We start from the raw sequence: 144,179 nt of genomic DNA, 5'->3' as shown, positions 1-144,179 counted from the left end.
AGTGCACTTAACCGTAGAGGAGGCTATGACTTAATACACCTACACTGCTAAGAACGGACTTGAACGCTTTTCAGCACTCGCATCGACACACACGTGCTTGCGCTTCTCGCTTTGCTGTTTTTTCTTCGTTTGCTCTTCATGGCAATTACACACTTCGTTCTAGCGTCTTGCGGTTCGTCGCTCATGATTACGGCAGCACGCTAACCGGGCACACTCTAATTTCTTTGAAATGCGCACAAGGACATAAGCAACAAAGCACGCTTCTCACACACAACGAGGAGCCGAACGGAAAAGTGCACCTACCCTGGTCGGACCGGGAACGATGAAAAAAAAGAAGAAACTTTTGTTTCAAAATATCCGTTTTTCACCGTCAGAATGCTCTTTTATTATCGAGATAGCTACTTTTTCAAACATACACGAAAGCATTCTTATCCTCCTAGGTGAAGTGCTACCGTCTGCTTTAATTTCATAATGTTACTAGCGCCGCTTCACACACAGCGGTGACTTTTGGCATTCATGGAGGCCGCGTTCTAGCTCCTTGGGATTTTCCGTGTAACAGCGCCGCTGCTCCTTTTCGGTTTTCCTCCTTTAGTGCATTATGACAACTTTACGGCAAAGGCCGTGAAGAAGTCCCGTGTGACAGGGGTATCAGGCTATGAGGGACGCCGTGGTGAAGGGCTTCAGAAATTTCCACCACCTGGGGTTCTTTAACGGGCACTGACATCGCACAGTACAGGCGCCCAAATCTTTAACTGGCGTGCGCGAGCGGCGACTTTTCCCTGCGTCAGCGCCGTATGACGGGCGAGGCTGGAAACAGTTTGAGGCTAAACGCATGCGGTCAAAGTGCGTTCAGCTGGGCCCATCGTCTGCTAGGCTATTCCTTCTTAAGAACGTCATCCCCTATTATCGCACTTGAGACGAATAGGCAGCGTGGGTAGGCGAATCGTTTTGTTCGCATTTTATGTTTCGAAGATCAGCGTCGTAGTAACCACGCAAGGAAATAAAATATAAATATAGGCCGGACACGATCAATCACGCCAAAAACCAAAGAACATGGATCGTTCGTTTGTTACTTCCTGACGTAAACGCTTTTTTCATGTCTAAAAGAAAAAAGGGCAGTTATCAACACACTGCGTTATTTATGCTTCCGAGCGGAGGTGAAGCCATAGAGAAATAAAATTGTGAAGCTATAAACCGCTGTGAAACTTCAGTGATGCTGCTCTGCACGACGTGTTCAGGGCAGTTTGCGACAATACTCAAAATCCTCCCCCTGTACCTCAAGGCGAAAGACAAACAAAATGGGATGTGACCGCAAAGGAGGCTGCTAAAAACACGGCCTGTCTCGCGCATTATTTGTGAGGATCGTTAGAAATATTCTGCGCTAATCTGAAAAAAAAATATTGCAGCGCTTTGCTTGCATCACAGTGAAACAACGGAAATTGAGGTCGTAAATCATTTTAATATGCACTTCATTCTTGCTGAAATGCTAGGAAACAAAAACAAAATGGTGTGACCAATAATGGGCGCACAGAAGCCGTTCAGTAGCGGGTGAAGTTACCGTCACTCCCGATCACGGCAGACATGCGTCGTGGCGGGGAGTCGTAGAGCGCCCGCGCAAGGTCGCTGTCGGCCTTCAGCTCTTCCCACTGTCTGCTGGTTGCCTCCCACAACTCATCAGGAGTAGCAGTATGGGGGCCCATTTTTGAAATGTTGGTTTTTAAAACGCCTTAAACATTTTGTATGATGTTTGGGGCAGCCAATCTAGCGTTTGGGGCAGCACTTGGGCGGCCAGTCTAGCGTCATCACTCCAAGGTTTTCGAGGTGTGCGGTGACTGCGTGCGCCGTGTGGATCGGTGAAAGATCATGCTGTAGCAGGAACTCTTCATCTCTGTTGGGTCCATCCAGCACGTGCGGAAGGAGCTGCTGGTCACTGATGGCAATATATATTGTGGAGCAGAGCCGACCATCAATGCGGTGAAGAGGCCCGAGGCCATCCTTCCTGATGACCCGCCGCACGTTCACAGATGTTCGGCCACTTGCCTTGACGTCGTGGACGTAACGGAGACCATACCTTAAAAAAGCAATATTTAATGCGAATTAATGACAGTGGGTGGCAAAATAATATCGTGTTTAATACAACAAGCCACGATACAAAAGACAAAAGTTATTGATTTACCTTTTCGCGACCGGCCGGTATACCTTTAGTATCTGGTCCCACTGAGCGCAGAAGGTGCTCTCATTTGTAAACGCAACGTTTCGCCAATCATTGACGGTCAATTGGAGACGCTCTTCAGCAAAGGTTTGCCTTTTTGGTCTGGCACTGTCAGAAAGTAGGGGCTTCTGCACAACTTTCCTGTTTCTGTTCCCTGCTTCCCTTAGCCGTTGCCTAATTAATTCATCTGACACATTAAGGCCGAGGACAACCCTTTTTTCACCAACTGTCATCAACGGGTTGTCACTAGCGCAGGCAACAATCTTCAAGTCTTCTTCGCTTGTTTTTCTGGTGAGACAGAGAGGAGAATCTCCAGCCCGCTCTTCGTACCGGTAAGCACGCATTATTCTGCCTCTGCAGCCACTCCAGTTGCTTTAGCAATTTCCTTCTGCGATTAGCCGCCTATTGAAATTCCTATAATTCGAACTCTCTTCGTTTCAGGTATACGAGGTTGCATTTCGGTAGCAGTTAGAAGCTCCGGTGAGCACGGCCTGAAGAGGCGCTTCACTGAAGTTTCACAGCTGTCTTACAGCTTCGCCGCAGAACTGAAGCATAAAGAACGCAGTGTGCTGATAACTGCCCCCCCCCCCCACCCCCATTTTTTTCATTTCTAGAGATGAAAAAAGCATTTACGTCAGGAAGTAACAAACGAACGATCCATTTTCTTTGGTTTTTCGCGTGATTGATCGCGTTCGGTCTACCTTTATATTTTATTTCCCTGCGTGGTTGCTACGTTGCTGATCTTCGAAACATAAAATGCGAGCAAAACCATTCGCCTACTCACGCTGCCTATTCGCCTCAAGTGCGATATTGGGGGATGACGTCCTTAAGAAGGAACAGCCTAGCAGACGATGGGCCCAGCTGAGTGCGCTTTGTCCGCATGCGTTTAGCCTCAACCTGTTTTCAGCCTCGCCCGTCATACGGCACTGACGCAGGGAAAAGTCGCCGCTCGCGCGCGCCAGTTAAAGATTTGGGCGCCTGTACATTACCTCTAGAATTTCGGCGCCACCGAAATTCGACCGCCGCGGCCGGGATCGAACCCGCGTCTTTCAGGTCAGCAGCCGAGCGCCATAACCACTCAGCCACCGCGGCGGCACTTGTGGAGAAGACGCCAGACGAAGAATGACTAAGAAAAAAAAGGACTACAGCATGCCTACATGTAGCCTTCCCAAGAATTATGTGGGCAAAAATTAAACTTGCGGGAGAAGCTTTTCTTTCTATAACTGCTCGGGAGGAGCAACTTGAGTCTCACAATCACCATGCATGCAGTGGCTGTATTTGAAGCTGCCACCTGCCAATGCTGTGATGCATCGCTTAACCACTTGGCCGGTGATGGTATGAGGGCTGGCCGCTATCTACAATGGGCCTCTTCGACTATCCGCCTCTGGCAGCCCGTAGGCTGTCCGCGGGCTGCCAGAGCGCGCAGCCAGGCGCTCGATTTTCTCAGGCTGCTCCGCGCACTTCCGGTGGCTGCCCAGAACCCGTTCGTTTTTCTCTGGCTGAGCGGGGCGTTTTTAAGCAGTCGTTTAATGCTATTTCTTTCGCCGTCCTCGTGTTCGGCATTATTGCTGGTTATTTTTCTAGTTCGTTTCCGTCACTGTGAGTCAACGGCCTTTCTGCACAGGTATTTAAAGACCTTAGCTGCCCGCTAGCTGTTATCGCCGAATTTCCTCAGGCGTTTTTCGTATAGTATTTTACTCTGACCTTCCCGTGCTTCGAACGATGCCTAGCCCATATTCCCCTGTACTGCCTCGTTTGTGGTTTTCCCGTGGGCACCTAGTGCCAATCTTCCAACAGCTCTCTGATTTACTTTTTAACTCGACTGAACTTCTGCCCTTAAGCACAGAACCGCATTCCCGAAAGTAAGCTACGGCATTATTATTCCTTTACAGATACCTTTCATCACTTCATATTTGTTGTACCCCCACAATGCCCTATGTTTCATTATCCCGGCATCTCTACGCCCTTTTGCTATGAGAGACTGTTCTTGCTTTTCCTTCTATATCTGCCCTTCGTTTACCCATACCCCGAGATATTTGTAGTCGGCCACTAGGGGTATATCATGGCCTTGTATTTTAAGCACGTGATCAGCTGTGTGGTTGAAAATCATCGCATCTGATTTAGTTCCGCTAAAACTGAAACCTAGACTGTCTCCGTCTACACAGCGATTAACCAGAGTGCGCGAATATTCCTGGCTATCTGCTAACACTACAATATCGTCCCCAGTTATTAAACCCGGTAGTCGTTGCTCAATGACCTTTCCGCTTAGTCTGTAGGACAGATTATAACCTAAATTATAAATTGATTCCTTGTAGCCTTAATTCCGCATTTATATAAAACATGAACAGCAGTGTGGTAGAGGACAACCTTGCCTTAACCCTTTGTGTGGCTCGACAGTTGTACTTTTAATCCCTCCCCATGTAACTTCAACTTTATTTTCTTGGTATATTTCCTGTACTTTACAATAGCGAGTTGCCAGGCTAGTTGGCACTTTTGCATGGTGGTGGAACAGACCAAGGGACGAAACACAGGAAGAAACAAAGAAAGACACACACGGGCACTTCCTGTAATTCCTGTAGGAAATCAATTTCCTCGTGACCGACACCTTCTTTGTTTAATATGTTCCGCAGAATATCTCTATTCACGTTGTCGTACGCACCGCTTATGCCCAGGAAGGCTAAATACAGAGGTCTGTTTTCCGCCTTAGCTGTTTCCATGCACCGGGTAAGCACGAACAGGCTATCATCTAAGCGCCTACCCTTTCTGAACACGCTCAGAAGTTCTCCGTGCATGCTATTTATTTTTACCCATGATTCCAATTTTTAATTTCAGCGCCTGGATCGCCAGCCTGTATATAACTCATGTTATCGTATTCGGTCGGAAGGATTTTACGTTCATCTCATTGCCTTTCCCTTTATAAATCAAATTCATTTTACTCTGTCTCCAGCTGTGCGGAATTTGCTTATTTGTTATGACTGCCTCCAATGCTTTTGTCTGCATTTCCGTGCCTCTTGGGCCAAGTTCACTGATCAGCTTTTTTGGAATTTCGTCTATCCCTGCGGGTGTGCATTCAGGAATATTTTCTTCCATCTTTTTCCAGTTAAGATTGGTCAGTTTTAGATGGAGGGACTGACCCCAGCGCCGCGAAGCGTCGGCCGCTGTTGCGGGTGTAATCTCGGTATGTTTGCGGCGGTTGATGGTAGCTGGAGCTGTGGGGATACATGCGAATCCCCTGTCCCATAGTAACGGCCACGCGTAATTATCACGCGATGTTAAAGGGACACTGAGGAGAACCCTATCAAAATTTTTTTGTTAGCAATATCTGATAGTTCGGCATTTCATGGCTTTGTTGACGGTTGTCCGGGAGCGAAAGATGCATTTATTTCAAAAAAATTTGGATTCGAAGTTGAAAAATTTTTTCCCGCCGCTCCGATTCAAACTCGAGAACTCTTATGACGACACGGAGAACTATTATGACGACACAGAACGGAGCGACGTGAACGTGACGTAAACGGAGACTCCGTGATTTCTGGCGGCTAGCGGTGCGATGTAGCAGCTGCTTAAATGAAAGCTACCGCCGCCTCACGTTGAAGGCATCTATCGGGGATCACCACCGCCGCTTCGTTTACGTTTGCACCGTCTTGCCAGCGTTACGATGGATCCCGTTCCCGAACCCGACGACGTAGTTCTCGCAAAATCTCCGGCCTGCATTTCAGCGACCTCAGCCCCACAGAGCGTTCGATGCTTTTGAGTGAGCACGGTTAGGTTAGGCGCCGACGGGTGGTTTCCCCCTTCCTCAGAGAGCAGCCGTTGCAAACTAAATATCATAACCCCAGTGCGGGGAGTCGCGAGGGGTGCGTTGCGCCCATCGGAGGCTGGCCGGGGCTTTGAGGCCAACGGATTGTGATTCCTTGAACGGAGCGGTTGCACGGCGCAGCAGGCAGCGTCGAGGTCTCCCACGGTTGCAAGGGCCAAGTTATTTATTTATTTATTGGCACAAAAAACAAATGGGTGCTCGACGGCGGTCGCGTTTACAGTCGGCGGCTTGAAACCAAAGCCGGCGCACGACGCTTCAACGGCTTCCGCTAGATCCAACGGGTCCACCGGATCTGGCTCTCTCGCCAACTTGCATGTACATACCTTCAGATATGTACTGTGAATGGATTAAAATAGCCGAGCTCGAAAAGAACAGCTCCGCCGAACTGCCGCATCTATTGAATATAACGCGCACCTCGCCGCGGAGCCAAATCAGTCTGGCCGGGCCGGCGGCGGCTGGCGCACTCGGCGCGAAATAGATACATGCTCCAATCTCCCCGCCAGTGCGGTCAGAGTGCGCCGAAGCCGCCGAACGCGTCGGCGGTCAAGCGCAGTTGGAGTAATAGAGGGTTTCGCTTTGACCGACGTGACTTCGCCGTGCAGGGCGCGCGCCTCGCCGCAGCATAAACGCGCCTTAACAGAGCCTGCGCTTAACCGCTAACCAACGTATCCAGCGGCGGTATCCATGGGAGCCACTGAAACCCCCCGCCCACTCACTAAATAAATGAAAAGAAGTCCGGTGCCGAGGTTCGGAATCGAACCAGGGCCTTCGGCGTTTGAGGCGGAAACGCTGCCGCTCCGCCACGACGGCTCGAGCTACAGCCGTCAATAAAGGCGCATTTAGTGAATGCACTCTTCTGATGCAGAAATCTTTGTGCTTTCGCTAGGTATATCCTGGCCTAACAGAGCTAGGTCATCAGAAATTTTTCTGAACTGCCTTGTACCTTGTCTTCCGTCCCTAATAAACGATTTCCGTTAAGTAGTTTGAAGTTGACTGGCACAGCCGGGAATGTTTCGCCGGGCAAGCGTGCGAATACACAAGTGCTGCCTTGTACGATCACCGACAATCGTGCCATCATAGCTTTTCATCGACCGTGGCGATCATCTGACAAGCCTTAACAGGCTCCTTCAAAGGTTAACTAGCACTTGAAGCGGCACTTGGAGTTCCTCTGCTGTTCGGCGCTTGTAAATCGAAGCGCGTCAAAAACAAAACCACGGGGCACGCAAAGCTCATAGACGCGAAGCGCCATAACAAATCGAAACTCTCGTGGCCGCCTGTGGCGCCGCCAAGCATCTGTTTTCTTTGCTTCCAACATTCAGGTTGTCTTTTGCCTGCCTTCCTTGTGTGATAAAAGTGCACTGTTGGTTTTAAAACAAAACTTACTTCAATATTGATCTGCGCAACCTACCTTTGTCAGCCTCAGAGATTCGCGACACCATGTAGGATGGAAAATTCCTCCAAGGTGGCGTCTCTTGTCCTATGGCGTCACCACGCTTGTACTTGCGAGATTGGCCTGTGGTGGCGATACCTGTGTTTTGGTTCTTGCTATTTTCTACCTTACAAGAGCTTTGTTTTCAGTAAGAGCGGCGTTTTTGTGATCAGGAGCTGGTATTCTATCGATACAAGCCAACTTCAATTTCTCCTCAGTGTCCCTTTAAGAGCGCGCCGTTCGGGAGGTTTGCGAGGGAGGGCACTCACGCTGCCCCCGTCCTTTCGCGCCCCGCGGTGGCTTTCCCTCTCTCCCCAACGGAGAGAACTCTCCACAGCCCGGGAGAAGGCGCGTTCCTTCCGAGGTTCGCTCGTCTGCTGGCGGGAGCTGTGCACACGCACCGACGCGGACACATCTGCCACGGAGACCGTTGCCGTTATCGCCCGGCCACCGTGTGTGAACTGACCGCCGCGGGCCGCGAGCGAGAAGCCACGCGAGGTGAGCGGAACCTTTCTCTCCCACCGCTTTTTGTGCGCTCCACCCTTTTCGTGCATTTCACCCCTGTACGCGAGCGAACACTCCCTCGTTGCGGCGGTTGCTTTGTTGCTTGCTGCTGCTTGTATTGCTCGGGAGCAATAAACGCTCATCCGAGTAGCATACTCGTGTTTGTCCCCTCTGGCCCGAACCCGCCGTGGTTGCGACTTACCGCACCGCGGTTTGGGGGTCACAGCTCTGACTGCTAGAGCTGGCACGCTGGTGCTAGAGAGCGACCACACACTCACACATACACTCAGACAAAAATGAGTAATGAGTAGTTTTTGTCTGAGTGTGAGTGTGTTTTTTGTTGTTGTTTTTTCTCCTTTTTTTCTTTTTACCATGTAAGAAATGCGCGTGCGTTCACCTTCTTCGGGCTATATATATGCAACATGTGGCTTTCGATAAACATAGTTGGAGTCAGCGCCCGTCCTGTCTGGTTTTTCTGTGTGGCTTGCTTAAAAATTAGCGCTGTTTTTACTTTTGCTACGTAAAGTTCTTTGATATGCATTGGCAGCGCACAATATACTACCATATATCAGCAGCCGAACGCCACAGCCACCACGGCGGGTGACAGTTCTTTAGCCATAACGTCCAGGCGACTGTAGCTGAGCGGAAGGCTTACGTGCAAACAACTTAGAATGCCTGCTACGCTGGCCCTTATGCCGAATGGGCGTCGAATGTCAGCAGGCAGCCGTAACGAGATACTCCCTCTTCGGTTAGCTGCGTCGCTCCAATGCGGGGGGGGGGGGGGGGGGGGGGAGGCTACACCGAAGCGTATTATCTCTGCACAAGTTTGCTGAGGATGTGCAAGCTGAAACGAGCACCCGTTAATTTTGCTGCACGTTTGTGAAGTTCTGATGGACCCCTTGTAATATGTGGCGCCGATTAGTCGGCAACTCCAGTGTCAGCGCAACGTCATCGAGGGTGCCGTTTTATGACCGGATAATGATGCAGCATTTAAGCCGATCTAAACCACCGCTTGCTAGGATCGAACAGGCACTTGCGATGACGAGTGGAACTTTAGGGCCGTGAACGCTGTCCCTACGTGCATGCGTGCAGCGCACTGAGCGTCAGTCGTTAAACTAATCACGGTGTTGTCACTGTTGGCACTATATAGGCGCCCGCTTGGCCCTGCAACTATCGCCTTTTTCGTGCTATCAGTGGTGGGGTGAAACTGTTGATGAGGCCGGCCTATTCGCACAAACCAGATGGCAGTCTGGGACGTAGCCCTTCTCAAGGAAATTATGAAAAGCATCCAGTGTCCATATATGTCCTCGCGTTTCATCTGAGAATTAATCAGTAATCCCCGCCCCAATTTTCTGCGCATTACAGCCGCGTTTCGGACAATGAGTGATGCCATAAATCTAGCAGCATACTGTTTTCGCCTCGAAAGAGAAGGAAATTCTAGCGCACTAAAGTTAGGCTATGCGCAAAGCGGGAGGTTCCAAATTCACTTCGATCGCCTAGGGTTCCGTACCCTACACTGGCGTTTGGGTTCAGCATTTTTGCAACCCCACAATGCTGTGCTCGACAGCAGCAACAGAATGACAAAGCCATCGCCGCGCGTGCCGAGAACTGCTTTCGCTCGAGCTATACGCCTTGGCTGGATGACCTGCACACGTTGTTCCTTGCTTTCTGCGTTGCGCTATTTTATTTGCGAAGCCCGGCCGTTTTGCAGGCATTCAAACATGCGCTTGTCTGTCGCGGTCGTGCATAAATAGACTCGCCCGCCGCCTTTGCTTTGTATTTGTTTTGGGTGCTCTCCTGCACGAAACAGCGCTCGTCTCTCCGGGACCGCAGAAGAGGGCACGAGTGATCAAGCGACATGGCCTCCTGCTACTTGCAGTGGAAGAAATCGTGACGCACGCGTCTTCTGGGTTACGCGACGAGCGTGACACGCCTGCTCCTTTCCGAACGTTCCTTCAGGACGAAGGCTGCCTTTCCTCGTTCCAACGTCCGATGTGTTCGCTAGCAGGACGGCATAGCCACGCTTGTTCCAAGAGGGAAACGAAGAAGCAGTCACTGGCCACATAGTTCAAACGGAAGGAAAGGGCGCTTCAAAACCGCTGCGATTTTGGAACAGGACCCACTGCAGCATGAGACATGAAACGACGAAGCGGGCAGTGGCGATAGATCCGGAGCCATTGGATCACATTTCATCATGTCGTCCTGCGTTCTTCGGCTTGCCACCGTGTTGCATCTTGGTGTGGTCGTTCTGCTCATTACGGGCCTAAAGCGTCGACGCCATCTTCGTATGCCAAGAGTTCCTGGATCGCGCCGGCCGGCTCTGCCCCAGTCCGACCTGGCCCGACTAGACACAGCCGCTCTCTCCCAACCCGTCCCCAGCACCGACCACTCGACACGAAGCGAAGACCCGACCCTGATGGCAAGGCCACAAGACCTCACGCCGAAGCACTGCCGCCTCGACGCAGCCGGCCCTACTGAAAACGTCTCTGCGAAATGCACTCGACCTGCCCTAGATGAGATATCTACGAGCTGCGCAATTTGTAGAAAATGACTACGAGATGTCGTAGTGCTTCCATGGCGCTCATTTTTGATGGATAGCACAGCACAAAAAAGATGAGACACTTGAGGAAGGCACACAGGACCAGAGGGGGGCAACCTCATGAGGTTTCGACCTCATGAGGTCGACCTCAACCTCACGTCGTGAGGTGAGGTTGAGGTGAGCTCGGCGACGGCTCGAAATTTTGTTAGGTGAACAAATCAGACCTCAACCTCACGCGTGAGTTTGAGGTTGAGTGAGGTCGAAATTTTGAGGTCGAAACTTTTCGCAGTGGTCACGTCTTACTCCGACGAGTGCCGCCTCCGAAGCGGAGTTGCAGCGCATCACCGCAGTGTTCATGCAATGGCGCTTGGGGTTCGGTTTCCCCTGTCTAGACAACCGGATGCCGCAGTCCGCTCTTATCTTTCGGTGCTGCGCCGTAATGTCCGTTCAGCCCGAGCCGACAGGAGGATGCACCCTTCTGGCTTCCTGGAAGGAGTGCTGCTGTCAAAGCACGCCACTCTCCCTCCCCCTTGCCCCGCTGGCGTAGCACCCGTAGCTGACTGCCGGTCGGCTAAAACTCCCGGGAGCGCACAAAGCACGTAACTCACGTTGATCTGCGGTAGCTTTGTTTGACGCCGCAAACAAATAAGTTCAGTCTAACAAGCACGCAATAAATTCGTCGCAGCGCGGATGGCCCCAAGCAAGACTGCTTCGTGTTCATGCTCGTTGCCGGCGCTGACGTCATGGCTCTTGCCTTGTAGTCGAATAAAGGGGATCCTGCTGTACACATAGCGAAATTCAGTATTCCATGTGTGTACACTAGTTAGGAAAACAGAACCCGCGCATTTTATGTACCTTCATGTTTCAACAAATTTGAAAGCGACATCTTCACCTCTGTTCGAAAATTAAGGCGTAACCGTGAAGAGTGAAGCCGCCATGGCTCCAATCGTTGTCTTACCTCATCATCGACAAGGAACGCGTCGCCATCGTCCCCGTGAGCCCGCAGGTGACCCAGGTGACTGTTTTTTCTCCCGCCCGAGTACCAAGTGATGCCCTTGTCAAGGCTCTTTCCCCTTATGGCAAGGTTCTGCACATAAGTCGCGGCACCATTGGGTCGCGTCCGAATGTCGCCACCCGGGACGCGGTACGTCCGAATTGAAATGAAGCCCGAGTCGCCCGTGCCTAACTACATCAAGGTCACTGGCCACCGCGTGACAATGCGATTACAAAGGCTTGCAGCATGTTTGTCGGCGTTGTGGGTCGACTGCACAATTCAGAGCACAGGGCACGGCTCCGTTCTGCGCCCGCTGCGGGGTCTTTGGGCACCAAGGCCAAGGTTGTGTGCTTGCGTGTTGACGTTGTAATGATCCACACGCTACCGTGGCATGCGCGATCAAGCCCTCGTACTCTGAGGCTGCGGCCCGACCTGCACCTCCGCTGGCCGCATAGGCAGCCGATGAAGCCACCAAGGAGCCCGGCGTTTCCGATACTGACGCTGTTACGGGTGGTTCCTCTTGTGTCTCAGAGTGTCTGTTTGGAAGAACCGGTACTGCGGCTGAGGCGTCCAGTGATGCACCTAGCAAGCCGACAGTAAATGTGCGCGCTCTGTCAGCCTCAGTTTCTCCAAGTGTACCTGCCGCTACGGAGCCCATTGCGCCCCTGCAAGTGTCTGATGCTGGGGCGCCAAGCCGCTCTCGGAGCCCGCGCGCTAGCCCGCAGCCAGCGTTGCGGCTTTGAGCGACAACGCCAAAATATCTGCGGCCGATGGTGACGAGAGCAGCTTGCCGTCCTCGTCTCCTTCAATCAACCTCGTCATTGACGAGACTGTCACCGTGCCTGGGCAGGAGCCGTGGCCGCCGTCGGCATCTCCTTCGTCATCGAGGGTTTAGTGTCGGCACAAATATTTCGCCTGGACAGAGCCAAGGCCATCTCCTGCCGCGGAACCTGTGCAGTCGCCGTCCTCTTCTACATCCGAGGATTAGCGCCAGCACTTCTAGTACCCTGTCTTCGGATGCTGAGATGGTCGCTTTGAGTTCGAGCTTAAAGCGTCTGCATGCGTCGACTACGGACTCCGACATTTCTGCTGGTCGGGCCATGGAGGCCTCCTGCCTCCTCTGGTCCGACCCTACTGAGAAAGTGAGGTGGTTTGGCGGCCGTTCACGGTGCGCATTGTATTGGCTAGACATAACAGCTCCTAGTCTTATTTTCATTTCTAAAATGACTACTTTTAACATCATTACTCTTAACGTGCAGGGGTTCCGCAATGTTATGAAGCAGGCCGAGGTGGTCGCTTTCGCTCGTTCATTGGCCTGCGATATCCTCTGCCTGCAAGAAACTATTTTTTTCGTCTCAGTGACGTATTGGAATTTAGGCGTAGGTTTGACATCGATGCTTTCTTTTTGTACGCCAGCACGCGTTCTAGCGGCATTGGCGTTCTTGTTTTCAACCGCATCCTCCTGCGAGACCATCATGTTACCTACGATGCGCTTGGGCGCGTGCTGGCGTTCGACTGCACGTTTAACGCACTTCGCCTCCTCTATGGCGGTGCCCTTTGTGTGGACTTGGCGACGTGGATTATTATCGAGCAGGTTAGACAGAGCATATGTACCGACGGGCCTTTCGAGGACAGTGTGTGCTGCTAACGTAATGACGCTGCCATCCTCGCCGGTATACGTATCAGACCATCGCCCCTTGAAGTCTTCTGTCACTCGGGGTTCCGGCGGCTGTACTGTCTCCTCACAGACCATGGCGTTTGGATGTGCGCATCCTTCACTACGCCAGCACGAGAGAAGGAGTAACGCGGGCATTGCGTTTTTCGGTTGTTGGGGCCGTGCCTGCTGACTGGGACCGTCTGAAGCAGCAGTAGCGTCAACATTGTGCCGCTTCTGGTCTAGCCCTTAGGGTTCGCGTCTCAGCTGAGGTGGGTGTAGTGAAGGCGAAGCTGCGTACAGCTCAGCGCACCCCGTCCCTATCGTCGCTTATGTGCGCATGGAAAGAGGAGCTTTCGGAGCGGTCCAGTGTCTTTTACGATCATGCTCTTTGACAGCGGCGGCATGGGCGTCGTCAACGCAGTCCAACTGCTGATCCTGAAGTACTTCGCTTTGCACGCCAAGACACTGTTGTGCCCTCCAAGGCGCCCCTGCTTTTACATCTTCCGCCAGCGCGGTGGCTCAGCCAGTTGGCAGGAATTCAGTGCATTTTTCGTCCATTTCCGGGATATTGCTCTGTCACTCCTTCTGGTTGACCGCGATGACGTTTACGCACACCCCATTTTTTGCAGGCTTGCCCGCAGGTTGCCGCTGAACATCATGATGGCCTTATGGCTCCGCCAACACCAGGTGAAATCAAGGAGGCGTTAGATTCCATGAAACGAGGCTCAGCGCCTGAGCGAGATGGGCTTCCTGTGGAGTTCCATTTACAATTCTGGCATACTGTAGGCCCCATTTTATCGCAAGTGTTAAAACTCTGTTTCACTCGATATGTCTTTCCCGATTCATTTAAAAGAGGCCGCATTGTCCTTATTCCTAAAAAGTCTCCTTTCTCGACGTGTCCGGCAGATTGGCGCCCTATCTCTTTACTGAATTCAGATTATAAAGTATTAGCAAAATATCTTGTTCGCCGTCTACTGTCTCTTCTCCCGTCCCTCATTTCCTGCCTCCAGGTTTGCTCCATCCCGGGACGTGAAATACAGTTTACCTTCCGTAACGCGAGATATCCCAGAGTATACTACACGGCGGCGCGCACAGGGTCTTCTTGTTTCCCTCGATCAAGAGAAGGCGTTCGACTTTTAGAGCGTGAGTATATTTACGGTACACTGGATGCTTTCGGTTTACAATATTCTTTCGTGCTTCTCATTAAAGAGATGTACAGAGACATTTCAAGCACTCTGTTCCTCGATGGCTGGGAAAGTACCGCATTTGATGTTGGCCGCGGCGTCCGTCAAGGTTGTCTGCTCTCCCCCTTTTGTTTGTCTTAGCATTAGAGCCTTTTCTTTTGGCAGCCAATCACCACTCTCTTATTAGCGGTCGTGCCTTGCCAGGCAATGAGGCAGTACGCGTCACTGCTTATGCAGATGACATCACGCTCTACTTAGCTGATGAACGCAGCCTGTTCGAAGTTTTAAGCGTTTTTCGTGAGTTCGCCTCGTTGTCGGGGGCTGCTCTTAATTATTCGAAGAGTCACTACTTTTTTGTGGGGTCTCCTCAGAGACGTATTAAATGTGCGATACCTTTGCAGTGATGTGCACAGATGCGCATTTTAGGCGCGACCTACGACAGTGCTGGAATATGGGATGGTATGTGGTCTTCGGTCGTAGAGGGGATTACAGCTCGTGTGCGGAGGGCCCAGAGATTTGACCTGCCTCTGCTTGAGAGGCGCTACCTGGTTCAGTCGGTCATGCTGGGTGCCTTATGGTACCTTTGCCAGATTGTTCAACAAACCCTGAGCGTAATAGGCGGGTGCAGACTACAGTTTTTTCTTTTTTTTGGTGGGGCGGAACCGAGCTTGTGGCTCGTGCTGTTCTTGGACAACCACGGGAGAGAGGCGGTTTTGCCTTTCCAACTTTGTCCATCACGTCCTCGTGGTTACCTTTGACGTGCATTTTGCGCATCCTGCTGGGAGACGCGTCTCCGGCGCGAACCCTAGTGCGGTACTTTTTGGGCCCTTCCATGTGCTTTTTAAATCCTTCGGCCCCTGTTAATCATGGACCTCAATAAGAGTCATAGGTGGGAAACCTCATGAGGTTCCGCCCTCGTGAGGCCGCCCTCAACCTCAAAATGAGCTCAACCTTCTTTTGTGAGGTGAGGTTGAGGTGAGAACGGCGACGGCTCGAAATTTTGTGAGTGAGGTCAGCAAATCAGACTTCAACCTCACGCGTGAGCTTGATGTTGAGTGAGGTCGTCATTCAGTGAGGTCGAAATTTTGAGGTCGAGACTTTTTGCAGTTGCCATATCTTACTCCGACGAGTGCCGCTTCCGAAGCGGAGTTGCAGCGCATCACCAGAGTTCATGCAATGAGGCCTGTTCAGTTTCCCCTGTTTGGGCAACCGGATGCCACAGTTCCCTCTTAGCTTCCGGTGCTGCTCCATAATATCGGTTCAGCCCGAGCCTACAGGAAGACTCACTCCTCTGGTCTTCCCGGAAGGAGTGTTACTGTCACAGCACGCCGCTCTCCCTCCCCCATTCCCCGTTGGCGTAGCACCCGGCTGCATGCCGGTCGGCTCAAACTCCCGGGAGAGCGCAAAGCACGTAACTCACGTTGACCCGCGGTATCTTTTCTTCATGCCGCAAAGAAATAAGTTCAGTCCAACAAGCGCTCAAAACTCGTCGCAGCGCGGATGGCCACAAGCAAGACTGCTTCGTGTTCATGCTCACTGCCGGCGCTGACTTAATGGCTCTTGCCTTGCATTCAAATAAATGGGATTCATGCGTTACATTACACGGTGACTTAACAGAAATTGAAGTAGTCGGCACAGGCGAGAGAATGCGATTCAGCTGGTTCCTAACAAGGACACCTGCTGATTTGATTAAAAAGCACGAAGCCAAAAAACCTGTATAACACCGTCGAAACTTTTGATCGGTGACTTCCCTTCTCGAATCTCACACTAATTCTGTGTATTCACGTTCCGTAATGCAAGCAGAAGCAAATATATTTTCACTTTTTTATCCTTCCGAATAACCTCTCTTTTGGTCTCCGGTTCCTTGTTCATTCTCCGAAATTCACATAGTATGCCGAAGCACCGCATAACGAGGCGAACGCACCAGCATAGCATTGTTAGAGCGGAAAAACATACAAAACTATTGTCGCGTAGCGAGCTTCGCCGGTTTCGTGCGCCAGTTTTTCCAACAAGCTGAATGTGTTCTTCTCCCCGCGGTGCGACTGTTGCTGTCTTTGTGCTCGCTGCTGTGCGGGGAGCCATTAGAGGGGCTCACACCCCGACATTTGCCTGAACCGTTTTCTCTCTGGCTCTTTGTAAGCAGGCGTTGTGCGGCCCACTCCCCGGCCTTGTTCGGATGCTTAGTTAGAGTAAAACGCACTGAGACGCACGGTTAGCTGCCTGCAGGGGGACAATGTCTTCCAAGGCCGCGTCCGAGCCACCAGAGCGGGCGCGCGGACCCCCCGTGGTTTCCAGGAAAGCCGCGCTAAGTGTGCTTCGGGCAGCACACTGCTCGGTGGACCAGATGCGCCGGAGACGAGCCGCGAGGGCTGAGAGCGCGGACGGCGGGTCGCGTGGTGCACCAATGGGGAGGTTTGCGTTCCCTGTGTTTCGGATGTCGTTTTGTGTGTTTGTATCTGTGTGCCAAGCGGAAATGCGTGCGTCTTCGTGGAATTTACGCGGCGCTCTCGAGTAAACAACATCGTGGGCACCGGCGTGCTGTTGGCTGCTTTCGTTGTAAAGAAATCGTTCTCATTGGCTTCGACAACAGCATTTCCGATTGGTTACTAAAAGTGTCCCCAGGATCCTGGGCAAACGTATTTAAGAGGGGGTTTTGGCGCGAAGAAGGGAGAGGAACGGCTGGGGTCCTGCTGCTCGGGACCTCTCCTCGGAAGATTTTGCGCACTCCTTGGTATGACTGACTGCGTTATTATTTACTCCGAGACCTTTTGTGTCAGTGTTTTTAGTTTAAATGATGTTTTGGACCCATTTTAAATAAATCAAGTTAATTCATGCTACCCATCGACACCTGCTGGTCAACTTCTTCGAGGCGGCGGAGCCACCGTTCCGTCCCGACGTATACACTGCGTTAGACTATAATGAATGTATGGTGAAGCGGTAGCTCATTCCTTTTCCCTTTTTTTAATGAAGATATGTGAATGAAACTTATTACATGCTCGCGCTGTGCTGCTGAGTTGCTCTTTCAAACCTTCTAATATGACGTTTAATGGGGCACACTGTTGTTCACTTCTGTTGAAAATTAGAATGAAATTGGTTTTTGGGGAAAGGAAATGGCGCAATATCTGTCTCACATATCGGCGGGCACCTGAACCGCGCCGTAAGGGAAGGGATAAAGGAGGGAGTGAAAGAAGAAAGGAATAAAAAGGTGCCGTGGTGGAGGGCTCCGTAATAATTTCGACCACCTGGGGATCTTTAACGTGCTCTGATATCGCACAGCACACGGGCGCCTTAGCGTTTCGCCTCCATCGAAACGCAGCCGCCGCGATCTGGTTGGAACCCGGGAACTCCGGGTCAGTAGTAAGTGTGCGATTTTTGTTTGAAAGTTTGTATTCTCTTTTTTTCTTTTCTCGTATGGGATCAGTTAGGTTGGCGGCCTGCCTTGCAGACGACCAGGCAGTACACGTTATCTTTCCTTCAACTATTTTGCAGAGACACATCGTTCACCTTAAACGAATTCGCAGAATGCTCGCTTTGGGCTCGTGGGTAAAAACGTCGAGGATGCTGGCGTACCATTTATTTGTTCAGTTTTGAAGGAAAACAAGCGATTGACTTAAAGCAGCTTGTCTCATACTGGTTGACGAAATGGTAACCCAGAATTCTGTTGAGGTGTATGAGTACTTAGGCAGTTTTTTCTTCCCCTGGGGAGGGGGGGCTTGGAAAAAGATTTCGCAGCGGAGAGCCATGGTGCTCTTGACAGAGAGAGAGAGAGCGGTTCACGCTGTCCACTCTAGCCCAGTTGTTTTGACCAGTGTGATGGTAATAGTTGACACAGTATTCGAAGACATAATCTAGCCCTTACTTTCAAATGCCGCGGGATCATCGAGTCATCGGAGAATTCCCAGGATTTTGAAACCATTACCATCGCCACCTGGAGGAAGTGGAGGAAACGGGGGAGGGTCTTGACTTCCCAGGAACATCAACATCATCATCCTTATTTATTAGCTGCAGGTATTCCTATTTTCGCGCACAATAATTGTCTTCGGTTGATGAATAATATACAATATTTTATCAATATTCTGGCAACTTTTAATTTGGTAGCGGTATATCAGACTTACCCGGGCTCATAGGGGTACACTGCTAGCATCGTCATCATCTCCATCATTTCGAGAGTCGCAGGCATGTGTCGTTGCATGATCTTTGCAGTATGGCATACATGAGAACTGGCGTGTTTACCTGCTGGACAATCCGAATGTCATTAATTCGGACCGGGTTGTGGGCACTCTTTGTAATGCGTCATGCACGCATGTGTAGTAATGTGGGATCCATATGGATCTTGAAATGGGGGTGGAAAGGGAGTTTATGGGGGCCTGGTATGACGAGAAATTACGTCTTTGTCACGTGAGTAGGTGTGATGTCATATTACAGCGAAGTCACGTGACTAGGTTTGATGGTACATTACATCGCTGTCATGTGACCTGGTATGACGTCACACTCACATGACGCCATCACTAATTAAACTAATATCTTAGCGTTGCCTAATTACGTGACGTCATCACGCAATTTGTTACGTGACGTCATCACCTTCGTCGCGTGACTCGTCGGCTCGTGGCGTCGCATGGCGCCGTTTATTGCGGGCACTTCTATGAGGATATGACCTTGAAAGTGGACCATCTAATGCTTTCGCATTTATAAAAGAAGCCGCTCGCTTCTACACAGACATAAATACAACGTGCCTCTGCTGGTGTACTACAATCGCAGCTTGTTAAGTGCTTTCGTAGGCAACATACAGAGGACTGAAAAGAGCATTCTCGCTATGCCGGTTAGAGCTAGAAAAGCGAAATGTGAAGATATGCGTCTGCATAACCGTCGCATTGGGAAGTACATCTGCGACCAGTTTGCTTATATTCGGTAACTGTTTTCAAACCTGAAATGAGTATCGTGAATACCTCCCGCCTCCTCCCAATTTCTGGTAGACGGTGTAGAAGGGCTGCGTTTGTCAATTGCCGGTTCGTACGTGAATGAGCGATAGTCTTTCAATACGAGCAAGTATACACGAAGCAGGTTGCCAAATATTGACCTATATAAAGTACTCACCGACGTACTGGTGGTAACAGCGTATGGGACACCCCTGCCCGCAGGCCATATACTCTCTGAGGGTTCATCCCAGATTATAAGCTTTTCCTATTGCGTACACATCGATACTGTTTGTACACACCTTATTAAATAATACGATCATCATTTTGGCTTTCCTGTCTCACAATATTCTCAGAATTGTTTTTAACTGAAAAACTTCTTAATCGCTTTCTCTTTTGTTTTTCGTTTGTTTTCTGAGGTCGAGTAGCCGACCTCAACCTCACAATTTGAGGTTGAGGTGAAGTTGAGTGAGGTCAGCAGTGGCCTCAGGAAAAGTGAGGTGAGGGCGTCTACGGAGACCTCAACCTCAACTGACGAGTTTGAAGTTGAGTGAGGTCGGCAAATTCTTTTTGACGTTGAGGTGAGGTCCAGACTTTTGAGGTCAAATGCCCACCTCTGATCAGGACTCGGGAGATGGCAGAAGCCTACCATGTTACCAAGAATTTGTCAGCGAGCCATCCCTTGCACTGACGGGGAAAGAGATTTTCTCTTTAGACTATGACAGCTAATCTTTTGTTTTTGCTCCTTAGTTTCGTTGTCTTATTTTCCTTGCCCCGTATTTATATACCGAGTGTACGAATAAACGCCTTTGATGATAGTGAGAGCTCGTCGTGTGTGCCTTCCTCAAGTCTATCGTCTTTTCTGCGCAGCGCTATTCATCAAAAATTAACCAATAACAACATGTCCAACTTTTCGCTCTGCTTTCGTGATGCCTCATAGGGATATATAAAGGCTCTATGATACCTCGCAGAGATGTACGAGGGCTAAAACAGCTTGAAAGAGATGTCATACAGCCCACCCAAAGCATTTAGACATGATACGCAGCCTTTTACAGAAAACGCAGCCTCGTAGGGCTTATACACAGAGTCCGTACGAGATCCCATTTAGCTCACGTAAGGTTTTGTACTGAAGGCGCATAATTGGGAAAACGGTTAATTATAGCACTGATGTAGCTGACGTGAATTATGTGGTTGTATAAAAAGCTGCCATCATGATCATCAACCTGACAAGCCCACTGGAAGGCGAAGGCCTCTCCCATGTCTCCCTATTCCCTCAACCTTCTTTATCTCACCCGCCCACATAACTTTCTGCCACCCTCTGCTACGCTTGCCTTCTCTTGGAATCCACTTCGTTACCCTTAAGGACCAGCGGTTATCTTGCCGTCGCATTACATGCCATGCCCATGTCCATTTCCTCCTCTTGATTTTGACTAGGATGTCAGTCAGTCAGTCAGTCAGTCAGTCAGTCAGTCAGTCAGTCAGTCAGTCAGTCAGTCAGTCAGTCAGTCAGTCAGTCAGTCAGTCAGTCAGTCAGTCAGTCAGTCAGTCAGTCAGTCAGTCAGTCAGTCAGTCAGTCAGTCAGTCAGTCAGTCAGTCAGTCAGTCAGTCAGTCAGTCAGTCAGTCAGTCAGTCAGTCAGTCAGTCAGTCAGTCAGTCAGTCAGTCAGTCAGTTTTTATTTGCAGGAAAATCACATCATCCTGCGGGTGGCAGAGACTAAAGGCATGGTTGCCTGACGAGGTCTCTGCCCCACACGCGCTTGTTCCCTCACCCACTCTGCCCGCTTCCGGTCTCTTAAGAGAAACGGCCAGCGCGTTGTGTTTGTATGTGTGTGCTCGCCGCTCAGGAAAGACCCCCCCCCCCCCCGAACAGCAGTTACGGGGGCATCATGGGTGTGTGTGTGCGTGCGGGCCGGTCCTACGTGCCACGGAACCAGCCGCGTGCACTGACCGACGTGGCGGCAGTGGGCGCCGGGTGGACGGCTGACGGCGGGGGCGAGATTCTGGCCCCTGCGAAATACTCCGGAGAATGGCGTCGCCCGATAGGACCAAGGTCTGCGCGCCGCCTCCGTAACGAACGTCGGATTCCGGGAACCAGTCGAGATGCCTTCACAACGAGCCGACCGAAGGGAACGACGGGGAAGCAAGGACGAGAGAGAGCAAGCTGGAAAGGAGGACCGGGAAGAGAGGAACGAGAAGAACGGGACAGACGGGTGGTGGATGCCGAGGCGAGAGGCCGCATCCCGACGGCAGAGTTGTGTCACCGCAGTTGTGAATAGATGGAAATAAATTAGTCACCGCGTAATCGGAATGTTTCGTGTGGTCTGGCTGAATCGGGAGGAGAGGAAATCAAAAAAGAGGAGGGAAGAAAGGAACCTGCCTGACTAAGGGACTATGCAATGCATTAATTGAGGTTATGTAAAGCAGACGAGAGATAGGCATTCCATGACTTCTCACCAAAGCGCAAGAATTTTTTAGCTAGCATCGATAACAACGAATATATAGCTCGAGAATGTTTGCATTTCCGAGAGATCCGAAAAGAAGGCTCCTGTGGATTGTAAAGGCGAAAAGTGACAAGTGGCAGCCGGCCAGCACCTCCCGCCTATGCAGTGTTTTGTTTCCTTGTTACGTGTACTAGTTACGTGTACTGCTTTAAATTGACACCCAACATGTGTGTTACAAACGGCGTTAGAATTTTTGCAGGCATTCATTTCTATTTCGCGCATGATACTGGGTACGATGGTTTATGCCACCATATACCGCGGAATCGTGTATTGTGCTTAAAATGCTTAGCCAACGTACACTTCAGGGCGCGCAGTTGCCGTCATGAATCACATTTTTGTGTAAAGAGGCCAAGTGGCAAGGAATAAGGGACCTTGATCTGAACAAAACACATGAAATGCATTCGTGCGTTGCAGTGGCGCCCGTACCTTTATGCTCTGGCGCTCTCTGCTCGTAATCTGTTTGCCTAAAGCTACAAATGCCTCCTTACTGATTAAAATGGATGTGAAACTGAACCCATCAGGGATTGCTACGCTGTAGCTTTTACGCGAGCTTCTGGAGAAAATAGCTAAAGGCACGAAGACTGAGTGACAAATTATTAAAGTGTAAGATTGCATTGGTGGGGTACCGGCACTCACCTACAGGACAGGAACGTGGAGACTAACGAAAAGGGTTCAGCTTAAAGTAAGGACAACGCAGCGAGAAATTGAAAGAAATATGACAGGTGTAACGTTAAGAGACCGGAAGCGAGCAGAGTGGGTGAGGGAACAAACGCGGGTTAGTGACATCCTAGTCGAATCAAGACGAATATATTGGCTTGTAATAATAATAATAATAATAATAATAATAATAATAATAATAATAATAATAATAATAATAATAATAATAATTGTTTTCTGGGGAAGGAAACGGCGCAGTATGTCTCATATATCGCTGGACACCTGAACCGTGCCGCAAGGGAAGAGATAAAAGAGGGAGTGAAAAAAGCTAGGAAGAAAGAGGTGCCGTAGGGGAGGGCTCCGGAATAATTTCGACCACCTGGGGATCTTTAACGTGCACTGAAATCGCACAGCACACGGGCGCCTTAGCGTTTTTCCTCCATAATAACGCAACCGCCGCGGTCGGGATCGAACCCGGGAAATTGGCTTGTGCAGGGTATGTACTGCGAACGCAAGATAACCGCTGGTCCTTAAGGGCAACGGAGTGGATTACAAGAGAAGGCAAGGATAGCAGGGGGCGGCAGAAGGTTAGGTGGGTGGATGAGATTAAGCAGTTTGCAGGCAGAGTGTGGGAGCAGCTGGCAAAGGACAGGATTAATAGCAGAGACATGGGAGAGGATTTTGCCCTGCATTGGGTGTAGTCAGGCTGATGATAATGATGAGTACCAATATAATGGCATCGAAATAATTCGAGATGCTGATTTTTTCTGCCTGTGTGGTGATTAGTAGTTCTAATACTGGACTAGTAAATGTTTTATACGCCATTTGCAAAATTCCGAAAGCCAACCTTACTGTACAGCAAATGTCCTTTCACTATGGCGCCCGGCCTAGAAGTTGGGTGCAGCTCTGTATTCTAATATTTCTACCATCATCCACTATGCTCATAAAATTAGAATAGGTACATGTTGTCCAAGAGTTCGACAAAGAAAGGGAGCTAAAGGTAGCGCCGAAGGTTTCTGAAGCACATGTTTACTGAAGACATTTCACATAGATGAAGTTGGGACTTGCAGTGCAGTTCCTCAGAGACCCTCCTACAATCCGGTACTTGGTGAAAGAAAAAATACTGGAACAAGAAACCGAAACCATGGCATGGTGTTCTTTTATTTGCTATTTTTCCTTTAGAACTTGTATTGAAGTGGTATACTTTGATGTCACCGAGTCACTCTTCCGATTCTCTTAACTTAAGGACATGGAGAAACATTATTAAGCTATCTGTACTCTCCAAATGGCCATCAATACTTTTCAAGGCATGAATATGGGCAGCAGCTCGCAGTGAACGCCATCACAGGCAGGCCTTTTAATCACCGCTATTGCTCTACTTCAACTGCAGGAGATTAATTTTTTTCAGCTCTGAAGGTTACACTTTCTCAGTGGCAGAATACTACACGATTGCATGGAAAACATTTGCTCTGTTGTTCACCTGAAGAAACCAGTTCCAGATGCTTTGGACATGGAATGTACTCTCAAACTTGTGTACGTTAGAAATTTTTGCACACACCGAAGACAGCCAGCTATGCTGTCGATGATTCGGAGTACCTAGTAGATCTTGTCATGGCAAGCGCGAGCTAGCTGAGCCAGACCCATACGAAATCGAAGGCTCCGAGATACTCTTCACTGAAGAGTTGACATCTACAGAATGTAGCATCCTGAATTTACATTGCCGGAGTCCCCGTGAAAGGCATTATCAAAGAGATAAACAGTTTCGAGCAGTGCAAAGCTGCTCTGCTAGGTTCGACATACAGTCAGCATTCGTACCTTAAAGTGCTAAATGAATAACTGCCTGCGGTAACGCGACATCCTACATTACTGCAGTTCTCAATTAATGAGTATGCTAAATTCATGCGAAGAACTTTTCAAGGGGATCACAGTACAATCTCCTTTGAAGGCTGTTGTAATGCGCTTGAGTAAAATCGTAAAGTTCAACGTGAGGGCTTGCAAAGTACTCAATGAAACCGTTCAGAAGTTTCTCATCTCCACCTGTGCCCGAATGAGGTTGCGCATTCACCTGCGCCAGCTTGAAAAACAAAACAAAAAAGTCAACTTTCGCGGAAGCAATACGTGTGCTGGGGTCAACTTACAGTTACACCACAATTTTCATCGTGTGCATAAAGCTTGTGTGCACTTTATATAACTTTTCCTGGAGCATTTGCACAGATTTCGCATATTGTTGCAATAAATTGATGCAGTGGTGTCACAATACTTTATCCCTACAGTATACAGTTTGTGCATTCTTTCAGTGATTCCACATAAGCGGTTTGCTGTAATGGAAAAAATAAATATTCAGTTAACGCGACGCGGGCTTATTTGCCAAACTAAGCTCAATAGGCTGGAATTGTTCGTTTGATTAGGAGTGTTAGCGGCTGCGGTTTCCAGCCGACTTTCTTTGGCAGGTTAAGGAAATGCTGTTCAACGCTGTCCAGCTGTAGTGGCTCTGTGGTTTAAGTGCTCGACTACTACGCCGGAGAACCCGGGTTCGAACCCGATTGGGCCGGCAACGTTTCAGTGAAGGCAAAGCGCAAAATGCGCCTGTGTGCTGTGCGATGTCAAATTACGTTAAATATCCCCGCGTGGTCGAAATTATTCTCAAGACCTTCACTATGGCACTTCTCTCTCTCTCCCTACTCTTCTGCTTCGTCCACGGTACTGTTGAGGTGTCCTCTTAAAAGAGAGCCACAGTTACCGCGCCTTTCGTTTCCTGTAACTGAAATTATTATTTTTAAGGCTGGATAAAATACCGACATTACGTGAACATGTTTCCTAAAACATGGTATAATTCAACACAATAGCTAGGCGGGTGAGTTGGTGATACATTTTTAAAATAACAGCGCAAAAAATGGGGACACAGCGCTTGTCCTGTGTTTTCTTCCCTGTGTCCCCGTTTTCCATGCTGTTATTTTAAAAATGTATCACCAAGTCGCCCGCCTGGCTATCGTGTTGAATTTCATTTCTAGTACTACGGGCTCTGTTAAGTTTCCTTACCTTCACCTTGATGACCCGGCTTTCTTGGCTTCGTTGGTTGCTGTGTGTGTGCGCAAAGCTCGTGTGTCTTCATGGTATGCAAGGAAAGGATTGTGTCCGCCAGAACTTCAAGCGATTTGCGGGTTCCTGCAACCGCCCAAAGGACACGCACGCCGCATGTGTAAAATCCTGTCTTCGGAATGGTGGCACCAAGGCCGGTTTTTCAAGGACCGCCTGAGGGTTGCCTGTGAGCACAGCGGAAGTCTATCTCGCCATCTCCATGTGTACCGTGAATGGTGTACAACCACTGACATGTGCACGGAGTTCTTATGGAGCATGGTACGACCGCATCTCCCGTCAAAGAAGGGGACCTCACCGCAACCAGAAAAAGTGATTATACTTGGTGATACGCCTTTACCAAAACCGCATGAGAACCTTCTTCGGATGGGCCCGAAGTTCTGTGTTGAGCCGCACCTGCGTAAGGAAGAAAAGGTGACCCTGGCGCGATCGATCTCTCACCTGGTACCGGATGAGTATCGACCCAGGTGCGTTGAGGAGTGCACAGCGGTTTTAGCCAGGACTTCTACGGCGGGCAAACATGGGAAGGGATTTCGGGCACTGGTCCACTTCCTTGTCTCGAATAATTGGCGATAGGTAACTGCTGATAAAGAAGGTTGTTTTGTCGTATTACTAGAACATTCAGAAGAACTTTCGGCCGGTCTCGGCAAATACACAGAAGGTAAAAGCCATGGCTATGCAATTGCTTGAAAATTTGAATCTCGAACGTCTTAAAGGCAGTGTGGCTAAGACAAAAAGCAACTGTTTGAAGATTTTCTTCTCTGCTAAGACACATGATACGGGAATACCGTTCCGGACCATTGTGACGGAGAAGAGCACCTGGCAACATGAAGTTTCCGGCTATTTACAGAAGCATTTGGCAGCATTATCTGTTTATGATCCTTTTCAGATTCGTAACTCTAAGTGTGTCGTTGAATTTTTACAGCAGCAAAACCCAGGTTTGTGTACAGCCTAGAGCATAGATGTGGTAGATTTGTACTACTCTCTTCCGCACAAGGAACTGATGACTGCTATTTTTAATTGCATTACGTCGGACAATGATGAAGAACAATCCGTAAAAGGATGTGCCATTTCAGTAGCTGGGTTCCTTGAACTGTTGTCTTTTTATGTCAGGTCTACATTGAATGGGAAGATACACTATACTCAAAAAGCGGGCGTGTGTATAGGTTCTAGAGTGGCGCCTGCTCCTAGTGATATTTTTCTGTCATTCGTTGTTCGAGGAATTCAGAAAGGTTTGGGTGGGGTGACGTCACGTATTTTCAAATACGCTGATGATTTTTTTATCATTATTGAATAAACAGACTTCTTTATTCACATGTCTGGCGTCTTAGAAGTATTAAAAGCTAATGCGTGTGGTTTTCAGTTCACCACTGAGATTCCGGTTTATAACAAGATTAAGTTTTTAGATTTGTGTATGAATATAGAGAAGGGACACATGTGTTGGAAATATTCACCACGGGCCGAAAAAACCGTTGCTGAACTATAAATCACATCATTCAAATGTAGTAAAAAGCGGAATTGTTGTTTCATCTTTGTATCGGCGTTGTCAAAATCCTGTCACCATGCAGTGAAACAAAACTTCGATGATCAGGCTAAGAGGCTCAGTGATGCAGGTTATCCAGATGACCTCATCACTTTGGGTTGCAATAAAATTGTCAAAAAACTGAAAACCTCAGCTTTGACGCCTTCTTCCCAGACAGAACAAAAACGGAAAAATTCACAGTCCTTCCCCATGTACACCGCCTGCCACACGGCCTTAAAATGTGGCCCATAGGTATGAAGTTGATATAGTTATTTCGGCACCAAATAAGCTCACTAAAATTTGTTGAATTGTTGAACATAAGGATCGCAATGCTAATAAATCTGCAGCGTCTTGTGGCATTAAACATGATAAGAAATTTTTGCCGTGCTCTGAGGGCGTAGTGTACAAAATACCTCTGTCCTGTGGTCAAATTTACATTGGTCAAACGGGACGGTGTATTAACACACGACTCAGAGAACATCTTAGCTCATTAGATTCTAACCGCTCCACTAATTTAGTTGATCATTGCCGAGATTGTCAATCATGTTTTCCTTCCGTATACTATAGTGACATCGTATAAACACCCAGATGAATTGACCAGGAAAGTCGTAGAAGCCTACAAAATGAGAAAAATACCAATATTGTGCGTCAGCGAACCATCCCTGCTCCTGCGTGACAGTGAGGTTGCCTATCTTGACCCAACATAGTGCACGTGCCTTGTGGTTTTAATGTTTGGTTGCTGCATGTTCTCTTATATTTGCCTGCTTCCTGTGATTAAACTTTAGTTCAGAGTAAAAAAAGCAGCGCTGGTCCTGTGTTTTCTTCATTGTGCCCCGTTTTCCGCGCTGTTATTTAAAAAAAATGGTATAATATTGGATGTTGCCAATACATTCCAAATACCGCACTCTATAGCATCGTCTGTTTGTGTGTGAGTGCTCCCGAAGAATAACTGCCTTATAATGGGCAGCGCCAAAATGATGACACTTTAGCATTTGAGTCATCCGCCTTCTATTTATATTTATATGTATAACTCCGTGAGCCAAACAGCTTACTTTCAATGAAGCGCGTTCGGCCCCCAGTGCGCCCTCCCGAAGCGCGATGAAAAGAGTGGGCATAAATATGTCAGACTCCGTAGCAGACGACGCGGTTGTCCCCACCCTCCACGGAACGGCGGAGGGGGCGGGCGCATCGAGGCACCCTAACCCTAACGTCATGGCGCACGAGGCGGTGATGCATGGCGCTGCTGCCAAAGAGTGAAAAGCGGCTTGTTCACGCTGTGACATCATTTGTGTGGGATTTAGCGCCTGTATGAGGAGCAGTAAGTCATTTTCAGTTATTAATTACAGCGTATGCCACACACACCTTGCTGCGGAATCTGCTGGCGCCCGTGAAGCCGTGCGAGGCAAGTTTGACTACCATTTTTGATGTCCTCGGGAGGCATTTCTCGCCACAGCCGTCGGAAGTTGTTGCCTCATTCAAGTTCAACTCCAGAACACGACAGGCGGGTGAAGCGGCTGCTGACTACTTCGCAGCCCTGAACAAGCTGGCCGATGGTTAGTTCGCAAGCGCCGCAAGAACTCTGTCGGCGCTGAAACGTGCGCCAAACTCAGCACAGTAAAGTGCGAAAAAGACTTTCAACAGTAATTTTTCTGCACTTTCACTTTTTTTTTCGGCGCGTTTCTGTGCGCTGAGTAGCGTCTATGTGCGGGCAGGGGCGTCACGTTTTTTCGTGATTTGGTCGCTTCCGGCGCTTACCTGAAAGGGAAATTCAGTCCAGGTTTTAAGCTAGCTTCTGAAGAAACTACTTTAATCACCCAGAGAGTCTGACGTACGCTACATTTGGTGCCTATACAAGTGCGGCCCTTACCTGCATAGATACGGTATGTGTATTTGTCGCGCGCTGATTATATACGGACAGAATTGGAAAAAAGAGTGGTTGGTAACACCGGCCACGATGCGCACCGTCATGTATTACTCGACTTACCAATTACAACAGTGAAAAAAACCCTCTTTTTAATCTTTGGATACATCAACACGTGAGAAACATCAAGATCCTTGAGCCTATACAATTTCTTCTCGGGATTGGCTGCTTGTTTAGGTAAGAAGAAAAGGTTTACCAGCGGTCCATATTTTCTCGCGAGGATATGGGCAGAGCTTCACTGGCTGAGATGGAGTTATCCGAGTATACCGGGTGTTCCACCTAACTTGAGCCAAGGATTAAAAAATAAATTATTAGAGACAGGCGAGTGAAACCAGACGCATATTGGTGACAGCAATCTTACGCACTACAGGCAATTTTTTGTTCCGCAATAATTTTATAGCTTAATTAAGTTTAATTACCTAAATCATTAAATGCTGACTTTAGACCACAAACTAGATTTAAAGAGTTTTCGAGCACCTTCGGAAACCCCCATTCCATCATTTACGGTAAGGAACTATTACTTAATTGCGAAACACAAAATTGCCTGTGGTGCGTAAGATTGCTGTCACCAATATGCAACTGGTTTCACTCGCCTGACTCCAATAATTTATTTTTTAACCCTTGGCTCAGGTTAGCTGGGACACCCGGTATATAGTGTATTTGCAGCGTAAGTTGGTTACATATGCGGTCATAGAAGATGCAATGTATTCTGCTGTTTGAAGCGGCAGCCAGGGGGTTATTGGAGCTTAGTATACAGTCACAATTAGCGCTCAAAATGTGTTTTCGACTAGCGGCGGAAAATCGCTGTGATCGAATGAGCAGACGACATTTGCTAAGAAGCGTTTGCGGTTATTCAGCAACTTTGTGCATTATGTGTGAGAAACAAAGATGAAATTCTTATTTTCTTGCCATTCATATCACCGAAGTACTTGTATTTGGGCGTGTTGGTTCATATCTTTTCAGGAGGACACAGGGGCGCAACAAAAACACACGGACATAGAAGTAGACAGGGACGAGCGCTTGTCCCTGTCTACTTCTATGTCCGTGTGTTTTTGTTGGTCCTCCTGAAAAGAATTCATATCACCATTTCTCAACCAAGGTGTTGCCAAAAAGCCGTGTTTGATTTACATTTGAATGGACTGAAGCTTGATGAAAAATCTTCGTTTGCTGCAAACGTCCGCCTCAAAAACCGATATACTTCACATTAGCTCAGTTTTTGAGCCCTACACTGCTTTCATGTAGCTGCAATACACATACTTAGGTCGTACAGACCAAAACTCCGAACTGGAAACATTGACGACGCGCTGTCGTGGAGTCAACCGAATACGCCGCTGAGGAAAACAGGTGTGATGGGGGCTGAAACACCTTAGCAACCTGCCGAACGCACTTAGAAACTGCTTTCTGTGCTCTTCGCGTGTTGGCAGAAACATGCTTGCTTTTTCGAATGTTCGAACATCGTAGAATAGCAGAGTATTTTCATTTCGGACACGTATCTTCGCGTTCCAAACCACTGCGAACGCACGCGCCGCGCAGAGCGATCACCGGCTCGTTGCTTCCGGAAGAGGCCGCGTAGCGCCGCCACCGTCGCTGGAACGACCGAATCTGGTTCTACGGAGTTTAGATGAGGTGGAAAATTTTGGATTTCAGATCTCTTGATGACTGCGAAGCAGTCGTGGATATAACTAAGGAAATCTTTGGTTGTGGGTGGAATGAGTTGAGGGCTCGTTCTTTGATGTGTTCCATGATAAGATTGGCCATGACGACAGAGATGGAGGCTCCCACTGGCGTTCCTTTCACTTGTCTGTAAATTTCTCCTTTCGACGAGAAATATGTGTTTGACAGGCACAGTTTCAGGAGTCGGCACATATCATTTACACTCAGCTGGGTTCGTGCGCTGAGTGTGTCGTCGCGTTGTAGGGCATCTCGGGTAGCGGTCACCGCGAGCTTCACGGGGATCTTTGAGAAGACGGTCACCATGTCAAAGAGGACAAGGCATTCGTCGGCCTCAAGGGCGGCTTGAGATACCAGTTCGATGAAGTGCCTAGAATGAGAGGCAAATCTGCCAACATGTTTAGTTTTCAATTTTTCTCGCACATATTGGGCACATTGTAAAGCGTATCCAGCATTGTTTCCGCCACTGCTTGCAAAAGGGGAAAAGGGAAGAAGCCTGTTTTTTGGAGTCTCTTGACCTCTATATGACTGACCTCTGCCTAAAGTGTGTACGAGCTGGCGACACTAAATTATAGAAGGTTCTGTACCTCGTTTAACCAGTTGAGAGCTCGAAAAATAAATAAGCACGACTTCATTATTATAGGCATATCAGCTCAACACACATGACCCCATTTAAATACCTGCCTTGCTAGTAAACACTATAGACAGTTGCCTTGCGGCATTTCCAAAGTTAGGCAGAGTGAATGGAACAAATTCTGCAAGACTTCAATAACAATTCAGCGAAGCTGAGATCATCCTGTTTAGCCAAGCGTAAAGCCTGTAGAAGGTCGCTTGCATATCTCCACGCTGTTAAAATCTGGACATCACACAAGGTGACTGCTAGCTCTCGTGAATCTTACTTTTTTCTGATACAACTCGAAGCGGCAGACACGTCACAAAGAAGGCCCTCCAGCCAATGGCGTCGACCGATTTTCATTAAGAGGGTTTCAAATTTGGCTAGTTGGTAGTTGACATGGTCACACATAATTGCGCTTTTGAAATAACTTGGAACAACACAGGGTCGACGCAAACACTGGTGCGCAAATGGTCAATTGAAGTTTATTGCGGTGTGCACACATATACAAGGTGTTCCAGCTAACTTGAACCAAGATTTGAAAAACACCTAAGCGTTCTCCAGTACTGAAATCACCTGGATGTTTTTAAGGTTTATCTGAAGTTACAGTACCATATTTTGATCCCCCTACTTGAATAATCATTCCAGATAAAGTAATTTTTAAAATACAGCTTCAAATCTTCAGGCGTCAATAGGAAAGTTGAGGAGCTCCAGAAATATATTGCCCAACCCAGGCACTTCCAGCGAGATGGCTTTAGCGTGGCCGTTTTTTTTCCAGGATAAACGAAAGCCCGCGCACATGAAAAAAATACCGCGTGACAGCGCGCTCCGTGCGCCTGAATGAGCCACGATTACAGCGCTCTCGTCCGTGATTTGTAAAAGACATCGCCAGCGCCGCGCCTTCTTTTCGCTTACGAGAAAGGGCTTCTATCTTTGCTCGGCTCTGAGTTACCGGCGGCGGCTGGCGATGCAGTGTGCATTCTGCAAACGTTATAGCGGAATTATCGCCGCAGAAACAGGAGCTGGCTTTCTTTCAACTGCCGCCTGAACCCACGGGCGCTTATCTTGGAACCAACCACAACGCGAAGCTCTCTCGGTGCAGCACGAAAGGCTCGAAGCGAGCGATGTTTTTTGCAAAGCCCGAATGAGAGCGCTGTAATCGCGGCGCGTTCGGGCGCGCGAGCGCGCTGTCACGTGGTATTTTTCAAACTTCGCGGGCTTTCGTTTTTCCCCGAATTAGAGCGGCCACGCTAAGTCTATCTCGTTGAAAATATCTGGGTTGGACAATATTTGTGGACCTCCACAAATTTCCTATTGACGGGTGAACTTTCAAGCTAGATTTAAAAAGTTAATTAATTTATCTCGAACAGTTATTCAAGTAGGACGATAAAAAATGGTACTGTAACTTTATATAAACCTTAACAACATCCACGCGATTTCATTTCTGAAGAACGCTTAGGTTTTTTTTGAAATCTTGGTCCAAGTTAGCTGGGACACCCTGTATAAGCTTCACATTTCAATACAGATATCCCCCAAAACGCAGTTAAAGCAGCAACTTTGCTATCATGGTTTCTATTGATTTTCATGTTAGTCCGATCAAGGCGTGGTTGATCACCCTCTCTTTGCAAGCAGATCTGAGGGCATTTGGTAAGCCTCCTTGCAAGAGATGAAGGCTACAGATATTCGGATACCTTAAAATGGATCGTATGAGTTAAACTGATCAATTGCTACTCGAGGATTCTGCTTAATTGCACTTGCCAGGTGACATCACCGGGAACTAGGGCTTTAAATAGACGAATACTTTGCAATGACAAAAAATCTCAATACATCTGTCTTCCTCTTCAAGACGTGCTGGGACAACTTTCGCAGGTTCATACCGTTGAGGTCAGAGATAGCCACCCTGTTCGCCGTTGCCAGCTTGAGGACTGCTTCATTAAAATGACACTAAAGAGAAATACGAAACGAAGTAAGACGGTTAAATTATTCCTTGGGAGAACTACCGACGTTTTCTCTGTGCAGAAAAGTCGCTGCGTTGCTGAGGAAACCGCAGATAAAGTTCCCAAGCCCTTGCGCATAAAAAATGCCTGCGAAAAATGACGCCTTAAATCCGACCAATCAAATGCGCCATTTCCCAAGTCCGGAAACGCGTCCGGAAACCGAAAATTGAAAGTTAACAGATGAGTGGTCACGACGGCAAGGTGCAAGTGCAGGCTGCCTAGGCCTCCCTCTATTTCGATGGGGACTATCTGCTGCATTGCCTGCGACTGCGTCTCCTTGCAACACGCGCGTACGCTAGAATTAAGCCCACTGCAGACGCGAAAGAAACTGCTTGAAGTTATCGAGGGCAGCCAGACTGCAGAACGAACTGCGCTCATGCATGTGTATTCGTACATTGGCGACAATAACGAGAGCGTGTGGCCTTCAGTGCGTCGTATGCTGTCGTGAAGCGTATATGTGTAACATATCTCATTCAACACTACATCTGAGTGAAAAATCGCACGTGCACTGTGCTGTCGATTATCGCGTGTTTGTTGATTAACGACGCGGTAAGTATGATTGCAGACCGCCCCAGTGATCAACCATGCTGTAGACGTCACGATTTCTATGTTAATGAATTGCTTGCTGTGAGTTGTAAGCGGAAACGAATAGAGTATGTTCCTCCTAAATGGGCTGCCGCAAAAACGTTATTTTTATGTTAGACACACATACACAGCCTGTCAAGGTATGGCTTCACGCTAAGGAGATGTTTGTGCCATGGACGGTTAATTGCCGCCTGTGTAACACGCCGGAGACCACTGCACTTTGTTTTAATCAGTGCCGTGACGCTAGGTACTTCTTGGTGATAGTACAAGGAACGCTTAAATAAGAAAGGATATTGAAATCAATTCATAGAGTATAAGATTTTTGCCAGTTGAGAAAAACTGTCTTGTGCTTTGTGATCTCTTTGTGTTGACGAGACTATTCAGTGAGACTATTCATTGCCCAAACTATACGGTGCGATGCTCGTTTAAGTACGTCAATGGAATAGTGTATACATATCAGGACCGTGAACAAGAAACTACCGCTGTTGCAGCTTCCCAAACTATTTCGGGCTACCACCAAGACTATCACCAGCGGCGATATGCACGTTAGGGAAACTGAGACAAAGAGTCCACGTACTAGAAAAAAAACGAAAGCTAGTATTTTATTCAAATGGTAGAAAATTTTGAATTCAGGAAGTGTGTATTTTGACCATAACAGTAAAGAACTATAGTTTGCCAAACGATGACAGCGTAACGTAATCATTAGTGAAAAATTTATCGCAGTACGAGATTGATATACATCGTGGGGAAACTTGACAATCAGTTTATGCGCTATTTATGAATGTAGTGAGGTCGAAAGCCAGCTTGAGATTTCTGGTGCCCTCTAGAAGTAATCACTGGAGTTCGAAACGATGAATTCTTAACGAGATGATGGCATGCTGTGCCACTGTTTTCTCATAAAAAAGTATGCTATGATGCAGCGCAAAAACACTCGGTGCACGACACCATCTGCACAGCACAACAGCTGATCCACACTCACTCAGGCCGTCGACCGCGCCTGTGCCCATGGTCAGTGCTTTGGCAGAACCGGTGATAGTTGCTTGCGGTGATCCTTGGCTGGGTTATGCACAGCATCGTGCACCTCCATCCGGTATCTCATCTTCACTACAGCCTAGATACAAGGTTATGGGCTTGCTGCGAACGCACAACCGAGCGACCTTAGCACGATTTGGCGGACATAAAGCCTCGCGACTGGTGCTGCTGATGGCAACGCAGCCGTCTCTCGCGCGGTGTCAACTTTGCAGGTGAACCTGCCACAAAAGAGGAACCATTGTTGATCTCAGACAAACTCGCGTCACCTATTCCGTGGCCCGCATCTGATCTTCGTTAGCAGCTGGTGGCTTGAGCGTTGAGGCATGTATTCGGTGCTCTGTCGACGCACCCACGACATGAGAGTGCTTGCTCAGGGCGTTATGCAGCGGACTGCCAAAGTTTTCGAACCCCTGGAAGCCCAGGACAGGCCCACCTGCATCTTCGTCAAATGAGTAGGCCGGGTAACCGTTGCTCGGCCCTTGCACGTAGTAAGGCACATGGCTCGAACTGGCCTGGTCGTCTGCGTACACTCCGCCGCGAATGAGCTGGAAGTTGCCACTTCCCAGGGAGTCATAGCCGGCCGAGAAGGCGCTAGTAGTCGACCGTCCGTAGTCGAAGCCGCCGCCGTAGGCCTGCTTGGAGTGCTGCTGCCTGCTGGGGCTGGCGTAGCTCGAGAAGCCCGCAGGAAAGGGCGTCGACGAACCGCCGTCTAGGAAAGCCGAGTAAGCCAGTTCCTGGCCGCCAAACGGTCCCGCGATAGGAATGAAACCTGAGGCTGCCGCCCTGGCCGTCGTCGCCAGAGGCTTGGCAGCAGCGGCAGCACGACGACGTCGTATTCGGCCGCCTGCGGGGCGGGATGGCCAGGCACTCTGGTTGGCATCCGGCTGGTCCATGCCCCGCCAGTGGGTGGTGGACAGCGGCGGGTCTGCTCCTCTGGAGGCCCGCGGAATCCACAAGGTCGCCGGTCTGCGCTCCGCAGCGGGCCGGCGCGCGAAGACGAGGCGTGGCGCTCTGTCGTCTTCGACTGACTCGGATGGCTCCCCCGACTCGTCGGTTGGCCGCTGAGATTCCTCCTCGGTAGAGTCCCGGATAGGCGGCCGCCGCCGCAAGTAGCGCTCCCCGGACAGCTCCTGGGATCCGACCCCCAAGACCAAGTGCTTGGGCACGAGGACGGGAACGTAGGAAGCCACGTGATGAGGGTATCGGGGTCGGCTGCGCAGCTCCCCTGCGAACGGAAAGACAGTTAATTTTGCTGTGGTGCGGGCAATGTTTACTTTGCCTTTTCTCTGTTAAAAGCGACTGCAAAATGAAGCTTTCGATGACCATTTAGTTGTGCTGCCCAAAGCAGCAGATGGAGGCAGCCACTACGGCCGCAGACGTGAAAGTGCGCACGGCCGCTGTGTACTTGCAACAAAAGCGCGCGAACGTTAGTCATTAGACCACAAATTCCCCCGGACGTCCGGTTCGGATCCAAACGTCCGTGGCCCACTCTGAACGTCCACTGGATGCACACTAGACGTCTTTTCCCATGAGTTAATAACGTCCACAGCTGTTGAGCCAACTGAGGTCCTGGGGATGTCCGCTTTTGGACGTCATGCGTTAATCTGGAACTAGCAGAAGTTCGAAGGATTCACCTTTCTGGACGCATAGGCCGGTCCCTATGTCAATATCATCCGACCGTCCGGTGTACTTTCAATGCGAAAGCATTATATGCCTCATCGGCAACGAAACCTGATGTCGGCATTGACCAGCAGCAGTGGTGCCAAAAATCGCAGATGACGACACCGTGGCACGAAGAAAAAATAAAATCTCTTCCGAAGGTGTGGGGATTTGCATCCAGGACTGTCCGATTGCGCGGTGAGAGCGCAACGCCACAAAACCGTGCTGGTTTTTGGCGAACAAAAGTGAGCCTAGTATATGCGTTGATTACGACTGTGTGCTATTGAGTAGGTGTGTCATTAGAACGAGTACTTTAGCTCTGCGTTTGCTGGCCGCCTGAGCAGCCATGACTATAATGCGCAGACAACCGATGTGGTCGCAGAACACATGGATGACATCGTTTTCGATTTGCGCGGAATTCAAACATTGTTAGAAACATTGAATGCTTCAGAAGCCACTGGACCAGACGGCTTACCATCTGCTTTACTTTCTTCGTGCGAGGGCCCGGTATCAAAATACTTGCTTGCTATTTTCACAAAATCGCTTCAAGAAAGTGCTTTGCCAGATGACTGGAAATTTGCTCACGTTGTGCCAGTGCACAAGTCGGAGCCCCGCAGTACCGTCTCAAATTATCGTCCAATCTCGCTAACCAGTATTAGCTGCAAGGTGCTTGAACATATCTTCTTTACAAACACAATGAATCCTTTGAACGCTTTTTCGTTACTATCCCCCCAGCAACACGGTTTCCGCACTGGATTTCCTTGTGTCACGCAATTGAGCGTTTCCACATATGATCTGGCTGGTGCCTTGGGCGACGGATTCACTGTTGACTGTTTATAGTTGGATTTCAGGAAAGCCTTTGACTTAGTCCCCCATTCTTTATACTGCTTGAAAAACTATCCTGGTACAACATAAATTGTTCAGTTATTGCCTGGAATAAAGAATATATTTACATTTTAGACGTCAAATAGTAGTGTTAAATGGAGCGCAGTCTGATCAAGCAGACGTATCGTCTGGTGTACCTCAGGGGTGGGTTCTGGGGCCACTCCCCTTTTTAATTATAAATGATATATGTTGCGGTATTTCTTCAAAAATGCGTCTGTTTGGAGACGACTGCGTTCTATACACGGTCATTCATACTACCGACGGTGGCAGTGCCCTCCAAAATGATTTGTCCTTCATTACTAACTGGTGCAATACTTTGCGCATGGATATTAACGTGAAAAAATCTGTGTACATGTGTTTTACTAGAAAAAAATTCTCATGTCTTTTCATACAGTATTAACGCGGAAACACTGTCAAAAGTTTTCAAACAAATATTTTGGTGTTACTTTACTGCAAATTTATCCTGGCGTCACCATACATATTACATTTCAAGCAAGGCTTCCAGAGTGCTGAGTTTCCTTCGCAGAAATGCGAAGAATCTACCGCGTAATGCTTGAAAATGCTTGTTGTGTCTGGGATCCTTGGCTGCAGGTAGATATTCACAAGATTCAAAGGATCCAGAATTTGTCCATGCGATTTGTTAAAACCAATTTTTCCTGAAGTTTTAGCGTCTCCGCCGCAAAGAATAACCTAGGATGGGAATCACTCCTGCAGCGAAGGAAACTTCTTAGACTAAAATTTCTCCACAGTGTGTTTGACAATAAAACTGGTATTAACCGGGAGCATTATCTGCGTTATCCCGACTATGTCTCACCGCATCTTGATCATGCCTTTAAAATGAAAGAGATCAGGTGTAAAACGAACTTGTCCGAGATGTCCTTTTCAAAGAATTCCCGAATGGAATAAACTCCCGCATAATATTGCTACCATTACCTCCACTGATGTATTTTTTCGTCTTTGCGAAATATGCATTGTAATTAGGTCCTTGTTTCTTCAATGATTGTAAAGGTGTTGTCTGTGCGCTTGTTTGATTGTAAATTTAGTTGCTTGCCTATTTGCCATTTTCTGCATTTACTGCTTTTCGACTGTGAGTTGTCTTTACCGCCCCCCCCCATCCACTGTAATGCCTAACGGCGCTGTGGGTATAGTAATAAATAACTTAAGAAAACAGCCGGTGCCGCCCACCCACCGGCTCACATCAGTTGTTTAACTGGGCCGGTGCCTAGTATAGTCAATTTCTTTTCTTGTGTACGAAACTACTTCCTACAGAAATTGTCTTGTTCGGCGTTGGCTTAGTCGTCCACTTTTGCCTGGTTTCGGGACGGACTAAATGGGAGCTAAAAGCGTTCGATGCTTAACCCTCATATTGCACATTTATTTCGAGGACAAATATGCTTCCCCTGAGCCGCTAAACTAGCTTTAACAGAAAGGCCCACGCTGTTCACAAGACCTGCAATTCTCAGTGCGGCAAGGACCTCACTGTGGCGTCGATCTTGACCCGGCATTCACTCGCGACCGGCCGCGAGCGGCTCGCTTCCGGTGCGCGGCCCACTGCCCAACGGGGTTGCCCCCGGGTAGCGCATCTAATGTCCCTCCGCGGCTAGAAATAGGGCGCCGGGCCGATGACCCACGCCTGGCGCCATCGAATGTGTCACCACCCTTATCAGACCCGGACCGTGGGTCCTGTGGGGTCTCAGCGTAGGCGCCTTCCCAAGCATCCGAACAGAAATTACAGCGATCAAAGTGCGGCTCGTTGAGGGAGAGGTCGAGATGACCTGCGGGACAGAAGCTCTGTCCGGAGTGCAAAAGTGTGCGGCGGTGCGACGGCCGCTTACACTGTGCCTCTATAGGCCACTGCCTCGTTGCAATGAGATGCCAACGTTTCCAGCAGATCAACAAATAGCATCATCTATTGGCCGCTAGTAGCCAACACTGCTGCACTCGATAAGGATATTTTTAATTTGTAGTTTTGAGCACACTGGAGAGTGCGGCGAAATTACACGCGAAGATTGTGACTATCCTGGCCGGCAATAAAATGCTTCCTGCGAACGCACCGACGGCCGAGGAAATCACTGGGATGTACCGAACATTCGAGGTTCCCGCGGTGATAGATAATTATTTGCCTGTATCAGGGTGGTCACAGGATGAAGAAACCACTTCGCTGTTGGCGACTTGACGATAGAGAGGATGTCAATTTCCAAATGGAACAGTGGTTTTCGAGAAAAATGGAGCACTTCTACACAGAGGGCTTGAAACAGGTGAAGAAACACTGGCAAGAATGTGTGACTCTGCAGACTACGTGGAGAAGGATTAACTTTGACCACTCCACGAGGATATTGCATGTTTTTATTTCGTGGTGGTAATTAAAACTTTTTGGCAGCCCCTCGTAAATGCTCATTTGGATGCCTACTGTCGCATTTCGCCCCCTTAATCCTCAGTCATTGATAGTAATTGGAAGAACAACGCCACCAGTAAATGTAATGCTAGTGAGGTGATGACTGTTCTCCATTTAACGCTCGACCAATCATCGCAGACATCCAATGAATAACGAAGGATATTTGGTGTACGCTTTTTGGTAGGCACATTCTTTCATGCAGCCCTTGTGATAGAGCATTCCTTGTGGACATTTTTCAGGCCATATATTTATTAATCCACTGAGGCCTTGCTTACTTAAGGCCTGCGTGTTCGGCGGTGTTTTCACTCAATGGCTGACCTTGGACGACAGGCCGAAGAATTTCTGCGTGCTTAACTCCCGCGTGCATCGCCAAGTACCGCTTCCGAGAACCTGGCTGGTCAAATTCTGCAGGAAGTTGTAGCACGTTCATGTATAACTCTTCCAGCGTCGAACTCTGGAAAGTGTATGGGCTGCTGATGTGCTGCTTAGGACTGCCACGCATATTTCCTCTCGCTGAAGCTTGAAATGCGATGTATTACGTGCGTTCTGACATTACAAATTGGAATATGAGAAATCTTGCAAGTGTCGATGACGTGATGAGGAAGGATTGCCACAGAAGGTACAACTGAGGAAGCCAGATGCTTATTCGCCTCGCTCGTACTTTTCTCCAGGTTTCGCCCCGCGTCTCTCCAACCCATCGCGTGTGACACGGTTATTCCTCCTCGACCAATGACAGAAAGGATACCGGTGCAGCTTTCCTTCACTAACATGTCGTCTGCAAGTAGAAACAATACGTGCACGTCCATCGGTAACGCCAGCTGTTATTCCGTGAAATGATGGTGCAGTCCAAACCATGGTGCTGTGCTTTAGACCTCAAGTGGCAACCCTCTTGTGGCGTGTTTTCTGTCACCCGTAACCAGCGCTACAGAATAGCGGTATGTCCCTTGCAGAAGGTTATGGCTAACGGGGTCCCAAAGGAACTCAGGCTATGAGGGGCGTCGTAGTGCAGGGCTCGGCATCAACTTAGACCACCTGCAGGGGTTCTTTGACGTAAACTGACACCGCACAGTGCACGGGCCTCTAGAATTTCGCCTCTACCGAAACGCGGCCACCGAAAGTGCGGCCGCTTTCGAGCGCCTCTTCCGGTATCCGTCGGGCGGAGAGTGGCCCCGGGCGCTCGCCCGTGAAAATGCGGCCACGGCGGCGCCTTCTCTCCGGCCGCTCTTAACCTTGCGCCATTGTTTCGTTACGCGACCGGTGAGGAAGAGCCGCTTCCTGCCACGTGCGTTGCTTCAGGGAAAGGCGGTGGCTGCGCCTATAACCGAAGTGAGGACACGCCGATTGTTTCAGGGAAGCCTGCCAGTAATTTTTTAAAAACAGGCTTGCTGAGGCAAGAAGACAGCTTTTATTCGGCAAAATAATACCAGGGTTTGCGGACGTCAAAAAACTGATTAATGATGTTTACCAGTAAGCTGGCCAACTTTATTCGAATTGCTAACTCTTTGGCTAATACAGATAGGCACCTGGCTGCGATTATAGATTTGTAGCTGACCGTTAGTAGTAGCCATATATGTTTTCAGAATTTCAAAAATGCAATTATCCTTGGCGCTGTCACTCAGCATATTAGGAAATTTCTCGTGCAGTTGGGTAATCGCTCGCCGTCCACCGACCAAATGGCGGCGGCACCGCGCTGCCCGAGGCAGGGAAGTTCTCTGGTGGGCGCTCGGCGAGGGCAGCGCGAGAAATGGCCAGAGTTTGTTGAGCCGTCTTCCATAAACTCATCTGCTGCAATCGCAGCTAGGTGTCTATTTGATCAAGGTCACTGACCATTGCCTAAAAAAGAATTACGTTTCGAGAGCGCTACGGCTCTCTTGTCCTCGATGAGGCTACTGGCGGAGGTGCCCGGGTTTTTGTAGCAATTGGAAGCGTTTTTAGTGATTTGTAATTGATTAAAAGCTAACTATTAGAATTTACTTAACCGGCTTACTGGTTAACATTATTTACCTCTTTTATGACGTCCGCCAACACTGGTATTGCTGCGTCGGAAAAGCCCGTTTTATCTGAAAAACCCCGTAGTTAAAATTCGTGGCGGGAAAGCACATTGCACACGAAGGTTGGTAAGGTAACATCGCTTGCGTCTCACCCGCAGTGAAAGTGCGGACTCTCAGAACACGCTAGAAGGCACTTATATGTAGGATGTATTAAGACCGAAAGGGTACGCTTGCTCTTGCAACAGCCCGCTGCTCCTTGTCCCAGCTAGCCCGCCTGATTCCGGACGAGGCGCACAGTCAAAAAGTAGGAGAGCCGACGCCATGCACGGCACTGGCGATGCAACAAACTGTTTGCATCCAAGGTTTCAACACTTGAAAAAGGAGCCAATGTCCGGGAAATAAGGGACGTCATGAGGCTGGGAAGGCAAGATGGCCCTCAAAACAGGGCCAAAGCAACATTTGCGCGCGTCACCGCACTGCATGGTAATCAAGAAATATTCTACATTCGCTGGCGAACAAAAGCCTGTCCTCCACGACATTCGTAGCCGACTCGTAGACAGTGTGGTCTTTGCGATCGAGGATTGAGTGCGTCTTTGGATGCGCTGTCGCCTGAGGGACATCGCACAACGAGTGAGTGAAGTGATTTGTTGTTGGGCTCGTATTTGCATCGAGCCCGTAAGTGGGTTTTAAACTAAAGAACAGCAGTGGAAAACGTGCCATGGCACGCAACCAGCACCTCCATCCAGATACAACTACTTCCAAAGCAGGCAAGCAATATCGAGAAAAAAAGGTGGCAGGTAAAAAAAATTAGGTGCAGTCTAACTGCTGCTGAACCTGGTTAGAGAGCGAAAGCTGTAGTGTATCGGGCAACTAGAAGCGGCTTGGAGTGTGTAACGTTGAGTGCGTTCCGCAAACTGGATAGGCAGCGCGCCCACCCTGCCACCCTGGCAGCGGCTTGGTGTCTGTAACGTTGAGTGCGTTCCGCACACAGGATAGGTACCCGCCGCGGTGGCTCAGTGCATGGTTAAGGCGCTCGTCTACCGAGCCGGAGTACCCTGGTTCGAACCCGACCGCGGCGGCCGCGTTTCGATGGAGGCGAAACGCAACTGAGGACACAAGTCTGCTTACGCGGAGGAATGTGAAAGCATGTGTTTTGAGGAAAGGAAACGTTTTTTACGATAGGAAAGGGCGCAGTAGCTCTCAGACCTCTACATCTCGGTGGACACCTCAACCCGGCGAAAGCATGACTTCTGGCTGTGGGAAGGTCATATAAAGAGCGGCTTCAGCCAGCGTAGTGAAGCTTTCGCTTCAAAAACTCCCTCCTGTCGGCGTCTGTCCGTTTGTGTCAGGGCGCGTGTAGCCTTTTCTTCATGAGTAATGTTCGAAAGCAAATTGACTAAATCCAGAAGTTATGAATGCTGCTATGTATATGCCCCGTCCAAGTGCATTTCGTGTCGTTTCCAATACAGCGGTTATTTGTAACCGTGCAAGGAGGTACAAGAGGCCGGCCGTCGCGGGAGTTTCGAACGGAAACAAATTTCGCAGCTCCTTGCACTGCGGGTGACGCATATTCATTTGCGTTTAATATTCAATTTGAGTGGGGGCTTACCCCTGGTGCCTCCTTTGCGCGGTCATGCTGATCTCGCTCTTTGCGCTGTACATGCTAACTGCTAGACAATGACGGAAAAGTCGGCCTTGATATCATTTGGTGCTTCCTATAAACGCGGACTGGTGGTGAAATGCAGCCTTTTCTGAATCGGTGTAGGATTGATAATACAGATATGTCATCATGACCCGGCACCCAGAGCCTGCCTCTTCAGGCTATTCAGTGTTTTTGAAAAAAAATAAAAAAACCTGTTTATTGTACCATAATTCCCACCGGCGGAGTACCGTTTCCGTGGGACATACAACTCACGTTTAAATTCTCCGAGAGCCAGCATCCCAGCACGTGGTTGCTCATCTGCGTACGAAGCTCCCGCACCGCAAGTTAAAGAAAGATTTCTGCAAGCGCACCGCCAATAATTAAGACGCGGTCGGTTCTCCGACAGCGTTTCCACATTGCCGTAGAAATAGCGCCGTACGAGATAGCGATAAACAAGTGGCGGCCGGCAGGGAACCAATCCCGGCCAGGCATGCACTTCAGTTTTAAGTGCTTTTACGCAATTCTCTTGCTTATCGGTGCTCTGTTTTCGGTAACAATTACAGATTTGCATTCACGCCGCACTGTATACAGATAGCTTGGCTTGGTATTCCACTTTAGTGTCACTTTAAAGAAATCCTGATATAATTTTGATGGCCATATTCTACTGAAACAGATATTCTACTGAAACCTTCTCACTGGGCGTAGGCGGGACGGGGCGCGGAGAGTGACCTGTTTTAAGGCTGATACTGTCGTCCGTTCGCCGAGGGTGTCACACGTTTAACTCAAGAACTAAAAAGATAACAGAAAAAGAATGGCTGCTTCAGATTGACGAAGAAAAAATGAATCTAGAAGCCAAGTTTGATAACTGTAGGAAAATTAGTTAATTAATTATAGGCAAAATGTTGAAATTGTGTCGAAATAGCGCGGACGTTGATATAGCCACTAGAACGGCGTGACGTCATAGCCACCGGAAGTCGTCACGGCATAGTGAAAATTGTCACGGAATGGTAGAAAAAACATCGGATTTGTGTCAAATTATATAAAAAAACGTGTAATTAAGCGTAATTAATACTGAAGGTCCACGAAAAATCTATAATTTGGGTATCAATATAGCCACGGAAACAGTGTGACGTCACATCCACCGGAAGTCGTCACGGCATAGTGAAAATTGTCACAGAATGGTCGGCTTTTGCCTCTCAACACTTTTAGTTGCCAAAGTGTCTCGTAATTTCTTCTTTACTTTTTTATGGCCCGTCGGCGTGTATGAGCTAGGGGAGCGAGAGGGAGCAATTTTTTTAAATCGCCGACATAGTCAGCGCCAACGAAGCTGCCTTAAAGATGCGGTGCCGAGTGAAGGAACACCGATCGCTCGTGCTCTTTTTCTAACCTCAGTAAATGTCGAGTCTCTTTAAGATGGCGGCTCGCGGTGTAGCTGCAAACTGCAGAACACAACCAATAACATAACCAATGTTGCGCGTGTTCGGACATTTCCGACGGTATGGGGCTCTCATTGAAAGCACGCGCCCATGCACGGTAATCTCGAGAACTTGATATTTTATTTTCATCCTGTCCTGATTTCAAGTGACACATTCGAGTCACGTCGGAGCCTGATGGTCTGCACCGAGCTCTAAACACCCCTGCCGCGTACCAGAAGCCGCCAGCTGCGGTCCTAGTTTGCCCCCGGGCTTGAATACATCATCTCAGAATATATATATTTTTAATTTTTTTCTACGCATGACAAGCGCGCACTGCAAAGAATATCGCGCACAAAACGGCTCACATTGAGCGCTTAAATTATCATATCCAGCTTTGTCCGCTCTTGGGGGCAAAATAGAAGAATGCAGGACCCACGGTCGACATCACGCATGTACGTACGTACGTACTGCATCTGGGGGGCCATACTCACAGGACCTTGAATCGGAAAGAGTATCGCTCTTGCGCACGTGGCAAACAGCTGCTTAGAAAGTGGCTGCTTGGACTTTCTTGACGGTGCTTGTAGCCATTACTGCTGCAAGCATTTCGTATTCGCCGAGGGCCAGCGGCTCTCGTTATTCTTCAGCGCATGCGCACCAATGTTAGGAGTCAAGTGTGCCCGGCCGAAGCGTACCTGCGCCCGACCATCATAGCGTCCACTTGTTCGCATGTGAGACACTCTCATTCCGAACCTGCACACACCTCAGGAGCTTCGCAAGAGGCACGTGGGCATAGTGCGTATTTTGATATGACGCAGTTACGCGGGTCGTTTCCATTACGTCAGTGCGACAAACAGTTGGACCCTTCGGAACGGCTAGCTGGCGTATGTGTTAGACGGCAAAAGCGCACTTTCCCTCCAACAAAATTCTCCTTCAGTTCATGGTCAGTCTTTTCTGCTCTTGTGTCGCTACAATTAAAAAGTGTGTGTTATCGCGTTATTACAGTTTACCATGTACGAAACAACAAAATATATCCTAGACCATACAGTCAGCTTCGCACATACAGGCCGTTCAAAATTAAAATTCCCAGATTTTAAAAACAAACAGAACAGATATTGTGTCCAGGCAGACACAAAGTGACAGAATGACTCAGAGTTGATTGAAATGAACTATTTAGGTTTTCATCCACTCAGCTGGCGTGGATTTCTACATTGATAACTTAGAGGCGGCTATATTTTGCCGTCATATTCTGGCATAAAGTCGGTTATGAAAAAAAAATTCTGTATTTCTGGCTCTTTCCGGTTATTTCTTCCAGGTTAAAAATATCCATTATCAGCGGCAAGTTTTTTTTTGCTGGGCCCAAAGTGGTCCATTTAATTCCGTATGCAGTCTAGAAATGGGCGCTCACACAAAGACACTGTTTGCGGTATTATATATTTCTTCCATTCTTATTTGTTACAATTATTTTGTCGCGTAAATTGCCATCACCATTGCCATGTGGAGCACTTTCGCGTCTCTGTAAGGCCTGTCTGACTTTGCCTTCAGGGTGCAAAAATATTCAGAGCAACCATTTAAAACTTAGCCTTGGAATAGAGCGTCATTAGCCTGGGTAGCGCTGCATACAGTGATGCCAATGAGGCTTCGCTGAATAGCTGTGTTGTGGCCTGAAGTTGAACCTACCCTGATTAAGGCACGGCACATGTGAAGATAATCTGCAATTAACGGAAAACGGCGCTTTAGGACAAGACATCTGCTAGTTTCCGTGCATTGCCTTCAGCTCTGTTCACTGGGTGACTGGATTGCCTTGAAGGCGCATTCTCGTATAGAAACCGGGTTTAACCCGCCCTTTAACAAACCTGCTCGGGGCTAAAAATCTGATGAAACCCGGTTTTAATCGGAAACGAAAGGCCCTACGTATACTGTTCCATTATGGTGGCGGAGAGAGATGTGACAATTGTCGGAAACATTTCAAAGACAGCTTTGGTGTGGCCACTATACTATACCGGAATTCATATGCATAAGCGCTAACCCGAAATAATCTTTGTTTGCATAGTAGAATATATAGATGCATGAAACAAAAAAAATAGGCAAAAGCGGAACGTTTCTCCTGCCAAACGCATCAAGAGCTCCATTCCTGACCTGACAACGCTGCTGACGGAATTTTCGGCTGTTACATTGGTTAGATTTGTGGGCCCGCGAGCTTTCGCTCCTTCTACAGCGACAGCTGCATCTGCGACTTTTCTCGACCGCGTTAACGCCGTGCTTCGAATGCTGCATAGTGACGCTTCGTGTTACTGACGGACAAAGAGAAGCCAGAAAGCAGTGCCGTACAGGCCGTGAAAAAAAAAGGAAGAAAGGGGAAATTAACTGAATTTCGCGATTTTCGCACTATCGTAAGCGCTGTATTGTTTTCTTTTTGCCAACTAATGCCTAGGATCAAGACGACACAGTGAAAGTCTGGTTGCGCTAAACCACCTTGTTATTAAAAAAATCCCACCAGTAAAATCGTTGCTCAGCCGACTTGTTGTGAAAGTGATCACGGAAGGTTTCACGCTCAACTGTTAAGTCCAGCCAGAGCCTCCTCGCTTGGAAGGAGCGAAGCCCGAAAAAGCAAGGAAGAGCGGTTTTCCTTTGCTGCCCGGTAATTGCGAGCGCGTGGCCTTCCTACTTCCTGGCTGCTACGAGGAAAGGCGAGCTGCCGCATTCATTCGATCACTGGCCGCCTGCACTGGTCGGCTGACATCGCCTGTAAAATGTTACTCGGGTGGAAACTTAACCTGGTTGGAATTTCTACCGCTTGAAGAAGTGAGAACCGTGGGCGGACGAGCTAGGCGTGTGACTATGCCACACGTACACAATGTGTCGCACCGTCTGAACCAGAAAAGTGCATGCTAACAGCTCTGCCCTCTTGTAAACGGCACTACGCGGAGTGCACTCCGGAACCTCGAGTGACGCTTTAGGCGACGCGGTACTAAACGACAAGACAGAGCGTACTCGCAGCTAAAAAAAAAAAAGCGATAGACTAAGATGAGTTTTTTTGAAGATGTAGATTAAAAAGAAAACTTTTAAAAATTGGTTGCTTCACTTTGTATCATGAATAAACCTAACTTATTTTTTTTTGTGAACAAAAACGGACGGATTTTTTATTACAGCCTTGCAAGTCAGTGCTGGCCAAGACGACTACCTAGCCTATCCAGACCAACATGGTGGCGTGCGACGAAGAATATGAGCGAGTTCTGTAGGCAATTATTTGTGCGCATGAGCTCGGCGCCAACACCAGGAACAACAACTCAACGATGACGTTGAAGACGCTGAATCAACTTTCAGGTACTTGGTACTTTCAGGTACTTTCAGGTACAACTTCACCATCGAGACCGTCCTGGCAGAGCATTAACCTTCAGCCCATCAGGGGCAGAGGCGCTTTATAGGGATTGCCACATGGTTTGAGGAGATTTTACCCAAACTAAGTGAATTTCACTTCTAACAAGCGCTACGTATCATCTCCCTCCAGCTTTCGGGATAGAGTGGAATCGTGTTGCTCGGTTCTTGAGCGGCAAACCACCGCAATGATGAAGCCGACCTCTGTGGAAAAAATTCAGGGGGGCACTTTGTAGACCTAAAGTGCGATGAGGCGAAAGCCTTTAGCGCGGTGTTGCTGCTTGTGTCACTCATGTGTGTAAGATGTTGATGAAGCACACAATTGTTTGTGAATGTTAAATGCTGGAGACACTGGAGAGCGTTTGGGAGGCATCCGTCTGATTCGACGCCTTTCCGCAAACACTCTCCAGCTTCCTTATGCTAGACGCATATTAGGTTGGGGCAACCTGGAAAGATTGAAAAATAATAAGCCCCTGCCTGCGCCACTGACGTATAACAGGCTTAAGACAAGTAGAACTTCATACCCTTTCGCAGGAAGCAGCGTAGTCGTTAGCACGCTCGGCTGCGGAACGGAAGGATTTTTTTTCTTATCGAGTCATCGGTGTGACATGACTTGAGACCGGACAACGTCGTGGCCGCATTTATGAGCCATCCAAGGGCTTTCGCCTTAAAACGTGTCGCCGTGGGACTGCATCGATTGTGCTCAAGCGCCGAGGACACCTCTTTACAATAGGTCGCTCCCCTATGAATAATGCACATCAAGAATTTTGTGCCACCGTGGTGGACCTACTTGATGGAGAATGGTTGCATCCCCCCAAAAATGAGTGGCCACATGCGTAAGTTCTACGCCGTCACAGGCTTCCCGCAAGCCATCGAAGCCTTGGATGGCGGTCCCTTTCCTGCATCGCTACCGAAAGAGCATGCCGCGGACTATTATAATTGTAGCACAAATGCTGGTAGGTTCCTTTGCTCCTGGCAAAATAACTTTTGCACTTAGTGCGATTTTGCATCATTATGACGCCGTAATCAATGGCGGTTTTCTTCGCAGTGAAGGGTTCATGCAGGATTGTACATATACATATCATACATTTTATATGTGCAAAAGATGCCAACTACCTAGTATCTTACTTAATAGACTGATGCAATATTTGTGCATAAAAGTATGTAGGGTGTATGGCTACTGTAAAAGCGCACTCTTGGTGTGCTTGATTGATGTGCGAAACTGATTACTGCATATTTATCTGCACTCTTTCTGATGGATATCATCTTATTTGTAACACTCGTGTTTTATGCGTGCATTTGTATGTGCCAGTTTAAAAAGTTCGCTCTCTTTAATGCTTTGAATGCAAATTTCGTTAGCAACACTCATTTCAATAATACATTCTTTTTACTTATATGCCTCATAATTCCAGAATTTCCTTTATTCCCGGATATTATTTGCTTGTTGCATTGTTCCCTGGTTCATCACTCCCAGTCAAGCCTAGTATGGCTTGATCTGTGTGCTCATTTCTTTATGCAGTTAATTATAGTCAGCACATTTGTCTACAGTGCTGAAACAGTGTGCTTCAGAAATGAGGAAGTTAAATCCTAGCTTGGATACTGTATAATCAGTACAATGCAATTCCCATGGCAATTTGTACGCCTATGCGCCTTCACTATACTGAGTGCTTGCTTAAAATTCCAATTCATGCATATAACAGGGTAACATTTCAGCGCTCTATACAACTGTGCTGCCGACTACTTGCATAAGTATCTTCATAACAATTTCTAACGAACCCACATTTGCTTTCCCACACAGGTACAGCTTCACACTCCTGGTAGTAGTGGACCACAAATACCATTTTCGGTATATAAACGTCGGAAGTCCCAAAACATGCCATCATGCCAGCATTTATGGTCGGTCTAAGCTGCATGCACTAATCCAAAATGGGACCTTCAGCTCCCCCATAGCATTGATAGAGGGCTTCGAGGTTGCGCCCATTTTTCTATGTGACCAGGCATTTCCCATGTCACCGATCCTGCAAAAGCCGTATCCAAATGCTCAGCCTGGAAGCCGGGAAGCAGTGTTCAACTATAATCTTTCAATGACTGGGAGGATTGTCGAGAATGGTTTCGTGATGAAGATAACGGAGTGTCGGCTAAAGAAAGCCAAACTGGCTATTCGAGCTGTTTCTTTCCTTCACAATATCTGTGAGGAAATGAAAGACAGTGTACAACCCCATGGGAAAGTGACGTACGTGCGTTTGACTTCTATGCGCAGCCGTCGCGCAACACCGAAGCGTGCAGTGGGGGAGGCCAAGAGGCCTAGCAACTTATTTATGGAAGGAGGTTCAGCGCGTACCACAAATGAGCGCAGTAGCAACCAGGCTGAAGGGAAGGGGGTGTTTTTGACTAGGCCATACTAGCTTTTAATGCAGAAGCTACTTTTTGTTGTTCGACTTATGTGTTAACTTTGGTGTGTTGCTGTGACATGACTTCAACGGCGACACACAGCAGAAGTGCACGTGCTGTGTGTCTCCGGTCTGTTGTCTCGTCCTCTGCTGTGGTGCAGTTTGCCTTTCAAACCATGCACCAACAAGCCCAAGAAGCAACGCTGCCTTTATCTGGCTAAGCAATATTTGTAATACCCGTTTGAAAAACGGACTGCAAGGGCACACACCATGTTGGACATCATTTATTTATCTTTGCACAGCTTCAGCTTATCCTCGCTGCGCTTCTATACCCTGCCAATCCTGCTTTCCCACCCCACCCCCACCACACCCGAGAGGACTGAGAGGCTGCCCTACTCGGCTGCTCAACTCTCCAGGACCAACGAGCCCTGGTGACAATAGCCCGGGCCGCTGCGGAGGCCACAGGGATCCCGTACTAGGAATCCATCCTAGAGACCCCTCCTTCAGGCCCAGTCCAAGCAACACCATTTTGTGCAAATAAATGTTTTACACCGCCACCACCACTGCCTTCTGCGCTGCGAGAGCTTAAGTTCTGTGGCGCTATAGTGAGTCGCGGCAGCCAGCCTTTTTTTTGTCTGTAGCTGGGGCTGTTGCAGGCGCCAAACTTCAGCGGCGGACCCCATTCGGGAGGTTTTCGCCTCGTGAAAATCGAAGCAAGGAATCTCTCAGCAGTTCCTGCGACTGGCCTACTCCGCCGTGGCACCATGTCATTGTAGAGAAAGAATAAAGATGCATTGTTGAGTGCAAGGATAAAGCAACACCTGTGGAAAATATGTGCTCACGGAGTGGCGGCTTCTGCTACTTTACTGACTGCACTTGTTCTTTTACTGAGTGTTCCATGTTCATCCATTTTATACTGTTTTCAAACATGTATAAGAGCATGAACTGATTTGCCAAAACTTGAATTTTGAGCCAACAAAATATCTCTTGCACTGAATGTGAAATTGACAGCCAGTGCATCGTTCTATATCAACTTGACTGGCCGACGCGTGCATCAGTTACTAACAAACGCTGCTACGGTGGATGCTCTGAAGAGGCACCATCAATGGCACTACAGCCACTCTCTTCCATTAGACTGGCATCATTTGCTTGAAGGGAGCCAGGAAAACAGTGGTGGAGGTCCCAATAAAACCACCACGGTATGCTAACAGATAGTCGCTTTGCCAGTCCTGGTCAGTAGCCTGATATGGAAGAAGCTAAAGGTTGGTGCAACATTTACAGCAATTCACAACCACGAGCATACTTTCTTTGTTGTACCGCGAAATGTTCAAGTCAGAAAGTGTTAATTGTGTAGCGTAACAGCAGCGAGAGAAAACAACTTTTGACCCGCTGCGGGGGCTTTCGGCTGATGAGCCACAGAATAGGATCCCCGGCTTCATTGAGATGGCGAACTGCAGAAACGTGCGAGCGCAGTGCAACGATACCATTGCACGTTAGAGAGACCCTGCAGGCGGTCAAGATTAATCCGGGGCTGCTCACAAGACCTTCTCTAGAGTCCCACGTGCAGCCTTTGGACAAATGCAAAAGCCAACAGAATAAGAGACGATGAATAAATGAAATAATTCAACTTCCTCAGGTAAAACAGAAGCAAATTGAGACTGTCAAGTAAAATATAAATCAGCTCTTACCTGCACTAGTTGCCCATATTGTGGATTTTTTTTCTTCGCCTCCTTGTTGTTTATCTAGATTCCCACTGCACGGAGGCGTTCAGCTATAGCCAGGCTTTCAAGTATATTTTGGCGCGACGCAGGTGCGGCAAGATGTCCTCCCATGTATTGATTAGCGCGCGCGTCCCCTTGTCAGTCCATGTTGTCCATTCTTTGCTTTGGCAGTCTTTCTCATTCTCTGCTGCCATATATGTGACACAAGAGGCCCGTGTACTGTGCAATGTCAGTGCACGTTAAAGAACAACAGGCGGTCGATATATGCAAGCGCAACTCATTCGGCGCGTTTCTGTCACAACCCATTTCTCGCAAAGTGAGGTGACATCTGATAATCTACGGGCGAGCTCAAAGCTAGAGCTACGCTTCATGTTAAATCGGGGAATGGATTTCGCTCATGAAAAAAAAAGAAAAAAAGCTCTCATATGTCTCCGTTTCTTCGGGATCACAACGAGCCATTCGCGCCAAACTCGTGATTTTTTGTTTGTTTTGCAGCGCAGCTCTGAGGCGCCGGTTCCTGTATTCCCCAACCGTCGTGGGCGTTGTCGGCGTAACCGTTAGCCGTGGCTGCCACGGGTGCATCACCACGAGAGCCAGCAGCGGGGCAGATGAAGAGCGGCGCTCGAACCTCGCATTACAGACTGTCGTCATCGTTTATTTACTCAACATGTTGCGTCCGGAGTACCGTAGGTGGGCACAGCCGTCGTCTAAGCACCTAATTTATATTGGCGTGGGTGTTTAATCCGCTGCATACTCTCTCACCTCCCATGCACTTATGCTCGTATTCATTTCTTCCACTGCAGTGTAAGAAAATGCAGTCGTTTCCGAGTCATGGACTTCCTCCGGCTCGGGTCTTCAACAAGCAGCTGCATCGGCCAAGTCGTTTTCAATTCTCTCGTTGTGGACAAACGCGAGCGCTGTTCGAAGAGAGCGGTGTGCAAGGGCGCCTCGCGTGCACTTCGCAAGCCCCGGAAGTGCTTCTTTGGCACCAATAGGCGGCTCTGTGTGTTCTAGAACCGGCTGCTGTGTCACGAGGCCCCGTAAGCGTTGATGTTCGCTACTTGTTTGTGTAGCTACAGCAGTTGAAGTGATAGGAAATTGTGGCTATTTTAGCTGGCTTGAGAAAAGTGCTGCTCTTTTATACTTTGTAACCGCACACTGAAAACTGCCTGTCTTTTAAAGCGAAACCGCTATCAATGTGCACATGGCATGCATGGAAAAGAGCGCGAAAAATGGACAAAACTAGGATAAATTTGACACACATAAAATCAGCATTTTGTGCAGGCTAAGCTCATATTGTAACGGTTGTACGTGTCTGGTATGCTAAAAGGCGCCTACAAACCTACTCTTTGTTTTCGCATTTCCACATGCACAACTGGTTTTTCGTTGCTGGGCATTCTCTTGTTTTCTTTTCGGCAACCCTTTCCTGCCCTCCGCTGCGGCGGCGCGGACAGGAAAAGCGGCAAGTGAGTGAGCGTGGCCGCGTTCCTTTTCTCCGAACCTTGCTTTCAGCGATCACGGCAGCGTGTCGAGGGCCCCGGCAGGCTCGCACTGCAAGCGCGCTTCCTGACCGACCCTGCTCTTGACGCCCCCTGGTGTTACTCGGTTGCACCGCGAGCCTCTTATAGAGGAGGAATGCTTCAACCTGCTCGCCTATGCGCGATAAAGCTTTCTGCAACAGGAGCGAAGGGTGGCGAGAGTTTGAGCTGGGGAGCGGCGGAGCAATGAGATTGCTGCAGAGTGCACTAAATGGAGAAAAGAAAAATAATAAAAAGGATAAACACTAGAGGCGAGCGGTAAAGAAAGAACGGTGCAAAGTTGTGTAAAAAAACACAAAAGCAGGGTGAAAACCTTTCATGTCTCGCCGCAGGCTGCAAGTGCGCTGGGAAAATGTCCATGATCAGTGCACAAGTGGCGCCCATGGCAGCGAAGGAATGCCCCGCTTACTGCGTCCGGCATACCGCAGTTGAATAAGGCGGCTAGAGCGCAACACGACCAAGTTCTCAGAGGCCGTGTCTGGTGAAACATAACACCAGGCCTTAATGGCGTATTCCACTAGGCGAAGGGGCACAATATGCAGTCACAACTCAGGATATGCATCCCTCCGAAACAGGCTATTCGGTTGCGGGAAGCAGAAAAACTTGCCCCGATTGGCCACCTCGGCAACAACGACACGCTCGGTCGTTGTGGCGCCCTTCGCATGCCCGCTTCCCCGACAGGATTCTGAAAAGTGCACAAGGCATTCCCCGGGATGAACAAGGAGAGGCACATATGTGAGCACGCTGACTGTGCCAGCAACAAGGTCCACGGCATAGCCAAGCAGATTGCTCTGTGTGCAAGGTGGGACGCCAAGAAAGTATTTTACAAGAGCTGTTTCAGCGCGCACTTGCGCATTTGGCTCAGAATTCAGACGGAGCAAGTTAGATATTTTATAATCTGTGCTCCTTCTGGCATCGAGAGAGACAAAACAAGTGACAGGAGATCAATGCGACTGATGCGGCAGAGGGAAATGCGTTAGCTCCGCGACTGTCTCACCGGCGTGTGTTCAACTCAACTCACTCACACGAACGACAATTGAAGCTTCGTTTTTACAATTCGTGCAGTATATGACCCTATTTAAAATGAACGACTCTAATTATGGACCGCGTTTATGGAAACGAAACTTTTTCAATGTATTTGCGCCTCGTTATTATTGAAATCACTGTCTGGACAATGGACAGGGAGAAAATGCACACAGCCCATTGGGGCCCATGTATTTTTGTCGCGTTAACATGAACGGAGACGGGAACAAAGTCTACTGCCCCAAGCAGATGCTGCATTTTTCGTGTGTTTTGAGTGCAGAACACTAGATGACTCAAGTCTGACTGATGGCCCTTTTCTCTTTCGGTCCTATGCTTTACAGTGCAAAGTTGCCGAGTCAACGCGCTACACCATTTGCCGTATTACATCAATGGCTGTGAAGAAAACAGTCTGCAGTTTGTCCCACGTAGAAAGCCTAATCCAACAGTCGTCAGCCGACTGAGTCGGTCGTGAGTTATGACCATTTACAGAAGGAGTTACGTGATCTAGTCATAAGACGTCATCAAGCGTATCATACACAGATCAATATAGACACCTATAACTGAACCATTTATTTCAAAAGCAATGGCGACCCGAGCAATGAACTTGGAGCTGCAAAAGCTATGTCTTATTCGGACTCCGCAGACCATTACTAAGCACAGAAGCGGATCCTAAACACCGCGTATTTTTTTCTGAATATTTTTTCTCCATGACTCGCCATTATGGGCTACTCCCTTTAAGGACCATTTTGATTGGAACCAGAGCGTCCACATTAACAAGCACACTTACATGTTCAATATGTTGAAGTCAGATAGCCAGTAGCCATCGATTTTCTTCGATGACGGGTCTGAGCTTCTCACGTTCATACACCGAGGCCTCAAGACGCCAACGATGCCGGGTTTTGCCCATGATGACTCGATTAACGCTAGTGTATTAAAGCTACACCCTCCCCTCCAATTTCCTCACCTCCATGTTGTCGTTCAGATGTCCCCCGAAAATAGTCACTGCGCCTTTCCTTTCCTCAAAAGTGATTTTCGTTCTCCCTTCTGTCTTTCATCCCTTCCCACACAGCCAGTGGCGTAGCTAGAAATTTGGTTCGAGGCGGGCTCATGTTGCAGCGCGGCCTCCTTCGTATAGAATTTGTAGAGGGATCAAATACATCCAACATACTTGCATTGCCGCTACCAATGCTATTGCGTATTAGATGCAGCAAACAAATTATTGAATGCTACGCACTGTCAAGACAAGTAAAATATGTATTTTTCATAAAAGTATATATTCGTATGTACCAAAAAGCTGCGACAGAAATAACTGATATCAATGCTTCCATCTTTTTGTCTGTTTAGCGAGTAAAAAAATGTCTCACGAATTTCAGAACTATATCAGTTGGAAACCAGCAAAGTAGTGCATGTCCCTGATATGAATGATCAAGTTGAGGACAAATATTTTACCAATTTTTGTCGTTCACGAACCTTGTTTACATATTTGTACTCTTGCAACGGCCAGGGAAAAAAATCTTAGTGACGCTGTCCTTCGCTGGAAAGTATTGCGCGGGCGCAGCTGCACCGGTCGAGTATTGTAAGTATTTGCACCGAAATTATAGTCGCAACAGAGAGCACATATAAAAAGCAGGAGTTCTGCAAGATATACATTGAAAATGCGAAGATACAGTGAAATATCGCATATGCGAAGATACAGCTTGAGAAAGGGCAAAAAAGCGTCGCTGAAAACAAATTTCTCTGCATGTATATACGAAACAATAGCAAAAATATATTTAAATATACGTATATTCTCTAACAAATTTACATGCCTAAGTTAAAGTTGATTTATATAATATATCAGACAAGCAAAATAATGATGTTGCGCAATCACAGGCAGTAACCTTTACGCATAGAAAGACACACTATCCTGCAAGAATAAAACTACGATCGCAGAAATCGTGATACGCATTTGGGCCATGCTGCGGTCGCGACAGCACCGCATGAATAGAATAATAGAGGAATGCAGAAATCAATACGAAAATGTGTATTTTAGCTGCCTGCAAAGCTTCAACAATCATTCTGCAAAGAAAATTTAAGAAGGGTGTTGGTCAGGCTCGAAAAAGAAGTAAAAGCACGTAGCTAAAAAAAGTAAAAGAAAGGAAAAACCAAAGCCACAGATGATGCGACAAGTTGAACTACCCAATATCCGAGAGTGTTCGTTGGGAAACGCCGTGTGGGCCGGGCTTTCAGTGAGCAAGGTCCGTCAGACTGGTTAATGATGTTCTCGTAATTTTCATATTCGCATGATAACTTTATGATGCTAAATGTTACAATAAACGGCAAAATTTTCTGCGGTTTTAAAGGCTAATGAATAGTCATACGTTTTCCTAATTACGCGTTTATAAACCTGAAGAAACAGAGCTTTTTACTTGCGTTAGTTTTGCTTCGGTTTGCAAAGGACAAAGTTTATGAAAAATTTATATTCCTAAAGCTTCGGAATTAAAATCCGTGCGCTCCTTGCATTATGCGACTCCAGGTGCATGGGCGTTAACTGCCGCGAAACCCAGCCCGAGTTCGCAATGTTCGCCTCGAAATGTCTTTTCAAGCCTGAAAAAGACGTTTTAGACAAAATCGAGCGCAATTTCCAGCACCGGTGGTTGTTTTGGTCGGCGGTGCATAACAGTACGAAAAAATTATGAGGGGGCTGAAGCCCCATAAGCCACCCTCCTGGCTATGCCCCTGCACACCGCGCGCTTGAGATGGCCTCCGAGAAGTGGGAGAGTCACGGCGCTTTTTTCTGAAGAGCGATTTTCGTTCTCACTTGTGTCTTCCATTCCTTCCCTCTCGGCGCTGTTGAGATGAGCCCAGAGAAGTGAGGCAGTCACTGCGCCTTTCTTACCTCAAAACCGAATTCCGTTCTCTCCTGTATTCCATTCCCTCCTTCAACCCTTCTCTTACTGCGCCGTTGACGTGGGCCCCGGGAAGTGACACAATCACTGCGCCTTTCCCTTCCGTAACCCGTTTTCATTTTCTCTTCTGTCTTTCATTCCTTCCTTCTTCCTCCTCATGGTCTGGTTGATGTGTCCACCGAAAAATGAGACAGTCTCTGCGCATTTCCCTTCCTCAAAACCAAATTTCATTCTCACTTCTTTCTTTCCTTTCTTCATCGAAGCCGCGGCATCGGCTCAGTGGTGATGGTGCTCGGCTGCTAACCGGAAAGGCGCGGGTTCGATCCCGGCCACGGCCGTCGCATTTCTATGGAGCCAAATGCTAGAGACCCCTGTACAGTGTGATGTCAGTGCACGTTAAAGAACCTCACGCTCGAAATTGTCCGCAACCCTCCACTACGACGTCTGTTATAGCGTCAGTCACTTTGGTATGTTAATCACTGAAACCAAGCCAAACTTACCTTCCCTTAAGGTGCGGTGTCCACCGAAAATTCCGACAGTCTCTTACTGGCTGCCAGAGCAGCCATTAAGGCAGCCAGTAAGCCTCTGGCAGTTAGTACCGGGGCCTCTGGCATCTACAGCAAGTTTTACAGAACAGTTTAAATAATTACGAAGGGCACTTAAGACTGCTTACGTGCTTTGAATGCGAAAGCATTCTCTCATCGTGAGCTTTGCTGCAATGTTCTTTAAAAATTACTTCCTTTCTAATGGCACACTTACTCACTAGCACATAGTCGTAAGAAAACGCATACGTTAGGTTCACCTTTACTCGCAAAAGCTGTAACGAGGTTTTATGTCCTGCTCTTTTCGTACCCCTTTCGCAATTTGAAGGTCTGTGGTTCAATTCCCGCATCTTCAGAATAAATTTTATTCTTTTCTGTAGATGTCACTATCTTATGGTCTACTGCTGGCGTCATGTGAGAGGATGGTGACATTATTCAGGAATTTCGTGCCATAGACGGTGACGGACGCCGGCTTTTGTGCTAATGGGACATATAATCCTTTCTGTTAATAAAGCGAGTAATTTACGCTGACGAGCGACGTTGATAAATGGCGCTTTCTCGACGAGCGGTTGAGTGACAGAACATGCGTTTCGCCTACTTGGAACAGAATGGCATCTACGGAGCGGCTCCCGGCCGCCTCTCCGCGCGCCACAATCAGGTCAGCCCATTTCCTGCACAGAGCAGCTGCCGCTTTCAAAGGCAGCCTATTTATAGCACGCGCTCGCAGCTCACGACCATTGAACGACTGTATTGTCGAACATTGCTGCACGGCTCCACTGCATGTAGCAGCTCCCCTGCATGTTTCTCGGGCCTTAAAGGGCTCGAGGTTGCATAAAAATGCCGAAATAACCGCCTTTGTTTCGCCCCGGTTAGAATAGAATACGCCTAGGCGCTTGGGTATCTGCTAAACGCACGCCTTAACGCGAGCATTTTGTGGGGCGTTGTGCTGCATGTCGTGTATCGTATCGCAGTTTGCGCCCGCAAGATGCCGCTGTGCCCCGCCTTTACAACTCCGTCTTGACACCTCTACGCTCGTTCTCGGCATGCGTCACCTCTGTCCACCACTTCAACGTTCGCAACTCCAGACACAACGCAGTGACAGCGCCTCGGTTGCGTAATGTGAACCATTTCTGTCAACAAAAGATTGAGTCACTCTGGGACGTTAACTCCCCAATAATCGAAATCATAAACCGTCTGATGACCTTTTCTGTTATCACGCGCCATTTAGCGTATACTTGCCGAAACACTATCTTATCGTAACCTGCCGAAACAATTAAACATATTCAGAACACATGGCATGCCCGTAGAAAAAGTGTCAAGCAGAATACTCGCTGCCATACTATATCTCTGTGCAACGCTTCGATCCGATTTCTATTTTCCACACAGCTTGTCTTGTTTCTGGAAGTTGCGTGCACCGGTTCTTTCTTTGTAAAACGCGATTGTTATACGATGTAATTAATATTTTGTTCTGATAACTTGCTTTTTGTGTACGAATCCCTATTACTGGGTGTTTCATCTAAGACTTTACCCAGTTTTGGAAAATAGACGTGTTGAGTTAGAAGGGCGCCTTTTTCGCAATAGCATTTTCAGCGGTGTAGTACATCAGAATACAGCTTAGAAGTACTGACTAGCAGGCTGTTTAATACTGAATAGTTAACTTTTTAGCTATTACTGTTAGGCTCCTTAATTATTGAGAGGCGTTTAGCGCTCCATAAATGATATCCATATCCGTTTTCTTGGAAGTTCGAAAACGCGGTTACCCTTGACGCTGCGGCCCAATAAATTGTGGCTACAGCGCGCCAAAATACATGCGCTTTCGAGAAGCTTTTAACCAAAGGAACCTCTCCAGTGCACGTAACTCGTCGAAAAAGCTCAAATTTGTTGGGCCGCAGCGCGGAGGCTAATCGCGTTATCGAAATCCTAAAAACTGATATGGATATTATTCCGGTGGGCTACACGCCCGCGAGTTTTCTGGCAGCCAGCGGGCTGCCCGAGCGCGGTAAATCGAAGAAGCCCAGTAGTCCGGCTTTAGGCTCCGCTTCACTGAGCTCCTGAGTGTGCGCTGAAGGGCGCGTGTAATAGTAGTAGAAAACATTTATTCCAAAAAGGTAGGATAGAGAGGCGAAAACACAGATTTTGGGTGTAGTCCTTATTTCAGGACTCCAATGTCCACCGCAGTTGCTCTTGCTTGGGATATCAGCTTTCGCTGCGTCGCCAAGTCAGAGCTGAGCAGGGCAGACTCCCACTGTTCCTCGGAGTGATGTTTGTCTAGTTCGGGGGGCTTGGGACCGGAGCAGCCCCATGTTAGATGGTATGTTGTTGGAATTCCGCCACACCAGGGGCAGATGCTGTCATATCTATCGGGGAAGATGATATGGTATTTGTGTAGGTTAGGAAAGATGTTCGTCTGTAGTTGTCGCCATTCCCTCGCCTCTGCCGCCGTTAGCTTACGGTGTGGTGGGGGATAGACTTGTTTTTGTGTGCAGAGAAGGAGGAGGCGTTCGCCTAACGTAGAGGGGTGAGGTCGGGGAGGTTAGTTGCTCTGTTAGTGTATCCTCGAGCTAGACTGTCCCCGGCTTCGTTTCCCTCTAGCCCAGGAGTCAAATTATTTGGTACTTGCATGTAGAATTCTGAACATGTGGGGTAGTCATAATGAGAGCGACGGAGCGTGAAAGTCTGCCAGAGAGGGAGAGCCGACACGCCGACTGGGAGTCGGCAACAATTTTCAGGTCATTTCCCGTGGTATCGCCGTGCTGGATGGCGAGGCCGATTGCAGCAGTTTCTGACAATGTGGGAGAGCAGTTTCGTAGGGAGGCGCTAGCGATTTCTTTGAAATTGGTGTCCAAGACGACTGCCACCGCGTTTGTAGAATCGGGGTACATGGCTGCGTCGAGGTATACAGCATTTCGTGCCTGTCGGTGTGTGCGGCGCAGGTAGTCCACTCGCGCCTTTCGTCGTCCCTTTTGTGAATCTGAGTGCATATTCTTCGGGAGTAGGGCTACATACACGCGAGTTCGGAGAGATGAGGGTAGGCCTTGGTTGTCCTGGACGGCGCGTATGTCAGCCGGGGAAACCATCCTTTCCAAGATTGCGCGTCCAGCTTTGGTGGTGAGGAGGCGTTCCTTTTGCGAAGCTCGGACGGCTTCTCGAATTTCTTCAATGGTGTTGGTCAGTCCCAGGTCCTCGAGGTAGCAGCTGGCCGTGTACATAGGGAGGTCTAACGCATGTTTGTAGGCGGCACGGATGATGGCGTCTGCTTTGCCTCGTTCATTCCCCAGAAGTGGTAGGAATGGGAGACCATATGACAAGCGGCTCATAACTAGAGGCTGTATTAGTCGGATAGTATCCTGCTCTCTCATGCATTTTCGGTTGCAGGTGATGCGTCGAATCATGCGGGAGATCTGGAGGCCAGTAGTACGGAGATGCCGTAACGTGTGGTTGGCTATCCTGTCGTTCTGAAGTCAGAGGCCCAGGATGCGGATGAGAGGGACTTCCTTTATTCTCGTGCCTTCGAGGTGAACCTCGATGTCAACTGGAGATTTGTAGGCATAGCCCTGAATGTGGATAATTTCGGACTTGTCGGGTGCGCAGCGGAGGCCGCAATTTGCTGCCTGTCTTTCAACGCAGGTGACTGCCTTTTGTAGGGTATTTTCTTTGTCGGCAAGGGAACCCCGGGTGGACCAGATGGTGATATCATCGGCGTAGATATTATAGCCGATGCAATCAATAGCCTCGAGTGCTCTTGCCATGCCGATAATGGCTATATTTAAGAGGAGAGGAGAGATGATAGAGCCTTGGGGAGTGCCTTTATGGGTGTCTGCTCTGTGTCAGAGCGGACATCTCCCATGCCAGTCGTGGCCGTGCGGTTGCTGAGAAAGGTTTTGATGTAGTTGAAGGTCTTGGGTCCGCAATCGAAGGCGTTGAGCTCTTTCAAGATGACGTCGTGAGAAACATTGTCAAAGCGCCTTTCAGATGAAGTGCCATAATGAGGTGCTCGCCGCCTCTCGGGATGTTACTGAGTACTTCCTTGAGAAAGAGGAAAGCGTATTGTGTAGAGAGACCTTTTCTGAAGCCGATCATAGTAAGGAGAAAAAGGCTGTTGTCCTCTATGTAATTTTGTAGGCGGGCCTGGATAACGCACTCGTATAGTTTGCCCAGGCATGAGGTGAGGGAGATGGGTCGTAAGGCTTCCAGGCTTGATGGTTTGCCTGGTCTGGGGATAGTAATGATTTCGGAGCGTTTCCAATCTGCAGGGAGTTCTCCCGCCTCCCAGAGTGTCAGTTATGTAGGTGAAGAGGACCTCGATCTGCGACTTGCTCAGGTTTAAAATCATCCCAATGGTGATCTTGTCCGCGCCAGCTGCCGTGTTGTGTGTGGCAGATCAAGCCGCGGCGTAAACCTCGGCAGTGGTGATGGGGGCGTCCAGCCTCTCATTTGGGCCTCCCGTCTACGAGATAGTGCTGGAAGGAAGGGGATGCCGATGTATTTGGTTTTGAGGGCGGTGAGGAGGGCCGCGTTGCCCCCGGGGTATAGATGGGCGATGTTCTTGAGTGTACAGTTATGGACAGACCGCGATGTATGCGGATCGACGAGGCTGTGGAGGATCGCCCAGGTGCGGGAGGTCCCCAGCGTGCCGCGTAGTGACTCGCAAAATTCCTGACAACTCTGCTGAGAGAGGTGTTGCGCGTACTCTTGTGCTTCTGCCGTGATCTGTGCTATGCGGAGCCTCAGGGTACGATTGAGGCATTGGCGTTTCCATCTGCGAACCAGAGACCATCGTGTCTGCCACAACTTGAGAAGTTGACGATGAGCAGTACGCCGCTGGTGGGTGAGCGGAACAACCCTCTCCGTTCCAGCGGAGCCTCATATCGTACAGAAACCACTGGGCAGTGTTATAGAAGGCTTTGTAGTGGGGAAAAGCAGCGCTCTCCCCGTGAAGCTCTAGAAGCGGTTGCCGTGGCGCGGCGCTGACGTAGGCTCCTGAAACCACCGCGCCGTCTACGAGGGGCAGACCAGACAGTCGCGCAGTATGTTGTGGCGTTAAAGGAGTATAGACACCTAACTTTTGGGTGCGTGTTTTCTTGTTTGTAATAATGATTAAGGCATTATTATACATGGACTACCACCTGGTATTCTCCTACGACCGCTAAATGATTTAAAATCGCATTTGTTTCTCGTCCTGTTTCGGTTTCTACAGCCGAACGATGACTGTGACTTGAAAGTTTGGTTGTAGGTCACGTGAGGCCTGAAAAATCTGCAATATAATCGCTGCTTCTACATTCGCTGCCATTCCGCCTCTTGAGGAAGGCTGGCTTCAGCACTGTGGTGAAATAAAACGATGAAACAACGATTATATCGCAGTATTTCCATGCTTCACGTAATAGCATATAAACACACTGTGACGTCACAGCAATCGTTCGGCTGTTGAAACCGAAACCAAAAGAGCGCGACAAAAATTCGAGTATGAATTATATAACGGTCGCAGGTGAATATTGCATGGTGATTCATGCGCAGTAGTGTCTTCGACATTATTGCAGAGAAGAAAGCAAGAAAGCATGCCACCAAAATTAAGTGTCGTACTCCTTTAACAATTAACTATCGCACTCCTTTAATACATTGCCGCTTGGCTACCTTCCATTCTTTGAAAACTGCTCAGTGATGACGAATAGCGGCCGCTTTAGCAGATATATAATTGAAACCTTTCAAATTACTTCTGCCAGAGACAATACTGCCCCAGCGTTCCCTTTCTCATTTCCACAGAAACGGAAATGATGGTTCCTTTCCGAGAACCGACGGTCATCCGAAGTATGCGTCGTTAATCTGTTCGCCGCTTCCGTTAATTTTATTTATTGTCTTCTTTTACCTGCTTAATGACCACTTGCATTATTGCATGTTTTTGTCGCGCTTTCTTTTACTTTTGCCGCCGCGGTTGCTGTGATTGTAGCTGTGCTCGGCTGCTGACCCGAAATAAGCGAGTTCGATCCCGGCCGCAGCGATCGCATTTAGATATAGGCGAAGTGCTAGCGGCCCGCGTACTATGCGATGTCAGTGCACATTAAAGAACCCCAGGCGGTAGAAACTATCTTGAGCCTTCCGCTAAGGGGTCCCTCGTAACCTGAGTCGCTTTGGGACGTTAAACCCCATAAAACCGAACCAAACCTTTAACTTATTTTTTCCCACACCTCCATTCGTTCCTTTTACTCTTCGTCCACACCCTTTCTCTCTTGTCTTACCGTCGTTTCACGCTTTTGCCGAGTGGTTTCACGTCCCTTTCTCTTCCGCCATTCTTCGCTCACCTCCTTCTCAGGCTTCACTGCTTATCACTTGTAATTGCTTCAGCCGCGTTCGCTGGGCGCCTACTTACTCCCTCTGCAGTGAACTTTCTCTGTCCCAGATGGTTTTTTCCGCTGTGTGCCTTTGGCTGGCAATTCATCCTTATGGTGCCCCGCTCAGGGGCGTGTTCGCGGTCGGCTGGGCGTGTAGTGGTGACTGTAGACTTTCTGCATGTTGTCACGGAACCAAGGATCGAGAAACCGTTCACCGACAGCGTTTCCAGAAAAGCTCTCAGGACGCGTGTGCCAGCCTTAACCTCCTGGTCTTTGGTGCTCCTGAGGCCACTTGGTGGCATTATGTCCCTCCTCAAAAAGAAAAAACTAAAAATCATTAGGGCGCTACGAGCTAACTTGAGGTTGAACGGAACAACAAACGAAGAGGCAAAATGACAGGAGGTAAACGGGCTCCGGGTGACAAAATAAAAATGAACAAAAAAATAACTGTGGAAGCACTGTCAGCTAGTGCGTGAAATTGGGCTTCATACAGAGTACGTGAACTATTTCAGGCTGGGGTCGACGGCGCGCACTCTGCACAGAACCGCCGGGCAGAAAGAACTTCACAAGACACATCCGTGATACTACGCGACACTATGTAGGGGACAAAGTAGCGACATAGGAGTTTCTCCGACAAGGACCGGGAGACAGATAGGGGTCCACAGCCACACTTGGTCGTCGGGTTGGTACTCGACGTGTCGGTGTCTTTGGTTGTAGCGGCGGGCATCTGTTCCCCGTTTCCGCCTGATGTGCATGCGGCCGAGTTGGCGGGTTTCCTCCGCGTTTCGGACAAATTCCTCGGCACGTGGCGTGAGCGCCCGGTCGTCGGTAGTGCACGGAAAAATGCCATCCAGCATTGTCTGCACATCACGTCCATAAATGATGCGAAAGGGCGTGAAGTGAGTTGTTTTTTGTACGGCCTTATTTTACGGAATGTAACGTATGGGAGGATCTCGTCACAAGTCTTATGGTGGACGTCTACTTACATTGCGAGCACATCTGCTATGGTTTTGTTGAGTCGCTCGATGAGCCCATTTGACTGCGGGTGGTAGACAGTAGTCTTGCGATGGCTTGTGCGACTCAGCTTGAATACCTTGTGCATGAGGTATGCGCTGTGAACGCCGTTCCTCGATCGGTGATTACGTAAGACGGGGCGCCGTGTCGTAAAACAATGCGCTGCATGAAGAGCTGCGCGATTTCAGACGATGTGCCACGCGGCACCGCCTTGGTTTCTGCATGGCTCTGCCTTGGCTGTGGGGACTTGACTGTAGGCACCTTGGCTGACGTTCACTGTTTCTACTTTGTTCACCTTGTGGCCTGTCTGCTTATCTGAGCCATGACATGGACAGGAACCGCCCCCCTGTGGTTTTTCCTGGATCCGAAAAAGTTTCCCTTGCAGCGCCGCCATCAGCACTACCACAGCAGCCACATCGCCGAGAGTATCATCAGCGCGGGATATAAGAAGCTACTAAGCTTCAGTGGACGCGGGAGCGGCGTTCCCTGTTTCTACTCAGTTCAGGTCTGTAATTCTGTCTCACCCTTCGCAAAACGCACTAGTAACCGGTGCTTATTGCTGTTCTTGTGCCGATGTGTTCTCAGCGATATTTGTCAAGACTGTACCGACGTGATTGCCGAATTGCTGTTACGTTCTGGTGACATCGAGAGCAATTCTGGCCCGAACAAAAAAAAATGACCAAGCAGGTTCTGGTCGGCTTGACGAAATTCTTGAGCGCCTCAAAATTCTAACACAAGGGCACGTTGATTTGCAAGGCGTTGTCAGTGACATGAAGGCTTCTAAGAAATGACTTGACTTGAAAATTGATCACATAAATCCATGCCTCTCAAAGGTTGAAGCCGGGCCTGCTGATTTAGATAGCCTTCAACATCATTTACAAACTGCTCAAGAAACAATTAGCGGCGTTGTTCAGAAAAGCGACCTGAAAGACCAGGCTCGACGAGACAGTCTTGTATTCCATGGCGTTGAGGACAGCACTGAATCCTAGGAAGAATCTGAGGAAAAACTTCTTAGCCTGCTAACACTCCACACGGATTTAGATATACCTCCTAACGCAATAGAGCGCTCTCATCGGCTGGGTGGAGGCTACCAGGAGAACAATTGCAGGCCTGTAATCACTAAGTTTTCTGATCTTAAACTCAAAGAGAGTGTGCTTCTGCAAAAGTCCAAGTTAAAAGAACAGGACATATATGTTGCCAAAGACTTCTCGTCTGCAACTGGGCATACGCGAAAGAAGTTGTTCGAGTTCGCCAAATCCTTACCTGATTCACCACTTTTTCACCTCCGCTACGACAAATTGCACGTGAATAAAAAGGTGTACGTCTATGGCAGGTGAAATGATACCGTGGAGAAATTAACTCAAAAACTGTCAGCCCGTGTGGACAGCAGCTCCGGCAAAAAACACGCTAGCAAGAGCAGTGGACCAGCCACAAATACTCGATCACATACAACCCAGGCCACGTCGTCTGGCGTGCCTTCATCCTAACAGTCAACGTTAAATGGTAGCGAGAACCACGTTCAGACGCTTTTTACTAACGTAAGAAGCATTATGAACAAACGGGATCAATCTTACTACTCTCACAGGTTCTGCAGACCTCATCATCTTAACGGAGACATGGTTGAGCGCAAAAATAGACAGCTCTGAAATTTTCCAAGGTGCCAAAACATATGATACCTACCGTTGCGACAGAGCGGATGATCGACACGGTGGTGGAACGCTGATTGCGATATCCGAAGGCATCCACTCTTTCCCGATAACTGATGCTTCCTAATTAGAAATGGTATGGGTCCGCGTGACGCTGGGTCGTACAAGAACCGTGATGAGTGCTTGCTACCGCCCTCCAAACTCTACACCTGCATTTATTGACGGTTTGCATGATGCCCCAAATAATAGTTTCTCGTTTCGCTTCGTGTCCGGTTGTTCTAGGAGCTGACTTTAATTTCCCTAATATTACATGGTCTGGCCCTTTTCCACCTGTAAAACCAGCATCATCATAATGTCAGCAATTTTTAGACACGTGTGCATGTTTTCCGTTAACACAACTTGTCACTTCACCGACTAGACTAACAGAAAATTCGGCTGACACGATAGATTTGATTTTAACGACTCATCCGAAACTTCTCGCCTCCTATTCTATATCTTCCAGGTCTAAGCCATCATTGCTTGTTGCCTTTCGAGCTGACAATTTTATCACCACGATCTGTTTCGCGCAAAAAAGTTATTCGCGACTACGGTAAAGCAGGCTTCAATATTATGAACAAAAAACTGGGCGACTGCTTAGGCACGCATCTAGAAAGCTTCGAACTACGAAGCGTACAAGAGGTTTAGAATTATGTAAAACTGAAGTGCAGACACTTACCGAGGCTTATGTGCCTGCTAGAAACGCCTGATTTAATACGAACACTCCGTGGTTTCGCCAAACACTTAAACGTCTCCTGAATAAAAAGAAACGCCTTTTTCATTCCGCAAAAGCAAGTAAGCGAAGTGACGACTGAAACGCATATTTCGCAGTTGAAGCCGATTACCTGAAAGCAGTACATGGCACTAAAATTTGCTTTTTCAATACCAGCTTGCCTAACATGCTATCAAGTAACCCAAAAAATTATGGAATACTGGGAAGTATAATACAAAAAAATAATGCGATTTGACTTCACGGCGAATTTGGTGAAAGTCTCCGCCCAGCTGAGTGCTCCGTATTGTTGGATAATGTAAATTCACACTGGTTTTCTTCATCAAATATGGATACAACACGCACTGTGCCGCAAAATAACTTTGGCTTTATGCTTCCTATTTTAATTGATCCTGGTGGTATTGAAACAATAATTGACTGACTGAAGATTTCATCATTATCTGGCGTTGGCAATATTAACTCAAAGGTATTGAAGCAAACCAGGACATATTCATTCCTTTATAAAACAAAAAAATTTCAACAGCCACTGCAGAATGAAACGTTGCCCTCAGACTAGAAAATTGGGAAGGTGGTTCGATTACATAAATAAGGTAACAGATATTCATTCACCTTTGAACTATACATCCATCTAATTAAAAAGCAGTCCTTGCAAACTGATGGAACATATTTTGTATTCTAATATTTTCAGCTTCCTAGAATCAAACTCTTCCTTTACTTTTGCCCAGCATGGTTTCCGGCGAACTTTTTCTTGTGAAACAAAGCTCCTTCTCTTTATACATTCCCTGCATGCTATTCTCGAAAAAAATCACCGGCCGATTGCATATTTCAAGATTTCGCTAAGGCTTTGATAAGGTGAGTTACAAACTACGTAGGCTTACAATTTCTGCCTTTAACCTAGGTTATAATATTTTAGCCTGGCTGGAGAGTTTTCTTACTAATCGTAAGCAATATGTAACGCTTAATGAATGCGATTCTCCGTTAACCGAAGTAACATCAGGTTTCCCGCAAGGTTCGGTACAAGGCCCAATTCTGTTTCTAATATGCAGTAATGATCTGCCTAACTGTGTTTCTTTTAGCATACACTTAAATGCGGATGACTGTGTTCGATATCATGAAATTAACACCGAAGGCGACAAACACTGTCTTCAGTCTGATCTAAATAACACCACTCGTTGCTGCAAAAAATGAAAAATGCAACTAAACCCTCGCAAGAGCGCTTTAATAAAAATTTCCGGACAAAATATTACTCTTTGTGTACACCATTTATAATATTTAGATTAAACACGTAACATCATACCGGTTCTTGGGTGTACTTATACCTCCGTTGCTAACATGGGAACCGCACATCTAACACATTATTAGTAGTCCTAACCGCATCTTAACCTATTTACGTCGAAATTTTAGCAAATCTCATGTCTCTTGAAAATTACTGCTTTATAACACACTCCTGCTTCCTGAATTGGAATATGCCGCTCACATTTGGGACCCTTACCAGGTCCCACTTTCCGCTGCACTAGAAATGGTTCGAAATAACGCAGTTCGTTTTATCCTTTCTAATTTTAACTGGACCGCGAGTGTTACAGCTATGAAATCTAACATTGTCTCGAACAGCGTAGGAAAAAATTACGCCTATGCCTTTTTCACAAAATTTATCACCAGTCACTGCACGGGCGTTTTATCACTACACCTACCTATCGCTCTTTTCGCGTCGACCATCAATACAAGACTGGGTTATTTTTTTGTCATACGAACGCTTTCTTATTTTCTTTAATCCTCGCACATCGAAAGAATGAAACCACCTTCCCGCAGCCGTGGCTGGCACGCACGACTATGTCGTTTATCGTCAGTCTCTTATGAGGCTGATGTGTGACAAAACTAGTTATTTTTGCTTTATCATTTCTTGGCATTTTTTCCAGTGCTGTTATCGTTCAGTTTTATGCATCACTTTTTTTTGCTGTTGTTATTTCTGCGCTTTTTTCATGGGCTTCATTTTTTCGCTTTCTTGGATTGTTGTATTATCTTACATTTTACCTACTTAGTTTTGCCGCTTTGGAACTTTTTTGTTGTTCCCCACCCCCCTCTGTAACGCGTCGGCGCTTGAGGGTATTGAAAATAAATAAATAAATAGAGTGTCAAATAGTCTGTCGCGACAATTATCAACTTACTGAAGGACGATGATACATAAAATGGACCCAGAAGACCCATGCCGAATTTGGTCAAAGAGTGTGGGAGGCGGTGTGGTTGGTTGGAGCAAGCCCGCGGGCTTGAGTGGAGGTGACTCGCGGCGCTGGCACTCACGGCAACCTCGGACATGTAGCGGCGCATGGCGGCAGCAAGTTTTGGCCGGTAATAGGCCTGGCGCACTCGAGCGACGGTGCGTGTAAACCCCAAGTTACCCGAGGTGGGCTCGTCGTTAGAGCCATAAAGGATGTCGGCACGGAGGTCTGACGGCGCGACGAGGAGGAAGGCGCGGTCACCGTGGCTCAAGTTTTCCTTGAACAGGATGCCATTGCGCAAAAAAGTGGAGGAAAGATTCCGGGAAAACTCTCGGTGAACTGTAGCAGTGCGGTCTTCAAAATGTCCAATGACAGATCTTAAGTTCATGTCAGCTCGCTGCCTCGCAATTACGTCGGAATCCCTAACTACTCCAAGGAAACGACCGTTATCCTCTGTGCTATAATCGTTAGCTCGACTGGTGCGCGGGAGAGCGTGTCGGCATCTTCGTCCTTACGTCCAGATTTATACGCAATTGTGTAATCAAGTTCCTGGAGGCGAAGGCTCCACCTTGCTAGACGGCCTGATGGCTTCCGTAGATTGGATAGCCAGGTCTGTCACGACTTTGAAATGGCGGCCGTAGAGGTAAGATCGAAATGTCATCGTGGCCCACACAACAGCGAGGCACTCCTTTTCTCAGTGAGAGCAGCTGATTTCGGCGCGGGAAGAGTGCGGCTCGCATACGGAATCCCTCGTTACACGCCATCTTGGTGTTGGGCTAGGACAGCACGCAGACCGATGTTGCTGGCGTCGGTGTGGATCTTGGTGACAGCGTCCTCATCAAAGTAAGCAAGAACAGGGCTTGTGTGCAGGCGTCGGCGTAGCTCTGTAAAAGCCGCCTGTTGCTTGGTAGTCCAGACGAACGGGGTATCGTCACGCGTTAAACGGGCCAGGGGTTCGGAAATCAGAGAGAAGTCGGCGATGAAGAGACGGTAATAGGCTCAGAGACCAAGGAAGCGTTTGAGTTTTTTTCTTTTTGTAGTAGGAACTGGCTGAACGAACGCTGTGCGTCAGCAACAGTGAAAGATTGCCCTCGGCGACTGCTGTCCCGTCACGGAGCCGATCGCAGTCGACACTGACAAAAACATTGGCGCGTGCCGGGGTCAAAACAATATCAGAGGAAACTCGAAGAACGGAGATGCGTGGGCGAGTGTCAGCAGTTTCATCGGCGTTGTCTGTAGAAAAAGCAAACTGTGCGCTGCCGGAGACCGACAATGACCCCATATGCACGGGGGAAGTCAACACCGAGAATCAGGTCACGAGAACAATCATGGAGAACCAGGTAGCTGACAACGAACCTAGAGTTGCAGATCTGGACCCAAACTATACACTGGCCAAGCAGACTGACGATGTGACCGCCAGCCGCACGGATCATGGTGTGTCGCAACTTTTTTTGGAAGAGCTGCCAATTTTCCGCCTAAAATCGAAAAATGGGCTCCGGCGTCCAGCAACGCGCTAATTCTATGACCGTCGATGAGCACAGGTACGTCGAGTGGAAACCGGTCCTGCTGTTCCGAAGCTGTGGTTGTGGATGTCGTCAAATTCCTGTCAGCCGATGGCCGCGTCGTTGGTGGGGGGAGGGGGGGGGGGGGCTTAAGGGCGTAGAGCGCCAGTGACCCCGCCCCCGGCCGGAGGTCGCTGTCTTTAGTGTTCCCGGCGAAGGCTTGGCGACCGCCATTGCGCCAGTCGTGGGAAGTGCTGGTGTGCCGGTGATGGTGACGGTGGGCCAGGTGACGGCGATCGTGACTGCCGTCGTTCTGAGGATGGCAGAAGCTGCAGTGCCACATACTCTTCCCTCTAGTGGGGTCGTTCACCAAATGGGCGCCTGGGCGCGTCGGCGGGGAAACCCTGCAGGCCGAACTCACGATATGGGCACTGGCGGAAGAGATGATTGGGCTCTGCAAAGTGGAAGCACAACCGCTTTCGGTCGGGGCCACGCGAGACGCCCACTTTACGCAGAGGTGGTCGATCAATCGCAAAGTAGCGCGCCGGCTGCACGGAAGGTAGCGGGACGTGATGGTCGGGAACGAATGCCGCAGAAGCTGGGGCAGGGTGTCGCTAAGTGTCAGCGTATGTCGGGCGATGGAAGTCATTTCGGGATGGCTGAGGTTTGTCACCTAGTAACGAAGCTCTGATCACTTGCTGCACCTTCTTGCGGATGACGGTAGCAAGAGAGCCGGCCGTTGGTTGCGACGCACCGCCAAACCTCTGGAGCTTATCTCGTTCAGTGCAGCGGATCATGTCCCGGAGGAGGTCAGAGTTGCTTCCGAATGCCGGGGACTACCGTGGCTGCGGTAGCAAGTACTGGCGTGTCGTATACGGTGGAACGCTGCTGAAGAACCTGCGCCATTGTAACCGCCTCCGCCAAAAACTCGGCGCCAGTACCGGGGAAGTTGCGCAAGAAGCCAGCGAAAAGCTGAACTCCGGGCATTAAGTGGAGTAGCTTTTTGGCTTCCGACATAGCTGGGTCAGCTCGCCGGAAGAGCCGCGTCATGTCTTCAACATACATGGTGACCGTCTCGTTGGGCATCTGCATGCGGGACTGCAGAGCCCGCTCAGTTCGTTCCCGACGACCCGCGCTGGTGTGTCTCGAACAGTCGTCGGCGGAACTCACGCCGTGATGTCTAAGCGTATTAACGGTTCTCATACCACGTAGGAGCGCCGTCTTCCAGGCTGAAGAAGACGTTCCCCAGCTTCGCGGCGTCGTCCCACTGACTGAACGAGGCGACGGGTTCAAACTGAACGAGCCAGTCTTCCACATCCTCAAGCTGAGGGTCGGGGAATGACTTCGATAATCGTGGGTTGTGTAGGGTGTAATGACTAGTACCTTGTATGATTGGTAGAGGGGCAGGCGCCGAGTCATAATTCAATGGACCGTCGTGCTCAGGGGGCAGTCTTATGTTCGAGCCATCGTTCGAGACCCTAAAGATCGAGACAACATTCACAGGCAGCGTTCCCTGAAAGCTCTCAGCGTGACTGTGCCAACTTAATTAACCTCATTGTACTTGGTGCTACCTGACGCCACCTGGTGGCATTATATTTATGTCTCGAGGCACTTTCTTAAGTGCTCTTATTACCCCAACGAGCTTAAACCGCCACCATTTTCCAACGGCAACGCTCAGACTCGCTGACTGCAGCGATGCAGCAACACAGAAGGCTAGCTTTTCCCCTCCAGTATTTGACGGCAGCGCCGCGCGCGGCCGACCGCTTTTTTTTCTTCAGCGCCTCCCATGGAAACCAGCTTCGGTCTTGCCACTACAACGCCTTCCAAAACACTGTAGCTTGGGATTTCCAGTTAGTGCAAGATGGCTACCTCCGGCTCGATGGTCGCGTCTGAAAGCGCCTTCAATTTCAGGGCCTCAAGGGCTCATTTAATAATAATAATAATAATAATAATAATAATAATAATAATAATAATAATAATAATAATAATAATAATAATAATAATAATAATAATAATAATAATAATAATAATAATTATTATTATTATTATTATTATTATTATTATTATTATTATTATTATTATTATTATTATTATCGCCACTGAGAACAGAGGAGCGAAAATAGGTGGCTGGATAAAAAGCTGCTCTATCGGCAGCTTGACGGCGCTCCAGCCACCTTTACATCAGGAGCAACGGCGAGGCATACAGTGCATATCTGAAACACCATTCGTTTTTTTTGTCACAGGCCTTTCTTGAAGTACAACCGCACTTGCAGAACGAAATGGAAAACGAAAATAAAGGATTCATTGTTACACATGTGCACAACACAGAGATGATGAAATAACACTGAAAGACTGAAACAGAAAAGGAAAACGGAAAAGAAAAACAAAATCAACATGGTTCACACCCCACAAAAAGGTTGGCGATGTGTCTACGCAGGATTTAAATGACATCCACGCTTTGGAAGTCGAGAACATTTAAAATGGATGGTAATGAATGTTTAATTCTTTTGGTGCCGTAGCCAGTACTCGAAAAGGGAACAAACCTTGGTGGCTGGAACCGAAAAGAGTAGGTATTTGTATATTTTGTAAGGTCTACTCATTTTTAAACTGGTTCTGATCTTCCTTGCACTGCTTTTCTGTAGGCACATAGAAGTTTGTGCGTGTAAATATTATTTGCTCTCATAACCTTGTGTTTTCGGAAGAGTGGTTGTGTATGTTCAAGCATAGATTTGTTTTCTATTGCACAGATTGCTTTCTTCTGAAGTAATAAAAGTTTGGTAATGTTACTTTGTGTTTGCCCACACTAAGGTGCAATAGTATATTTGTGAATTAAACAGAGCGTTGTATAAAAGTTTCTTAATGTTACTGGGAAGTATTTGGCTGCATCGGTTCAACATACCTACGACCCTGGACAACTTCAAAGAAATCCTTTTAATGTGTTCGTTCCAAGTCTTATTTTCAGAAAAGATTATTGCCAATGTTTTTAAATGTTTCACTGATTTTATGCAGTAGGGCCCACAGTGAATATTCTCAGGTGGTGTAATTGGGGTTCCTGGTGTGCTGGAAATAATGCATAACGTTTTAAATTAATTCAGAATTAATCTATTTATGCGGAACCATTCCTGAAGCTCATAACAGAAAGTATCTGCTAGTTCTTTCATTTCCGAAAGGTCGTTGCTTGAAACCAGCACTGTGCAATCATCTGCATATATTATGCAGTTATATTTCCCGGAATTTTTACAATATCATTTATATGAAAAAGGAACAGGATAGGTCCCAGAATACTGCCTTGCGGAACTCCGGATCTGACAGGTTTTACACTCGACTTAAGGTGGTTTAATTTTACGATCTGGTGACGCCCATGAAGTAGGATTTAATTAGGCGCTGAGAAATTCCCCGAAACCCATATCGTTCCAGCTTGACAACTAGTATGAGATGATTAACGGAATCAAATGCTTTTCTGGAATCTATATAGATTCCTAGTGTCGCTAATTTATTTTCAAAGTTTTCTAACACAATTTCTTTATGAACTAACAGAGCGTCTTCTGTCGAGAGAAACTTCCTAAATCCGAGTTGATGCTGGGTTACCAAGTTGTACTTTTCTGCGAAAGCGATAATGCGTGAATTGATTACTTTTTCCAATCCTTTTGAGAATATGGGCGGTAATTTGTCAGTTAAATTTTATCTCCGCTTTTGTGCAATAATATTATCCTAGCAACCTACATTTGAAGTGGAAATTCTCCACTTGAGAGTGAAATGTTGTAAATGTGTGTTAAAACAGGCGCTATTTCATCTATTACTTGTTCGATTGGTTTATTTTCTAAACCATCTGAATCGTGAGTCCTGCTGTTTTTAAGGGCCGGAAAGAGCCTTGTTACTTCCGATACAGAAGCAGGGCCAAAAAATAGGGTATTTTGCACGTCTGTAATATTTCTAGCGGCTTCAGAGCAGTTTGTTTCCACCTTCAACAAAAAAATCGTTGAATTTATTAGCTAATTCTGATTTGATTTGACACGCTGATTTGCTCTCCGAGGCAGAGAAGGACGCTGCATTCGTCGACAGCATCATTGCTGAAGACGAAACATGGTGTTTTCAATACGATCCTCAAACAAAGAGGAAGATCGCCGAATGGCGGTCCACAAGCTCTCCGGCGTCGAGAAAGGTGTGGCGACAGAAGACCAAAACAAAGACGATGCTGATAGTTTTTTCGATGCCAGAGGTGTCATACACCACGAGTTCGTCCCACAAGGGCAGACGGTGAATCAGTAGTTTTATATCCGCGTGCTCCAACACATGCGTGATGCACTGCGACGCCGTCGCCCTGACTTGTGGGCATCTGGACAATGGAGCCTTCTCCACGATAACGCAATGCCCCACACTGCTCTCAGCGTGACAAAATTTCTCTCCAAGCACAGCATTACTAACTTTCCCATCCGCCATACTCACCTGACTTCTCCCGATGCAGTTTTTTTCCTGTTTTCTCGTGTGAAGAGAGCCCTAAAAGGTCGCCGGATGGGGAGCGTGGAGGCCAATCAGGGCGCCACGACAAAAGAGCTGACAGCCCTTCCAAAGGACCGTTTTCAACTGTTTCCATGACCTTAAGAAGCGCTGGACGCTGTGTATAGACTACAAGGGAGACTATTTCGAAGGGGTGCTGCACAAATGATTTCAATGTTAAACGCATTTTTTTTTGCAATGGACTCAGTCTCGGAACTTCACGGACAAAGGTGCTCCCACCCTATGCCTGCGAATTTCTTAATCTCATCCGCCAACCTAACCTTCTGTTACCCTTAAGGACCAGCGTTTATCTTGCCTTCGCATCACATGGCCTGCCCAAGCCGATTTCTTCCTCTTGATTTTGACCAGGATGTCATTAACCCGCGTTTGTTCCCTCACCCCACTCTTCCTGCTTCCGTTCTCTTAACGTTAGACCTATCATTTTCTTTCCATGGCTCACTGAGTTGTCCTTAACTCAACCTAAACCTTTTTCGTATGCCCGTCCAAATCATCCGCTTGAGGAAGTTAAGGAATACAAAATATTAGGTGTTACTATAACCAATAATCTTAGCTGGAATAGGTGTATAACCAACATATGTACGTCATGCTTTCGGAAACTTTCCTTCCTTAGGCATATATTAAAAGGTATCCCTTCTAGTACAAAGCTTTTAGCCTGCACATCCATCATCAGACCGAAACTTGAGTACGCATGAACCGTGTGGGACCCTTACACAAAACATAACATTGAGACACTGGAAATTATCCAGCGAGAATCTGTACGATTTATCTTTAACAAATATCGTTCTACTGACTCTCCAACCGCTCTTATGGCACAACACAACATACAGACATTAGAAACACGAAGAAAAATTCAGATTTGAATTTCTTTTCTTACTCAAAAATAACAAATTCTCCATGAGCCCTGACTTATTTCTTAAGCCGATCACAACTCAACTAACACGAAATCATCTCACCGAATCACTAACACCGTACAGCGCAAGAATCCATTCATTTAAATACTCATTTTTCCTCACTAATAACTCAATGGAATGAACTCCCGCCGGAGGTTGTAAACAGCATCAATGCCATTGACCAAATGGCTTATTGATAGTTCTTGAGTTGTTTATCCTTGTTCTCTACTGTGTCCTATTAATCGTATGTTAGTTTTTTGCGATGCAATTTGCAGCGTTTCTTTTTATGTATATTTTTGCCACTCCCATCTTAGGGTCTGCAGTATTCTATAAATAAATAAATAAGTCAATTTCATTTTTAATTACACCATTGGCGCTCATATAGGTTTACTTCCTGTTCTCTCGATTGCAGAAGAAGGTATTCATGATCCGTAAATTATTTTTATCTGCGAACTCTATTAATTAAACTCCCCCCTGCTATTCCTAGAACCTATCTCATGTCGCCTACCGCCTGGTCGCAAGCCTGCTTCTTGCCCACCTTTGCACTGAAGTCAGTGTACTGTGATTTTACGTTGTTCATTGCCGATTCCACGTCTTCATAGAAACTTTCAACGGTCTGGTCATCATGGCTGAATGTAGGCGCGTAGGCCTGCACCACCTTCAGCTTGTACCTCAAATTGAGCCTAATTACGATAGCTGCCACCTTTTCGTTAGTAATATAGAGCTCCTCTACGTTGCCAGCTCTATCCTGATTAATGAGGAATCCCACACCTAGTTCTCGTCTATCCGCTAATCCGCGATAGCACAGTATGTGTCCGTCTTTTAGTACTGTATACGCCTCACCTGTCGTCCTAACTTCACTGAGCCCTATGACATCCCATTTAGTGCCCGCTAGTTCCTCGAGCGCTTCTGGGCTAGCCTCACTAGATAAGGTTCTAGCGTTAAACGTTGCCAGGTTCAGATTCCAATGGCGGCCTGTCCGGAGCCAGAGATTCTTAGCACCCTCCGCTGCGTCACAGGTCTGACCACCGCCTTGGTCAATTGCTCCGCAGCTGCTGGGGACTGAGGACCGACGGCCCTCGATTTATCTCCTCTATAGTCGTGAGAAAAGGAGCTAAAAATTCGAGGGACACTTTGACAATCAAAACTGCGTGAGGCGAATGCCTTTCCGCGCGACTTTGGCTGCTAGTGTTGCTTCCTCTGTGATTTATCATTAATTACTAATCATTTGATAATTACTATTGCCTACTAATTACGAAATGCGCCTTTTTTTCTGCCATTGTGTTTTTTCGCTTTGCTGTGACGACTTCCAGTGGATGTGACGGCAGACCGTTTTCTCGACGCAATTTTTTGACATGTCTGACTATAATTAACTAATTACTCTAAAGTCATCAAACTTGTCTCTACCTGACGCAACCATTCTTTTTCTCATATCTTTATTAGTTCCCGAGATATCTGACTATGCTGTGACGATTTCCGGTGGATGTGACGTCCCACCGTCCCCGTGGCTATATCGAAGTCCGCGCTATTTAGACGCAAGTTTGACATTTTTGGCTATAAATAATTAAATAATTACTCTACACACATCAAACTTTGTGTATAGGGTCATTTTTTCTTCGTCTATCTGAAGCAATCATTTTTTTCTCCTATCTATATTAGTTCCCACTAAACAAAGCGTCACGGACGGACGGACGGACACAATCGTGGCCGCGAGCACGCAGAAAATTTTGAATCCTTGTTATGTACAGCGGAGGGAGCAGGAAAAACACTAAAAACGGTAGCTCGCACGAAAAACATAGCGCGGAATTGGTCTCAATAGATCAGACAAACAAACCGAATTTCACTTAATTTGCATTATCAGGTCTCCTAACAAAGCATGCTCACTTAGCATGAATAAAGTTCTAGGAAAGCAATAATAAGGAGAAGCGAGCGAAAAACAATGACATTGTGGCGGACTAGAAAACGATAAAGTGGGCAATGGCGCGGGCAGGAGCGCTCGTGCTACGTCTGCAGCCATTAAATCATATCATCGCCACCTGTCGTCACGTCTAGTTCTTCGGCTTGCCGACATGTAACAATATTTTTATTCTGTTTCGTCACAACGGCTTTATTTCTGAACGTCAGATGGCGCCACGCGTCCAAACTGCTCCGCTTAGCCGTACCAGCGGAACGGTTCGCTAAAATATATTCGATGCACCACTGTTTCGCTTAAGCGGAGCGGATTGTGAAACCGGTGTGCTACAACTCTGATGTGTACGACTTGAGGAGGAAGGCTCTCAATCGCGTGCAGTTTCTTCAACAGAACACACATAGGAAAAGTTTTTGAGAAAAACGTTGTTTGAGTGGGGACCCCAGTGCCTAAATAAAGTTTACGTCTGCGCTTGTTGGATAAATAGTTAAATTCAGCGTAACTAGTTTTTAATCTCTACCCTGGTCGTCACCATCATGATCTCCCAGACTACGCCCACTGCAGGACAAAGGCCTCTCTCCATATCTTCCATTTAACCCTGTCCTAGCTCGTCCTGTTTGGTTCTCTTCTGTGCCTTGCTGAGCCAGCTGCGGCCACCCTATCCCGGCAAACATCTTACTCTCATCTGCCCACCTGTCTGCCGCTCCCCTGCGACGCTTTCCTTTCCTTGGATCAACAAGGCGGAAATTCGGGCGAGTTGGTAAGTATTCACCATTATTGATCACAGCGCAACAAGAACGGGACACGAGACGAAAGACTAACGCAAAGAAGCGCTTGTTTGTGTCAGTCTTTCGTATCGTGTCCCGTTCTCGTTGCCCTGTGAGCAAAAAAAAAATGAATTTCCTGGATCAAGTCTGTTACCTTTACGGACCATCGGTTATCTTGGAAAGCAGAGTACAGTCGTCAGCACGTCTGTCTAGAGCGCTCGGAAGGCTAGCTTTTGGCTGCATGCGAACCCACACCATGCATGGTGTGGGTTCAAAAAATGCGCCTGCGCGCTGCCCCTGCTTTCTCGCTTGTGTTTTTTTTTTGCTTTGAATTGCGCATGCGCCCTGTAATCACTGCTATCCTAGGGGCACTGTACAAAAACGTACGGATCGCCTTCCTTTGATATAAAAGTTGTTAGTTCAGCGCACTGTGTGTCACGCCCTCCTTTCGTCCGTCGTCTGCCAGCGCTTCAGAGTTCACAATGTTAAACCAACAAGCCCAGCAACACACCCTACCACCACTTGGTTTTGCGCGCCACCAGCCATGTGAATTGAGCGCCTAATCGTACAGTTGCGCTTTGTACACGACGCGCCGTGGACTTCACGTTGCGTCGCGCCTCGATGTGCGCTGAATGGTCGCGCTTTGCACAGGGAGTATCAGCACCGGAACGACAGGTTCACCATGAGCTGCGCCAGGTGATCGTCCACCGACACACCCGGACGCTAAGGAAGTCGCAAAGGCGCAAACACAAAACAAAGGCGCAAACAGTGCCGCAAAGGCGGAAAAAGGCGACAAAAAGAAGACGCGCAGGAGAGCAGAAAATGGTCGCCGATGTCGATAAGGCTAACGTCACAATGCCTTCAGATTGAGTCTTTCCATAAATGTGAGCAGTAACCATTTGTGGCACTGTTAGCTCGCCCTAACTGCTGCTCCAAGAAGCTACAAACTGCCAGCCTCACCACTTGGTGTCTTACAAGCAGTCCACAAGGTGCCCCTCCTAGATCTGCGTAGCACTATGCTGTCCCGTGCTGGAGTCTTAATTTCTTTGTCCAAATGAGAAAGAACAGTATTCTGCTGTGCTTTTTCCGTACGCAGGTTAGCCGCTCAAATGGACAGTTTGCCGCGTAATGCGAGAACCAGTGCAGCTCTGGTAGTCGCAAGGCAGATTACATCCACACGTCGAGGCAGGCACAATAAGTTTGCCCGGGGCTCTAAGGTTGCGAGGTAAGGAACTTAAAAAGCCGTTGCATCGGCGGTAGATTGTAGTAAGAAATGGTTGGAGGATTTATGCTTAAAACAGGGCTGTTAGCTGAAGGTAAGAGTTCAGAATTTCAAGTACGTACAACATAAGCGTCAGTGAAATTTCTATTTAGAAAGGGTGAATTTCTAGGCAGTACTTTAAAGACTGAGAGGAGAAAAAAATACAGCCGCTACTACTCTCGGAGTGCGCCGAGCGATGAGCGCTAGCTGGTTGGCGAAATGACTAACGCAGTGATATTACACAACCCGAGACTGCTACAGCCATTGATTAAACACATGGGTTGTATCCGAGTTGAAGGCTCCGCGAATGAATATAGTTGCCCTCCGCGGAGGCTCGTAGGGCGGCTGTGCTGAGACGGCATCTTTTGCTACTGGACGACGTCGACGTGAAACAACGCAGCGCTGTAGTGCTGAGCTTGGTGGCACGCGCTACGAGCCTGTTTCGAATCCATCGAATCATTACCTGGCTCTTCTGGATTTGGGGCCAGCGATCGAGGAAAAGCGCCGGTTCCTTCCCGTGGCGCGCTTCCCCCTCGAGCATCCGCGTTGTTTGTCTCCGAAGCAGAGAGCATCCTTGTTGGCTATCTATTCATAAACGGTGTCCCGATGCAGGCCCCGTTTCGGAGGCTGAGCCGGAAAAACCTCTCGGCGCGCATGTGGGCCGCCGACGCGCTCTTGTCCATATCGCGCATGCTTCCGCCACGGCAGCAGCCCTCGCGGTTTGTCTTTGCTCAGACACGGCCACGGTTAACGACGCCGCCTCGCTGCACGCAAAAAACTCAAAGCGGAGGCGTATGACGCGTTGATTAATTTCCCTACCTGAAAAGCTGCCGTGCACCGGCAGCGTAGTTTTCGTACTCACCTGCACTCAAAAGAGAACCTTCGGAACACACTCGGCGTTCGCGCTGCATTCCGCATGACGAACAGCTGACAGCAAAGTCACCCCGTAGACGGAGAAACTAAATTCCGTTCCCAGAACATTGTGAAAGCACTTACTGCGCTATACGCATGCAAGAAGTCGTGACTGACCGATTCATGGCCAACAGACTGCTCAATTCTTCTTTTCTCTCAATCTGGATGACATTCTGTTATCCGTCCGCAGGGTCACGTGGCGGGAAGGCGTGCAGCTTGTTTCTTTTCCACGGCAGATCAACCGCAGTAAGCAGCCGAGATTCGGCGGGCTGGCCAGTATGAGCGTCGGCGACGGCAAAATCCAGATATATGAGAGGCGACGGTTTCGCGAGACGAGCGTTAAATGGGCTCTGAATAACCTTCTGAGGAGAGCACATCAACTCGCTCAATCACTGTGTTGTGTTGTCATGAATACCTGGGCCAAATAATACAACTTCTACACGCAGCAGAGGAACCACAATCACGCACGAACGTTAGCGAGCCATTCCCAGAGACTTTTTCATGTTCCCACCCTCCTCCGTCGCTCGCACCTGCGTGTGCAAGTTGAGAGGTGGCTATTGGTTAGATTCTTTCAGACGACAGGCAGCTATAGCATGGCCGCGGCCAATAATAAGCCGCGTAGCTCCGGGTGAGTTAGGAAGCTCCGCTCCCGGAGGTGGGGCCGGCGGAGGAGCGCCGACCTTCCAGCGTGCAAAATGTGATGAGAGGAGAGGGAAGGGCGCGCAGACGCCGAAATTCCAATTTTTACTACATATAACTTGGCTTCTACAAAGCGCATTAAAAGGAATTCTTGCTGGACAATATTCGTGAAGCGGCGTGCTTTAACATCCCAGGCATACCGCAACTTTCTCAGTCCCTTTAACGTAGCGGAGACGTAGCACAAGCGTAGACGTTTACCGGGTGCAGTGACACCGCCTGGCCACCACTGCGCATGCACAGGTGGCGTCCGGCAAACCACTATACGTCTACGCTAATAAAACTCCCCTACGCTAAGGGCCGCTGTACGATCACTTTTTTTTTCCGCATGCGCACGCGTCGTTGCGACCGTGCGCAAGGGCTGAACAATGGGGCGCATGAACGCATCTGCCTGTGCGCACAAGTTGGTTCAACTTAAACTTTTGTCCGCACGAAACGGATGGTCGCATCACGCTATCGGCTGCTGTCCCGTGACGTAGCAGCGCACCGGCGCCAGGTCGCGCCTCCTCAGCAAGATGGCCGCCCGCGAAGCGGAGTGAAAAACCAGGCCTAGGAGGCGGTAGTACGGAATGCTGAGCAAGCTTTACCATGGATAGGTGGGAGCTCTGCCGAGAAACGCATAATATTGGCCGCCTGTGACTATTACGAGTGTTGACAGCGACTTCGAGCTTCACTGTGTGCAACAGCGGCAAGCGGCAGTTTCCCCCGAGTTGTTTTGTCGCCGTATACACTAAGTTGACCGAGCGCGTACGCCAGACGTAACACTGCCGGTGTCGCGATGCGTTTACTTGGAGCCGTTTGTGATTGCTTCAAGTGTTCTGTATTCGCGCGAGGATCTTCACGAACAGCAGCGAGAAGCAGCTCTCAATGGTGAATTTACGGTGCATACAGCAAGCATTACGGCGCTATGATAAGTGTGAGTGCAGTGATTGCGGTCAGAACGAGCGCTTTTGCGTCAGTCAGTGATATGGCTTGCAGGTATAAATACGTTTGAAAAGATCACTACGCACGCCTTGTTTTCGAGGGCTGAAATGAACTTCGAGCTGTAAAGCAGGTCGTGGTTCGTGTGCATGCGTGTGAACTGTATTTGAGAAATGCCGTGATTGCGAGGTGACGAAATGAACTTTGAGCTCTACAGCGAGTCGCATTCGTTGCAGCGGTTGTAGTGATCGCGAGCGCAAGTCGTCGTGCTGCGGCGTATCCATCACCGATATCAATCGTAGTTCGCGTGTACTGTGTTTTAGACAACCGCCGTGAGTGCGACGAGACCATTCTGAAAGCTGTGTTTTGCATATGCGAAACGACCTCGGCTGCACAGCCGTTGGGCTGTTTTCTGCCGGGACTACAGGTGCGTTGTCAGCAATCTGCGGCATTGTGCTCCATAAAGTGCAATTTGCGACTATGAGTGGCCGGATTACGATGTTATGCCGGCGGCACTGTGAAATCTATGTGAAAACATTGGTATCCATAGCAGCTGTCACTTATGTAGCGTTAATTTTTATTTCCTGTCTGCTATGGGGTCCTATATCTTAAATAAACGTTTGCATGACAAATTAAATGAATCCAACTTCGCCTGCATGTGTTCATTGGGGGCTAAGCCAAAGCAGTACTGCTAAGTTTGGACTGTGACATGTTGTCACCAGATCAGGAAGACTTATTTACGAACAAAAACCATTCTCCAAACTTATTTACAGGCGTTTCACAATGCACAAATCTCTAATATTTTCGGGCTATAGTGCAGCATCTTTTCATGAGTACTTCATTTGATATGATGCAAAAAAAAAGACCACATCAGATGCTTACGCTTCTCAAAGCAAGCACCCCATATGCAATTGTGCCCTATTAATATGTACACTTTGCTTCCGGATCATAACTGTACAAAGAAGTTTCCAAATAATAATGAATCGTGATTAAAAACAAAACATTTTCAGTAAACTGCTGTGATTAAAAATCATTTTTAGCTGAGCAGTATGGAGTGTAGTTAGATTTCAGACAAATTCTTGCAATATTAAGTCCATTATTGTGGCTGCCATGGCCGTTGGTAAAATGCGATGATCTTGAAGTGCTCTGTGAGTCATGACAAGCGCGATGGAAACTATACTCGTTGAATCAGCACCTGATCCCATTTGTTGCTGCTTTCACCACACTGCTGTCGCCGAGCTGATCGACAACTCTGCTTTATTGATGACGGAAAGTTGTTAAGCAGTACCTCCTAATTAAGCTGCACCAGCTTGCGTGAGACATAATCGAAGCCTTTAGAATCATATGCCATCAATGCACTTGCACACATGCATCTGCTAAGTTCATTTACCTGCGACTTCCTGCAATGAACATTATTTGCCTGCTGTGTGAAGACGATGGTGGGCCTATGCGAATGTATTTGTCGGAAATATAAATAGCTTCTTAGATATACTTAGCCTTGCTTGCATTTGTTGCATTTCTAAATTGGTTTACTTGAATGTAGATGCTTGTTTGCAGCTTCGAAATCCTATTGGTTTTTCGGGACATCTATCTGTTCACACTTGTATGGTCGTGACAGGGTCATTTTTGTCCATATTTCTAAACTACAGTAACAAGGTTAATTTTCATTTTTCAAAATGTGCTATGCGCTATTGGACTATGGATGGCTCTGCAATGCTGACGTTGAGTCATTTCTGAAAGTCCTGCAGTGCTGGTGCAGCCATCGGCCTGTCGAACCTGACAGCACATTTCATTTGAACCAATTTCGTTAGTGCTTGGACTGTATTTGCAGATTCCCTGCTTTTCACTTTCGCCAAGTTCTCCTCCTGCTCGACATGCTCTGAAATCTGTTGTAGATGTTCTTGTCTTCTTGCCGCATGCTCTGTATAAAAGTGTTGCAAGTAGACATCTGTGAGATTATAATAAAAAGGCTATACTGTAAGCGAGCGGCTTAATTCAGTTTGTGCAGTGAACAAAGTGCGCCAGGAAATAAATCACCGTACCTTTCAGTGCCAATGATTTTGACACCAGAAAGAGAAGTGATTTTTCAATCAAAAGGCGCGGTCGGAGAGATGCTGCATGCTTGGCAGTTCAAGGTTTAACAAAAAACTGCACGCTTTCTACAACTGGTATGATGGCAGTTCCAGGTTGCAACACCGTATGATCCAGTCTGTATTTGTCGCCAACACTTGTAACAGTCCTTGCGTTGTGTAATAGCACCTAGTTACCACAGTTCAGTAGTTCGCATTGCAGTCCATACCACAAAAAAAAAATGGACGGGTCCCAATGGGCTTTGTGCATTTTCACCATCTCCATTGGCCAAACAGCAAGTTTCCATGTTAACAAGGCGTGCATGCTTTCAAAAAATTTCGTCCCCAGAAAAGCTGTCCATAATTCAGGTCGTCATATTACAAGGTGGATATTAACAAGGCATGGTTGAACACTGCAAAATGTGGTAAATTTTTTTAGTTCTGATAATGTCCTAAGCACCAAATCATTGCACCATTTCTATGACTAGCATGGGTTTCTAATTGTGAAAAACATTATGTACTCTCAGACTGCTAGATTTTTGTGGCCCGTTAATTTTTCCTTCCAAATCGGCACGCTTTTTGCAAAACATTCCTCTGATAGCCAACCTGTATTTTTTGGTGACACACACTTGCACCTTAGTCTCTTTGAGAAAGCATGCGATAAAATCCCTTATAGAATAATGCCTTGCATAATATTGTTCTCGACTGGATTTAAGTGATCCTAACCGGCTGTCAGTTGCTAGCCCATGGTAACTCTTCTCGTCCTGCCTTTCTTTTTTTTGGAATTTCAGGCAACTCCAAATGCATTGTACTTGGGTCTTCCCTTTTTCTTACATTCATAAATGACATTTCTTTCACTGTTTCATTTAACTAGTCTTCATCGATTGCTATATGGTCTGCCATCCCACTATCAACACCAGCATTACAACCCTCCAGAACAACCATCTGCATACTGGAGAATGGCCTATTTGTCAATGTTCATAGGACTGCATTAATAGCTTTTACTGTCAGCCATACCCGTCTACATTTCGAGCAGATATATGTCAGCATTTCCTTTCTGCCTTATCCTACTCTGTGTTAAGCTAAGCAACGCAGAAACTTTCATTGTGTGACGTGGTTAAAATGCTAGGTGCGCATGTTTGCGCATATGACTTTTATGTCCGTGTGTCATTTTATCCTTATCCTCATCTGAAAGGGCCAGCCAGGTATGTTATGGGCCCAGCATTTACAGTGTTTATAAAAGGGTGCTTCCCCCTCCTCTATAGTGAAGCAAAATTTCGCATACAGTTCTATCGCATGCAGAGGATATATGCAAGTATACCCTACACGCACTTAAATGATTATTTTTTATTTCATCGTGTATTGCGACGACATAGCTTTCACCCAGTAAATATATTTCTACAAATTCTACTCGAGATAGCCGCTGTACATGGTCAGTGTAGCCTGTTTCCCTGAATATATGAATTATTCTTTCCCAGCCTCAACCAGGTGCCGTCCAGGAGATGTAAGCCAGTTTACCAACTCCCACACCGTGTTATGTTTACATTGAAGGTAAAAGGCATGTATGGCCGTTTACTAAGTACTAAGCCACAACTTTGTTTTCATTCACATGGGCACTTTTATAATTTTTTGGAGTTGTACTGGCGACATGCCAGCTTGTTTCTGCATGCGTCGCGATTGACTGGCTCTCAGCACAACTCTGCAGGCTTGTTTGCAATGCTGCATTCCAGCTTGTGCAATTGTCATTGCAATATGAGCTCCGGAATTACAGCTAAAAAATAAAACTGGTGGTCTGCTGTCACTGTGCATAAAACACAGCTACGCATTTCAGCACAGTGACACATGGCTTGGCCCCTTTAATTGTCATCCCACTGTGCTGTTTAAATTTTGGCTTTTCTAATGGACTGAACATGACAGAAATAACTCAGTATTGTTGCACGGTCACTCTTCTGTCAAATGCAGAACTGTTCAGTTACAACTTATTTTAGATTTTCCAAATTACTGGGAATGTCATAATTTTCTCGTGTATTTGGGTTCGTATTCGCCAGCGGTGTGCTAAAATATCGAATTTTTAATGCATGAATAATTCCGACACGCACTTTTTATATTGATGAATAGATAAGTGTCTTTTGCAATAACAGTTAAGTGGGGAGTCAGCAAGGAGGCCTGTTTACATGACAGTGACTGCCAACGTTTATAAATGACAACTATAGTGTGCATGCATTAATGAAAGCGCTACAAAATAATGTCAATTAGTAATACATGTAAAAAGACTAGTTTGAATAATTGATGATTGATATCAGCTATGCGAATGTCCCTATTATAATTACAAACGATCGGATATGTACTGCTAACCTGGCTTGTTCTAGTCCCGTGTCCTTGGCTCCAAGAATTCGCGATACGAATCACGTCTCCGTTCTGAAATCGTTATTGTTCGTTTGGATACAGCGTAGCTTTCAATCGGGGCACTATTCAAATATTAGGGATGAAAAATCCTAAATGGTTTAGTGAGAAGGTTGCACATAAGGGCCGTCTTCAGCGGAGTCCAACTAATTAGTGATCGAACGAGTTGTGTCAAGATCGCGGTGTGATGCCTTTTTTCACTTTTTTCACTTCCTGAAGTTTATGGTTTTATAGTTTACGAGGGTTTAACGTCACAAAGCTACTAAGGCTATGAGGGACGCCGTAGTGAAGGGTACCGGAAAAATTAGACCACCTGGGATTCTTTAACGTCCACTGACATCGCACAGTACAGGGGCCTCGAGAATTTCACCTCCATCGAAATTCGACCGCCGCGGCCCGGATCGAACGCGCGTCCTTCGGGTCAGCAGCCGAGCGCCATAACCACTGAGCCACCGCGGCGGCTACTTTCTAAAGTAGAAATAGCGCAAACGTTAATCCTTTCCCGCGACGCTGTTGCAGAACCTGGCCTGCGGTGTTGCAAAGTTTGTTGCGACTTCGTTCGCCGACGTCAGGGTCTGCCGCGGCGAGATCCATGGCTGTCACAGCCGATCGCGGTTCTACCTGCTACGAAAAATCTTACAGCTAAGCATGTCTCGGGTGAGCCACAATATAGATATGGGGGTATTTGTATGGGAAGATATTTTCACGTTTTGCTACGGCAAGTGCCTGTGCTGCCGCACGAGCGCCAGTGACGAGCGCGCCAATCAGAACGCGGGAGTCGTCCGCTCGGTCGCATGTAGCAAACTTGATCGTACAACAGAGTGATTCCCAAGAGGCCAACATACGTCGGGATCAGTATGCCCCCCCCCCCCCCTTCATAGCAACAACCACCACCACCACCTCATCCGCTCCACGCCCTCACGCGCCCGTGCGTACGGTCAGAAGGACGCATGCGCATGTGGCAAAAAAAAAAAAACGATCGTACATCAGCTTCAAAAGTCTAATCGCGATAGGGAACCATTGGGACTAGCTGCCCTTGCAGATGCCCGGTCCGTAGACGGAGCCCCCAAAACGAGTGCTAAAGGATGAACGCAGAGCCCAGTAGCAGAGGTAACGCTGCCACGGGGAAAACTTTTCACTGAATTGTTCGTGTTAAGCAGCAGCAGCTGAGCCGATGTACTGTTTTATATGTATTTCGTTTTTGAATTTCCAAGCCTGCGTGAGAGAAAGCATTTTGCGCACTTCGAGAACTTCAACCTGATGCTACTAAGCTATATGATCGGTTCCAATGCAACCTAATTGCGGTCAACCCTCAGAAAACTCGGCTAGTCTGCTTTAGGAACCCGCAGAAACTGGTCCGAAAAGTGGATCTATTTTCTTGCACGGTTGCAGATGCACCTCGTGTTCCTGCTACCCCATTGCGTGTGCTCCGGTTGTAAAATATCTTGGTGTATACCTAGACAGCGATTTATCCTGGAATATCACATGGCTTACCTGAGCAAGAAGCATAGAGGGGTCTCATGCATATAGAAGAGTGCGGTGAGGGGCTAGTTGGTACGACATTGTGGGAACAATGAATAACGGCGCAAAAAGGACGGGACAAGAGAGAAGAACCACACGAGACAAGCGCACATAGCTCGTGTGGTTCTTCTTTCTTGTCTCGTCCTTTTTGCGCAGTTATTCATTGTTCCCATAAAGTCTCATGCATGTTGTATGGTCTAAAGACTTACCCCCTTTTATAATTATACGTCTAATAGCCCAGAGTCTGGGATACGCTGTGCTTAGGTATGGCATGGAAAAAATAGGATAAACAATCTTCTTAAGAACATGGCTAAAATTGTTTTATATTCCACGCCCAATAAATCTCGAAGTGTATTCCTTTCCTGAGGATTGCCTTCTTTCGACACCCTGTTTACACATACTGTTGTACATAGATATTTTTTGAAAAGTGATTTAATGGTGGCTAACGTTAAAACAGTTACATTGCGGAAAATTCCTAGATACATTGTTCCCAGAGTGCGAACTCTATTCAGAGAATGAATAATGTCATTCTAAGTCCCATATATATTCAGTGAACTACCTGATGATGTTTTCGACTTAACCGCCGTCAGAGCATTACGTGACCGTATTGCAAAACTGGAAAAATTGTGATACTTTTCTTCTTCTTCTGTCTGTTTTGTTTTTTACTTTTTGCACAAATGCTGCTATCTAAAACAGAGGTTGTTGCTGCTGTCAGACGACGCCCTACAAGCCCTTTCGGGGCTTTGGCTTGTCCGTATCCTGTACTCTGGTATTAAAATGAATAAAGTACTATTATTATTATTATTATTATTATTATTATTATTATTATTATTATTATTATTATTATTATTATTATTATTATTATTATTATTTGCCAAGGAAGGTGACGAACACTCCGACGCTTGTTTTATATGTATTTACTGTAGGGATATCTCACATCTATCAATGAAATTGTTCGGAACGTTTTTCGACCTAGCCGCCTCCTAAGGACCCGCCGCGTTGGCTCACATTCAACTGCTCAGCCCAAAGATTGATGGCAATGTCAGTGGAGGTTAAAGGACCACAGGTAGTCTAAAGCAATACCGAGCCCTCCACAACAGCGTCGCTCTTTGGAACGTTCAACGGCATACTTCCTGATGACGATATATGTGCAACGAAAGGGCCAATATCACTGATACCCAGGAAAGCAGATGATAATATAATTCGCCTACATTTGTGTGCTGAACATAAGAGACATATGAATATGAGGTAGCAATTTTCACTGCTGAGAGGGAAAAGCGCAGAATTCGCTTTATGCGCAGCAGTGAGCGTGCGTGACGTTACTCATGAGGTGGTACACGCCTAGAAGCTGTCTGTGCATTGTTGACGGTCATGTAGATGGAGGAGGATTTCAGCCCCAAGTTAATAAATTATTCATAACAAATATTGAAATATGACGCCAGGTTCGATTGGGAGCTTGAAAGGTCCAGAACTTCAGGAGAAATGAGCAACGGCGCACTTTTAATGTTTATTCTGAATCCATGGATTTCGCGAAAGCCCAGGGGCACGCCGTGTCAACGGCAGGTACATCTATTAGTGCGTTCTGATGCCCAGCACGGCGGCCAGATTTCCACTGAGCCAAAAACATTCCAGCAATAAGATTTCTGTGCCTCCATCGGACGTGAAAAATCATGTTACGTGGGGCACTTTGTGTACTATAGTGGAATGTATTAATCGTTGTAGCAAAGGAAACAAGTTCGGATTCCAACTCACATGCAGCGGCACAATCTGTCACTCCGCGGCCAGAGCTGCTTGCTCATTCTGGTCGATGCAGCAACCATGCCGACATACAATGCTTAAAGTCTGGCTCCATCGAACGGGGGTCTTTAGTGATTCAAGCACAGGTGAAGAGGGAAGTAAAGAGGGAGAGAGAGAAAGCGGCTGACGGCCAGTTTTACACGTCGTTTTATACAAAGACGAGAAAGAATTTTTAGAGGTCGTTGTTCGCTCAGTTTATATCACAGACCGGAAACCAACGATCCCCACGCTCTGCCAGTGTGCTCGTAGCTCAGTGGCCAGCTCTGGACTGACTCTTGGTGTGAGGAGATGGGTTTCTCTTTCTCTTTTAGAAAATTTGGCGTTCCCGTCGGCGTCGTTGACCGTGTGCGGAAAATCCACAAAAAATCTTCAGGGCAGCAACCTAGGAGGCAGGTGGGCCACCTAAGTCACGTGACATTGCGGCGTTATTACAACCTACCCTCCGGATTGTGAGAAAATTGCCCACCGTTGTAGGTGGAAGTTGAACTAATGATTGGCGGCTCGGGAAGAGCAACCGGAATCTCCAGACTCCCACCGGTGGCAGCACCTGGCATCGCAGGACAGTGGCGCATGGCTTAACTGCTACGCCACCGCGTGAGGAGCGGTATACAGAGTTCCAGGGATCTATGAATGTAAAATAGAGAATGACCAGTTCAGTATTGGTTTATGGTTTGGTTTATGGGCGTTTAACGTCCCAAAGCGACTCAGGCTATGAGGGACGCCGTAGTGAAGGGCTCCGGAAATTTCGGCCACCTGGGTTTCTTTAACGTGCACTGACATCGCACAGTACACGGGCCTCTAGAATTTCGCCTCCATCGAAATTCGACCACCGCGGCCGTGATTGAACCCGCGTCTTTCGGGCCAGCAGCCGAGCGCCATAGCGACTCAGCCACCGCGGCAGCCGATAGCATAATGGGTTTATGCCCATATATATACTGAATTGGGGGCCGCCGCGGTGGTTCAGTTGTTATGGAGCTCGGCTGCTGGCCCGAAAGACGCGGGTTCGATCCCAGCCGCAGCGGTCGAATTTCGATGGAGGCGAAATTCTAGAGGCCCGTGTACTGTGCGATGTCAGTGCACGTTGAAGAACCCCAGGTGGTCGAAATTTCCGGAGCCCTTCACTACGGCGTCCCTCATAGCCTGAGTCGCTTTGGGACGTTAATCCCCCACAAACCAAACCAAACCAAACCAAATCATTACGCTATCGCGTTATACCCTTCAGGCGGAGCTCATGTGTCCCGTCCAGTTTTTTTCCACCCATTGTGCAGCGGTTCCAAATTTCTTTATTTCTCTATCTAGTTTCAGAAACCGTGTTAATTAATGATTCTTACTAAAATCACAGCTAAACCACGACAGACAAGATCAATAGAAAACGGTTGCTTCGGATTCATGCAGTCCCCGCGTTCCCTCTCAAGCCAGCACTGTGTGGCCCCTCTTGCCGGTCTCCCCGTTCGCCTCCCTACGGAGAGGGGTGCACAATGCCGCTGCGCGCAGTCGGAGCAGGTCGTCGCCACTCCGGCGGACTTCTCTGACGCTCTCGCTTATAGCTTTAGACCATGTCAATAGACCGGTGATTGGGGCTAGTTGGTGTAACATTTTCGCAATGGGAGGGCTAACTTTGATGGAACAGAACGACGAAACAGTAGGAGCGCTTACTTTCAACCGTTTTACTCAACTGAAACTGAACGTAAGCGCTCGTTCTGCTTCTTCATTCTGTTCATCGCCTCTGCGTCGTTCCCTCAAAGTTAGCCTTTCCACTGCAAAAATGCTTTAAACCATGCCTGCAATGCGCAGAGTTTTCAGTCTGCGCTAAGTGCACTTCGTCAACGAACCTTTCATAGTCGCCGAGAATTAATTTTGCTTGTACAGACACAAAAAACCCCTGCTGCTGCTGCTCCTTGTTGTCTGCTCTCAACCTACACCCAATGGGCACACGCTTAGGAGCAAGAAACAATCGATTAAGACGACACGCATCGACACGAATCATGAGTGATGCTCTTGAGGCAAAGCCCCGTAAACTGCAATGCGCTCTGCAGGTCCCTGCAATGCTTGGCTAGAAGGAAGCTAAGTAAAGCTGCTCACGGCAATGCAGACGAATGGGAATTTCGGGGAAAATTGAACTGAATGTCGATGAAAAGTCGAAACACCGTTGTTTTGAGACCGCACTGCACTATACTGTTCGAACCATTAATTCAATCGCGAGGACTGCTGCATGAGAATGATGAAAAACATGGTCCACGTATTTCCTGCGGGAACCTGCGGGAATACTTCAAAACACAAAATAAATATCGTTTTTTTTTAAAAACTTGCATGGCTCCATGGCAGCAGTGGTTCTCTTTTTCCTTGCTAGATTTATATGATTTTTGCTCATTAATTTTTTGAGAGAAGTTTCCATTGCCATCCCTTCTGTTCCCTTTCTTTATGTACCTTACTTTTCCTTCTCTATCTCAGGGTTCTTCTCTAAAGGCGTTTTTGTTCTTAGTTCAACAATACAGTTATTTTGTGGCGCTTAGTTCCCAGCATACTGCGACTCTTCTCGGAGCTCTTCGGCTCCCCCTTCTCACTTCCGTATTTATTTCCTACCTGGTGGCAGCTTTCATCTTCCGTTCCTTCCCAATTTGCCCAACATACAGGTTCGTCGCGGAGGATCTTTTACTTCGTGTCAGCTTCAAGCTGCATCAATTGTGGGTTGTGTCATTCTTTTCCAAAATACTTCGCTGTTTATCGCTTAAATTTCGCCGGCATGTAGCTATGCCCCCTGGGTACGCCTTCCGTGCAGATGGCACGCTGCAGTCGGCGTTATTCGTACGCGTGAACGAGCTTTCCCGCTGGGCTCACTGTGAGCGCTGTCTGTATGTATTGAACCAGTGCGAGCCTTGAGCATTATTTCTTTCTGTGTTATGCCTCTCGCATAAATACCCTTATCCCTTTTTTTTTCTGGAAGGCACTCAAACACGAGCGCAGCCCTCGTGGTTGTGACTCCTGTACACAATTTGCAATCCTTCTCTACCGGCGACTTTGCAGATGCGGAGAGCCAGCGGACAGAAAATTGGAGCAGCATCTCGAAATCCTGGTGCAACCTAAGTAGCAGCTGCAGCAGTGGTGAACAAAAAAAAAAGGAGAGTAGAGCAGCCGGAAGTGTGACGTAATTCCACAAACACCTGATTTTCAGCCAGCCTGGGGCCGGAGGACCGAGGGATAAAAGAAAAAGAAACCGTTGGTACCAATGGGAGTCGAATTGGAAAAGACAACCAGTCAGGCTCATGAATCTAATAGGGTCGTTCACTTGATTTTCTAGCTCCAGTTGGGCGCTGAAGTCACTTATCTCATAAAAACTGAATCTTTCTAAAGGTTATAAATACATAACTGGGAATTTTTAAATCTTAAAGCACAATTGGACTTGCTGATTCTTTTCCGCCTGGGAGGAGACATTAGGAAGTGTGACGAGGGACAGTAAAAAAATGAGAGCAGAGGGGACTGTATTTAGAAATATACAAATTCACTGCACGCTCAGCGAACATACAAAAAGGTGATAAAACAACGAAACTACTTCTTCACATGTAGTTGCGTGCGCGAGAGCAGAAGGTGCTGAAATGTCACCGCTAGGACGTTAAGCTTTGAAACGATTGTTCCTCTGACACGGCTTCCGCTCTTGTCTGAAGCAGTTTTACCAAGAAAAACGGAGGCAGACGCACAGCTGGAATCGACCGAATAAGCCCAGCCGCACGCCAGCGGCCGTTCCGACAGCTCCCACTGCTAGTCGCTCCACCGATGCATGCGTCACCGAGTTGACCCCGCGCCGAGCGGGAGACCAGCAAGTATTCTAGGAGGACCATTTTCATCACCACCCAGAGCCTCGGAGTTGCATCAGCTCACATAAGCCGCAGGGAACGGGGCGGTCGCCAGCTGTCTGATAATCAACAGCTGTGTCCTGTCGAATATTGATCTAATCTGACCCTTTGTTGCTGTACTGGCAGATCAAAAGTACACCAGTTGCGCACTCCCCTGTGCGGTGGCGCTGAGCCCGGATCCATTTATGCCGCAGATGGTCAGCTGAGAATCATCAACTTCGAGTAAAGCGCACAAGTTACATAAAATTCTACTTGTATCAGCAAAGGTTTTCTCCTAGCTTCGCATAAGCGACCTATCCGGGGGGAGGGGGGGGAGATTTTCTTCGTGCCACGCTAGTGGAGAAGAAGTGCTTGAGCCACAAAGGTCTTTGCACGGAGGTCTTGGCGTGGCGCCGTTTCGTTTGGCGCCTGGCAGCGACCACACTTGTGCACGTGAAGTGAACGCAGCGGTGAGGTTAATTCTAAAGGGGCTTCTTCCAAGTTGTGAAAAAGGAAAGGAGTGGGAAAATTAAAAAAAAAACATCGGAGAGTACGAAGGAAAAAAAAAAGCATCCATAAAACTCCCCCCAATAAACGGACCCCAGCTGTGCGTGCAGGTGACGCGTAAACTGCTCGCGAACTGCAGTACTTGTGTAGACACTGGCCTGAGATTCGATTGGTCCTCGCCCTGAATGTTCGCAGCAGCGGCGCGACACCGGAGCGTTTCTAGCGTTGTAATCTTGGGCCAGAATTTTTTTCTCTTCGTTTTGCTGCTCGCTGTAGCGAGGCGATGAGGAAACAGCCCAATGCACGCTCGACTGGTTTTCTTTTATTACGCCGCGTCCGGAAAATCAGGTTGCCGGCTGAACGAGGCGTTAGCACGAATTACGTCGTGAAAGGCACTTCAGTTTCATTTTCACCGCCGTTCGGCCTCGTCCTGAGCACTTTCTCATGCTTCTGAAAATAAACAAGCTAATTGCTATGCTGCCAGGCGAGGGTTTATCCTGGATGGGCAAAGCTGGCTCGGAGCGCTACGCTTCGCTAGCGAAGGCCGGACCAGAAAGTACGGTCTGTCACAGACGGAAGTGGGTGCATAGGAAGAGAGAAGTGGAACGCAGAGATCGAGCAGTCGGAAAAGGATTCAACTCGAACAATTCGAAAGAAGAAATAGCACCTGACACGGAAAACGCGAGGGGGAGCGGGCGACGGCCGCGTCCCCGCACGACAAGATACGCCACGCATGAAATTATATCTGGAACAACTTTCCTCCCTTCCCCAGTCCTTGGATGCAGAAAAGCTGCGGAGAAGAAAAACAGCCGGTGGACGTCCCGCGCGGCTTGCCGGTTCTGCGCACTCTCTGAGCGTTTCTTTTTTTCCGTGGTATTTTACTTATCTCTTTCAAGTAGTGATGCGACAAAAGCTTCGCTTGTTTGTAGCTCGTCTTTTGGCGCTGCCTCACACCGCTATGCCAGAACAGGAGGCTCACACAACAGCCTCACTGCTCATCTTTCTTGGAGCACAATTTTTATGGTGCGGCATGATTGGCTTCATCGAAGTCGGCTGCAACTGTCTTACTCTCAGAGATCGCCGCAATGAACAGTGGGACAAGTAAACGTCACGCAATAAGAATTACTACAACACTGCTCCACGAATCCGTCTAACAATAAAACGTGCAAAAGAAACCACCTGCTTTATTCATGCGGCTTTAGAGGCGTTTGTACAAAGTGCCGCTGGCAGAAAAAAGAAAATGGAGTGCGAACAGCAAAACTGAATACCGCCCATGTCCCGTTTTATGCTTTCCCTTGCGTCTGTGAAACATCCGAAGCACTCGCTCGCATATACTGTTCAATCCCTTTTCCCCCAGCAGAGCTGGGGAGCTAACTGGTACACCCTCCCCTCCCTGTCTAAAACAGAGCTGGAGGACCGCGGCGTAAATTGTTCCGGATATGTAGGACGCCTCTTTCCTTCGTTCTTCTTTCACCTTCTCTTAAGGCGTGCCTGAGGTGTCAACCGAGACAGTTACTGCGCCCTTTCCGTGAGAAGAAATTTTCGATTCCACATCGAGAACTGCAATAGCTTTGTCCAAGCCGTCGGGGGGTACATCGGCAGTCGTACCGCGTTACGAGGAAAGCGTTCACTCTCTCACGTCGGCTAGACAGAGTGAAAACTAGAGTACCGGGTTCCTTCTCCTTCCACCGCCAGGCTTAGAGGAAATTTGGCTGCCGCGGCCTAATTTTGCCATACCAGTTATAGCGGACAGTTATGTTCGCTTCGCCCTTTTGCAATGCCTTGTTATAATTTATGTTGATGATGATAATTTATCTTACTGGCGCAAGGAGAGCTTTGACCAATGAGCGCCATGGCACAAGGCAGTTTTATTGCGCAAGGTAAGGTCAAATACACATTTCCCAAGCATTTCCACCCTAAAAAGCCGAGCAACAGGGAGGGGAAAGCTTGTGCCCACTGTATCATCGGTGGGTGCCCGGCGGCACTGGGGATCGAGCCCCGCACCTCCCACATGCGAGGCGGATGCTCAAGCCACTAGGCCGCCGCTGCGGTATATAATTTATGTTCGCCTTTTTCTGCTATGCGATCACATTGTACTTTTGTTTTTTTTGTCCCCCCCCCCCCCCCTTATGTAATATCCCGCCTAGGGGCTCTTGAAAATAAATTATAATTATGTACAATAAACATCACGTTTTGGAATGACTTCCCATAGAGTGGCGTGCTTTCAAAGCTTCAGGGCCTTCCTGTGGGACCAGCATGCATACATGCTCAATACGTTGCTTCAGAGAGTTACAAAAATGATTGATTCCCTTTTGTTCTGAGTGTCCGTAAACGTAAATCTCCGAAGTTGCGTGCCAACTACGCATAGGTTTAATTCGTCACTTCTAATAACGAAGGCGGATACACAGCGAACCCGGGTGCGACTGCAGTGCTGGGAACATCAATCAGGGCCAGCCATGAAGCTTCCAAATACGATGGTAGAGAGAGGAGGATCGCGGTACGCTGAAACCCTATCCAGTGACACTAAGGAGCATAGCGCACATCATCACTTGAAGGAACTTCTCGTGCAGCAGCGGGATTCCAAAGCCTCTGGGCTTTTCTCTAGGACCCGCATACATGCGTAAGATGATGCCTCAACGAGTTAGAAAAATTATTGTTTCCGTTTGTTCTGGGGAGTGGGAACGAGCACCGGCGGTAGAGGCTGGAAGGGAAGAGGTCTACGAGTGAGTAGTTCTTACACCCCTCAGTGACTGGCTTCAGGTCTGGACTCTATACCCTGCAGCTCAGAGATGTGCTAGCACACATTACCAGCCGAGGCAAACACCTGTTAATGGCCATGGACCTCAAGGTCGCATTCGACAACGCGTCGCACGACGCCATCTTGAAAGAGCCCAAGAAATTAAACTGCGGAGAACGAGTGTTCCGCTATGTCCAAAGCTTTCTATCAAATCGAACCGCAACGACAGGCAAGAGAGACACGCCCTCGGACCCCTAGACATGCCCAACGAAGAAAGGTACGCCTCAGGGGGTCGATGGTCTACCCCTGCTTTTCCACCTAACCATGACCGGGGTGGCCAGGGACGCTGGAACAGTTCCAGACGTTGGGTACACACTGTACGCCGACGACATCACTATTTGGACGACCAGAGACTCCCTCGCAACCAAAGAAGAAACACCGCAAGAGGCCGCTGCCAGCGTCGAACGAACGGCGGCTCGATGCGGCCTCCGCTGCGCGCCTGCGTGGCCGCGGGTAGAAATCCCCCGCAACGTTCGGGTCCATCTACACGGCGTCCTCATCCAGGAAACATCCAAAAGACTCATTCTTGGCATCTGGCTCCAGAGTAATAGCGAAGCTACCCACGCCATCAAGCTCCTATCCACCCCGACGCAACAGGTCCCCAAGATGATCCGCAGAGCGGCGCGCAACCGGACGGGTATGCGCGAAGAAGACATCCTTCGCTTCGTCCAGGGACTCGTAGTAAGTGGGGTCTCCTACGGGCTAGAGGTTATCACGGGTGTCTACAGCCCACCAAATGGAAACATGTTATATTTCCAGTTTTTGACCCCCTCCTAAAATATGTTCCAAGTAATAATTTTCAGGTCACATGTGGAGGTGATTTCAGAATAAATACTTTGCACAGTACTTCAACTGTCATTGGCTTTACTACTCAACTTCAGTCGTTAGGATTCACAAGTGTAATTAATACGCCTACTCGTGTTACTGTTTCTAATCTAGTTTAGATTTCTTTTTAACCAACTCAGAAAATTCTGTTTCTAGTGCTGGTACTATAAAATTTAATGTTAGTGATCACTGTTCATTTTTATGTTCTATGATTCACCACTGAAAACTAAAAAACATTCTGCACAAATAACCGTCCAATATATGCCTCAGTGTGTGTTAAAGGCTTTTGAAGTAGACATTAGCTTCTAAGGCCGGTCTTCTGTGTACAAACTATCAATTGTAAACGACGAATATTTAAATTTCACTAAATTTTCTCAAATCTATTCCAAACACTTTCGTATGAAAAATTTCACTCCATCCAAGAAGATAAGAAAGCCGTTGGTAACAGCCGACCATTTAAAGGCTATAAAGCGGAAAAAAAAAAACACTTTTACAACTTTTCTATGAACGCAAAGTCCCAATACTTTAAGCATTTCAAAGTGGTCAGAAACGAGCTTAACTCTGAGCTCTAACGGGCGAAGGTCGCTTACTTTCAAAATCTATTTGCAAGTATCAGTAAAAAACAGCCGACTGCAGCCTGGAAAGTTGTTGGTTTCTCGAAGAAGTTTTTTCAACCCTATACACAAACGACAACGGCACAGAAAGAAGTTCACGGCGAGCGCCCGTCCCTTGTACTTCTTTCTGTGTCGTTGCCGTTTATGTAGCACTGTAAAAACTTCTTCAAGAAACCATGCTTCACCAACTAGCCCCACAACGTATGTTATTAAGCCTGGAAAATAATCAGTGATGTTCTGGGTAGTGCGAGGAAGGATGTATGTGCTGAACAAATAACTCACGAAGACCATATAAGTACCAGTCTAGCTCTCGCGGATTTCTTGAATAAGAACTTCCTTGAAACTGCTGTGCAACGGAAAATTTCAGAGGACAAAATCTGGCCTATTATTCCTAAGTTTTTCAACGAAAAAGAAGTGGAATCTGTGACAAGCCGGGGCTACAAGCTCAAAAATGCGGACTTGAGCATTTCACGTTATCATTGTCAAACTGTTCGCGAGAAACGCCGTCAACTGGTGAAGTATGCGAAATCATTAAAAAAGGTAACAAGGTGCGTTTGGTTGTTGATAAACTGCATATCAATGAGTCTTATTTCTGGGATAATGAAATCAGCTGCGCAGTGCGGATGTCAAACGAGTGACGTATTCCTACCAGTCCTCAATATTGGCAGTAAAACCACACTCGTGGTCATACACAAAACGCCGCACTGATTTGGGTGCTAGTTTCCTGTGCACGAACATAGAAATGTTCGTTCTAAAAACGTTGCTCTTTCTTCACTAATCGATTCATGCAATTCGTATATCGCGCTTACTGCTCGCGCAGCGCGCTTACTGAGGCTTGGTTAATATTCCTCTGGGACTCACAATTTCACGTATTTCGTTGTGACCGCGTAGGCTGTGGGGGTGATGGTGTACTACTTCTTGCCATCAAAAAACAGGTCACTGCTGTTCTTACCGAGGTCACCTCGTGCCTGGAGTTAGTGTGGGTTCTTTTGAAATGTGGCCCTACGGGTGTCATTATTGGCGTTATTTACCGCCCTCCTGACATGAACACTTTATTCTCAAGTGAATTCTGTAGAATGTTACCCGAAGTTACTGTTCGATTTCCTAATTCATGCTTACTATTACTAGGTGGTTTTAACTTTTCAGCAATTAATTGGTCCCCATTAACGGCTCAAGCTAATGATCCTGAAGCTCAGGCTTTCCTGCAGTCTTGCCTTCACTTCTCATTGCAACAACATATTTCTGAACCCGCGCGTCGTTCCGCCACTTCTGCCTATGTTCTTGATCTTGTCCTAACCGATAATCATTTCCTTTTTTTGCAATATTGCTCTCTTAGAAGGCCTTTCTGATCATTTCATAATCACTGAATAAGTAAATCAGGTGCTACAAGCGAGCAAACTTTGCCGAAATAAACGCTGAGTTGACAGTTTTTGCTGAGCAATTCCTTCTCGATTTTTCAACACGTTCGGTGGAGGTCAACTGGAACCTGTTCAGTAATAAACTTGCTGCTCTTATTGAGAGATTCATACCCGTCATCAATATACCATGCACTAACACCGCGCCTTGGTTTAATCCGCACCTACGTCGGTAAACAATAAGAAAAACGCCTTTACAGACAGGCCGACAAACACAGGCGCTCCGATTCCTAGAAACGCTACAAAGCATGCGATAAGGATTATCAGTCGGTGCTGATATCTACTCGCCTCCACTTCTTCACCCACGATTTACCATCAATGTTAACTAATAACCCTGAGAAGTTCTGGCAGAGCCCTCGAGTCATCCTAATGTAAATTTCACCAGTGCCCACGGAGGCACCGTTCATGTTCTCAATAACACATTCACGTCAGTTTTTACCCATGAAGAGGTCTCTTTATCTCCTATTACTATGAATAATTCTAATACCTCAACGTTCGAAATGAGCGAGACCGGTATCTTATCTTTACTAAGGAAACTTAAAAGCACATCAGCGCCTGATCATCTTGGTTTTAAAAACAAAACACTCACGAATTATTCTGAAGGTATTCATTGCATCTTGTCCGCTATTTATTCTCAGTCTCTTTCATCTGGTTTGATTCCATGTGACTGGCGGTTAGCTAAGGTTGTGCACATTTTCAAGTCGGGCGATCGTTCATCACCACTCAATTATCGACCCATTTCATTAACCAGCACAATCTGCAAACACCTCGAACACGTAATTAATTGGCAGGTAATTAACTATTTAGAAGAACGCAACATCATATTTAAGTACCAACATGGCTTCCGTAAAGGGTACTCGTGCGAAACGCAACTTGCTGGATTCATCAATGATCTACATTCAGCAGTTGATGCTGGTATTCAAGTCAATTCCATATTTCTTGATTTTTCTATAGCGTTTGACAGGGTGCCTCGCATCCGGTTATTAACCAAATTAGCGCTGCTTATTATTCGCCCTGTTGTTATAGCATGGATTAAAGATCTCCTGTCTTCGAGGTTCCAGTTTACCAGCGTCAATAATCCATAATTCGTCTTTCAGCCAAGTACATTATGGCGTCCCACAAGGAAGCGTGCTTGGCCCCTAATGTTTCCTGATATTTGTTAACGGTTTACCAAACGCCATTTCTTCCCACATCCGTCTCTTCGCCGACGATCGACAGTGTAATTTATCGTAAAATTTATTCTAACGATGATCGCCCAGCCCTTCAATCTGACCTCGAATCAGTGGCAGCATGGTGCTCTACCTGGCTCATGCAACTTAGCCTTTCGAAAACAAATTGCATGTCCTTTACTAACCGAATGTCTCAAATTCTAACAGCGTATTCCTTAAATAATACTCCAGCCCAGTCGGTAACCACGTACAAGTACCCCGGTCTTCACCTTCATTCAGACCGAACCTGAAACCGCCATATTAACCTTATTTTTGCATCCGCTATTCCGTCATTAGTTCTCTTAAAAACAACTTAAAGCATGCTCCTTCCCACTTCGAACATGTGCGCATACCCCATTAATTAGGCCTCAAATTGAATATGCTTCTTCCATTTTTGAGCGACGTGATGGTCCTTTTAAATTGAAGCGCGTGTCATGTCATACATCTACCTAGGCCCATTCATTCATACCACGCACTATAGGTGATTAGAACGCTCTGCCTTCGCGCGTCGCGACTGCCACTGATCCGGACAAAATTCCCAAACTGTCTGCGATTAGTACCGCTTAACTTTCTTGCGCTCATTGTTCCATATCAATGCATCGGGTCTTTACGCCTTGCATTTTTTTAATGATGATTCAGTTTGTTTTATTTTAATGCTGTGGTTTGAATGAAGTTGTACAGGTTGTATAGCAGGGACTACTTACTTCACTCACTGCTGCTCTGTTCATTTCTGCATTTTTTGTTCTTTTTTTTTCATTCTCGCTTGAATGATGAATTATTACTACTGAGTATTTTATTCGAATGTCCTATAATGTGTATTTTGTTTGTTTTTCTCGTTTATTTTTAATTTTTGGTAGATTGCCTGCACCTCCCCCCCCCCCCCCCACCCCCCTTTCTATGTAATATCCTCAGTCGTGAGGTCCTTTAGAGGTATTTTGTATAAATAAATAAACTTGTGTGGCGCAGAAGACACCACATTTACGTCAAACCGCCCCGCAAGTTTTTTTTTTCGAAGGTTTTCAGTTTCAGTTTGTTTCATTCTGATTTACAGAAACCGGAGCAAATACAAAATACAAAAAACCTGACAAAGGCTTCTGCTCCGTATGCAGTCAGCAGACAGGCATCAGAAACATAAAATGGATTCCCTTTTTGGGGACAAAAGGGATAAAACGAGCAACACTGAAAGGCCATAAATGCTATCAGAAAACAAGAACTACATAAAGAACTACAAATAGAACAAGAACTACATATAGAACTACAAATTCGAACAATTGATTCCCTCTTTATGGTACAAAAGGCATAAAACAAGCACATCTGAAAGGCCATAAATGATAGCAAAAACAAGGAAAATAAATCAAATGAATTCAATGTTTTCTTGCAATATTACATTCTTAATGAACTTTTTGGAAATTGTCTTGCTGAAATCAGGTATTTTTTCAGTGCGATTTAGTAGAGATGGTATTTGGAACTGTACGTGTTGCCTACCGTAGTTTGTCCTGACTATAGGGATTTTTCTGCTATGTGTGCGGAAGCAGTACTCTGCAGCGGGGTTTGCTGCGCTGTAAAGTTTCTGGTTCTGGACATGTTGCGAGAGCCTATAACAGTATAATTGGTTAGCCTTTATCAGGGAATACTTTCTGGATAATGGATCTCTATGTAAATATTGTGGTTGCCCGTGGTAGTTTTCAAATATGCGCAGGACTCGTTTCTGTAGAGTAATCAGCTTATGAAAATTGTCCTGCGTGGTTGTTCCCCAGATTAGCGAGCCATAAGACATTCAAGAGTAGAAAAACGTATAATTTAGCGAGGTTCTCAGCCATTGTGGTAGCAATAGGCTTAGTTTATGAAGACAACCTACTGCCTTACTTAACTCTGGACAACCGTTTCATTAACAACCTCTGCGACTACCTCAGCGCAACGGTTCTTCACTCCTTCTTTAAACTTTCAATCCCGTGCATTCCTTCCCCCTTTACTTTTCCAACTTATGCCCCATGGCACACTTCTCGAATAAAAAAAAGAAAAAAATCTCGGCCGCCAGTTTTGACACGTGAACATTCCATGACAAGGTGTCCTGAAACCACGCATCCATAAATTTTTTAACCTTGCCCCGCTCTAGACTGACACCATATAATTAATCACAATATTATTGGTGATTGGTTTATTTATGGGTGCGAATATCATATACTTTGTCTTGCTTGTAGATTATGAACCGTTCTGTGTACATATAGAATAAATGCATGAATCCTATCTTTTCTGTCTAATCTGGCTTTTGAGAAGTCTTCCCGTACTGGCGGCAATAGTTTCTGGCAATTTGCTGAAATCACTATTTTCGGAAACCCTGCAGCTTCTAATCTACAAACTTTAACAAGCACACTGTCCGTTACGCAGTGCTGGCGTGAATTTGCCAGGCTTCAACGTATGCTTGTATCGCTATTCCATTATTTACCACTTCCGAGTGCCCCGAGGCAAAACTTAACACTGGTGTTTCGGATCTGGACGAATATAGTCAGCAGATGCGTTCTTCCTTAAAAGACGACATTAAACTCAAAAATTGGAGAACATTTTCTGAAGGCAGCTCAAAAGTGAGATAGCTCTTTACCACATTCTTTAAAACATTTAGGATATCATTATTTCTTGTACTGAAACTGTCCCTGTTAACCAAAATTTTAAAAATCATTAACAAGTCGTGAAATATGTATCCCAATCTCTCCAATCCTGTTATTGATTTACCTGTCCACCTGAACAAAAAAAATATTGCTGAGGCCCGGTGCAACCTTTGAACCAATCCGTATGCCCTTTTGTGTACATAGACCTCCGCTTGCCAGCCCACGCACGTGGATTTAAAATAAAAAGACAAAAGCTCAAGGAACGCAGCACAGAAATGCCGCACCGACCCACAAAACTAGCTTCGTCCTTCCTTTCTTCTATTCACTTGCGTGCAGCTTGCAACATGCCTTTGTGTGGAAGAGAATAATACAGGTCCTGTTCATCGATGCTAAAACCGAAACACCTGCCTGAAGCACCCGAAAGGAGCTTCTGTAGGTAGCCAGAGACCAAATTCCTCCATGTCCAAGGTGGAACAAGGACCGAAGTGCTCCCAGGAGACAGTCCCAGCACCAGGCTGGCCTAATCGAGGAGCATCTCCCGAAAATTCGGGGATGAGCTTCAGTCAAGGTTCCTAGGGGAGAGTGTCAACGCCTTAGGGGTGCCACCGGGACGACCGAAACGAAGTAAGGACATGCGTGCCCTCATAGTGTATTTCCACAGTGCCGATTTACGACTTGTTTTGTCAGATAAGGAAAGGCATTTTGTAGTGATCCCTGAAGTCATGTTCAACGAAAAGGCTTCGGCAGCCGTCAGCAAATGTTTTAAACGGGTAAATGTTGATCATGTGGTTGTGAAAGAATGTGCTATTTCACTGTAAAATGACGGTAATTTAATGTCGTTAGCCACCTGTGTTCGAGAAACAGAAGGACCGGAATTAGATTTCTTTTTTTTTCGTTAAAAAGCCAGGAAATTGATATCCTTTTTAGGGCTATCATTTCCGAAGCCGGCGCCTGGCAGTATTTGGTTGCTGTCTACTTACAGAAGCATCTTTCAGGCTTGGCGGTGTATGATCCGTTTGCAGCGAAAAATGCAGATGTACTGGTCAAGTTCCTGAAGCAAGAAAATCCAGGGAGGTGTTCCGGTTTTATCATTGACATACATGACCTGTATTATTCTCTTGCACACAAAAAGAACAAGGTCGCGGATGCACTAGCTCGAGGACATGCTAGCCGAGCGGGCTCCCCACCTGTCCAGCACTCTCTACCCTCGCTACCTGCCGCCTATAGTGCTAGACTACTCTCACTCCGGACACCCCACAAGAAGCTGGAAGCCCGGCACTGGAGGCCACTCCGAATTGGCACCGCTACAAAGGCCCGTGGTGCGGCTAAACAACGGACACAAACCACGTAACATGGGGGTGTAAGGGTCCCAAACCCCCAGACATCACCATACAGAAGGCGAAGAGGCAATCAGTGGCCTTTCTGCTCGGCTCGGAACTCACAACGCAACAGGAAATCATTGCACGCGCAAGAGCAGCGGCCAAGGCCACTGGGGTCTTGAAATAATAATAATAATAATAATAATAATAATAATAATAATAATAATAATAATAATAATAATAATAATAATAATAATAATAATAATAATAATAATAATAATAATAATAATAATAATAATAATAATAATAATAATAATAAGGTCTTTTTTTTCTATCGCCTTGACTGCTAGATTAGCTCACTTGATTGTCTTCCTTTCTGGGGAAATGAATTTATTTTTTTTGTGTGTGTATGGTGTAGCAGTACCAAGACCTTAGGTTTGTTCCTGGACAACCCTAAGGTCTTGGTATTGCTACACCATACACACACACAAAAAGTAAACTCATTTCCCTAGAAAGGAAGACAATCAAGTGAGATAATCCAGCAGTCAAGGCGATAGAAAAAAAGAGCCATATCAACCAGGCCTTTGCGTTATACAAAGGCGTGACAGCGAGCATAAAGCGCATAAAGCGAAAACAAGAAAACGGCGAGAACAGCGGGAAGTGAGAACAGCTAGAACAGGCAACATACATATAAATAACAAATAGAAAAAGAAACAAAGGGAACGAAAACTAGAACAACCTATCACAGCAAAATACAGCATACAGCAAAATACAATCAAGAGTAAACCAGTCATAATACGAACGAATATGAAACCTCTAAAATACAAGCTAGAAATACAATCAAACACAATAAGAAATTTAATTAGAGAACGCGTTACAGGCAATTAGATATGAGTACACGGTTTTAAAGTAATAATATTATTTAAAACAAGTAGAAGCATTAAAACGATTCAGGAGAAAAAAAAACAATATGATACAGGTGGAAATGCACAGGTGACGAAATGCTTGAAAGGGGGAGCTGTATATGAAAAAAGGACTGCTCAAAGTTGAAGGTTACAGATACCAAATATAAAAGAAGAGAGTGAGTTTTCGAATATATCAAGGTGAGGACAAAGAAAATTGCAATCTATTCAGATGGGAGAGGGAGTGTAGTGACGCAGAAACTTGGAATGGTCTGAATTCCCTGATGCTCTTTCGCGGTACACTCAAAGGGATACGCGCTAAGAGCTGAGGGCATAGAATACCGGCCGCGGCGGTCGCACATGAGCAGAGGCGCAGGTGCCTTTTTACTGCGCGATGTGACTGCACGGCCGCCGCGAGTGGTCTAAATTACTCCGGTTCCCTCCACTGCGGAGTCGCGACTCTGCAAATCCTTTAAGTTAAAGAAATTGGCCCACTCATACCAGTCTAAGAGCTCCCTTGGTTTCTGTGCTGCTTTCGCAATGACTTCGGAAACTAAATTCCAAGCATGATCCCGAAGGCAATGCTGCCAGGCAGAAAGATTGATCGTCTGGATGCTGATTTCAAGCAAGAATGTGCTACATTATTTTGGTTTCATTCACTGTCTGCTACGCTACCACATGGAGGGGTGCAGCAGGGGCTACATGTCGGTGCAAGAGCTTGCACCTCATCCGCGGCTGACCAGAGCCCTCACGACCGCAGCAGACGGGTCTTTCTGAGCGAGCCATTGCACTGGAAACTGGGCATATGCAGCCTCACTAAAGTCCTCCCAGCGCCAAACTAGAATTAAGTGTGGCGGTCAACCAGCCACGCCGCCGGAACTAGTGAAAGGTGCCGAACATGAGATCCCTTTCTCGGCTAACCTTGTGGACGTTTCATCCGGCGGAGCGCCGTCCGAGGAAGCCACTTGTGAAACAGGAAACACAACCGCCCACCCTTCCTCCTCCTGTCCACCCGCCTCAGGAGATCACGTGCTCCGCGCTCGCCCCTTCGCGGGAGCAACACTTCGTACTACGACCAGCATGGAGGAAGAGAAACTAAATTTTCCTTCCTCCATGACAAGCAGTGAGCACCACGTGACCCCCCGCCACCAATGCCGTGGTTACCCAAACGCCATCCTTTTCAGCGGCTTCCAAACTGCGCCAGGTGGATCGAATTCGCGGTCGACGCAAAGGGATGCAGTGGCCGTACTCGAAATACCTCCAAGGCAGTGCGCGTTCAGAAATGTCTATGGTCTGCGCTTTTAAATACAAGGGTGCTCCTCTATTGTTCAAGTGACCTTAGGCCGATATTGGTGAAGCCTTCCACTGCATTAAAACACTAGGCTTTTTGGGGTATGTATGCCCACTTCATGACTCCGGGCGTCCTGTGTGCAGAATACAGGCCATAGTTACATTGAGTGAGATAAAGGGACGGACGGACAGAAATGAGCGAAGGGGAAAGTAGACACCAGCAAATCGGACGTTTAAACTTTCCGCCAGTTTCATTATACCTACCACACAATGCACATCAGTCATAAGTGCTCAAAATATTTTATTGTCCAAACTAGAGAGGAGCGTATCAAGCCCGTTTATGAGAAATTAATAAACACGCTTATAAGATGCAGCGGAGAAATGTGAGATTGCCGATTGCCGGTTTTTTCATTGCCTAGGTGTTGTCTATCCTTGTTGTCTAGGTGTTGCTAGATACCTTTAGCCTGATCTCAATCCCTCGAATTTGCGGTCTGTGTACTGAAAAAACGAAAGAAAAGCTATATTCAGGACATACACGATGTTTCGCCTAAGACTTTACACAATTTTTAAAAAGGCTTTTTCTGTTAGAAGAGCGCTTTTTTGGTCATAAAACTGTCAACGGTTTTGTACATGACAATGCAGCTAAAACGTGCTAACTAGCAGACAGGTTAACCAATATTGAATAGTTAACTTTTTAACTATTAGCATTAGGCTACTTAATTATTGAGAGTCGTGTAGCCCATCTTATGTTATATCCCCATCAGTTTTTAGAATTTCGAAAACTCGGTTACCCTCGGCGCTGTGGCGACCCAACAAATTTTGGCTATTTCGACGAGTTACCCATACTGGAGAGGTTGCTTTGCCTGCAAGCTTCTCGAAAGCCCATATATTATGGCGCGATGTAGCCAATATTTGTTTGGCCACAGCGCCGAATCAACCGCGTTTTCAAAATTCTAAATACTGGTATCGATATTACTTACGGCGGGCTACACACCTATCAGTAATTAAGCAGCCAAACAGTAATAGTTGAAAAGTTCACTATTCATTATTAGTTAATCAGCTTGCTAGTTAGAATTAGTTAGATAAGCTTTTGGGAAAGTTGGTTGCTTAGCTTCGGCATAACCGCAGCGCAAAAAAAAAAAAGACGAACACAATACAGTGATTGTCCGTGTCGTGAGTGTTTCCCTTCCATTGTGTTGGTCTTCTTTTCGCGCTGCAGTTATGTCGATGCTAGTTAGCAGTTCTTAGCTGTATTCATATGTGCTACACGGCTGACAGTAGTATGCCGAAGAATGCGGTCTTCTAACTCAAAAAGGATATTTTTGAAAACTGTGTAAAGTGTTAGGTGAAACGCCGTGTCTATAGAGCTCGTACACTCATCTCCAACCCCTCGCGTAACTCGATTCTGTGACTCCTCCATCGTCCCCACCTCAGCGAGGTATGCATGCATTCGAGACGGATTAGCCAGCAAGCTTCTACAGACACAATTTTGCTTCCCATGTGCGAGAAACTACACATTTCAGTGGTTTCTCCTACGCAAATATGCTCGCGGCCAATAAGGTGACACGCGTGGTGATTTGAACAGCGCACTGCAAAGCCGACTGCAAGAGCAGAGCACTGCACAAGCGCGCTGCCCACTGCATTGTGACGACGACGCAGAACCAGCGACACGAATGAACAGCTCACAAAATGAAAGACGACGTGATATGTAGACAGTTCGCAATTCCGATACACCCCCTCCATGTATATTTTGCTGTGAGATCGTGCTACAGCTGACGGCATCGTCACTCCGCTAGTGTCGATCGGGAGCCGGCAGCGGTTCGCTGCCAAGCTTGCGGTGTTTTTTTTTTTTTGCCGAAGAACGCGAGCCCCCTGCAACATCCGTTGTTCTTACACACTGCTTAAAATGTCCCAGTTTCGCACAAAAAAGCCAATAATCGGATATTGCGACCTGAAATGAGCGGGGAATCATGGAACCGGTCCGCAACCGCATAACTCCTGTTTTGTGATTGTTTTGCATGCGTTTACGTTTAATCGTGCTGGCGGGCTTTTTATTGCGTCACACTTGCCTAATAGCATTATTGTTTTTGTTCCCCTTTTCATCAGTGTGTGCGCCACTGCCAGCCTCCGCAGAAGTGATACAGTTATACAGATGTCGGACAAGGGAAATTTAGCGTCACATCCAGCGAGAGCACTTCGCCTATTGAAGTGTGCCAGTGGCGACGGGGTGCTATACTGGCAGGAAAAGTGCCAGTCAGAATTCGGCAGCGTACCACGTATGTGTTCTCTTTTTGTAATGCGAAGCCACTGTGCCTATCTCCCACGATAGGTGTTTCCTTGGGCAAAGAAAGGACAGCTATGCATAGGTGCTGTGCTATCACGTTCTAGGCCCACGCTTATGCCATAGAGAAAGGAATTTCATAAATAGCGGACACTCGGGGGAAACTGACCCCAGGAAATGTCTCATGGCTGTGTTTACCCGCACTCTTGTTTAGTGGCGCCAGAAGCGTAGGCGCGCGCGGTCAGCCTGGGTGACGCGTGGCAGACGGGGGCAGAACGGAGCCAGGAGGCAGCCGGCTGCGCATGTGAGCATGCGGCGTCTTTGTCATAACGCGCTGACTCTGCGTGTCTCTTTGTCTTCGCCGCGGAACTCCTGCGCTTTCTGACTACGGCAAGATGACAAATGCTGTTTTTTCCCCCGAACTACTGTGCATTTCGAGCAGTTCAGGCCGACCACGCCGGTCTGTGCCTTCAATTGCGCAGTTCGTGCCGGCTGTTGTGGCGCGGTTCGTGGCATTACTGCTGTTTCTGGCAGTTCCAAGGTGAGAAATGTTTTGTTTTTGCCAAACTGCGCTACATTCCATGTAGTTTAGCTGAGCGCAGGCCGATTCAGTCGGTGTCAGTAACTGGGCAGTTGGCTACGACCCGCGGGCAGCTGTGACGATCGAAGCGGTTCGCATTCACTTTTAAAAGGAGACGTGTCTTTTTTATGGTTTCTGACCACGGCAAGACAAAAAAAATTTTTTTTTTGTCAAACAATACGCTGCATTGCAAGCAATTTAGACAGAGCACGCCGGCCGGTGTCAGAAACTACGCTGTTAGCGAATTCTCGCCATGGCACTCCTGCTGTCTCGACGCGGGTAGTTTTGCTTTGACGCTTGCGGGGACGTGGTTTTTTTTTTATCACCACAATAATCCATAATTTGCTCAATTCATTTGCTTGCGGTGGGTAAAATACAGTGAACTATAAAAAATGGGCAAACGTGTCGAAAGCAAGCGTTCTTTAGTTGCACTGCACTGCGCTTTAAAGATGAGTGCGCTGCATGCTGATGTAAGGGCTAAGTAGATAAAGCCACACAGGCCCCCCATGACTCCGCCCTGATGTGCTTTGTGTGCTCGAGGTTAGGTTAAACTGGCGCATCAGTAGAGTGCCCAGCCGGTCCTAGGCCCCTTTGCCAACCTGATGTCTATTCGAACCACGTGCTGAAGTTATTCGGTGCACCGGACGGGCTACGGTTCTCATGTGACAGGGAACGCGATCGACCTTCACTTGCCAAAAGGAGGAACTTGGTGGCCCATGTTATATGTAGCTGGCCAAACCCAAAAGTCACTGGTAACAGTATTTCAAAAAAAAAATAATGCAAAAAGCTTGATGGAAAGTGATTTATTCATCTTGCCAAGAGTGAAACAAGGTTTAGCTGGCGATTTCTCTTGCTTGTTATGTGGCTATTAATCGCATACACAGAGTGAAACCTATAGTCACCGCCATTCATTTCTGGTAAAACCTTTGAGCTGATGATTTTCTTTTTATCCTTGCAGCCTTGGCCTCAACTGTTTACGATGCACTTGCTTTCGGAGCCAGAAAAAAGCAGGTCAAGCCTATAATGTTTGCCTTACATTCCATAGTGGAACTACAGTGCCTGCTGGCACTGCGTGCGAGTGTCCAGCGAGAAGCAGTGCAGCTCGCAGCCACATATTGGGAGCTTCTTATTTTTTTAAAGGCGGAGGGGTTTAAAACGACTCCACCAGAACTTGCTTCCACTGAACTTCCACAGCAGTGGAGACGCCCAAGGCAACTGGGCATCAAACCAGTCGGTGCTTTAGACATCGACTGGCCGAGCCCACGTGAGGGTAGCCTGTTCCAGCTAGTGCCAGCACGTATCTTTGGTAAACGCAAAAACAATGAAGAGGAAACCAAGCAAGTGTCAGCAATACAAGGCCTGGAAAGCAAACTGGGACCTGCCTCAAATAGCGCTTTTGCAGCTGTTCTGCTCGCAGTGCAGACACCCTTGAAAGAGACCAAGATGGGCCTTGCTCCACCTTGCTCACCGATTGCGTATCGGCGAGCCTAGAACTGCCATGGGTTTGAAACGTGGCTATTCTGCATAATCACTCCAGGAGGAGTGCCATTTGTCCGGTGCTCAAGCTACGTCTTTTAAGGCGAACGCCTTTAATGGCACATACTCACGGTGACCGTCCGTCCGTTACATCCAAAGCCTGGGACTGTGCCCGCTGTGACCCTCCCCCGTACCGGCGCACACCCTCCTCGCCCCTCGGCGACAGGTGGCGGCGCCGAAGCGCATGCGCAGCTGCGCATAGCAACAGTGAAGTCACCTGTACCGCCAGGCGGAGCGAGTACACGCTGCGACGGCTCTCCTTGGCCAGACATGTCGTTGCAGTCGAGTGAGTGAGTCGGATAGCTCCCACGCGGCCCAGTGATTCCGCACCAAGCGGTTCGGACTGGAGCAGGAACGCGGATTCCCCCAATACCAAGCGGCGGAAGATCAATGAACGAATGCGTCAACGCCGCCTCGAGGCTTCTCCTGGGACTAAGGCGGAACGAAAGCGTTTGCGACGGCGCAATGTTTCGCCTGGGACGAAAGCAAGGGAGGCAGAAAGGAAGCGCTAACGGCGGCTGGCCACATCACCACGTACCAAAGCAAGGGACGTGGAACGCAGACGCACGAAGCGACTGGCCACATCGCCTGGTACGAGCGCCAGAGAATCGGAACACAGGCGCCAGCAGCGACTGGCAGCGGAGTGGCCCCAGGCTTTCGCCCAACACACTTTAGAATTTCTAAAGTGTGCTACTAATTTTTTTATGGTGCTTCCGAGGACACGTTGTGTGATGCATTCACTCCTGATGAGCAGCGTATACTGGCAGCAAGCTTATCAATGGATAATTTTGCTTTTCAATTCTTCCGGGTTTTTGTGAATTTCAGGGTAACTATCACGTAAAATTCAACAGTTCTCACTGCTGCCCACAGTACAGCTTATGTCAGTGTGCACGCCCGGTAGTAGCCCTCCTGTAATGCACAAAAGTTCTAAAACGTGCCATTCAGGGGTGAACGAAAAGCAGCTGCGAAATGGGAATGTGACTTCGCGAGTAACAGTCCTTACATGTCCATGCAACTGCTTGGAAAATGAAGCCAGAGGTAGTTTACTAAAAGAAGGGTATTAGCTAGGAGGATGTGCTGTCTGGTACCACACATCTCCGCCTTGAAAGGCACCCGAGAAATAGTAGAGGCAGTAGCGTAACGGTAATATGCTTAATGTATGGTTATATATATATATATATATATATATATATATATATATATATATATATATATATATATATATGTGTGTGTGTGTGGTGTGTGTGTGTGTGTGTGTGCGTGCGCGTGCTTGTGTGTGTGTGTGTGTGTGTGTGTGTGTGTGTGTGTGTGTGTGTGTGTGTGTGTGTGTGTGTGTGTGTGTGTGTGTGTGTGTGTGTGTGTGTGTGTGTGTGTGTGTGTGTGTGTGTGTGTGTGTGCGCGCGTGCGTGCGTGTGTGTAATGTCAGCATTAGTGCCGTGCTTTAATGAGACGATTATGAATTAAAACCCATTGTCGGGCATGACACCTGCCACTGCACTGACAGGCTTGTACTCATACATGATGAGAAATGAAAATAGCTGTGCTTCTGTGGAACGAAGCGTCAACCACAAAACAATTTATAGGCATTTTTTTCAGCCAAGTTAAGGACGTGATGCGGGTTACTTGCGGCTGTGAAATGAAGTATAAAGCCACCAAACAATTAATCGGGCTTTTTGCCAACCAAGTTGAGGATGTGTTGCAGGTTCGAATGAATGCGTGGTGCACAAGGGAACCAGATTCAGTGCGGCCACATTTATTTGAGAGTGACCCCGAGCGTAGTGTTGGCAGCCGCGCCAGCAAGGCGCCTTTAGCGTTCTGATCGGCTCACGCTCGAGGTTCTTCGTTCTCTTCGCGCGTGCCGCTACAGACTGATACTAGGTGGCGCTACAAATGCAAGCTATAGTTCAAGTGGCTCTAGAAGTGCATTACTGCAGCATTTGCATTAGTGCGGTCTTGTTATTAATCTGTAGTTGTGACCGAGTGATGGTGCTTGAAAGTAAAAACATTCAGCGTGTTGCATATTGAAATGAAATGCAGGTGTTTAGCGTACGAAATGCTTTGGCAGGGGCTGAATTCATTCAAACCAAGTCAATAGGGTTAACTGGAGATAAGGGAGATGCCTTCGTTCTGCAGTGAACGTAGTTAGGCTAATGATGTTTGCTGCATTCATTAGAGGCAGTGTTGGCTAAATTTGTCACTTTGCACCAGTGCAAAGCCAGGAAAAATTCCAACATCTATTGAAGGTTTCACAGCCTGCGGTAGGTGCCATTATTCCGGGCTAGTTGGTTTTGCGTTTTAGAAAAGGACACGGCGCTACAAGTACACGAACAAAACGACTTCGTCTTCGTCTAATTCGTCTCCTCGTCTTTGTGTGCGTGTAAACGAGGGAATGGAATGCAGGAGACGAAGTTAAAACGAGTGAAGACCATTTACTCTGAGGTAGTCGCAGAGGTTGCCGGGCCACGTCACATAATCACATTCGCGGTTCCACCGGAGGCCCACTTCGCTGAGGAGACGTTTTCTGATAGCAGCCGTCGCTGGGCACGTCCACAACAAGTGCCGCCTTTCACAAATGTCCGGTGCAGCGCCTCAGTGAGGGCACCTGTCAGTTGCTGGCAGATCTTTTTCACGCCACAGATGACGGACAGATGGTGTCAGAGCCGCTCCTGCCCGAATCCGGCGCACGGATACCTCCTCCTGCTGAGTAAGACTACGGGGGAGAGGGTGCGAACACGGAGGAATTAGAGCGCGTGTTCTCTGGCGCAGAACTTGTGAATCGTAAACATGGGACAGGAACGGATCTGGGGGAAGAGGGGAAGGTGGCGGATCGTCTGATGTGTCAAGGTGAGTCATAGCGTCCCCTTGAATGGTAGATGGATCATGAACACGGCCGCGAATCCAGTGTATGCGCACAGGGCATGGGCACTTTGCGCAGGGCAGATAACTGACTGTGTAATCTGTAATGTGCGTCGATGAACTGTATTGAATGCGGGAACGAGCGGAAAGGAAGCAATGGCATAGTAAATGGCTTGAAGTTCCAATGCCAGGGGTGTGCACATATCTGCGCTATATATCGCGCGAGAGTTGAGATGCGGATGGGAGGGACTGTACACAGCACTAAGTCCCCGCTCTGCAGTATGTGATGCATCGGTCTACAATATGAGCTCTTCAAGCAGATACGCGTCTGATACCGACGGGGAGACAGTGGGGCAATTGTGAGTTTGTGAGGTTGTGTGTCCTTAAACGATGAATTTGGAGAGACTGTTTGCGAGCTCTGTTTGTCACCCGTTGGTCGATGAGTTTACTGAGTGTATTAAGCTTGGTGAACTCCTGAAACACGGGTATGGGTGTTAAACGGGGCAGGTATGTTATGGCGCGCATAGCCTCACGATTGATAGCTTCAAGGGAGTCCCACTGTCTGCGGGTAAGACATTGAAATTGTGCCTGATATATTATCCGTGGCTGAAGGATAGAGCGCACAAGCTGGCGGGCCGTATGACCACGCGCGCCATCAGAGCGCATAGCTATGCGACGAATCAGATCTAGAGTAGCGTGAGCCAATTTACGGGTGGCTGTCAGCCACGGGGTGCCAGTCCTAGATGTACGAAGGACAAGGCCAAGAATACGAACAGTTTCTATCTTAAGAATGGAATCGGGGAAGTATCTATCGTAAAATTTAAAGGTGGAGCGTTCCATAAGCCGGCTTTATTTCCAACGCGAATGGAACGTGATTTAGTAGGCGAGAGGGTTAGACCAAGAAAATGTGGGAGGCGAGATGTCAATGCATCCAATGCGTGCTCGAGGGCCGACTGACGGATAGACGCATCTGGGCGACAGCACCACAAGGTTACATCATCGGCGTACGCAAGCACACGAATAGAAGGGATGGTCTCCAGGGCTCGAACAAAAGGAATAAAAGCCACATTAAATAATCTGGAGGCGAGAACGGAGCCCTGGGGCACTCCTCTATTGGAAGTGAAGTTACCAAAGGGCTTTCCGTGGACCCGCACGCTGAAGGTTCGGAGATACTGGAGGCTGACCTGACTTAGGTATTGGAACCACAAGAGAATGCTCCCACTCTCCCGGCATGACGCCAGAATGCTATACTTCGTTGAAAGTGTCACGTAGGGTTTGCAAAGCAGTCCCTTCCAAGTCACGGAATAAGGAGTAAGGTATGCCGTCGTGCCCAAAAGTAGTGGTAGTGTTTTGAGGCATTCAATGGAGGCCAGCAGCTCTGCCATGGTTAGTTCAGAAGTAATCTCATCGGAGGGTTCTGTAACCGATAAGTCAGGAGTAGATGCAGAGGTGCAGTCGGGGTGTCGATAAAACTGACGGGCCGCTTATTGCGCAAAAATGTCTCCTTATCCACATTCGGCACGAGGCGAATGCTCTCTGTGTAATCTGCAACCTGAGAAGGGCGCTTCGTGGTGTCAAAAACTCTCCAATGATGTCGACTGCCCTGCGTAGAGGACAGGCGAGCACACCACGTAGCCCTGCGTTGCCTGCCTAGTCGCTTTGCATAGCGCCGCGCCCGCGCGGTAGCCCTGTGAAGAGCGGGAAGAGCCGGGGGTCATCGGGGTGACGAGAAGCATAATGATCCTCCTGACCGATTCAGGAGGTGGATGTGCGGGTTTTGGTCGCCTTCGTTTACAGTAGTGGTAATAGTGTGAGTAGCGAGAACAGCAGAGAGAGTAGACGGTTTGAATGCAGATAAACGATTGTCTGAGCGTACAGACTCCCATGACGTTGCACGCACGCTGTGGCGTATTTTCCGCAGACGCGCGTGTACTTGTACCGTCATGTCTTTTTCAAAAAAAGATGGTTTAACAGCTGACGTGATCAGCCATGCAAAAATGTTTCAAATCTTTCTTTTATCTCAGGAGCTTCTGTTATCTGCTGAAGAAGCACGGCAAATGGGTGCCGACACAAGGCAACAGTCGCTCAGCAAATAATGACACTATGTGCGGAAATAACGACTGACAGCTTCGTCATTTGGTGAGGCCGTGAAGCGAAAAGAATAAACAAATTTTTTTCTTACCGAAGGACCTTTCAAGAGTGCGTGCAATTCAGTATGGCACGAAAAATGAGCCATTTGCATCAGAATGATATGCAACGGTCATAAAAAGTGTGGGACGCAATTTACTGGTGCAGCACTGTGGCCTCATCATTGACTCGAGCTCGCCATGGTTGGGTGGAAGTCTTGACGGCTTGTGTTTGACGCTGAAGAAATGAGTTATGGTGTCTTAAAGATAAAGTTTCCGTACTCTTTGAAAGACAGTGATGCTATAGTGTTGCGGCTACCAAGGACTTCTTTCTTACATTATAGAATGAAGTCCCAAGTGTCAAAAGGGACGAGGAATAGTACTATGAGGTGCTAGGACAGATGGCCCTGACAGGGTGTCTGTAGGATGAGTTTGTTGTTTACTCCGAGAACTGGATAGCAGTCGAGCGGCTTTCTTTTGGTAAGGAGGAGTGGGCAAATGTTAGTCACTTCGAGGAACTTATTTTTCACAACTGCACTGCCTCGCTTCGCCAAGTAGCAGACCTCAGTCACTACAGTTTAGCCAAGTGATGAGCCACTAGCTAATGAGATGATCCTTTTGGTTGCGTGTGGCTTGTTGACAACACTACCATATTTTAGGCCGTAAATCTGTTGCCTTCCTATTCTAGTACAACAACAAGGATAACATTTCGCTTTCAATTTCTTGCATTTATGCAGCGCGCATTTTTTACTGCATATCACTTATATTTGGTTGGAATAGATTCATCAATAATATTACACAGTTCGGTCGCACAGACCCATCGCCATTCTTATTATAGGCGCGTGTTATGACGACCTGGTGTACCAGTTGAACCAGGATTAGGTACAAGGAAAAAATACTCAACATGCAAATGCGGACAATCTTTGTTTCTCTGATTCAGTATGGGCAGGGTCCACATAGATGTAATATGCTGCCGTCTTAATAGCGGTTGGTGCCAAGCTCATTTTGTTTCAAGTGAATGTTGCTGGACCTACCCACTTCCTTTTTTGTTTTGACACTGCATCAGTTTGCATTGCCATTTATATAGCCTGTCATGGTGGTTGTAATAGCTACTTCAAAAAGCAGGAAACAGCTTCCTATTAGCTCACTCTTGTACAAAGGCAATCAGAGTGTGCCCAAAAGAAAAGATTTGGATTGTCTGAAGAGTGAACATGTGGGACTTCGTAGCATAATCTGTGCAAATAAATACCTCTTCATGTGTGTTTTTCCGAAAACGTGATTAAGTAATGTTCTTGTATTCATTGGTTATGTAGTCATAGTTGTGTTTTGCCAACCGTTCAAAAACAATCATTTGCCAGTGGAGGTATTGATTGTCTGAATTTTCTTTGTGGAAAAGTAAATACGGCGTCAGTTTCCTCATGGTCTTGAAGCATGTTAGACCTGAGACAATCAAATACCGCATGCAGAATGTAATTCTCAATTTCTATTTTAATAACCACGCCAAACTTTTGTCAGCATTGAACTTCAGCACGTTTATAACCTTACAGAAATAGCACCATGTGTGGCCAATGTGTAAACTATGCCTGGCCATGGGCACATGACAGCACTTGAACCTAAAACTGCTTGTCATCAGGCAATTTGAACTTGTCTGACAACACATAAAGAACTTGAAAAAATATGTAGACAATCAAAAACTTCACATTCATCACTTAGAACTATGAGCATTGTTTAAAAATCATAAATACAGATGCGTGAACACAGGACAAAGCTCACTGCGAACAACACACAATTAGCAGGGAAGCAAGCTAGTGGCTGTGCAATGAATGGCTGCCACTCTCTCCCTGCGCAGAAAAATTGGCAAGGAAGCACTAACAGTAGGAAATGGAAATTTTGTCCACATTTTTTTCAAGCTCTTAATACAAATGCTGTAGTAACCCTTCATGCAACGGCCGCCGCGGTGGCTGAGTGGTTACGGTGCTTGGCTACTGACACGCAAGACACGGGTTTGTTCCCGGCTGCGGCGGTCGAATTTCGATGAAGGCGAAATTCTAGAGGCCCGTGTACTGTGCGAAATCATTGCACTTAAAGAACCCCAGGTGGTCGAAATTTCCGAAGCCCTTCACTACGGCATCCCTCGTAGCCAGAGTCGCTTTAGGACATTAAACCTTCATAAACCATAAACCTTCATGCAACATAGTGTATATACTCACGCAACGAATGCACTTTTTTCACCAAAATATCTAAATTTAAGGTGCGAGGTTTTTATTTGGGGTATACAGTAATCAGCAATAACTTGAAGTGCCATGAATGGGGAAGGAAAGAGGGCTACTGGAACAAATAATGCCTACGGTATGAATGTTCAGTATTAAACAAAATGCAGCCTTCAGCATGGTGTTCGTGCTAGAGAAAATAGAGAACTTTTTTTTAGCCTACACGTATAACTCATGCAGCAGCCCATAATGCTGTCTAAAAGAATGAGATTTCTTTTAACACAACTCTTGGAATTCAGCGCGAAGCCTAACCGCCACAAGTTTCTACATCCTTAATATGACAGATCGAACAGAGAAACCCTTTCTGATCTGACGCCGTTTCTCCTGCTTGTTGCACTCCTCGCAGATCATTCTTTTTGGCTGCTGGATGCGATATAGTAGTCTTTACCTTGAGCAGAAGGCACATGCACAATATAAGTGCATACTTTTTTCCAGATTAAAAAAAGGCACAAGAGAGGATTCGCTATTATTAACAGCAGACAGGGCATCAAAAGAGCGGGGTGCGTCCATAATGCGAGGAGAAAAAACAATGCACTTACTGACAGCCAAAAAAGGGATGTGTTCCTGTGCGAGAGCAACCATTACGTGAGTAAATACAAGAATTCAAGCCTGCTGTCTTCAGTCCCGACGATGATTAACTCTGCTGTCAGTGTCTCCAACATTGCTCAGAGGACTTTAAAATTAGTTAGGTTTGTATACACAGTCCACATATGATTAATTACAGGAGCCAATGTGAGCCGAATGGGCTGATGAAAAAGTTGAATGACTTGATTCTCCTTATTCTTCGTTCTACAAGTATCCTCAAAGAGCCAATATCCTTTGTTTCTGTCACCACTCGTTTTGAAACCTTACTCCTGTAAAGAAATAGCGGAATGTTGAGATGCACATCTGTGTTCTCAAGGAGGTCTTCAACCAAGAACCCCTTTTCTGCCATGACCGTATCATTTGAATCCGCAGCTCTTTGGACGCACAATAGCAGTGCAGACAGCTTAGTGTACATGAAGCTGAGCCATAATGTGCGTGTTCGGGCCACTGCATTCTTTGCAGTGGACTACCTGTGGGCCAGATCATGCTCAAAAAGGCAAAGACGAAGCCTTACAAGCATAAAAAACGGCTCATTTTCTGTTCTTAGCTTTCTCTTTCAGCCAGCAGTTGCTTTTTCACCACCTGCAGCCTCAGCTCGCCACACATTAAAACCACCCTCACCAGGGTCCAAAAGCTCCATCAGTGCTGTGAAATGTTCATAATTTGGAAGTCTTGTATATGCTAGAAAGTTCACCATTCTGCTTGAAACGCTCGATGCAGAAACCCGCACTCTTCGCTTCTTCCTCTTCTCGAAGAATCGTGATGCAGTCGTTATTCTTTTCCACTCTGTAGAGCTCTTGCTTGAGGGTGTCACATATGAAGGTGAGAGTGTCTAACTCAGCACATCGCTGCGCAACTGCATATTTTAGGCGATCTAGTTCTTTAAGAAACGAATCTTGTTCAACAGGCGTATACTCTGAAGAGGCTATTTCAGCTACAAGTTGTAACATGTCCTGAACATCGCTTTCATTTTCTGAGGAATGCCCTGCAGCAGCTGCGGTACACACTTGAAGCTGGTCAAGCCTTGCGTGCAAGTGTGTAGTCTGACGCTTTGGTGACTTCCGAAGGTTTGTTTGCTTTCCAAAGTCGAAGAAAGTGGGCACAGCTTTATCTGTGAGCAAGTTGTGAGCAAGTTGTGAGGGTTACCGCACACGTGCTCTAATCCCTCCGTGTGCGGTAACCCTCCCCCGTGGTCTTACCCGTGCAAATGAGGTTGCGCTTCGGAGGATATGGGTCGGGGTTGCCCTAACTCCAGCTGTGACACGCAAGTGGTCGCATTTCAAAGATTTATATTCCCGCCCCGGGTGTCCAGTCTGCAAGATCAGAGACTGTGAGGCGGATAACCATTACCTGTTGTGGGACTGCCCGGTGCTGAAGCGGACGAAAATTCGGCACCTGGCGGCAGTGGGTCTCTCACCGGACAATCCGGATTCCTATACTGCGTCGACACAGGGTCCATATCATCGTTCCCTTCTTGATTTCATCAGATCAACCCACCTTTTTTCATTTATTTAAGCATCTTACTCATCTCTCATTTCGTAGTTTTTATGCCCTGAGGCAATAAACATCGCTCCAAAAAAAAAAAAAAAAGTTGTGGCCTCTTGCTACACCAGGCATAAAGTCGAATGTATTGAAGTGTTTGAGCACATAACATTAAAACGGCGTCCTTCCACACGCTTAGTGGCTATTATCCGCTTCGTGATCACATTTGGATCCTGCAGGAATTTATGCTAAGAAATCTGAAAAAGACATAACATTTACACATTAGGTAAGAAAAGTTGCTTTTTAGCTCGAATTCCGTATAAATCGTGTTATTCAGTCACAAGTTAAATAATTCTTCTTCCACTGTGCCATTTTCCGCAGCAATGAACAACTCGAATTATGGACAGTTTTCTAGAGGCTAAGCCTTTTCAATGCATTTGCGCCTTATTAATATGGAAACTTGCAGTCTGGACAGTGGACAGGGTGACAATGAGCTCATTTGGATCCATGCACATTTGCTGCATACGGAGCAAGAGAAAAAACATTTTGACTGCACCCAAAAAAAATTTCCAATCTTGAATTTTGAGTGAAGACGCTATCGGACAGCAGTATGAAAGCGCAAATGTCTTAGTGACCGCCATTTTTCTCATAATTTACACTGTCAAGGTGCTTGGTGGGCACAAATTACCAATAATTGAATATCAGAAATTCCTTCGAAAAAAAAAGTTGCTGATTTTGCTGTGTTGATTGCTACATGCAGAGGCTGTCAGCAGAATGAGTATACGTATGCAGTTCGAAGGATGGTAAAAGTTGTAATAGCTTAATTACACATACGCCATATCGTGCAATGAGACGCCATCACACATCTTAGAGAGCACAGGGCATTTCTAACTGCACCGCATTATTTCAAGTATAATGGCGACCATGCAGAACATTGCCCTGGGAGTTCCCCAAATTTTGTTGAATATTCCATTTGACTCTCCATCATTTTTTCATTTTTTTTGTTCTTTTCAGTCACGATTCATTATGGATGACCCGCTTTACAGACAATTTTTTTTCCGGGAACCCAAGTAGGCGCGACTGCGTGCTGCATGCATGGTTCATCAGCTGAGAAGCCGAGGGCTCTGGATAAACTTCCGACATGAGGTTCTTCAACTCGCATAGCCCGCTGTCTTTTTTTATGGCACGGAAATGCTGCATCTGAGGCCGACATACCCGGTCCGGCTTACTTGGGCCCAGCAGCCTAAAGCCAGTGTCACTTAGCCACAGCGGCGAGTATATACGGGCGCTACGGATACAACGATGTGTGCATGTACTACCTTACAACGATTGCGCTATCGAGACACTTAGCTAATGTTTCCTAAAAATATTAAGGCAACAGGTTGCAAAATAAGAGACCAAAAATAAAAAAGCAATACACAAGTGCACGCCACGGTTCGGGGGCACTACACAACGCTCGAGCGATAACAAGGAACTTACTGTAAGTATCTACTCGTACAGCGCATCGTGTGTGCGGCAAGGATTTACCGGAAAACTTAATTAGTAGGGCTCTGAGACCGGAAGACGTGCTTGAGCACCAATGCATGCCGGCACACACACACACACACACACACACACACACACACACACACACACACACACACACACGCGCGCGCGCGCGCGCGCGCGCGCGCGTGCGCGTGTGTGTGTGTGTGTGTGTGTGTGTGTGTGTGTGTGTGTGTGCGCGTGTGTGTGTGTGTGCGTGCGCGTGTGTGTGTGTGTGTGTGTTGCGAGAGCATGACATGTTTAACTGCTTTAGAAAGCATGTAGCGAAGTATACGCTTAATACGCTTATTGAAAGAAAACATATTTATTTCACTCGACGTTTCGATCGGCGGACCGATCTCTTTCAAGAATGATTTGTCTTGGCTGGTGTTTCCCCTTATATACAGGTTGGACACAGAAGATGATAGCGAGAAACGAATAGAGTACAGAAAAAAGTATACAACCTTTGTCAGTAAAGTTTCGAAACTGATTTATTTTATTCTCTAGAAATGATTCCCCAAAACAAATGTTGGCGCGTATGTGTAGCGCAATCTTTTCTGGCTAATCTGAGCTATTTATTTTAATTGCTGTGGCAGCCGCTAGACGGCCCTACATGTAGAAAAATACGTTGTCACTAGTCGTCTGCGCATTCTACAGTGATGTGAATGTGGAGAGATGGACGAGAACCTCGAACAGCGTGTAAACATAAAATTCTGTGTGAAGCTTGGCAAGACAGCCCCACAGATGTATGAGCCCCTTCGTGACGCTTACGGGAACGAGACAATAGTCAATTTTATTAAAGCGTACGCAAATCCTTTGCGTACGCAATGAAATAGCGTATGTAGAATGCGCATGCGCAGAACGATAAAGGAAGCTTAGCGTTTAGCGTACGCACGCAATCTTCTGGAAATAGCGTATCGACTTTGCAGGGCTTACGGAGGCAACGTGGCGGCACCCTGCTTGCCCGCATATGTTCTAAAATACCTCGTCATTTTATGCTGCATTCGTCGACAGCATCATTGGTGAAGACGAAACATGGTGTTCTCAATGCGATCCTCAAACAAAGAGGCAGAGCGCCGAATGTCGGTCCACAAGCTATCCGGCGTCGAGAAAGGTGCGGCGACCGAAGACCAAACGAAAGACGATGCTGATAGTTTTTATCGATGCCAGGGGTGTCATACAAAACGAGTTCGTCGCACAAGGGCAGACGGTGAACGAGGAGTTTTATACCCGCGTGCTCCAACATATGTGTGATGCACTGCGACGCCGTCGCCCTGACTTATGGGCATCTGCACAATGGAGCCTTCTTCGCGATAACGCAAGGCCGCACACTGCTCTCAGCGCGCCAAATTTTTCGCCAAGCCCAGCATTACTGTATTTCCCCATCAGCCATACTCGCCTGACCTCTCCTCATCCGATTTTTTCCTGTTTCCTCGTGTGAAGAGAGCCCTAAAAGGTCGCTGGATGGGGAGCGTGGAGGCCAATCAGGACGCCACAACAAAAGAGCTGACAGCCCTGCAAAAAGAAGCGTTTTCCAACTGTTTCCAAGACCTCAAGAAGCGTTGGAAGCTGTGTATAGACTGCAAGGGAGACTATTTCGAAGGGGCGCTGCACAAATGATTTCAATTATAAACGCATTTTTTTTTAAAATAAACTCCGTCTCGGAACTTTACGGACAGAGGTTGCAGAAGTAAAATTTTTTAAAAGTAAAACTAAAGAATAAAGCATGGATAGAAAAAAGAGAGTGGGACCCGCACGAAAGAAATGGAGAGTGCGCAGAACATGTAAGCAATAGGGAAATACAATATCCAGATGCGACCTCTGCTTCGTTAAGCACCGCGTGTTTGCTTATTGACAGGCCTATCGAGCCGAGCTGAGATGGGCGACAGCGTACGTTGCCGTGCGGCTACCTTCGACGAAATAATGTGGGAATTTTTACTCAGTGCGGACGACACCAGAAGACAGTGCAGACGACAGCATCATGCTCATCTCTAGTTAAAATATTCAGCACACCACTGCAAAATGCAACCAGATGCTTGAGAAACTGTCTCTTTGGTCGAAACTCAGTAGAATTAGGATCAACCGATCTAAAAGAAAAGCTATAATGTTTCATGCTCAAAATCAACCAGTTTCATCAAGTGAAGCCATTGATTTGGACGATCACAAAATTAATCTTGTTAACCACCATAAATTTCTCGTAGTCCATTTCCCTTCAACCTTAAGCTGGACATACACGTAAATTACCTTATCATGAAAACCTCAATTGCAGGCATAATATGACGCTGTCGCAGATTGCTTCCGATAAATGTAAAGCTTCAAATATATAATGCATTATTGAACTCTTACTGTACTGCTCTTTTATTTTGGGGCACAGCCACTAACTCTATTTTAAACAAACTTGCAGTTATTCCGAAGATCGTCCGTTGCATCGCAGAATGTGATTAGATTTGATGTGTGAGGATTTAACGTCCCAAAGCGAATCGGGCTATGAGGGACGCCGTAGCGGAGGGCTCCGCAAATTTCGACCACCTGGGGTTCTTAAACGTGCACTGATATCGCACAGCACACGGGCCTCTAGAATTTTGCCTCTATCGAAATTCGACCCCCGCGGCCGGGATCGAACCCGCGTCTTTCGGCCCAGCAGCTGAGCGCCATAACCACTCAGCCATCGCGGCGACTTGTACTAGAGTGGAATCTGTTCATCATCTATATCTTATGTATGTATTGAATCACATTAAGAGTTATTCATATGTAAGTTGTTTTTTTATACATTGCGGATGAACGTCCCCCCCCCCCTATTTTGTACCGTGCACTACTGCCATGTATTGGATCTCCTGGGCCTCGTCGAGCTTTGAGCTTTTAGACCAGCGGACCTTTCCAGTTTTTGGAATAATTGAGCTTTTAGACCAGCGGACCTTTCCAGTTTTTGGAATAAAACCTGTGTGTGTGTGTGTGTGTGTGTGTGTGTGTGTGTGTGTGTGTGTGTGTGTGTGTGTGTGTGTGTGTGTGTGTGTGTGTGTGTGTGTGTGTGTGTGTGTGTGTGTGTGTGTGTGTGTGTGTGTGTGTGTGTGTGTGTGTGTGTGTGTGTGTGTGTGTGTGTGTGTGTGTGTGTGTGTGTGTGTGTGTGTGTGTGTGTGTGTGTGTGTGTGTGTGTGTGTGTGTGTGTGTGTGTGTGTGTGTGTGTGTGTGTGTGTGTGTGTGTGTGTGTGTGTGTGTGTGTGTGTGTGTGTGTGTGTGTGTGTGTGTGTGTGTGTGTGTGTGTGTGTGTGTGTGTGTGTGTGTGTGTGTGTGTGTGTGTGTGTGTGTGTGTGTGTGTGTGTGTGTGTGTGTGTGTGTGTGTGTGTGTGTGTGTGTGTGTGTGTGTGTGTGTGTGTGTGTGTGTGTGTGTGTGTGTGTGTGTGTGTGTGTGTGTGTGTGTGTGTGTGTGTGTGTGTGTGTGTGTGTGTGTGTGTGTGTGTGTGTGTGTGTGTGTGTGTGTGTGTGTGTGTGTGTGTGTGTGTGTGTGTGTGTGTGTGTGTGTGTGTGTGTGTGTGTGTGTGTGTGTGTGTGTGTGTGTGTGTGTGTGTGTGTGTGTGTGTGTGTGTGTGTGTGTGTGTGTGTGTGTGTGTGTGTGTGTGTGTGTGTGTGTGTGTGTGTGTGTGTGTGTGTGTGTGTGTGTGTGTGTGTGTGTGTGTGTGTGTGTGTGTGTGTGTGTGTGTGTGTGTGTGTGTGTGTGTGTGTGTGTGTGTGTGTGTGTGTGTGTGTGTGTGTGTGTGTGTGTGTGTGTGTGTGTGTGTGTGTGTGTGTGTGTGTGTGTGTGTGTGTGTGTGTGTGTGTGTGTGTGTGTGTGTGTGTGTGTGTGTGTGTGTGTGTGTGTGTGTGTGTGTGTGTGTGTGTGTGTGTGTGTGTGTGTGTGTGTGTGTGTGTGTGTGTGTGTGTGTGTGTGTGTGTGTGTGTGTGTGTGTGTGCAGCCGCCCAGAGACTTAACACGAATGACGGAATGCGTGGCCTGGACTGCCGTCAGCGCCGCGAAGCGATAGTCATCGGGTGCAAGATAACGCTCTCGGTATGTTTATGTTGGCTGACGATAGCTGGTGCGCAGCTCGCTTTGACTGCTTTTTAGCTTGTGCCCGATCGCCGCGTACACAGTGCGCTCGTCACGTGGGCGTTACTGTGCTTTTTTCTCGCCGAAGCGGCCTTCACTGCCCCGAGAATCGAAGCCGTGTTTTTCAAATCAGCAGCGGAGCACCGACCAGATTTATTTAGAATAAGCGCAGCCGTGTGAAACTGCTTACCCACAGTTCCAGAGTGTTCTAGTTGTTCTTGGCAATTTATCTTGAAGATTCCATGCCAGCTTTAAATGGAGGGCAGCCGAGAACGGCAGGTTTGTTCTTCGACGATCGCCGAGCAGACTTGTTGCTGTCATCGCCATCAGTTATTTGTGGACGCAAGACAGCCTAATAATGTTTCTTTTTGAAGCCTTCTGCCGTCTTCTGGACTGTCAGCCTGCCGTCACCACAAGATGATAGTATTGACTAAAGCAATACTATCATAGCGGCAGAGTGGCGAAAATAACAAATATTTTCTGATTATCACCTTTATAAATATATGTTCCTTTTCTTAACTAAAAGCCGAGAAATTCTATATGTTTTGCAAGCGCTTCTCTTTAGTCATCATAAGCCTTGCTGCACACTCTGCAGGACAAAGTAGTATCCCAAAGCACACCCCCAAATAAGGCTGTGCTGTGCCAGTTGTGGTCAAACTTATCCCCGCAGACTTCCTAATCTCACCAGACCACCTGGTTTTTTGTACGCATGTTGCCACGCATTCCTTCCCTTGGTGTTGATTCTGTTACTCTAAGGAACCACCAGTTGCGTATTTCCACATAAAAAATCTAAATCTGGTTTTGAGGAAAGGAAATGGCGCAGGTATTTTGTCACTTATCTCGGTCGACCCCTGAACCGCGCCGTAAGGGAAGGGATAAAGGAGAGATTGAAAGAAGAAAGGAAGAAAGCGGTGCCGTAGTGGAGGTCTCCGGTTTAAAAGTGGCAACCGACTGCAAGTTGGTAATTACGGCCTTATATCACTGATTTCTACCTCCTGCAAGGGCTTGAACACGTACTCACCAAACACCTCATCATTTTTTTAGACCAGACGGGAATAATGACCAAAGCGCAACATGGCTTCCGTCGAGGATTCTCCACAACGCAGCTAATGGTCACTGTAGGTGAACTTGCCAAAGTGCTTGATTGTGGTGGTCATCATCATTGTCATCAGCCTTACTACACCCACTGCAGGGCAAAGGCCTCTCCCATGTGTCTCCAATTAACCCTGTCCTTTGCCAGCTGCATCCACCCTTTGCCTGCAAACTTCTTAATCTCATCCGCCCACCTAACCTTCTGCCGCCCCTTGCTACGCTTACTTTCTCTTGGAGCCCACTCCGTTACCCTTAAGGACCAGCGGTTATCTTGCCTTCGCATTACATGCCCTGCCCAAGCCCATTTCTTTCTCTTGATTTCGACTAGGATGTCATTAACCCGCGTTTGTTCCCTCACCCACTCTGCCCGCTTCCGGTCTCGTAACGTTACACCTATCATTTTTGTGATGGTCAGGTCGGCATAATTTTTTCAGATTATTCCAAAACTTTTGAAAGAGTCCCTCATCCTAAACTACAAACAAAATGAAATTAATGGGCATTCCGGATCAAATAATCAATTGGGTCACATCATATTTATCAAAACGAAAGCAGTTTGTCGAAATCGATGGAGCCACCCCTAGATTCTTAGAGGTCTACTCAGGTGTACCTCAGGAATCGGTTTTGGGTCCAGTACTCTTCAATATCCATATAAACGACCTCACAGAAGCTCCTGAACGCTTGGTGTCCGTAAAGCCGTTTGCGGATGATTGTATTATATTTAATACTATCAAATCTGTGCCTGACCAGCTTAATTTGAGCGCAAATCTGCAATGATTAGCAAAATGGTGTAACGAATGGGATATGGTTATTAACTTTGACGAAACACTTTCTCTATGCATCAGTAAAAAGACTACGCAACTTATTTTACATACAACATAAATAACAATGCCATCAGAGATGTAAAGATGTAAAGGAATATAAGTATCTTGGTGTCACAATAACGTCACGGCTCAAATGGACGAAACACATCGATATTATATGTTCCCCCGCCCGCAAAAAGTGAGGCTTTCTCAAGTTTTGGGTGGGCGGTTGCCCAAGTGCCCTAAGACTGAAGGCATAGAAATCCGTTCTCGATTATGCCTACATTGTGTGGCACCCCTACACTACAGATGACACCCAAAAACTGGAAAAAAATGCAACGTCTTTCGGCTCGCTTTATTTTCAACCGTTTACTGGCGCCTACTCTCTCCTTCCGCCATGATGAAACTTGCAGACTTAGAACCACTTGCAGATTGAAGAAATAAAGCCCGTCTCAATTTCCTTCATTAATTATACTTTTTTTCGATTTAGTATTCGACCCGAAAATCACATCGCTAGTGATTCTAGACTAGCCTCACGCCATAAGCATACCCTTAGCCTCAAACCTATTTTTGTACGCACAAATACATATGTTTTCTTTTTTTTCAAGAACAGTTTCTGAAAGGGATGCTCTACCGCAGAACTCTCCGTTGCTTTCCAATCATTCTTGATATTTTCATTGCTGGCTTAGTAGCTGCACTGTAACCGCATTTCCAACTGTGCTTTTGCATTGTTTATTTGGTGGCATCTATATTGTTCCGTACTGTCGTACTTGCTTTGTTTTTCCCCTGTATGTATTTCCCCTTCCCGCTTGGACATACAGGATGTCCGCAGTATTCAATAAATAAACAAATTTCGACCACCTCGGTATCTTTACCGTGCACTGACATCGTAACGTACAAAGCCGCCTTTTGCGTTTCGCCTCCATCGAAACGCCGGCGCCGTGGTCGGGTTCGAACCCGGGTACTCCGGATCAGTAGCCGAGCGCCTAACCACTGAGCCATCGCGGTGGGTCCGTCCGCATGAATAAGGTTCGAAGTTTTCCTATGCACTCCTTGCATTGTGTGTGTGTTTGGTTTTCGCCGCGTGGTTAAGCGTTTAGCTTTCACCAGTCTACACTGGAAGTCAAAAGCAGAATCGACTACATAGACCCTAATTTGATTCCGCAAGAAGTGCAGATAAGATGCGCGTATTTTCAGAACAAAACTACAAGTTGTCAGAAATTCCACATTGGCTTCCAGGGAAAATTTTTGAGGCATCTCCACACACGTGTTCGTGCATTGGTCTGGAATTATTCATAGAGAAAGGCTGAAGAACACGATGTTATTTCCTAAAACAAAAGATGAATCTGAGTTCTAACGCATAATGAACGTTTTGTGCATAAGGTATCTCATTTTTACTATTTTCTGAAGTTGCGGCATATACGAGCTTTGTTTGGAAGCGCAACGCACAGCTGAAAACATTTGTTAACGTCGGCAGCATTTGGATCAAACTCTAAAGGGCCGCGAGCTGTGGCAGCTTAGCGCCCAATTTCTGGCACCGGCGATAAGAAAACTGCAAAGAGCGTTGCCTGGGCCGTGGAGGCCGCGTCACCGAGCAAAAAGTGCAGAAACGCACCCGTGAAGAGCGCGCTGTCCACTTGGCGATCAGACACGAGCGAAAAAGCAGTTCAAAGCGAGTTGCGCACCATGCAGCTATCCCTAAACACACCGAGAGCGTTATCTCGCACCCGATGACTGTCGCTTAGTGGTGCTGAAGGCAGTCCATGCCACGCGCTCCGACATTTGCGTTAAGTCTGTGGGCGGATGTATGTATGTATGTATGTATGTATGTATGTATGTATGTATGTATGTATGTATGTATGTATGTATGTATGTATGTATGTATGTATGTATGTATGTATGTATGTATGTATGTATGTATGTATGTATGTATGTATGTGTGTGTGCGTGTGTGCGTGCGTGCGTGTGTGTGTGTGTGTGTGTGTGTGTCCAGTTACCGTTTGACTTTTGTCTTGTATTCAACTGATTTGAGTGGGTTTTGAGTGGTGGCAGTGTTTTGTCTAGTCTCGCTTTTGTCCGTGTTGCTTCGTTGTTGTGAATCGTGCATATATACCAACTCGCCCAAGTTCCTTCACAGGTTATTATCTGCAACAATTAAAGGATCCTCCGAATATCAAACCTTCAGTTTACACCACGTTCTTAGACAGTATACAAACCTGAAACAAGCTGCGCAAACGCATTTTGCGAATAGCGGCCACAACTTAGCAAACAGCGCGTGCAGTACGGAGCGCAGCGCCGCATATTCCTTCGTATCGCCAAAGCTGAATGTCTAGCCCAGGGAGGCCGCAGCCGTGTGCTGGACAGTTTTCGATTGTGCTTTGTGCTGTGGCGATGTAAAATGTGGTGCTCGCTGTGCACAGATTAAAGTGAAACCGGTGGAGTCGCCTGCTTGTGCAGCGCGCTGTAAGAGTAGTCTTGATGGCCGCTTTACGCGTATCGCTTGCAGATACATCGCTCCTTGCAATGTATGAACATCGCGATTAGGTTAAACGTAAGGAAGCCTGTGCGTGATTTGATGGGAGTTATGCTGCGCTCGGAAGCATGCTTACAAGAATGGTGCCTTAGAGTAGAATATCGTTCGAACCGTCGGCGCACACCCCAGCAGCCGGCATTTCTACCTGCGGGCCCGTCGTCTTCCTGCCGGCAGGCGGGCGGCGGCACCTGCCATTTTGGCCTCCTTCCCTGCTCGCGCCAGCCATGACGCCCGCTCTCGTGGGACGCCAACGTCCCCTCCGCTGGGCCGTTTTCACGGGCGACCGTCCTCGGACATGCCTTCACCGCGCTAGCAGCGGTTCCTTCAGCAGCCCATCTACTTGCGCGGCTCCTCGCGCTCGGCTTCCTTCTCGTGCCTCTGTGTTGCTACAACCTGCTCCTGCCGTGCTGGGAAGCACCTCAGGGCGCCCCTTTTATGGATTGCCGGACTTCCTCAAACCGCTCCTGGCGGACGGCGCGCGCTGCGGCAATGCGGCGCGGCGGCGTTCGGTGCGCGTGGTGGTTGCCGTATTCAGGGATAGCCACAGTGACAGCTTTTAGCGCCGCGTTGCCAAGTGGCAGATGTGCGCGCAGTGGGCGGCAGCGTTTGCAGACGTGTCCATCACCTCGAATGCCCCAGCTCCCGCTGCTACCGCTACGTACCAGTGGGTAATCCCCCTCACGCTTGCGGCGCGTCACTCAGGCCGTAGTGTGCAATGTCGCCGTTTCCTACGCACCTACCTCCCAGGATTATACCGCCTCAGGTGACATCTCCAGCCCGGCTTTCTTCCTCCGCTCCCTGAGCGTGCCAAATGTGCTACTTTGCTGTGTTGCTGCAATGTGTGCAGTGTAGTTACTCTGCAATGCATCATGTGCACTGTAATGAACATTTTGCATTGTATCACTTGGGCTTTTTTTTTGCAAGGCTCCTATACTTCGCCAGGTTCAAGAAAAGCTCCAACGACAGCGCAGTGCAGTGTACCTTCCTAAGTAACATTAATTCCCTGTTATTTCCTCGTTAAGGCCTATAAGGTAGTAAAATTAATTCCCAGAGGCTGCTGCTTAGAATCTCCCTGTCGGCATGGAAAACACATTCCCCCGGTACGCCTTACCAATAACTTGAAGGAAGTAATAAATATTCTTATTGCGCCCCAGAAAAAAACTTACCTGGGCGGGAATGAATCATTTATTCCGCTTTGGCGAAATGAAGTGCATTCCCACCAGGAAATGCGCTGGTGGACAAGTGAATGCATGTTCATCTGGGCATCTTTTCAATATATTGGTGCTTAATGCAGTTTTCAAATTCAATTTTCTCATCAATGACTACGTACTTTGCTGGCGCAAAAAGATGAGCCAGAAATCAACATTTACTGCCAGCGAAAATTGTGTCCCTCTTAGTTTGGTGAATTTTGCCACGCCGCGTGATGGGCAGAAAGCGGCGCCTTGGCCGCAAATGTTGCATGTGCCATGTGGCACATTTGCGCCTTCGTAGCCTGAGCCGCTTGACTGGTGCTGTCCCCGTTGACAAGCGCGGCGCTTCGGGGCCGAGAGGCCAGTGGACACCCAGCTAAGCGTCGCCCTCCGTGGCCCTCAGAGCCGGAAGCAGGAGGGGCGCCAAACCAGACTGGTAGCGCCTTTTCTTTTTTTACACTCTACACGCAACCAATGCGAGAGAAACGACCAGCATTGTAGCCCCTCAATTGTCACGCATTCTAGCGTGCCTGTACAGCACTCGCTTTTTGCTTTTTTCTTTACTACGTCCGACACGCTCAGCAGCATTCTCATTGCCTTGTCAGGTGCCAACGGGAAATCGCACTCAGTCTGTCCTGAAGCCCGCTCAGAATTTTGTCTACGCACTCTCTGTTACAGTCGCAGACAGCTTGACTCATGTGCGCGGCACTCGTATGACCGTGTGCCTATCTCTGCGCACGCGTCATTTTTGGACTGTGTAACACTGTTGGGCAGTGGCGCGTACAAATTTTCACTGCTTGGTTGTTTTTATTTAACATAGGCGACGTTCAGCCACCTGCGCTGAACAGCGTCTAAGCTTGTTGCGTAAGCCGCGAAATTTAGCGAGAGTGAACGTTGTCGTTTTCTTTTTAGTCTCTGGCCCTTTCACCCGTTACGGTCCTGATGTCCACTAAAGGGTGCTTTTTTTTCTCATACGCACAGGCGCGGTTCCTGTCCGACGACCCTAGTGCCTCGCCCTTGGTCCTCGCCTGAATGGTCAAAATTATTGCGGTGTTCTTCTCGTGCACCCATTTTTTTTTTTTTGCAATGCCATGCCGTGTGGCGGTCTATGCTTCTGGCCCTGCGGCATGTAAGACAGAATCCCGGCAGGCTCTCCACGCTCACTCTCGTTCGAGGAAAGTCGAAGATACAGCTTTCGCTGCACAAATCGTTTCCAATGCACATGTTTCAACGGTAGAGTGCCAACGAATAGCTCCTGTGCGCGGTCTCCTTCGGTTGCCTTCTTTCTATAGCCTGGCTTAGAAAGTACGGTGCAGTCTTGCCTCCAGCCGATAATAACCGGGGAGGCGCGCGCCGGCTGCCAGGGGCCGTTGCTTGCGGCGCCTTTCCCGCCCGCAGAGAAAAGCGTTGCCGGTTCGTGCCGCTGGCCGCTTTTGTTCGCTCGGTACACCGCACCGTCACGTGACCTTATTCGCCCCGGCCGTCGCCTCATCACGCCCGTTGCCGCTTGAGCGCTGATGTTGCGCGCCAACGGCTCGTGACCAAGGAGCATTGGACAAGCCGCGAAACGGCCGTCCAAAGGTGCGTACGAGGCTTGTAACGAAGTCGCTCAGGCGAGCACCGTCGAACTTGAGGCGCCGTCGCTGCTCGCAGCAGTGGTGTCCTGTCTGCTCTTCGCCCGTGGTGTTTACTATAGCCCGCCTTTTTCGAGGCGGTAGCCACGATGACGTCAGTACAAAGAGTCTACAAGTGTGTCATGGTACTTGCGTGGTGCTGGAAGAAAAACTGAACCAAGGGAAGGTGCTCAATTTATTTGCGGTGAGCTCGAGATCTGAACCGGTCAAAGCAAGTCAGCTTATCGCGACTTACTTTGAAAAAGCCCGCCTCTTTTCTTGTCCAGCGGCAAGAATTTTTTTTTTCACGAAGCTCTTATTCTCTCCCTTGAAGATATGTTTCAAGTTAGTCCGTATTACAGTAGTTGTTGCCGGGAAGAAACACAGGAGACAAAGCAGGACAGGCTGCGGGCTTGGTCGCGCGTTCGATTCCGAGTGCAGCGGCGGCTGCATTTAGAGGCTTCCCCAAAAGACTGCCCTATCTGCTTTGGCAGGGATCAAGGAAAGGCAACAGCTGCTGCCGCTCCTGGCTGCACTGCTGCCGCCGTCGAAAGCAACATTGGGACGCTCAAGGAGACGCGACCACAGCTATACGGGTGCAGTTCTACTTGGTACGCAGGAAGATGTCCACAGACGCTTTTGCACAGCATTGTGATCGGCCGCGAAATTCGGCTTAAAAAACAAAGTGCGCTTGGTGAGGACTGGAAGGAGCCCTGAGGAATTCACCCCAGTGACTCAGCGCCTGTGGCGTTCTACTGCACTGTTGATCACCACTTAAAAGCTTCGATTCCAGACGCGGAGGCTGAGTTTCAGTAAATAAAGATGTTCAACTGACCGCGTACAGATATTTGAATCCGAAACTATGAAGGCACTACATACGCGTGCTCACAGTTGACGCCCTCGCCTTGAGGATGAAATTCAGAGATATGACACAAGCAAAAATACAAAACATTTGTTACGTTGAGCAGAACCCTTCGACAAAAGACGGAATACGTTCGGCTACATGTGCTTAAGTAGTCATTCCATTCTGCATCGCCACTGGTTCGCTTGTGACGTAAGAGAATGGCGGAGTCTGTTCCTTTTACCAGCGCATGCTAAAAAGAAAGAAAAAACACAAGAACAAAAAAAAGAAAAGACTGCTGAAAGCTGCGTCAAAAGCTCAGCGGCAGCCAACCCTTCGATGCGCCTCCTACGCGGCACAGTCTCAAGCATGCATTCACGTCGCGGCACCAAGCAGGCAATTTTCATTTTCTCCTGGGGTGCGCACTGTCCAATCGCTCTGAAGCGAGGACTCTTGGAATAGATTTGTTCGTAACGTTGTGCAAGTAAATGATTACTTGTAATAAATGGCATTTACTGGTAATTTTGTAATTAACTGATTACTTTTTCAGACGGTAACGATCTGGGTAATTCAATTCTTTCTTCTGTAATAGGTTACTGGTAATGAGTTACTATTTACCTCCTTCTACATCCAAATTGACAGCTTCCACAAACAGCACGGAGGCATGCATATAGTTCAAGAAGCCGCGTAAAGCAAGGATTTTGTTGAAACCAGCACTACTTCGAGAGTGTTTTGTTTCATCGCAAAGAAAATTATGCGACGCAAGTTGGCATCAATCGTGGAAAAAATGACAGCACAGGAAACATGAGGACGAAAAGACACGCAGAAGATAAAAAACACGGCTCTGTGTACATGTCTTTCTGTCCTTGCCTTTCTTGATCTTGTATTTTCTTCCAGTATGTGCAGATAATTAGATTGAAGCTTGACTCTCGATGCCCTTAAGATTCTGTTCTAGCTAATTGCATTCGTTGCCTAACAATGCAGCAAAGAAATCAGGAGCACGTAAAGGGCCCTTCGCCAAACAAGCATATGTCTACCGACAGAGTGACCTTTCCTTCTGATATCAAGTTGCAAGGAACAAAGATTTAAACTGCTTCCGCGGTGCATCAACTTTTATTGTCGTTAGTAACTACAGATATAATCGAAACGAACGTCAGTGGTAGTAATTAGAGAATATCTTTTAAAACTAATTAGGCGCGTGGTTCTCACGGTCGTACCTCCTTTCCATGGACAGAGGCAACACTGTTAGATTTCTCCACCAGGTGTGGGTTGGCTAAAACCCTTTTCCAAAGCATTTCACTCCAGAATAGCCGAGCACCAGGCGAGGGGAAACAGTGTATCCGTAAGAAAACCGGTGGCCGCCCGGCGATCAAACACACCAGTTGATAGCTTCAGCACTCCATTGACGTAGTTATCCGCCGGGGTCTCAAATAGGTCCAAGCCATGGCCTTCAAATCCCTCCACTGTAAGCGACACTCCTCATGGATGTTTCTGTTAGAAATCATTGGCAGAGGAACTACTGCACGGACGTTCAACTTGCAGAGCAGAACTCAGCCGCAAAAAGCAGCATTGGACGCGAGTATTTTTGAAATATTGCAACCTCCTTCACAAGTTGGGAGGCCGCAGCCCACGGGTTTAAAACACGTGAAGCTCGCGCTCGAAGCCTACCACAATCTACCTGACCCACATGTGCAAAGGGGCGTTAGCAGGCAGCATTGCGGGGGCTTGGGGGTACCGCGCAGAGTGAGCAGTGGCAGTGTGATAGTTAAGCGAACATTGGAATTTCTATACTTTACATTTAGAGATCCATGGTGTCCTCACACCACTCCTGGCGCAGTGTTGCTGCTACCCTGCAATGGAAGAGGCTGCCCCCGGTGGGGCTCTTGCGACCCAGGTTGCAGTTCCAGAGCAACCTTCAGTGGCCAACAGTTAATTTAACTGCCATGGTGGTCAATTTGCTCAAAATGCATTGGACAAGCTATGATGACGCCACAAGGTCACGTGACGTAGGCGGTTGCTCCGGCCGCAAGGCTTCAAATGACCACCGACGCCGGACAGTTTTTCTTTTCAACATGGCGGTTTTTCAACAACGCTCTCGCGTTAAAAAAAAAAAACCGGCACGCTTGCGCAGCTCCCCATGAGCAGGCCGTGGTTCGAGCTATACCGGGCATGTAAGCTCCAGCGGCCGGCATGCGCGCGGAACCTTCGAGCTGGTGCGCCTGGAGTTCAAACCTTATAATATCCCCTTCCCTCCAGCGCATGCATTGAAAGGGTGCTCAGTGCAGCCTGCTGATCTTTTTACGAGGAAATGTGCGAAAAGTAGCGTCGACGATTTCTAAAAACATCTCCTTTTGTAAATTCATAGCCTGTAACAATATACCAAGCAAGTCACGATGGTTCACTATAGTCTCAGTAAATTTCGGTTGAGCAAATAAAAGTTGGAAGGACAGTAAAACAATAGTAAACGGTTACTTTTTCCTATAGTTGTCCAGGTATACCTCTGGGGCTGTAATTGACCACCGAAAACAGGTACGTTTCAGATGGAGTAATTGTAATTTTAATCAGATACGTTTTTTCCTGTAACGTGTACAAAACTGTCTTGGACGTCTTTGGCTGTCTTTCACAATAAACGTGGCTCGTGCTCAAAGAGAGAGGATAAATCGAGCATTTAATTTACTGTTTTTATATCGTACGCTGTCGGCGCCTTTTACATGAGACAATACCATGCTCGACGCAACGTGCACACTACAGGAGTCGCAGACCGATCAGTTTAGGGGAATCCCGCAGGTGAAGTACATTTCTAATGAAGGAATTATTAATCACTGCCTTCTCCCAAACACAGCCACACGGCTGCATATGAAAATCTATGCAGCTTCCTCAGAAACTTGCCCGTTGAAACTTGGTAGACCGATTGCTTCGGACAGACGGCGGTTTCGGATTCGATCCCCAGAACAGGACGAATGTTTCGTTAGCTACGAAGTTTCTGAGAAAGAGTCTAGCTTTCCTTTGTAGCCGTATGACTGCAGGATTACTCCCTTATTACTACCGGGGTGAGTAGTACAATCAACACGAAGGTACCCTTTCGCGGCCCGGTTTCGTCACCTTGCCAGAAGTTGGTGGCACACGCTCGCGCACAAACTACAGGCTGGCAACAATGCTGGGCCGCTGGGAGCGGCTTCCACCGCAAGGAAAAGCGCCGCCACTCACCGCGGGCCGCCGCCGCCGCCGCTGCGAGCCACAGGAGCGCGCCGACCACCCGTGTCCGAGGCATGGCTTTCTCCGCCCGTGCGCGCTCTTCCCCGAGCCCTTATATGGATGGCGCGCGGAGAGAGAGAGAGAATGGCGGCCCTCGCCGTCAGCCGCGCTCCCTCCTCGTTGCGCGAAGATGCGCCTCCCCGCCGGAGCACGTGACGGGAGGAGGAGGTCGTGCTGACCCGCTGCGGAGAACAGATTTGCCGCTCCGAGCACGCGTCGAGATCAGTTTACAGAAAGAGCACTTTCGCACTTGCTAGCCCTCTCATCTTATAAAATGTTTGCGGAAACGTGGCCATCACGGTGGGCGTTGTAATCAAGTTACCTGATCGCCTTGAAAGTACTGTATCAGAAGCTTTTATACACAAACAACACTGGCTTCCAGTCTTTTTTCGATCTGGAGAAGGCGTAGGAAACAAAGCGCACGTTTCGGATTCTTCGCGGCCTAGCAGAGTTTGGCGTCCCCGGCAGGATGTTGCACTGCCTGAAGGGTTTCTTGTCGAACCGCACACCTAATGTACGCCTCGGCGCAACCCTTTCAAGGAACTTCATGCAAGAGAACGGGGTTCCTGGCGGTGTATTTTGAGCACAACACTCTTTGTTGTAAAGATCAATTTAACTACCAAGGTAATCCCCCAGTCCATTATGCACCCATTCTATGGCGACGACCTTCAAATAGCCGGCACGTCCTCCAGCGTAGCAACGCGCGAGAGACAAACACAGCTGACAATAAACAAACTAGCGACATGGGCATACAAAAACGGATTCCACTTCTTCACACAGAAAGTAGTGGGTGTTCTGTTGTCACTCAAACGAGGCCTTCAAGCTGACCCCTACTTAAACCTAAACAAAAGAGAATTACCTATGAGAAATGAAGCAAAAAATCCTAGGCATTACTTTTGACAAAACCTCAGATTCCTACCACCCATTACATTAGTGCTCCAAAGAAAGCCTCCAGATTCATGACCATATTTAAAGTCCTCTCACGAAAGCACTTAAGTTGTGATGGTCGTGTATTTTATCAGTTTTTATCGCTCTGTACTAGGCTCTGCTTTAGATTGTGGATGTATAGGTTATGGGTCAGCGAGACCGTCGTACCTTAAAAGACTGGATGATCCAATGCATAATTTAGTTTTGCAACTTTCCACTGGTGCAGACAGGGCATCGCCTATAAACAGTCTTTATGTAGAAACCAACGATCCTGCGCTTACAGAGAGAAGAGCTTTGCTCACATGCTCGTACATTCTAAAAATACGTTCTCTGCCTAAACAGATCTGTCACCAAATAGTCACAAAGTGCCCATCTACAACACTGTTTAACAACCAGGCTCAAGCTACCAGTCCACTGTTCTTGCTATTTGAAGAGATGTTCCACATTACCCGGTATTGCGCAACGATGAGACCCACTGCCTCCACGGGGCAATTTTCCTGCAATCTGCGATTTCACTCTGGCACAGTCCTGCAATATACACCTCACTAAACATATAATACAAGAATTTCTTGCACTCCAGAACAAATACATGGTTTCATGGGCATTTATAACAATGGCTTAAAACCATATGTTTACGTTGGAAGTACGGTGGCACGAGGGATTCCGAAGAAAATCGTAAGATTTCCACAGTGTGCAACTATTTTCAGTGCCGAATTTTACGCCACCTGTGTAACCGTAGAAAACACAGTAAACGAGAACCCCACAAACAGCATTGTTTACACAGACTCCCTAAGTGTACTCAAATCTCTCCACTCTAGAAATGCAATCACTACGATACTTGGTGACATCAAACAGAACTTAACAACAGTCACAGCTCAAAGACAAAACATAGAACTCTGGTAAGTACCGAGTCATGTCGGAATTGAAGGCTACCAGAGGGTAGACTTGTGCGCTGCTCAAGCTTGTGGCAAGCAAAATAAAGGAAGTAATTACACCCTTCAGAGATAGCATCACCTTAGTACACCGTGAATAAAGGAAAAATGACAGTCCGCTTGGCACAACAAAGTAACTAACAAACTACACTTGGCACAACCATATTTAAGGGTATGGAAATCTAGCATACACCAGCAACTTTTCAAAGTGATCCTCTGTCGTCTTTGCATAGGACTCACACCTTACACATAGCTCCATACTCACAAAACAAGACCAGCGACTAAGTGGAAAATGCAGAGATTACATATCAGTAAATCACGTTTCTTTTTCGGGCTGGAAACTGGAAATATTTAGGAAAAAAAACATTTTGCTTTGTTTTACAATGAACACATGCCATGCCATCCACATTGCTATTAGGTGGAAATGGTCTTGTTGACTTATCCTGTATTTTTTTTAAAGAAGCCAATGTTTGAAACAAGTTATAGATCGAAAAAAACAATGGTAAAAGTAAACAGACGTTTAAGCTAGATTTGGCTCCTGATAGCCTGTTTTGTTTATGTGCCATAAAACCTAACGTAACACAACAAAAGTTACCTGATAAAACTGTTTCCAGATAAATATGACTTGTATTTTTTTTCGTGGACTAACAGCGGCTGTCAGTAAAACGGCGTGACCATAATGACTGCCAGCACAATAAGCAAGACTAAGAAAAGTTTGTGCACTGGAGAGCGTCGCGTCTTCTGAGTTTTCGTTCCTCCATGCTTACTATAATACTCAGCCGCGTAACCTTCGTTTGTGAGCATCAGAGATTCTAGACTTCTTTTCTCCTTTTTTATCATCACGCTTGTACTTGCGAGATTGGCCTGTGGAGGCGATATCTGTTTTTTATTCCGTTGTCTTTTCTACCTTACGAAAGCTTTGTTTTCAGTAAAGGTGGTGTATTTGTGATCTGATGCTGGTATTCTATTGATAGAAGCCAACTTCAATTTCTTCTCAGCGTACATTTAAATTGTGGAAAACCCTCAATAAAATAAGTTGTACATTCAGCGCCGTGTCTGTGTACCCGTCTCGTCTTCGTCTTTTGCCCTGTAGAGATAACTGGCTATAAACTGGCTACAGGGCTTTCACTTCGACTAATCTTGCGTATAACAAATTGTATGGGCGATACATTTAGTTCTTTTTTTATTTCGTTGGACGATTCGACAGCTCTTAGGCCTAACGAGCACCGGTTTGTTGCAGAAATTGTTCATTTCATGCAAACCAGACGGCGCCACTATCACCAGAGTTATCGTCGCTTCTGAGTTTGAAAATAGGTTGAATTACATAGCAAAAAGCATAATGTCGCGCAAAATGCTTGTGTTTACTGCGCGCAAACGTGCATTCACTATTCTAAGACTCTCTATTAGAGAGTTTTAGTATCACGTACGTAGAGGGTTCACGAACGCAAACGTGAGAAGTCTACGTACCCTGCACGCAGGTAGTTTAAAACCCTTATAGTTACACGTACGCGACGCACGCCGCGCGTTACTCCTAGCGCCATCTACTAAGAAACACAGACACTGGTTGTAGCCTAAATCATCCAAGACAAGTCATTCGGTCTGTCCTCGTGTTTGGCGGTTTGGCTACGTTTGGCTGGTTTTGGGTTCTCTCAGTTCGAGATCTCGCGAGACCGTTGCTATGACGACGACCAACGCTACTTCGACAGGCTTAAAGGCTGAAAAATTGCCTTTCTGTCTGAAAAACTAAAGCTATTTGTCGCGTGAAACCTTACGCTAAGGTAAGGACGGACAAATCGAAGGCGAATGCAACAGTTTAGAACACGATATCGCGTCGAGGGATTAGCGACTAAGCTGTTATCGCTGTGAAGCGGCGGGCAGGCACCGCCATGTTTGTCAACGCTACGTACGCAAGCAACGCAAAGACCGCAACGTAAAAATCCGAATCTCACGTACGTACGTGGGACTCGCGCATACCCTTTGCGTTCTGCGCGTGCGCACTGGTCACCCGTAAGAGCTCTACGTACGTGAAGCCTCTACGTACGTGAAACTAAAACTGTCTATTATCTGATGAAGCGTCCTGCATCATGATCATGTGCAAGGTATGGCAGTGTGACCTTGTTCATCTTGTGCTCGAATGGTCAGTCGCTAGCGATGCGCCGTTGCTCCAACGACTTTGACATGTAACGGTGTTTTTTTGCAGGGTGTTAAACCGGAATTTTTTCGGTTTTGGTTCGAGTTCAGGTTCACGCCTTGATATAAGTTCCGGGTTTGGCTCCGGAGCAAATGGGTTCAGGCCCAAAAGATTCTGAACGTCCATGGATCAGTAGCCGAGCGCCCTCACCACTGAGCCACCGCGGCGATTATTTCCTCAAAATGCAGCTTTCAATTTTCAGTTCTTCTTTCCCTCCCTCCTTTATCCCTTCCTTTACGGCGCGGTTCGGTTGTCCACCGAGGTATGTGAGACGGTTACTGTGCTTTGCGCGCTCGCCGCGCCATCTGGCATGATGTCACACCGCGCGCTCCGCCACCGTTTCGTATAGCGTCCCACCGCGTTCCTCGTCGTTGCGCTCGCCTCCGCTCGCTTCGCCAGCTGGGTTACATGCCTGATAACATGTCGGAGGATTGAACAGGAGATCTCGCGTGCGCCGCAACCACAGTTGTGTCGTCTTTAATGCGACAACAACATAGCTAGACAACCAGACTAACCTGGACTTGCAATCAAGAATAACCAAGGCTAACCATGCAATGCCATAGCTTTCGCTACGTATATCCTGGCATAGCCGAGCTAAGCCACGGCCAATTTTCCCGAAAGCCTCCACTACGGCACCTCTTCCTTCCTTCCTTCTTTCAGTCCCTCCTTTATCCATTCCCCTCACGGTGCGGTTCATGTGTCCGCCGAGGTGTGAGACAGATACTG

At 47.5% G+C, this 144,179-nt stretch overlaps 1 protein-coding gene across 1 annotated transcript; it reads right to left on the bottom strand.

The window, feature by feature from the left end:
- Positions 1–34,389: 34,389 nt before the first annotated feature.
- On the bottom strand, positions 34,390–139,426 carry LOC144130728 (uncharacterized). The gene is made up of 2 exons (XM_077664428.1): positions 139,356–139,426; positions 34,390–36,069 (listed from the first exon to the last, which is right to left on the bottom strand). Exons 1-2 carry the CDS (start codon positions 139,417–139,419, stop codon positions 35,111–35,113), a joined length of 1,023 nt encoding a protein of 340 aa, XP_077520554.1. The 5' UTR covers positions 139,420–139,426; the 3' UTR covers positions 34,390–35,110.
- Positions 139,427–144,179: the final 4,753 nt, after the last annotated feature.

This window comes from Amblyomma americanum, chromosome 1 (genome assembly GCF_052857255.1).
Source record: "Amblyomma americanum isolate KBUSLIRL-KWMA chromosome 1, ASM5285725v1, whole genome shotgun sequence".
In the NCBI taxonomy this organism is placed as follows: Eukaryota; Metazoa; Arthropoda; class Arachnida; order Ixodida; family Ixodidae; genus Amblyomma; species Amblyomma americanum.
Note: the sequence above shows the minus strand (reverse complement) of the source record. Positions and strands in the feature narration are given on the sequence as shown.

What these genes read in the sequence shown, in the direction of transcription:
- LOC144130728 (XM_077664428.1), bottom strand. Translation starts at nt 139,419, where the DNA reads ATGCCTCGGACACGGGTGGTCGGCGCGCTCCTGTGGCTCGCAGCGGCG. An exon ending in GGCGGCGGCGGCGGCCCGCG is followed by an intron (nt 36,070 to 139,355) that starts GTGAGTGGCGGC and finishes TTCCGTTCGCAG; the next exon opens with GGGAGCTGCGCAGCCGACCC.